We start from the raw sequence: 125,537 nt of genomic DNA, 5'->3' as shown, positions 1-125,537 counted from the left end.
CACTGGGCTTCTAATAATCCTCCCATGTAGAATCTTAAGCCTGTAGCCTGTTGGGCCTAAACTACTAATATAATGAGAGGATTTCACTATACAATTGTGCATACATATATATAATGACATAGTGGGGCATCAGCGTGGTTAGCAGTGGTTCCTTCACAGCAAGAAGGTCCTTGTTTTGAATCCACCAGGCAGCTATGCATTCTTGTATCAGGTTTGCATGTTCAACCAGCTCTCTCCAGGCACTCCAGATTCCTCCCATAGTCCGAAAACATGAATAGAGTTAAGTTAATTTTTTATTCTAAATTGACCCTTGGGGATAAATAAAGTCTTTCTGATTCTGATTCTGATTCTGTGATTGTGATTCTGCTCCAGATCTCAACCTGAATAAAACCCCAGACCCGGAGATGAAATTAATAATGAGCAGAACCGAGTTAAGATTTCTGATGTGGCCCAGTCCCATTTTCTCATGTGGCTCCTTGGAAAAATGAACGGCCAACCCCTTTGCTTTGTTCTTATGTTTCTTGTATTTTGCACACCTCTGTTGCTTGTGAAGCTTGCACACAAGAATTTCACGCACATGTGCTGTACCAGTGTACCAGCGCATGTGATGTGACAATAAAAGTGATTTGATTTGATTTGAGCTTGGTGGAGCTCAATGACAACAAAAATCACAAGGTGCACGCTTAGTATACATGTCTGGGGATGCATTTGGCATGTATAAATTTATGTTTAGTTGAATTACAACACAGCAGCCCTGCAAAAGACTGGCGAACTGTCTAGGGTATACCCTGCCTTTCACTTTACTATAGTGATGGGTCGTTCGCGAACGAAATGGCTCTTAGAGCCGGGTCTTTGACGTGAACGACGCGAGCCGGCTCCTTATCGCGAGCCGTCACGTGTTTTTTTTTTTTTCTCTCAGCCTCTCTCTCGCACTTTTTTCCGCTTCACTCCCCACGCAAGCCTTGTGCTTTACGCTGGGCAGAGGGGGGAGGGGCGGTAGTTACACTCAGTAGCACAGGAAGTTTGTGTGTGGTAGTAACAGGTAAATGAACTTTTTTTAAAAATTATTTGAATATATATGAATGCTTGTGTATAAATACACAAACAACACACACATGCTTTCAATTGTGTAATTTAAGTGATCTAGTAGCTCTGCTTTGGAAGTTCAGTTCATGCTAGAAATGTGTTTTGGAGTTTGTACGTGGTCAAAGGAGCTTGCAAAGAAAAGCGTCTGGACTTCTTTAAGTTTACTTGAAGACGTTTCACCTCTCATCCGAGAAGCTTCTTCAGTTCTAAGGTCAAATGGTGGAGAGTCCCAGATATAAACCTAGTGGGAGTATCCCCCCACAGAGGGACAAAAGGACCCCCTGATGATCCTCTAATCGCCTGAGCCAAGGTGTGAAACTGGGTGTGGGTCCCAATCAGCCAGAGTTTCGGGTGTGTTCATTGTGAAACCTGGCCCCACCTTATCATGCGAATTCCTGAGGTCAGATGGCCCAGGATGTGAGTGGGCGTTAAGGCGTCTGGGAAGGGATCTCAAAACTGGATTATAGATGGCAGAGAGTTGGTGTCGTAAACCCCCGCCTCTGTTCAAAGATGGTCGCTCACAGTGGACATAGATGGCTTCTTTCACTCCTCTTTCAAACCATCTGTCCTCTCTGTCCAAAATGTGAACATTGGCATCCTCGAAAGAGTGTCCTTTATCCTTAAGATGCAGATGGACTGCTGAGTCTTGTCCTGTGGAGGTGGCTCTTCTGTGTTGTGCCATGCGCTTGTGAAGTGGCTGTTTGGTCTCTCCAATGTAGAGGTCTGGGCATTCCTCGCTGCACTGTACAGCATACACCACATTGTTAAGTCTGTGTTTTGGCGTTTTGTCTTTCGGGTGAACCAGTTTTTGTCTGAGCGTGTTGCTGGGTCTGAAATGCACCGGGATGTCATGCTTGGAGAAAACTCTCCTAAGTTTTTCTGATACACCGGCTACATAGGGGATGACAATGTTGTTGCGTCTGTCCTTCTTATCCTCCCTCGTTGGTGTCTGGTCTTCTTTTCTGTGCCTCTTTGCTGACTTTAAGAACGCCCATTTAGGATAGCCGCACGTTTTGAGTGCTTCCTTTACATGTGTGTGTTCCTTCTTTTTTCCTTCAGGCTTAGAGGGAACATGTTCTGCCCGGTGGTGTAGGGTCCTAATTACTCCAAGTTTGTGTTCCAAAGGGTGATGGGAGTCAAAGAGGAGGTACTGGTCCGTGTGTGTGGGCTTCCGGTAAACTTCGATGTTGAGTTTGCCGTTCTCTTCAATGTGCACAGCGCAGTCCAGGAAAGGCAAACAGTTGTCCTTTGTGTCTTCCCTGGTGAACTTGATGTTTTTATCCACAGCGTTAATGTGCGCAGTGAAGGATTCCACTTCTTGTGTCTTGATTTTGACCCAGGTGTCGTCCACATATCTGTACCAGTGGCTGGGTACTCTTCCTTTGAAAGAGCCAAGAGCCTTCCTTTCCACTTCCTCCATGTAAAGGTTGGCTACAATTGGTGACACGGGGGAGCCCATGGCACAGCCATGTTTTTGTCTGTAAAAGCCTTCGTTGTATTTGAAATATGTAGTGGTGAGGCAGAGGTCTAACAGTGTGCAAATCTGATCGGGTGTGAAGTTGGTCCTGTCCTCCAAGGAGCTGTCTTCTTGTAGTCATTTTCTGACAGTCTCCACGGCCTCCGTGGTGGGTATGCAAGTGAAGAGAGAGACTACATCAAAGGACACCATGGTTTCATCTGGATCCAGGGTAAGTTTCTGGACCTTGTCGGTGAAGTCGGTGGAGTTCTTGATGTGGTGTGGGGTGTTCCCCACAAGAGGAGCAAGGATGGTAGCAAGGTGTTTAGCAATGTTATAAGTGGCTGAGTTTATGCTACTGACTATGGGTCTGAGTGGGACAGCTTCCTTGTGGATTTTAGGAAGTCCGTAGATGCAGGGTATGGCATCCCCTGGGTAAAGGCGGTGATATGTAGGGCGGTCAATAATTTTGTCCTTTTCAAAGTCTTGAAGGCAAACTATAACTTTCTTTTTGTAGCTGCTTGTGGGGTCTCGCTTTAAGGCTTCGTAGGTATTGTTGTCACTGAGGAGAGTAGTGATCTTTGTATGGTAATCTGTAGTGTTTAGGACCACGGTGCATCTTCCCTTATCAGCTGGTAAAACAGTGATGTTCACCAGGGAAGACACAAAGGACAACTGTTTGCCTTTCCTGGACTGCGCTGTGCACATTGAAGAGAACGGCAAACTCAACATCGAAGTTTACCGGAAGCCCACACACACGGACCAGTACCTCCTCTTTGACTCCCATCACCCTTTGGAACACAAACTTGGAGTAATTAGGACCCTACACCACCGGGCAGAACATGTTCCCTCTAAGCCTGAAGGAAAAAAGAAGGAACACACACATGTAAAGGAAGCACTCAAAACGTGCGGCTATCCTAAATGGGCGTTCTTAAAGTCAGCAAAGAGGCACAGAAAAGAAGACCAGACACCAACGAGGGAGGATAAGAAGGACAGACGCAACAACATTGTCATCCCCTATGTAGCCGGTGTATCAGAAAAACTTAGGAGAGTTTTCTCCAAGCATGACATCCCGGTGCATTTCAGACCCAGCAACACGCTCAGACAAAAACTGGTTCACCCGAAAGACAAAACGCCAAAACACAGACTTAACAATGTGGTGTATGCTGTACAGTGCAGCGAGGAATGCCCAGACCTCTACATTGGAGAGACCAAACAGCCACTTCACAAGCGCATGGCACAACACAGAAGAGCCACCTCCACAGGACAAGACTCAGCAGTCCATCTGCATCTTAAGGATAAAGGACACTCTTTCGAGGATGCCAATGTTCACATTTTGGACAGAGAGGACAGATGGTTTGAAAGAGGAGTGAAAGAAGCCATCTATGTCCACTGTGAGCGACCATCTTTGAACAGAGGCGGGGGTTTACGACACCAACTCTCTGCCATCTATAATCCAGTTTTGAGATCCCTTCCCAGACGCCTTAACGCCCACTCACATCCTGGGCCATCTGACCTCAGGAATTCGCATGATAAGGTGGGGCCAGGTTTCACAATGAACACACCCGAAACTCTGGCTGATTGGGACCCACACCCAGTTTCACACCTTGGCTCAGGCGATTAGAGGATCATCAGGGGGTCCTTTTGTCCCTCTGTGGGGGGATACTCCCACTAGGTTTATATCTGGGACTCTCCACCATTTGACCTTAGAACTGAAGAAGCTTCTCGGATGAGAGGTGAAACGTCTTCAAGTAAACTTAAAGAAGTCCAGACGCTTTTCTTTGCAAGCTCCTTTGACTACGATGACCTGGATGACTGAGAACCTTCACAGAGTTTGTACGTGTTTTGTCTCTAGGGGCCACCGCATATATTTATATATAAACATATATAAATAAAACCACTTTTTTTTACGTTAGTAATTCCTTTTGTGCATAATTTTATATTATTGTTAACAATAAATTAATTAAAGCAACAAAACAACCTGAAGAGCCGGTTCGGAGCAGAAAGAGCCGGCTCTTTTTAGTGAGCCGAACCGAAAGAGCCGGATCTCTAAAAAGAGCCGGAAATCCCATCACTACTTTACTAGCAAACTAGATAAGAAACATGCATAGATCAGTAAATATGCTACAAATATATTATGACACACCATTCTAATCTGACATTCCATTCAGTGTTATAAAATATAAATATGATTGTGTAATTTGTATAAAATACAGATGTTGGCACTCATGGTGTCCTCGGCAATGTTTGTGCAAAGTTTCAAGATTGGTCCACTTGTCTAGGAGGAGATAGAGAACACATAAGCATATATACACTACAGTCATTATAGTATGATGATAGCTGGATAAAAGGTTAGCAAAAGGGATGGATGGATGGGTTGGTACACATCAGTTTTGGCCAGCACTCAGTCCACAGAAAAGGGGTGGAACAGGTGTTTAATGGGGTCCCAGCTGCTCGTTTTTGCCTGGGGCTCTCTTTTAGAAGTGTAATAAAGCTGTCTCCATATACCGCAGATGTGAATTCATCATTTTTTAAGTAGCTTATTGTGGGGAGGGATATAGGTGCTCATTACAAATTGAAGATTTAGCACAAAAAGAGGGAGAGAGACATAAATGTCCCTGCCTTGAACCGTGGTTAGTAGTCGCCATCTCAACCATCTCAGCTGGCTGTGACTGAAGAGCAGATGTGGCGGACAGTGACACAGTAGTTGCTGAACTCTCATCTGTAGATTGTTAAACTGGTGTTTTGTAGTTAGATGACCAAAAATATTTTTCCTATAACCGGACATCTGCACTGCAGTGTGGCAGCAGCAATTCGGAGCAAACAGGGGTAAATATTTGACATTGTCACCTCACGAAGGTTCAAGGTGTGATAACGGCTCTATTCTGTGTCACTGCATGTGTCGTGCTAGTTTGAGTTTATTTTTGGTGATCCAGATATCCTCCCACGTTCCAAAGGAAGGTCAGGTGGCAAAAGTCTGTATTTTAAAGTCTGTACTACACAGATGTAGTTTGGCAGATGGGCTAGTGTTTGCTGCACCAAAATAGAGGCCTATATTAAAACAAACAAACAAAAAAAGATGAAGTCATGTATTATTATAATAGAAATAGTGGTCATCGGTGCCTGCAGTAAGTACAAAAAAACAAGACTGATACTAGGGAACAAATGATGATCTGGGGTCATTATAGCATTTAATCTGTTCTAGAGATACTAACAAGTCTCTAATAGTTACATTATAAGATAATACTCCATTTCAATCTAGCTGTGACAGTGAAAATGTTAGATGATTTAGATTTTTGCATGCACAAAAAAATAAATAAATAAAAAATCTGAAATGTTGAGCACAACTGAGCCTGCAACTCCAGTTTTATCACAGCCCTGCTGTGTTGCTCAGGCCTCTTATAGATTGTAGCCAGGAATTGTTTAAACGTTACTCAACATTCAGAACTGCTTGTGCTACTTTTTTTTAAGTCAGTACATTTTATGACTGTTGTGCAACAAGGGTCCCTCAAACATGTTGCATTTCCCGATAAAACAAAATGTTATCATTTTGTGGGTTTTGTTGCAGTTTCACACCAATGAATGTGAAACAGTCAAAAATACTTCATGAGAAGTTGAAGTGTGCACCGAGGAACTTTCTCATACTTATGTATGGCGTTGCATTAATGTAAAGTGTAAAATGACGAAATTAATAGACTAAACCTAATGTAGAAAAGTAATGGTGAAATGAAAAAATTACCAGGAAACAACAGAAGCTTACATTTTTGTTTATTTCAGTGAAATTTCACTCATAATTTTTAATTTCATGATCTGCTCAGTCGATGTCTGAGCCATTGGGAATTGCTTCATGTGAAGATAAAGTTCTTGTATCACAGAGAACTCATATAAAATCCACCTATAGTTACTATTTTGAATGTTAGGATTGTTTTAGAACCCAATTAATAACTACAGAGAAAAAAACTTCCTATCATAGACACAAGGGTTTGTACAGTTTTAGTCAAATAAACCTGCATCAGTGATCATCAAATCGTCAACATCCTTTTATCTAATTTCTTCTTTCCACTTCTGGCTTCAGGGAATGACATATTCGCAGATGTACTTTTTCAGGCTGCGACACACCTCATCATACCACTTTCCTTGTGCAGCCACTGAAAGAGCAACACAGCTCTCCCTCTTCGTTCCTGTGGGCTGCTTCTTGGAGCGATCCCAGTTAAAAAAGCGGACTGGCTGGCTGTTGACATCGACATACTGGCCTTCTTTCACTATGTCTGCCACGCCGATCCAGAAGTCCTTAGACCCGGGAGCACTCCTCTTTGCACAGTCTCTCAGTTCATTGTTTTCCAACATGTCCCGCGGTGTTGCAAGAGTTCCACCTTGTGCAATGCAGTCTTCATTTGCTTCATGGTAATGTTTGGGTTCCTCAATTGTAAGATAACACTTTCTATGAACTTTGATGCCCCGGAGACACACTGAAAACACAAAGCATTTACTTCATGAATTAATGAATGGTAAAGTAACACTATAAACTAGTCCCATCAAATTACATTGCAAGAACTATTCATGTAACCATCATGCAGCTTGCAAGTGAACCTGTTACTTTGCATTTAAAGGCTTCTTGGAGTGTTGCTGCCCTCTGCTGATAAGCTGGCACCATAAGGTTCATTCTACAATTAGGGGTACACTTCAGGTCTGCAGGCTGTATTGATCAATTTCATTAAATATTAATTTCAAGAAATTATCAAGTTTATATTCAGGCACATTTCTCTTTAATTAATACAGAAAAAGTCAACAGTTTTCATAATTTATATAGCAGAAAATTGGTATGCTATATCAGAATTAGCCTTTTGAGTTTGTGTATTAATTTCACTTTTATTTCTTCAAAGTCTCTTCTAACCCATTGATTTTCATTAAATCATTCACTTTGTGTTCAAGAAATCCTTGTTAAAGATTTAAATTCCTTCTGTTGAGGGAATTTGAAATGGTCAACTGTAACTTGACCTCAGTAGCTGATTAAAGAATAATTTGCTCTTCAGCATCCTCAGCAGCCTCTTCTCGGCCACAGAAAATCCAGTGCTGTTCTCAGACTTCAGATTTTGAAATCAAATAGGTGGAAAACCTCCCAAGAGACTCGAGAACTTTCTATGACACTGCTAATATCTGACAAAATATTGAATTTAAACATTAGCACTTAAGCAGCAGTTGATGGATTTTACACACTATAGGAGTATGTTGTGAAAGCGTCTCGATTATTATTTTTTCTTCCTTTTTTAGTTGATATGAAATGTGCGTCAGATTACAGAATCACTCTGACTTTTAAACTCTGGCTATTAAGTTATAAATGCAGCACTGTTCACACTCTTGTTCATCTTGTTAAAGTAACATTAATATTATTTTATCAGGAATGCAGAAACGCTCTCACTAATACCTGTCTGCAGTGCCAACATCTCTTTCAGAGAATTGACCTCCTGCCACAACCTCTGGAGCTGTGACATCACATCCTCCTCCTCTGTAGCTGCACAAGGAGGAGACAATTAAGAAAAAAACACACACACCAAGGTCAGATAAAGCCATGATTTGATAGGATTTATACAATTACCTCCAGACTGGCGAGGTGAAACAGCCTTCCTGGTGCGAGACGGACCGCTGTTGCAGATGTGGAGCAAGGAAAAGCTGAGGATGAGGAAGACAGGGAGGGCCAGGCGTGCCATGTCTGCGGCCAGCGTACAGGACACAGTGGCCCACGTTGTGCTGCTGTGAAAGGAACCAAAAGCTCTGCAGGCTGCTCAATATATACAGGCCCTCTGTATGCCTTTCCCTGTATTGGCTCTAAATGTGTTTGTTTTTGCCCAAACATCAGGAAGAGGTGAGGGAGGTAAAAAAGGGTGGAGGCCAATAATGATTTCCTTGTGTCGAGTTATTTTTAGATAAATATTTACTTGGGACAAGGTGCGCTAAGAAGCATTCACTTTCATTTCACAAACAAACCTGAAATCCATTGACTGCTTCAATACTACAGAGTGTTCTTCCTCTTTTCACATGTTAAGTTTGGACGTAATCAACTTGAGACTTGAAAACTTATACCATCTCTTAAGTGTCAAATGATGCAGCCTGACAGTGAATTATCATTGTGCTCAGGAAAGGTTTAACCAACCACTTCAATAAATTTAAGCAACTAAATATACCTGGTGCATCAATACAGCCTAGCTCTAGGCCTGTTTCAATCACAGGGACAGTTATGCAATATTTGAACATAAGGCTGCTATTAGAAGTCCAGTTTACAGCTTTAATGCAGGCGAGTTATTTTTAGAGGGAGATGTATACAGATGGGAGTGGGAGCTAAATAAGAAAAAAAACAACAACTATTGGGCATATTTGCTCAATATAGCTATTCAACTGTCAAAACCAGTTCAAGCACGTTTTCCTATTTTAGATCCTCAAACTGTTTTTTTAATAATACATCCACCCCCTGAGTGACATATTCTCTGGAATAATGCATTCCAATTATTTATTAAGAAATTTAATACATATAGATGCATATATGTCAACATGATGCGGCAAACGTGTGAGAAACAAACAATCCTACAAAATGAGCTTTTATAGACTTGTTGCTTAGTATTCAGTGGCACAAATCAAGTTGTGCAAGCACATTAATGTATGATGTTCGAATGCAACCTCTGCTGGCACTTTTCTTCTTCCTCTCGAGGCACATTTAAGATGCAGATCAAACACCGAGGTAGACAGACAGCTACGTAGTGGGTTATTTCTGGTTTAAGTAATAATTGCTCATTGCTCAAGACCAAATGTGTGTGAATCTTCAAATAAGGCGGCGTTTGCAGCAGTTTTGCCCAGAGTGCACTCCTGATTCTGACCAAACAAACTGGGGGGACATCACAGCAAAAGCCAAAATGAAACTGAGTAATGTTCGACCACCATCGTCATTAGACACAAGCACCATTGTCCTCCTCCGAGATCCATATGTTCTTTAGCAACACAACTGTGTTTCAGCTCTCTGTTTAAAGAGAAATCCCTGACTCTGTTGTCATCTTGTGCAACACTGAAGGCTTACAAAGAATCTGATTTACTTGTATGTCATGAGTTTTGTGTTTCAGATTCCTGTTAATATATTTTGATATTATGTTTCAGTTTTTGTTTTGGGGTTTTCTTCCTTTTTCTATCCTGGTATTTTATGAGTTTTATTATTTTGAGTGTAGTCCCTGCTTTGATTTCATAGCCATCTCATGTGTTTCCCTGTAAGTCCCTTTTCCCCTCTTGTGTACCTTTTTCTTCTCCTCTCGGTCATCCGGTTACTTCCTGTTTTACTTTCAAGGTGCTTTTTACCTGCAATTTTTTCTCCTTTGTGATTCTCAGCCCCACCTTGACTGTCTTCACTTGTCTTGATTAGTTTCAGCTGTGCCCCGATCCCCACCTGTTTCCTGATAGTGTATAACCCTGTGTTCACCTTTGTTTGCAATGTTCATTCCTTTTTGAATTTCTTCCTTGGTGCATTATTTACTTTCATGGTGTGCTATCCTGCTGTAGACCATCAGATGGGTACACTGTCAACATTAAGAGATGGACACGGCGTGGTGTTTAAATGATGCTCAGTTGCTACTAAGAGGTCCAACATGTGCTAAGAAAATATCCCCCACACCATTACACCAGCAGCAGTCTAAACTGTTGACATGAGGAATGCTCTCACGCTGTTTACACCAAATTCTGACCTTACCCTTCAAATGTCACAGCAGACCAATTCAATTCAATTTTATTTATATAGCGCCAAATCACAACAACAGTCGCCTCAAGGCGCTTTATATTGTACAGTGGATCGTACAATAATAGATACAGAGGAAAACCCAACAATCATATGAACCCCTATGAGCAAGCACTTTTGGTGACAGTGGGAAGGAAAAACTTCTTTTTAACAGGAAGAAACCTCCGGCAGAACCAGGCTCAGGGAGGGGCGGCGATCTGCTGCGACCGGTTGGGGTGAGAGAAGGAAGACAGGATGAAAGACATGCTGTGGAAGAGAGACAGAGATTAATAACAGATATGATTCAATGTAGAGAGGTCTATTAACACATAGTGAGTGACAAAGGTGACTGGAAAGGAAAAACTCAATGCATCATGGGAATCCCCCGGCAGCCTACGTCAATTGCAGCATAACTAAGGGAGGATTCAGGGTCACCTGATCCAGCCCTAACTATATGCTTTAGCAAAAAGGAAAGTTTGAAGCCTAATCTTAAAAGTAGAGATAGTGTCTGTCTCCTGAATCCAAACTGGAAGCTGGTTCCACAGAAGAGGGGCCTGAAAACTGAAGGCTCTGCCTCCCATTCTACTTTTAAATACTCTAGGAACAACAAGTAGGCCTGCAGAGCGAGAGTGAAGTGCTCTAATAGGGTGATATGGTACTACAAGGTCATTAAGATAAGATGGGGCCTGATTATTTAAGACCTTGTATGTGAGGAGCAGGATTTTGAATTCAATTCTGGATTTAACAGGGAACCAATGAAGGGAAGCCAATACAGGAGAAATCTGCTCTCTCTTTCTAGTCCCTGTCAGTACTCTTGCTGCAGCATTTTGGATCACGTGAAGGCTTTTCAGGGAGTTTTTAGGACATCCTGATAATAATGAATTACAGTCGTCCAGCCTGGAAGTAATAAATGCATGAACTAGTTTTTCAGCGTCACTCTGAGACAGGATATTTCTAATTTTAGAGATGTTGCGCAAATGGAAGAAAGCAGTCTTACATATTTGTTTAATATGTGCGTTGAAGGACATGTCCTGGTCAAAAATGACTCCAAGGTTCCTCATAGTGTTACTGAAGGCCAAGGTAATGCCATCCAGAGTAAGAATCTGGTTAGATACCATATTTCTAAGATTTTCAGGGCCGAGTAAAATAACCTCAGTTTTATCTGAATTAAGAAGCAGAAAGTTAGCGGCCATCCAGGTCTTTATATCTTTAAGACATTCCTGCAGTTTAACTAATTGGTGTGTGTTATCTGGCTTCATGGACAGATAGAGCTGTGTGTCATCTGCATAGCAGTGAAAATGTATGCTATGTCTTCTAATGATACTGCCTAAGGGAAGCATGTATAATGTAAACAGAATTGGTCCTAGCACTGAACCCTGTGGAACTCCATAATTGACATTAGTGTGTGAAGACGACTCTCCATTTACATGCACAAATTGGAGTCTATTAGATATGATACAAACCACTGCCGCGCAGTACCTGAAATACCTACAGCGTGCTCTAATCGCTGTAGCTATTTCAGGCCAGGCAACATTTTTCCAATCTCACGTTGTCTAATTTTAGTGAGCCTATGTGAACTATATCCTCGTGCTCTTAGCTGACAAGAGTGGCTCCCAGTCTGTTCTTCTGCTGCTGTAGCGCGGCTGCTTTAAGTTTCAATATTGTGGACATTCAGAGATGCTCTTCATCATACTGGTTGTAATCACTTATTCTCATCTGACATGAACTAGACATTTTCACCCAAACAAAGTATTTCTGAAATAGTCAGCCCATCTGTGACCAAAAAGCATGAGTTCAAAGTCACTTAAATCACCATGTTCACCATAATAACCATGTCTACATGCCTACATGAATGGAGTTGCTGCCATGTGATTGGCTGATTAGACATTTGCATTAACGAGCACCTGAACACGATTCAAAATCAGAGAAATGCTTTGCAGATAAATTTATTCAAGTAAACAGAGCAGTGCTCAAAGAAAGTACACAACAAAAATGTGACAAAAATATATCACAGGTAAACCATAGTTTGAGGAATTTTGTGAACACACTACAGTGCTGAACAAATTGTACACATTTCTTTCTTTTGTTATTTTTAAACGAGGCAATATGAATACACATACAACTGTCTCTCTCACGCACACAGACACTAACAGGGACATTGAAGGCATCGAATTTTAGATTTTCTTCCCCAAATTGTCTAAATAACGCCCTAAATTTCAAGTCTAGGATATAATTTATCTGATCACTTTAGTAAACCCATTGAACATCTTCTCTTCACTGTTTATCACATTCAAAGCATGCAGTGTTTACTCATAACTTTTAAGCTACACATTGACTAGTTTCTACTTTTTTCAATTACAAAACACTGACATCCTGTGTTGTTTTTGTAGATGAGCCTAAAATGATGAAGGATTCAGACAGCTAGCCAATACAAACACACCGAGTAAGCAAGGTAGCGTAATTAGAGAAATTGAAATAGTGTAGCAGATTCTCACTAGTTTCAAAAATAAAATCGTCTGAGTAGGTGGGTGTACTTGCAGAGTAAAGGCAGAGCTTGCCATACTTAACTAAAGCGATACACAGTGTTCCTCAAACCTAAATCAGCCTCATACACGAGCTCACTGTAAAAATACGTCGTCAGTTATGGAGTTTTACGGCACTTTTGTTGTGAGGCACCAGCAAGTAAACAACTTTGGTCAGACAGGCAAGCTAGAGACTCTAAATACCTTAAACTGCAGTCTGAGTCCGACTAACTACTTAATGCTCAAGAAAAACCAGGATTTTGACGCAGGTATAAATTGAAATTTGTCCTGTTCTACTCAAGTGTTTACAAATCTGTTCATGGTTTTCTGATCGGAAACAATAAATGTTACAATCGCGGTGTTACACATTATGTAAGTTCTGAATATACAGTTCAGTGGGAAAAATAAGTCCAAATCCCTCTTATTACATGATCCAATGATGTTTGTTTTTTTTAAAAAAAAAACAGATTACACTTCATTTTCCACCTAAAAATAACTTTTTGTTTGTTTGTTCAATGTGAACTGCACATAAGGAATACATTTCAAGTATTTTACACTTGTTTGTAGCTCAAAGGCACTAGTGATCCCATAATATAAGGTTGGCACATTAGCATAAAATGTCATGCAAATATCTACACTCAGTCTTTTCTGCCTCTCCTGGCTTACATATTAGTTAACACAACAAAGGGATGCACTCCCTTGATCGGAACAATTAGAACACTGGGGTCACTTTCTCAAACCTATTTCAGCTGTTCGCTTTTAATTCTCACAGCCGGGCACAGAAAAATACTTCTTTTTCCCCCTGTGCTGTGAAATATTTAGAAATGTTTCCTTGTTACTATTTGACACTTAGGCGCTTTACTTAATCTATTTCATGGGGTGCTAATCATAAAACGAGAATAGCAGGTCAGCAGGTTTAAATGCTTATGTGGTTTGCTGTTAATTTAATAAACTGTGGGCAGATGCAGTTAACTATAAAGTGAACACAAATCTATTCATATTATTGGCTAGCAGGTAATTACTTCATAGTACAGCATATAATGTAACACTGTGTTGAAAATGGCTCTTGCACATTGTGGCATCCTATCCTTTGCTTAGACTAATCAATTGACACATAATAGGAAACGGACAAGAGGCACTAAAGTATACTGCACATACATACATTCATGCATACAGCACATGCACACAAACACACACGAGTGGGGTTGTGTTGCTCTGGTGAAACTGTGCTGCCTCTCCAGTGTCTCTAGGTGTGCTGCAGTGGGATTTTGTTGGGTCTAATGGATAAAAGGCATTCGCTCCTTGCTGTCGTTGTCTCCCTCGGGCTCCTCTTCTTCCTCTCCTGCTTCACTGGTCTCTGTGCTGTCGCTGGCCATCTACAGATAAAACATTTTTTACTGCCACCATTAACCGTTTAGTGGAAACAGAGGGGGAAATAAATGTGAGCTGACATCAAATCACACAGCAAACTATGCTAATGGGCTGAGGATGGGCTGACATGACAATGGAAATGAAGAGGACAGGAGGAAATCCAGCTCTCACAATCCTGACATGAGAAGAAAATGTGCTGTCAACAAATTAAAGTCAAATATATATATATTTTTTTACTACAAATGCCACTTTGTATGTCAGCTAGCAAATGAAGTGTGAGAAGAATACCTTTTGCATTTCTAAAAAAATCATTTTCATTATAGATTTTCTTAAAAATGTGGACTTGGAATTCATATTTATCCAATTTTGCATCCAGACAATCCTACATAAACTACAGTAGGCTTGAATATAAGATTTGCCACGTCTGTTTATGTATGCAGTCTGTCACCTTTTAAAAGAGAAAATGTCTATATAGCAATAAAAGCCTTTCTTACCAGAGGGGTGGGAGACTTCTCAACATCCAGAATGAGTTTTCCTATGTTGCCTCTGTCATGAATTCTCTGCATCGCCTCTTTTACCTGAGAAGAAAACATAAGTTTAACCTCTTCTTAAAAAGCTGCACAGATCTTATTCTTAACATGTAAAAAAAGCTGGTTTAACAATAAAAGAGCTCTAACAGAGAGACTGCTGTAAAATTGGATTAAAAAAAAAAACACCAGCTGATAAAATTTCAAAATCACAAAAAGATTCAATAATTTTCTGCAGATTGTAGACACGGGATCCATTTTTAGCACAGCTATATTACAGGCTTCCTGTGCGAGGAAAGTTAATGGCCTTAACGCTGACAAAATGATGCTGACTCACTCTGCTGGCTGATATTTGACATCACGCTGAACACCTCACTGATGCAAGATCTATAGCAAGAGATTGAATTGAAAATCTGGCAGGGAGGGACAGGCTCTAATAACAGATACATTAAGAATAACTGTTTCTGCAGTCTTATTCCAGAAATTGTTTATTCTACACTGCAAAAAATCTTAGTCACATTCTGCAAAATAAATAAAGTCTCAGACCACACCTCCTAATAACCTGGCTCACTGTTATCCCCACATTCAATAGCTACAGTAGATAGAATTAAAAATAAAGAACAACCCTTCTAGGAACTGAACCAAGAACTCCAAACTCAATTAGGCAGCTACATCTATAGCACACATTATGCCGTCTTCAGAGATAAAATGTGATGCTGTGCACTACACTGGAGATTAAACCATAGGTGACCCATCACGTCTGTGATATAATAAAGGACATCATGTATCAACATGATAGGGCTCTTAAACTATCTTTAAATGAAGATGAGGCTTCTGCCACTCGGCTGTCTGTGGAAAAATACCACAACACGTTCAAATTCAGCAAAACCCCTCAATTCAGTGCTCCTGCTAGGAGAGCAAAACTGAGTAAGACAGTGAGTGAGAGTCTTTTAGGTCTGTGTGATCTTTACTGCCAGCTAAAGAAAATCAGAAATGAGGTGTGCATTGTCGGTAGACTGAGGCAAGCGGGCTGCTGCAGAGAAATCCCTGTGCACATCATCAGTGCCTGTAAACAAAATCCCAGAACACTAAGCACTGCGTCGTGGCAAACTCTACAGCTTGCATTCAAATGAAAATAATTCAATATCCAGTCGTGACGCAGCAGCTGAGGCAACAGTTTGCCATGCACTGACAAGGCTCCTGCAAATGTACACTGTTTTCGAAAAACCCACTCTTCATATGCTGTCATAAAACATCACGCTCGTGTTCACCAACACGGCCTGGGAACAATTAGAGGCACGACATGTGACAACGAGCGACGCTTTCTGGTTCCGTGTTGCCATCCAGCAGGCAAAAGGAGACCAGAAACAACGTTTATGAACGACTGCTAGGCCATTCAGTCATCATTATTTATTTTGCTGTGACAGCAACTTACTTAACAGGTTAAAGAATCAACTCTGTTAGGCATGGTGCTACTGATAAAAGGGCAAAAATAAAGTCAGACCCACCACAAAAGATTACCATGCCATATCATGCACTCACGCAGACGCAGCTGAGTGTATGCCTTTGTCTGGAACCCATTGTGTCACAGAAATCAAGCCAATAGGAAAAGTGGGTCATAAACCTGTACAGCACTTTGCTGTTAGGTAGCAACTTTCCAGAAGAGGTTGGGGGTTGGATAAATTCCGCTTACATTTTGAGCGAATTAGGTCTCTGTGCATAATGACCAATTTCCATGCAACGTGGGTTCGATTTTGTTTTTCAGGATTTTTAATAGCATTCAGCATAGAAGCTGTACAATATTTTCCTGACTGAAACTAACAGCGATTAGAAAAACTCCCATTATTCTGTCCCAGCCATGCATATTGTCCAACTTCTCATTCCGGAAAGAAAGGTTGCTATGGTCAGCATGTAAACTAACCTCTCCTTCCAGGCATATAAACAACCGAGGCAAGCTGTGCCCCTGACACTACATCCCACGCTATCCTCCCCTCTAATGAGATTCTTCATGGGCAATGGTTCCAGTGAATAGCCTGAACAATCTGCCAAAGTAATGACAACAGTACATGGAAAGTTTCCCATGAGAAATCATTTCACAAAAATATCTCTCCGACTGTAGACAGAGTCTAGAATAACTTACAGTAAGCTTTTTGTGATTATTACTTACACTGCCTCTGCTTTCATCTAAATTCCTGAGGTATTTTTCAGTGTGAAACAAAGTCCAAGGATAAACTTTCTGCTTCTTTTTCCAGTAACCAGAAAATCAGTGGACTGGGGTAGCCATGGCTCAGGAGATAGAGCAGATTGTCTACTAATTGGAAGGTTGGTGGTTCAATCACTGCCTGCTCCACTCTGAATATTATAGTATTCCTGGGTTGCTCCCATTATGTTAGAGTGAAAGTTAGATGTTGAAAAAAGGGCCTGTTTTTTAAAGTACTTTGAGTAGAAATGCACTATACAAAAACCAGTCCATTTAGTCTCAAGTCCCCAGCTGCAGGTTCTTCATTGATTCTGACATTTGTTAGGTCTGAAATGGTGCAGAGGTAAGTCATTCAGAGCTGCAAGGCTTTGCCGAATTCATTAACCTACAAGAATATTAAAAGTGCAGCTTTTCCACCCCACAGGTGCAGAAAAATGAATAAATCAACCACCATCTGTACAGCCCACACATTCCTTGTTTGCAAATGGTTTAATTAAGCAAATAAGAGAAAACAGCTGTGGCAATGGGCCATGGTTGTCCCCATCTTTGTGTATCATTTAACTACAGACGAAAAACACAGAACTGTTCCTGCCTTACTCCGATCCCCGTTTTACTGTATCCACTGCAGGTACACGTGGACATCAGAGGAAGGATCACAAATATGAAAAAGGGGTTAAACTGAAGCTGTTCTCATGAAGGAGCCCAGCAGTGGTCAAATGCACACCGACTAAACCCGCATCACAAGCCGGAGCTTTTATGGATAAATATGGGGATTAAGTGGATGAATAAGCATGATGGCCCTGCATACAGTTAAAGTAGTGAGTGTGTGTTACCTTGTATAAAACAAATCAGTGCATTTTCTGTTATTTCGGACCATTTTAATAAACAGAAAAGATTATTATGCTTGGACAACTAAAACGCCCAATTAGCAAACTTGCTTTATAAAAAAAAGTATTTCATTACGATGCCGGTGATTGTCCTTTGGCTTGGATTTAAGCGTTTTTGGGGGGCACTAAAAATTCTTTTAGGCAGGAAAAACCCTGTAAGTAGCACAGGTACGCTCTCTTAAAGTGGTACTTTTCCATTAGGCTTATGTACCAATGGGGATGTGAGCCACAAATGCCCTTGTAAAAATATAGCAGAGCGAGCAAAGTAAAAAGAGGAAATCGAGCATAGATGTGGTAATATTCATCTGTCTGTAAAATTGCCTATGTGTAAGAGTCTGGTTTTCAATGCTTCAATATGTTCTACACACAACCAATTGTGACAGTGTATTTATGAGTCTCTCTTTTTCCAGTCATGGGTCTTCATTTACTACTGATGTTCACCTGAACTCAAATCCCTTTTAAACGTTGCACAATGCAGGAAAAGACTGATCCGGATCTCTAATGTAAATATCAAATTATTAGAGAAAACATGCATCTACTGTACAAAGGTTCCTGAGAAACTGAATGATCACAGTTATAGGAAGACTTAAAGAGTCTGTAGAAATCGAGTGTCAAATGATTGATGTATGGGCTGTTTGGCTTTTTGTGTTGGTGTGACATAACAGTTGAACAGGAAGATTCAACCTACCCACCATCTGTGGAAGAATGTCCAAGGACAGCTGACAACGTTCCACAGATGCAGCAGCGACAAACAACACATTATATTCTGTCCAGGATGTTTAAACCAATTCTTCTTAAAATCTTTTCTGGCATCTCGGATTGCGTAACCGACGTGATCGGGTCATTTTTAATTTGATCCTCATCGATCTCTGTGTCTGAAACCCTCTGATTACTTCAGGTTCTTACCTCCTCCAGCGCCCAGAGGGAGTCCACTACAGGCTTGATCTTCTTCTCTTCATACAAACACAGGAGTTTGTCCATCACTGATTTCACGAGGCCACATCTCCCTTGTTTGAAGAGCAGGTTGAGGAGCGAAAATCCAGCTATGACTTTGTTCTCTTCGTATAGCTTAATAGGGTTCACCTTCTCCACCTGCCACCACTGTAAAAACAAATAAACAAGCAAACGAGGGTGACGGATGTGTGCGTGCGTTTCATTTCCTGTGACTTATAATTGATTGGGCAGTTACAGGGTGTAGTTTCCTTTCAAATATTGATGATAGACTGCATCTCTGACTCACAGATTTTGCAAAGCTGAAGAAACTCTTTGTTTCCCCAGTTACCATGTTTGACGCGCCTGAAAAAACAAAAATAAAAGGATTTCTGTATACTGGACAGAAGTGACTAGTCAATAATTGGCAGCCATGAAGCATGAAGGGAGAGTGGGGGAGGATCAGCTGGCACCTTTAGCCCTTTAGATCTGTGCAAGTATGCCTTTGCACATTTTGAGTATGGCTGCAGATAATGAATTAATCTCTCTGTAATCATGTTACTTGATTCATGAGGCTTGACAGAAGCTAAAGTAATTAACGGAGACCAGATAAGACTGGTTGCTGTGAAGGACAATACATTCAATTTGCAGGCTCTGGAGTATATATTATTCAAATGACGCTCACTATTTTGCGACTAGATCTGTGCCACTCTTATGGGTGTGTGTAAAAATTGAAGCTGAAGCAAGAAGACAGATAGATTACCATGAGGAATGTACAACAGCTACTCGGGCTCTGTGCAAAAGTAACAAAATCCAACTAAAAGTACCTCTAAAGCTTCTTTAATCCACACGCAAACTGGTATAAAAATCTCTGCGTGTTTGTGCCAGACTGCTTTTTTGGGCCAGGGAATTTGACTCGAGAGTGAGACTGTACTTCTCAATATTTGAAGTAAGATTTAAAATGTAGTTATTTTGACTTTGAAGCGATACATTTTTGCACAGTAAAGGAATACATATCATCCCCACCATACAGGATGTAAGTTCCCAGCGGCTTCAGCAAACTCAGGCCTTTGCCTGTGTTCTCCCCACACAGGCAGTCAAGCACAATGTCCACTCCCTCTGGAGAAATCCTGAAACACCAAGAACAAAGGGACAGTTAAAAATATTCAATTGAGCTAATAAACATGCAACATGCAGAGATTTAAACACTTCATTAGAACCAGTAAATTATTTGAATGTTGCCTCATAAATGAACAGATGATTCTAAACACAGATTTAAGCTGAAACATTTAGCCTCGATGGTATGATTAGCAGAAAAAGGATTTGGACACATTTTGGACAAACTTGAATCGATTTCAGACATAATACTTTTTTTTGCCTTTTTAATGTAGTATTCCACTTTTGACTGAGAAAACAAGTGATTTAAGGAATGGAGGCAGTTATATGAAAGGTTTCTATTCTTACTGAGCCCGCAAGAAACTTAGACGCTACAAGCCACATTCACACAGCACTATATTTTATCTGTCACCCCCACATTCATTTTGGGGTTAAGCATCTTAACGTTTTGAAAGGCAGACCGGAGGAGCTGCGGATCACACTACCCACCTTTCAGCCGGCGGATAACCCACTCTACCTCCTGAGTCCCAGTCACCCAGATTTAGAAAGCTCACAAGGGTAAAAATATAACCAGTAGATTAATCTAAAATCCAAATAACAGGCAACATTCAATTACCATTAATCAGTTAAGCAACTAATTGTTTCAGCTGACTGAAAATGTCATGAAGAATTCGAGCAGCTGAGTTAAAGTACAGTGAAAGGCAGAGATATGACTGCACTGGCTTGTTTGTGTCCACAAGCACTAAATGTAAATGTGCAAAACATACTCTGTGAGTATATATATAGATATATGTATATATAAATATATATATAATTTATATATATGTGTGTGTGTGTGTGTGTGTGTTTTCAGCCTGTGATTCATGCTGGAGCAGCTTCAGGTTTTGTCTAATCATGGATTCATAAGATAAGGAGCTTGGTTCTCTGGAGTATTACTCTGAGAAAAAGTTGCAGCCCACGTTTTCTTATACAGGGATTATTGATGTGTTGCAGTGCCCACGTAGCTCCTCATCGGTAACATATTTTACACTGTGTTACAAAATGTTTCTGATCTCATCGCACACAGAATCAGCCAGTGAAAAAAAAAAGGGCCATAATGAGACTTTTTAGAGGACGGCATATGAAAGAATGAAAGGCATGTTATTATCAAGGGGACATTAAGTCCATACTTTCTGCCTTGTGGCCCCGAACACCCGCTTGGCTGAACAGCTTGGTGGTCTTGTGATTCTCATGGTTTTTTGCCTTTTGTAAAAGGGCTAATTTAATTGTACTTTGCACTTGATCCTGAGAAGAATGTGTGGACCAGTGAGATGAAAGGCATATCAATCCACTACCACTGCTGACATGTATACAGAAAGCACTCAACATCATTTCCTAATCAAGCCATTTGCATCTGTAGGTACTACAACATGGCAAATATGGATTTTCATACATCATACTACTGCGCATCTACCCTGTTTCTAGTATAGCCACAGATAATTACTGCCAGAGCTCTGTGAAGCAGAGGAGGCCGTTTGGTGATGAAATAATCAAAAGCTTTGCAACATCGTTAGAACTACACGAAACCTGCGCAGATTAATTGTAGTAGACCTGTGGCATACCGCATCCAATCCCATGTATGTTTGCAACCAGTGGTTTCTTTGTAGCATAAACCGTCTCACAGCGCGCTCTGATGTCAGTGTAACATGTAAGAAATCGCTCCTCTGGCCTAATTGGCTCAGCTGTTCCACATTGCCGCTACAGACCTCCACCCTACACAATGCTGCTGCTTGCTGAGATGAGCTGTGAGTTGCCATGGTGACCACAGCCACACATGACCAATAAGGCAAGCAGTAACATCTGCATCCTCCAGCAGGCCTCTTACCCTCTGTTAACTAAGCGTTGTCACGTTAGTTTAAATGGGTAACCGGCAACATCTTCACCTGACTACATCTCCACATTCAGTCTTGACTCAATGAGTGAATGTTGCCAAAATTTGTCAAAAAGAAGTAAAATCACTTACACAACACACTTACTTTTTGACTTCTTGGATGTAGTCAACATTTCTGTCAAAGAGGTGAGCCACAGAGTCTCTAATGGCTGCGTGTTTGAAACACGAAGCGATCCCAAACACAGTGACATTAGGCACGGTGGAGCACAGCTGAGCCACAGCTTGACCCTGAACATAATAACAGTTATAATAATGTATCAGTGCCCGAGAGCACAGAGGATAAGGAAAGCAGACATAAACATAAATCATACCACGGCATAAATAGCACTATTAACGGCGGGGATTAAACAACAATTCCATATGTGTGCATTTGTTTAGAGGGTGTGCAATAGTCATATGAGAACTGGACTTACTACACCACCTCCTACTGAGTGGACCAACACTGACATCCCTTCTCGCAGATTGGCAACCTCAAAGAGCATCATATAAGCAGCCACAAAGTTCAGGGAGAAGGCTGCTGCTTCAGCGAACGTCATTTCATCTGGCATCTTGTAGACAAAATCCACGGGTGCACAAACCACCTCCGCCCAGGCGTTGTAATTCACAAAAGCCATGACTCTGTCGCCTATCTGAAAGAAACATGTAAGGGAAGGAGGTCAACACACAGCAGAAACTGACGTGAGCCTGTCATGTGGCAGTAAATGTCATCAGATTATGAATTAACAGCAGTATATTTCTGATTGTTACGCTTACAGCACTTATTGCAATCTGCATCCTCTCTAGTTTTATTGGTGTACTTCTCTGGCAGCATGTACTCATAGAACAACTGCATCAACAAGCTGTAATTACACTAACCTTAAATCCCTTTGTGTTTTCACCCACTGACTCTACTATTCCAGAGCACTCAAATCCAGGGACAAGAGGGGGTTTGGGGGGATTATCGATAGTCCCCTGACGTACCATCAGGTCCAGGAAATTCAAGCCACTGCAACAAAGAATAATTATTGTTTGTTTACACTGGAATCCATCTGATTCGATATCTGGATGACGACCATGACCCTGAACAGTCTCTAACAGCTTTTTAATATCAAATATTTAGCATGAGGTGTTAAGAGATGTAGGGATTACCCAGCACTGTTTATTGCATTATTATGAGCAGTGAGTCACAGGCTTTTCCTCTGTGGATAAACAGTACACTTTAATTTTCCCAATGTCACACTGCTAACACTGGCAAAAGCTCAGCTGCAACCTGGGGAAAAACGACTTGCTCAATATCTTGTAAACATGCGCTTAGAAAATATAAAGTGTGACATAGAATGACTGGAAACTGTGGCATCAGATATGCTTGTTATGAACATCAGCCACCCAACCTCCTGTACCAGAAAAGACCTGTGGATTCATGACTGCGAATTTCTGTGTAAGCCTTGTTGATCAGCGTTTAGACTTCTCAAAATCACCATGCAACGTGGGAGTAAAAGACCAGATCAGACCGCAGCTCACAAGTACAAATGAAAAACACTGACACCCTCATATTTACCATGTTTTCACGCGGATCTTCACTTCACCATCCTGAGGCTCGGGCATTGCCTTCTTGGTCACCCTGAGTTTGTTAAGACCCCCAAAACCTGACAATATCACCGCTCGCATTTCTTTGGCATTGCCAGACGTCTCCACGTTGTCTATTTCTTTCTTCACATTTTTGTCTATCATGTACTCGGTTTCCTCTGTCATGTCTGCTCCTTCTTTAGCCATGTCGAAGACCAGCTGCTCTGCCTCCCTGTTCCTAGACGAGAGTGATTTGGGCGTGCAGCCGGTGCAGCCTGCACACAGGCAGGCGCTGTACGGACGGTTATCCACAGTGGAAGCTGAATCCTCATCATCTGCAAGCGACGTGCACTCACGCAGGTTTAAAGTTCCAGTATTTTAAGTCTGACAGATGGCGATTAATTCAACAAAAAAACTTTGCTATTTCAAATCAGGAAATTATTTCATCCTGGTGAATTATCCTTCCTTGCGCCAGTACGACTTATAAAGTGCACCATCTGGTGGTGAAGCGCCCGCAAAACTTTTAAGTCTGATGAACTCCTTCAGATGCCCTCGGCAGCACAACCAAGTAGGATATAAATAAATAATCGTTAACCTCATAATAAAGATTCAAAGTTTTATAGTTTAAGGGGATGTTTTCTTTTATTCTTCTTTAAAGGGTTAAACTATAAAAATGACCAGAGGAAACAAAACAAACAAACCTGGAAGAATTAGCGAAGAATTAACAACAATCAATCAATCATGGCATGCATACATGTTTGTGTGTGAGTGCATGATTCCTATTTAAAATAATGTATTCGTGACTTGTAGACTTGAAGTTTCTTCGAGGCTATAATTTTTTAAAATTTGGATACATATTAATACATATATAATACATATTCTTTTACATCCCTCGAAATCTCTGTTTAAATTAACTATTAAACAGGGCTAAACGATGTTTAAATGACAATATATAATAAACAAACAAATAAATAAAAGACATTTTTTTAAAATTGATATGTCAAAATTGACTTATGAGTAACTCAAAATGTCATATTATTAGTTTATTATTAATAATAATTTATTATTTATAGATACATAACCCCAAATTCTGAGATTAAAACCTCAAAATTTCCACTTGTCTTCTTTTTTTCTCCTATTCGTAAGTCAAGCTTTTGAGATATCTCAAAAGCTTATTATATAATAACCAAAAATTTTTAGATAATATTTTTTCCCCCAGTGATGGAAACAAGCTTCTGTATTTAAAGCTCGGGCATCACTACAATAATTTAGTTTCTTAATTTGTATATCACACGGTTGCAACCTAAAAATAAGACTTTTATTATGACGGTAAAAACAAACAAACAAACAGTGAAAAGCATTTCACTATACACTATGAAGTCTTTATGGCTGGCTGAAAAGGTTTATAGGCCTCTCTTAGATATGGATAAAAATAGATTCAACTGAAATGTAGCCTGGAGTGGTTCAATGTCAGGTGCTACAATTAATGAGAAACTAGAAAAACGCTAATTTATCATATCCCGAAAGCTATATGTAAAAGTAAAAAGCCTTTTTGCAATAAAAAAAAAAAAATCAGGTGGTGTAATATTTCTAATTTTCTTTGTAGAATAAACTCCATGGTCATGGAGAAAATAACTTCATTAAAAAAAATGTATACTGACTTAAGCTTTTGAATTCGTAAAAGAAGCAACAACTGTTGCCAAGGTTACGGTGTAAACCTGTAACCCTGGCAACATCTTAAAACAACCTGCTGACGCATTCAACTTCCTGCATCATAAATTGCTACACTCGCTCCTAATCTTATCGTAACTGTTTTCTTTTATAAACGGACCTCTTTGCAAAAGGTTTAATCTAAAATTTCTCAAACACAAAAAGAAGCCAATGATATGTGCCATATCATAAATAATAAAATAAATAAAGTTATTATAAACGTTACTGCTTACTACACATCCTGAAGAAGCCAAGACGCCATAATAACACTTGTCTGACATTCAGTTTTTGTACTTCTTTGAATTTCTGAGCTCAAGAACATGCTAGCTGCTAACGTAGCTAACTGCGGCAGCCTGCTTAAATAACAGGAAACTCCAAAAAGGAGCGGAAAGATTTTCAAACAGATTTGTAGAACGACAGATCAGAGCGATGAACTTCCATCACTCAGCTAAAAGCTCAGTGGGTTTTGTGCGAACCCCGAGTAAAGGTCTTATTAACTATAGGCCATGTTATCAGGTTTGAATAACATTAACAGAGTAAAGATCTAAAGTAATTTAATCATAAACATCTATGTTACTTTGGGGGGGGGGAGAAGACTTGTATGGAAAGGCTCTTACCCCTGCATGTTCAGGATCACTTGACCCAAAAATCAACAAAATATATACATAATTTCAAGCACATTGTTATCACCAAATATAAATATGTTAAGTTGCATGCCCTTATACACTGGTTCAGCTGAAATGATTTAAGCCTATTGTTTAAGGCTTCCACTTGCTTTCTGCCATCATTTTTCAACATTCAGCAGCAGCAAAAATGTTATGAAAAACTTCATATTTTCACTTTTAATCCTCAGCGTGATTAATATTAGATTAATTTGACAGGCAGTAATAGTGAGCGCATTTTCTTTTTTATATAAATGGATTTTTTTTTAATTTAAGCAACAAAAACAAAACAGTCAACAAAAGTAGCTTTCTTTTATTGCAAGGTACATTAGAAAGGAATAGGTAACATAAACACAGGAGCAAAGTACAATCCAATGCCAGTAACCAATTTTGAAATTAATCATCTTAAGCTAGACGGTAACACAGACTGTGGTCAGAGTTAATGACATTGCAAACTAATGCTCCATAAACAGATCCATCCCCAGTTAAAAATAGAGTCTGTAGCTATTCTCCACCATTACGAGACTGCCCATTATTACACCAGCATCACCATCAGCCCTCAGGAGACCCCACAATGGGAAGAGCCTACATGACTTGACACTTTGCTAACAATTTAGCAGGCCATTTTGTGCGTATCACAGCTTTCATTGGTTCAATATATTATCTTAGAGTACATGATAACTCACTTAGCAATCATGCATGTTTCACACTGTCAGTGTGTAACTGCTACAGATAGGATCCTGTGCGTTTCTGCCACTGGTACATTAACATCTATGTCACAGGATTAGTTTAGAACATAACAGCTTTTTTTCCTCCCAGTTGTGCATTCATACTAGAGAGGGTGAACAAAGGAAAGGTTTGTGGGCCAGAAATAGGACTTTTTCTAATGTTGTGGGACATCAGTGAATATTCGCAATCCATGCATGTTTTGAATCTCATCTTTGAGTGCCTGTGGAGGACAAGACATACGCAATACTTGTGATTAAAATATCAACTATTGCAAATATAAACTACAAGTTTTTGTTAATTGAAGCTAAGAGGACAGACTTAAAAGAGGACATGAAACACTAGATCTATGGAGGTTAATTTACCTCATGGAGTGCTATACAAACCCAGACACTGCAGCTAACAGAAGGATTTTCCCATTTCAGTGCAGCTAGCCAAGTAATGAGAGCCAAATACTGCTAGAGACAAGACGGTAAAAGTGGACAGTATATCCTTGGTTTCTTAACATAAAACTCATTGTTATACCCAGGGGCAGCATAAACGTGATCATGATTCTGTCACTGGTTAGCAAACATAAACTAATGTAAGACTATTAGCTGCAACCCAGTGACATCACGTTCCATACTAACAGAAGAAGGCGCTAAACATGTTTAATCCAGCTTCACAGACAGAGTTACATCTATGTCAGTTTTTGAGAGCAGGGCTCCATGATGTAAATGATCCTTTATATGTGCAGCGTTTCATGTCATCTTTAAAAAAAAAAAAAAACACAAAAAACAAATAACACAAGCACATACAAGGTTCAACACAGACTAAATAAAACATCGGCAATTTTAGATTTAATACATCAGTTTAGACAAGGTTTCTAGGGGTTTACCTGATTGACTAACTGGTGTTGCTGAACAGTCCTTTTTCCTTTAAACTCACTGGATTCTATGTGGATCTCATACATGGCCCCACAGCCACCTAATAACAGCACCGAAACACAGAAACAGAGAATCTTATGACTTGCTTTGCTTGTTTGTTTGCTTCCTTGGCTTTCAGAGTTTTCCTCAGTTCAAATGCACGGCTTCAGGGAAGACCTACATGTCCTACCAGGCAAATTCAACATAGTTGGGATTTCTTTGCATTAGCCGATTCTGCAAACCTAAAACCACATGAAGTGGGTGGGTATCATGAAGGCAGTTAAAGACTTAACCTGGGCTTTTTACTCCAAGACATCTAAAAAGTGGTGTCTGCTGCATCATTTGAGTCTTTAAGCCTTTTTGAGTGGTTGATAAACAAAACAACAATAAAAAACAAGGTATCAGAAAAGGGCCACACTATTGCTACGAAGAAGTTGAGAATAATACCACAGAAAACCAATTATTTTTGTGAATTTTGACTTGATATATTGATTTTATAACTCCATGTGCTCTGTGTGTAGTTCAAAAGTGATACACACATCAAAGGATAATCAATGTAATCAAGTCCGACATTGTCTCGCAGCCTAATGAAGAGGGTATTAATAAGTGGGTGACCAGATCAAGGTGAAGTTAATTTTACTGACTGATTGTTCTTGGTATTAAATGGGCTACAAATACCCTAATCTGTTGGATGTTATTTGCCATCCATCAATTTAAAACAGACTTAGCAGCAGAGTAGGACCAGGCAAAAACAATAACCAAAAAAATAAATTAAATATAATTAAAAAATAGCATCTTTAAGATTGAAAACGTTAAGCTCACAAATCCTTTAATCCTGCATTGGAATGCATCCCTCTGAGGGTCTTTTGAGTTAGCTGACTCAAAAAGCTTCAAATCAGTGATAATGAGTATCACATGATATAAACCAGGGAAAAGTATTTATCCACTGTGTATGTGCAAATAACAGAAAAGTTATTTGACACTTTTACCCAGGAGCAGATCGGGCAGAGCGGTTCCTTACAATAAAAGGAAATAAGGGTGTTGCTAATAAGCAAAGAGAGGAAAAACATGTAATCCTGTCAATCTGGATGATGTATTTGTTTTTAGCACCGTCACTGCCTGTCAGTAATTCCTCATGTGGCAGCTGCACAGTAGATGAATCCTTAAAAATTTACTCAAGAAGGTCTGACACGGTCCCCACTGTGTATGAACCAAAAGTTTTGTGTAGCTTCATTTCCAGCCTTGTCATTTCCCACGTGTTAAGCCGTGCTCCCGTCCCGGATAGCATCTTAGGCGGATCAGGATCATTTCAGCGGATTTAAGTGTTTACCTGATATATCCACAACTTTGAGTGATGAGGCTGAAGGGAACTTCTCCTTCAGTATCTTTGCGATGCGGACCTCTCCGTCGGTTTGCGTGGACAGAGGTCTTTCCAGCTGTCCAGTGACGGCAGTCTGAGGAGGAGGAGATGAGTTTAAGTTCAGCAGACAGTTTCTGCAAACTGGCGGCTAGCATTAAGCTAAAGCTTGACCCTCTGAAATGCACTGCTAAAGGTGTTTTAACCTGATTACTGCGCAGAAGACGGAGTGCAGACACCACAGCGCTGTTCAAACTGCGACTACAAGCCAACATTGTGAAAACGGAGGCACAGCTTGATCAGGGGGAGTTTGTGAAACACACACCGGTTACTTAACTGTCATGTCCTCAGACAGCGCGGGCCCTCAAATATGACGTCACACATCCGGGTCACAAATCACTTTGGGGTTTTTAACACATTTGAGCGCCCTAGTTGTTGCTATTTCTAATATTGCCATTGTATGAATATAAAATTACTATTTTGAATGAATACGAGATTCATACATGTCATTTTTAATAGATTATATGTTATGTATTAATACTGATTGCTATGAAGGTCCTATGTACCATTTAGTACAGTTCTCTTTTCAGTCTTACATTTTATTATTTTATTTTATCATTCTTATAAATAAAATTATACATATTATTGGTTGTACGTGTTTTTAAAGTCACTATTTCTATTTTTATTCTTTAACAATCATGATTATTTTCTGTAACACAGCAATTTAACACTGTAATCCACATGTGTCAAACTCCAGGCCTCAAGGGCCGCTGTCCTGCTTGTCTTCCAACTAACCTGCCCTTGTAGCTTTTTATTGGCAAAGCACACCTGATCCAGGTAATCAGCAGCAGGTAGGGCAGGGATATCTCAAAAACAAGCAGGATGCTGGCCTTCGAGGACTGGAGTTTGACACCCCTGCAATCTATCTATCTATCTATCTATCTATCTATCTATCTATCTATCTATCTATCTATCTATCTATCTATCTATCTATCTATCTATCTATCTATCGACATTTTAACTGTTTCCCCTCTCGAGGTCCCTTCACATGTTACCTATGTACATGGTTGCACACACTAAAAAGTAATTATTGTGAATAATTCCAGGTATTTTCCACAAAATACATTTTTTGTCACAGCAGGTAGAAAAAGCAAACTTACTGTTTTGCTATGACTGTTTGTCCTTGAAGAGATGAAAGTCATTGTCAGTGTGATTCGTAACAAATTAAAATCTCAGCTCTCAAGAATACTGAGCTTTCTGTGCAGGGGAATTCATTAGTGTAGAATTGCTCAGATAATTTTTTTGATTATCCTTAAACGTGTGTTTTAACTTGAACAAGTCTGAACAAGATCAAGCTCACAGTGATGGGGGTTACATCAGGTCTGACTGTGAGGCTTATCTCACTGTGCAGGTTGTGAAGCTCTGCAGTAATGGAGACAGAGGAGCAATCTGGCTGTTGACAGTGAGCTTTTAACCCTTTTCACTGCACAGCCAGGCTTTGTTTGACTCCAAGGATTATGGCCACATACAAAGCTCTGCACCCATCAAGAAAGCCATCCCTGTCAGAGCTACTGACGTCATTACTCTTTAAAAACAAGATGCTACCAGAGAGTCTGAAGAGTGTTCAGCTTCAGAGATGGACAGAACCACTTCAGCTACGCTCACTTTGGTGGTTTTCTTCCTCTGCTGGAGTTGTCACGCCAAGGACGATACTGAAGCTCAATCCTGCCCAGAATACCAGGAAGGTTTCGACGGCTCGTGCTACGAGTTTGTGGATCTGCAGCGATCCTTTCGAGGTGCTGAGGAATGGTGTGAGCGAGGCGGAGGACACTTGGCCTTTATCCTGAACGATGAGACGCAGCAGTTCCTTCAGAAGCACCTGAAGCCTGACAGGAACTGGTGGCTCGGAGTGGCACCTGCTGCTCCCAACCTCACGCTTGACTCTGCTACCACTGAGGGTGAGAGGAGGCACTGAATGACTTCTTATGACTGTATGGACTGTTTGTGAAGCCACATGCATTTCAGTGCTAACATATATAAACAGTTAGAAAAAAGGTTTTGCAAAAAGTTAGTAAAATTATTGCTTCTTTATAATAGACAAGAACTTCTTTGAAACACACTATAAATATTAAGTATTCTGGTGCACTTATTGACAGAAAAGAGGTATAAGTGATCAATGATTATATTACAAAGTGCACCATAAATTTCAGAAATGAAAGCATTATAACCTCTACTGCTATCTCACTGGGCAGCTTGCGTGTGCATTGTAAATAATTGTGATGTGTTTGTTTACTGACATTCGCAGTGAAAGGAGCCCAGTTGGATATCTCAGCCAGCAGGTGTAATGGGAGATAATTCTCACTCTTTTGAACTATTCAATAGGGTGGCTGTCACAAGGCCTGATTTACAGTGGTGTGTTTGTTTCTCTTCACAGAGGACAAGACTTTACCCTTTATTCACCCCGTCTGTTCTTTACTGTCGGAAAGAAAACAAATGGGGATGCAGTAATAACATTTCCACCGCATTTCGCTTGATTATCAAAAGTAATTGTTGTGCTTTTTCAGGTGTTCTCGCTTGGTTGGACAGCTCAGATGTAAGTTACAGTAACTGGGTTAACTTGCCAGAAGATCAAGCAGCCTGCGCGCATGTCCTGAGACACTCAGGCTTTCAGTGGGAAGCTACAGAAAACTGCAGCCAGGAATTTAACTTCATTTGCCAATTTGGTACGCGCCCTTAAAAAACTTCATATATGACAATACAATTATGCTGTGTTTCTTTTTCTTATGTAAATTTTCTTCCTTTTTTTCTCCCTGCAGATTCTGGGAGATCAATTGCATGTGATGGCCAAAATGCTACACTGCAGTGTGGTTCTGGTCAAGTTATAGAGATTGATGACAGTTTTTACGGTCGTAAAACAATCCACTACTGCCGATCCCAACTTACACCCTCGCCCACGTCTTCCCAGGAAGAGTGCAGCTGGATCGATGTAACAGATTATGTAACAGGTATTATGGGTCACATCTTTTTAATTGACTTGATCCAGCTTTTGATAGCAGCTATGATACAGAAACAGAAAAACATGTTTACAATAGGCTGGGCTACTCGTCATTTACTTAACCAGTTATTTACCTCATTACATTTTAGAATGGTAAATTCTGCGGATGCGTGCAGTGTTTGTCTTTATTAAAGCAACATCATCCAAAAGCCAAGAAAAAACGTCACTATTATCAACACTATTATGTTTTTGTTTCTCGATTCGTGTAAAACATAAAAGCCATCATTGCTCTGTGACTGCAGACAAAGGGGTTATACTGCCAGAAACTAAATTCGTGTAATCCCTCCCTGTTGGAGGTGAAAGATGGGGTAGAGTGAATCTACATCCATATTCATAGCAGTATTAGTTATGCTGGAGGGGTTAGTAAGCTTCTCCCTCTTTAAAAAGCTATTATGCAGTCTCACCAGAAGCTTGTAGATACAGAAGGAGGATGTTGAAATTTGATAGTATGAACATTAAATAGCAGCATTCTTTTTAAACAAAAACAACCTGGGCAAGATTTATTTAGATTTAAATCCCATGTATAGTAGATGCAAGAAATCTGATTGGAACACTTATTCATACTTTTTGGGACTTTCCCCGTCTCCTTAAATTCTGAAGGGAGGCCTTTAAAATCTTGATCAGTCTCCAATAACTCCAGTATTTGAAATATTTGGTTGAAATAATATGCCTTCCAACATATAGGTTGTATTTGCTACACAAATAGCTAGAAGCTTAATGCTTATAAAGCGGAAGGATGAGACATGTCCCAATCACACTCATTGGATCAGAGACTGAGTGCATTTCCTGGACTGACTTTGAAGAGATCAAGTGATAAGTTTTATAGGGTCTCATAGCCATTTATCTTGGTGAAAAATGCCAATTTCGTGACACATTTATTTGAAATAATAAATATTTATATCTCACTTGTTTGTCTAGCTAACTCAATTTTAGCATTTATTGTTTTTATTTGCTTTTTGTGTGACTTTTTCTGCGTTGCCTGTAAAGTCTTATCATTAATGTGCAAACCCTAATAAATAAAGTGTGTTTCATTGCCGTTTGCTCGGCTTTCTGTTTGTGTTATTGCAGCTCACTGTCACGGACTGCAGGCCTGCCAGGCTGGAGTAGATCTGAGCACTTTTGGTGAACCATGTCCGGCGCTGGGAAGTTACCTGTCTGCAGAGTATCGCTGCAAAAATGGTCAGATGCACGATTTCTTGTTTTATATACACTCTTTGCACTAAACCCATCAGCCTAAACTCAACCTAAATTCATAAAGACCAGCTGATCAAAACAGATTCCATAGTGCTTATGATGTTATGTGCAAAGATCTTTGACTGTATGTTTCCACAAGTCTAATTCAGTGATGTGATTTCCTCCTAGGGCTTCAGCTGCTGATGAGTAAACTTGCAGCTGTCTTCGATAATGTCACCATCACCGTGAAGTGGCTCCTGCATCCATTCCAGGGAAACTTAACATGCACAGTGAATGCTGGGGATGGCCACACTATTGATCCGTACAACCCAGAAGAGTTAGCAAAGATTTGCAGTTGACCAAATATGTTAGATGGATCTTAGTACTTTATTTATATCACAAACACTGCTGCTTTTTCACAGAATGGAGAGCACAATTATACACAAATTCACACATCCTGGTGTCTTCCTGGTTGGAGTGGAGTGCACTACCAGTGACTGGAATGTCGCAGCTCAGAAGTCCATAACGATTCAGGAGCCAGTTGGAGACTTCAGTGTGATCATGTGTAATGGCCAGAATATGTCAACAGGTGGCACTAAATGCAATGCCCTCTTCAATATTCCAGTTCAAATCCAACTTGCAGTGGAGGCAGGTGAGTCAGTTTGGCAGCACAAGGGGTGCGACGATACGTCTAATAAGCCATTTCTCAAAAATAGAAGATCATTCTGTTCTTATTTTCTGTAACTAGGTACAAATGTTTCCTACACAATTCATCATGAAGCCCATTTAGTCGCAAATCAATCAGTGGGGAGCGGAAAAATGCCACACAATATTACCCTGAATGCAAGCATGGTGGAGAAGCTCAGTCATGGTTGCCACAACTTCACCTTAGCTGCATCTAACAGGGTTACAACCCGCACGGTGTCTGCTCATCTAGAGCTGTGTCTGCTGCATCCCGTTGAAGGCCTGCAGGCCTCTGTGATTGCGGAGGAAGACGTATGTCCCGACTCGTGTGATCTCATCATTAACATTTCACTGGAGCAAGGAGCCCCTGTGGAGCTGCTCTTCACACTCACTGGAGCTGAGGACACTCTGTCGGAGAGCAGAGACATGCTCGCTGATGGCTTGCAAACTTACACATTCTCCAGCCCACTTAAAGGTACTTAAAGCTTGAGTCATGCTCCTGTTAAGATGAAACAAGTACCAGTTATATATGATTTGTGCCCGATTTGGTTAAACATGATCTCTTTTGGTAAAGGATCTTTGCAAGTGAACGTAAGAGCCACCAATGGCCTTTCATCCTCTGATGTCGATGTGGACTTAGACAAGATTCTTGAGGCTTGCCAGAATTACTCTGACTTTTCACCGAGCACCGATGAACATACAGTATGTAAAATATCATTTTAAACAGAAATAATCTGGGAACTTGTGCAAAATATGTAGCCTGTTGCAGAAATGACTGCAGCACAATGACTCTGTTTTCATCTCCAGGCAGATAATGTGAGTGACAGTGACTCTGCTGACTTGAAAATAATTGCTACTCCTGACACTTTGGTTGACTACACTCAGAGGGTTACACTGACAGTAACTGGAACTGAATCACTGCCTAGCAAAGAACTGGCATATGAATGGGAATCCAGTAAGTACAACACTAATTCACTGATCACTAAATTGTGATATGATGCATGGGTCAAGGGAAACCTGGTCATTCAGATCCTTGTTGAAACCACACAAGCTCTGCCTCTGCATCATCGTGAAATTTGTTTTGGATGTATCAGGAAAATACGTAATCACACAACAGTACAATCAAACTGAAACTGTAATCTGTGATCATTACAAGACAAGAAACACCTAGAAGAGTGCATTATGCCCTAAGTCAAGAAAATTTGCACAGAAAATAGTGTCAGATTGCAGTTTTAGCAAACAGAGCTGATGCTGCATTGCATTGCTTATACAAAATGTTTTATGCTTCATCTTGCTATACCACAGCATTATTATGACATCATTATTATTGTGGTCTTATATTGAGACTGTTTCTGCTTTTTTTTCCCACACAGGAGATTGCAAATGCAAAAACAAAACAATGGATGAAACTCATGTGATTGAACGAGAATGCCTCCCAGATCCATTTGAAATGTTCAGATACATTTTAAGAGTAAAGAGAAGGACTTGGTTTAGGAAATGGGCTGAACTTGGAACAGCTTCTAAATGTGTCTCTGTTGTTCCTTCAAAAGAACTCACAGATGTCACCATCAGGTAAAATGGGTTTATTTAGAAACAATGGTATTTGTACAGGATTGCAAAAATGCATCAGGAACTACAACCAGTATAAAAAAACTCAACTTACTTTATCTTCTTAATTCTTGCAGCTGTGATAATTGTGCTTCAATAAATGTGAATGACCAGGCAAAGCTAAGACTGAGCTGTTTGACGACTTGCCCGCATGTAGTTTGGTGTATTGAGGACCTTAAACCTTTGACAGTAAGTCAGGAAACAGGAAATGTAACAACAGGAAATGTGGCTAAATAGACCCGTGTGACAAACAAGAAATAACTAATGAGTTCTCCTCAGGGTAGCCTCGGTAGATGCTACTCCAAAGCGGGAAGACGGCCCCTTACGGAGAAGCACGATGGCAACATTGAATATACCGTTCACAGCCAATATCTAAAAGTCTCAAGGGACATGCAGCAGAACATCACTGTAATTGCTTATGGTGTGTTTTCATGTCATAGATAGACACAGAACGTGTCCTTTAAAAGACATTTTTGATCAAAGTCTAGAAAACAAATTATACCTGATCAGGTATAATTTCAATTTTTTTTTTTTTTTTTTTTAAACAGACAAGAAGGAGCCGGGGTTTGTCAAGTACACACTTCCTATACCAGACCCCGAGCCAACTGAACCACCTACAAACTCAGTAGTCACAACTGATGCACTGATGGATCCCTCAGTGCCCTCATGTAGCATCTCCCCACCGTCAGGAACTGTGCTCGATGCTTTTGACATTACCTGCAAAACAACTTCTTTCTGCTCTACAGGCTGTCTCTATTGCTTCAAGACCAACACAGGTGAGAGTGTAGTGGAGTGTAATTAGTGTTATTGATGAAAGCAATCTCACAGCTTTTCTGTTTTGATAGTTTTATTTAGCTTTTTAGCCCTTGCCACAAGAGGTCACCACAGCAGACAGCAACCACATGTTTGATTTGGCAGTTTTATATCTGGAACGAGTGACCTTTTGTTTGCCAAGTGAATATGTAAACCACTACACTATGGGGCCACTAACTCATGAGCAGAATATAAATAAAGCTTTTGTGGTATTTTCGGGCCACGTGCCAGCATCAGCTGCTGCTTTATCAGTTAAAACAAATTGTACAGCTCAGTTGAGAAATGTTTTTTTGTTAGATCGTAGCGCTTTAAAATAAAAAATCTCAGTAGGTGGAGTTGTCATGGTCTGGGTCAGCTGACCCAGCATTTCTCAGTTTGAACTTTCTAGTGTTTATTTAAGAGTCTCTTTAATTCCAGGGTTGCTTAATGTTTATGGTTTTCTTGTGTTTTCCTCTTTGCGTATTCAGTTTGTTCTTAGTTCCTTATTCCTTTAGAGCCATTCCTCTTTCCTGTCTCAAGTCTGTGTCTATGATCTTTGTCTTGAAACGTACTTAGTGCGTGTTATTAGCTTTAGGTTTACAGTTTTCAGTTTTCTTAGTACAAATCCCAAACATAAGCTATAAACCTGCCAACAGCCTACAATAAATGGTTCACAGTCTGCGTTCAGGTCCTCACACTACTCTCCACTACACATACTTGACAGGAGTGGTTCGAAAAGTTGGTGGTTGACTCCCCGGAGAAAGTAAATTAGTTTTAATTTTGATACTTTATCAACCGATGTGTAGGTACGTAATTGAGAATCAAGTGCAACTGTGCTAAACTGCTTCTTTTGTCCTTTAGGCACTCATCTACGATGCAGTACTTCAAATGAGGTGAGGTCAGTCTTCTTGCCTCTCGGCGATGCCAACAACAAGTACAGTTTGTCTGTTGTGGTGACTGTGAAAAATGAGCGAAAAACAGCAGCTTCAACTGTCATCACTCAGGTTGGTCATCAGTCAATTATTACATTTTCTCAAATACAAAAGGGAAGATTAGAGAAATGCTAATGATTAATTAAATAACCTCAGTTATTGTGTTTCTACCTTAAGGTACGGAAAGGTGACTCCAGTGCCTCTGTTAGCACTCTCCAGTCTGCAGTGGAGGACTCTGTGAGTCATTTAGAGCAGCAAGGTCTGCTCACCGGTGAGGCGCTTGGACAAATATTTGCTTCTGTTTCCGATATGCTGAATACAGTGAGTGGCCAACATCAAAGGGACGAGCGGTCAAAGGTAACAGAATGCAGTTAATGTTATAACTGGACCGGGTAACACTGCTGTGATGTTTACGAGGCCCACAACTTGCGAGTGGAGAACATGATAATCATCGTTTCCTTGTCTTTCAGCTGAGAGAGCAAATGCTGACCAGAATGAGTACAGTTCTGCAGGACTGCCCCAGCAACACGACTCAGGAAGTGCAAGTGACCGCCAGAGCTGTGGCTGGGCTCACGCACCGCTCAGAGGAGCTCAGTCCTGCTGCTCAAGTATAATACATTAGATATGCAATAAAGTTCAGTGCAGACCACCTGCTTTGATAAGGCTGTAACAATACCTGCTGTCTATTTGCATTATTTATTCAAGGATCAGTCTGAAGTGTCTAATCAGTCAAAGCTGATTAAAGACTAAAAATGTGTAAAACACAGCAGGATTAAGTGAAACCAGTATTCAATCATGCAAAGTCAGTCAACTTCTTGAGTAGGACTCTTGAGAACTTTGTTTGTTTTTTGGTCAAACAACTGTTGAATTTAACTGTGCAATGAATATATTTTGCAGCAACACCAAGCTAAAAAAAAACAACAAATTAAATACCCATTTAAACTACAGGTTTAGTGTAATCATCAGCCTTTTTTGTAGGCTTAAGGCAAATCAACACTGACCCTTTTGTGGTTTCTGCTGCTGCATTTCCTCTCTCCAGGAAGAAGCGGGTTCTCTGTTGGTAGACCTCAGCTCCTCCCTCAACAGTATCAGCATCAATCAGCAGAGCACAGATGATGTAGAACTGGTGCAAGCAGCTGCACCCATAGTTGAAGCAGCCAGTAATATTTTGAATGTTTCATCAAATGTGAGAACAAAATTATGACATATCATGCTGGATGTCATTCCTACGTCCACTGCGGTCTTTACCAAACAAGATGTTGTATGTTCTCCTTAGAAAAAAGTCTCAGAGTTTCTTCTGACTGGGATAAATAATGTCCAGAGTGCTCTGCTGAATAACAAAGAGCTGAACGGAGAGCCTGCCATCATTGACTCTGGTCAAATCAGTGTGTATGTGAACAGGTAAGACATAACAGGCTCTGACTTGGACTTGTGCTCAAGAATTCCTGAAGATAATTATAACACCGTCTTCTCCAGGATTTCTCCAAAAAGCATGCAAATGCTGGATATAAATGCTCAGAAAAACAGCTCCTCGAGTTTTTCCTTCCCTGCTCTTCCTCCTCATATTGTCTCTCCAGATGAGCCAGTGGACGTCAGAGTAAGTGTTTGCACACTGGAGGGAAGTGGACTCATTAGTGGACATCATCATCAGTATATTTTTGAGAGGTTTTTTTTTCTGTTTTCTGTTCTAGTTTTCTTTTTTAGTCAGCATTTGTTTTTTCCTATAGCTGAAAGTCCACAGTTTAGATTTGATGAACGTATCATTTTACTTTTAACTCCAGCAATAAGAGATACAAACAGACCACCTTATTTGTAGGGTTTTCTCTCTTTTCTGGCTTTGTAAACTACAAGATGTTGGAACCATTTAAAAAAAAACAAGTAAAATCGTAGAAATAAAAGCGAGAAGGAAAAGGTGCGACCCCTGTTTTCAGAAAGCAAAAGCAAAGTTTTGTAGATGGAAAAAAAAAGGCTTCACCAAAATCATCTGAGCCTCTATTTATTGTACCTACTTTCTAGATGATGAGTTTTGAGAAGAATCCATATTCTTGGAAGGAGGAGAACATCACAGGAACTGTGGGATCCGTTTCCCTCACCAGAGTGAATGGCAATGTCATTCCTGTTGAGAACTTACCTGAAGAGATAGAGGTACTATTGTATAAGAGATACTTTTATTTGCTTTAGTTTAAGAAGCATTTGGGGCATGATGTCTTTTCTGGAGTTTCAGATTCTCCTACCCCGGCTTGACAGTGGACAGGAGAACAGCACAGTCCTGGACCTCGCCAATTTCAGCACATTAATAATTGACGTTCCCTCTCCGGATGTAACACTGGTGCTGAAAACTGAGCCTTCTGAAGACATTTCCTTCATACTCTTCCTGGGATATAAAGATTATCCAAGTGATAAGGATTATGTAGCCAAGACAAAGATCCCTATAGAGAGCGCAAGAGAAGGTCAGTATTTTGTTTTTAGAAAAGAATATTAGGGTTGCATATAATTAATGTCAATTCTTTTTATCTGGGCTTCTTTTTCTTAAAATAACCGACATCCACCGACAGCACAAACGCCTAAAACCAAACCTCAGCCTGATTGAAATGCTGTGGTGGGACCTCAAAAGAGCTGTGCATAAACTAATGCCTAAAAATTAAATGAAGAACCATTGTAAAGAAGACTGAGCCAAAATTACATCACTAAGTTACTGCAGCTAAAGGTGGTTCTACAAGCTCTTGCCGGGCGTGGTAGCTTTCTTTTTCACGTGACTGCAGAACAAACATCCTTTTCATACTTTGCAGATAACAAATAACAGTAGATCCCATTCCTGTGTGGTCATGCATGGTGAATAATGTACTGTATAGTATAATGTAGATGTAAATCTGCATTAAGTTGAAGATAGCTCTCAAATTGTGGGAACCAGAGCCACATTATGAGGGCATCTCTACCTCATGGAGACAAGGATTAAGCATTAAGTTTATGCAAGCAGTAATTATGGTTAAAGTTAGAATGAGTCTTCTTAAAATTGTCTCTGTCCTCTGTTATAACACAGAAGAAAAATTTACTTGGGTGCTGAGTCCCAAAGACAGAACAGATGATGTTGGTGTGCACTACCTTGTTATAAAGCCCATTGTAGAGCCAGGAATCAAATCCATCAACGCCAGTGTTACTGTCATCTCCATTGCTGCCCAGTGCAAATACTGGAATGAAACTGGGTCTTTTTGGAGTGAGGATGGCTGCAGGGTAGGTGGAAAAAAAATCACATCCAAACTGATTGCATTATTACTTCCTTAAAATGTGGAGTGTGAGGTTTGATCACCTGGCTTCCTGTTTTGTTCACAGGTTGGTCCACTCACCACACCTTTGGTCACTCAGTGTCTCTGTAACCACTTGACTTTCTTTGGCAGCTCCTTCTTTGTCATGCCTAACTTAGTGGATGTGTCACGCACCGCTGAACTTTTTGCTACATTCACAAACAACCCCGTTGTGGTGTGTTTTGTCGGAGCCATTTTTTGTGCTTATCTATTGGTGGTGGTATGGGCGCGCAGGAAAGACATGCAAGATTCAGTCAAGGTAAAGTAGAGCTTCACCAGTTTACACCTTTTGCTTTTAAGAATTTCATGCTAACCTTCAATGTTTCATCTTGATTTTACTTAAATTTTGTCTTGAAATTCAAATTTTATCTTTTTTTTTTTTTTTTAATCCTAAACATTGCCCCGTTGCATCCACTTCCAGGTCAAGATAACAGTTCTTGAGGACAACGACCCCTTGGCTCAGTATCGTTACCTGCTGAGTATTAACACAGGACACCGACATGGTGCATCCACTTCCTCTCAGGTCAGTGATGTTGATGCAGACTTGGATGGACTCACAGCAAAAGCAAAACCATCTGATGTTTTTGTTGAACAACGTATGATTGTGGTATCCTGATGGCTCTCACCATCCAAGCCTCGACTAACCATTTAGTTATTTTTTTATTTTAGGTAACCATAACTCTGCTGGGTACAGAGGGAGAAAGTGAGCCCCACCACCTGACAGATTCGGAGAAGCCTGTGTTTGAGAGAGGTGGGGGGGACATGTTTCTGCTGACCACACACTTTTCTCTTGGAGAGCTGCAGAGCATAAGACTGTGGCACGACAACTCAGGAGATCACCCTGCGTGGTACGTGGGTTAAAGGGAAAAAGACTAATGATAAGCTTGAGCTGTATCAATATTTTTGAGGATCTATACTTCAATCAATGTGCAGGTATGTTAGCAAAGTGATGGTGCAGGATCTGGAGACTGGTCAAAAGTGGCACTTTCTCTGTAACTCCTGGCTGGCTGTAGATATGGAAGAGTGCATTCTCGACAAGGTATTCCAAGTAGCAACGGAGGTGGATCTAAAGAGATTTAGGTGAGACTTGTCATTTATTCCTGGGATTTTGAATCGACTCTGTTTTTGGAGTTTGTTTTCTTGACTTTAATTTCTTGAATCACTTTTCTTAAAAACTTTTTAGTAATCTGTTCTTCATGAAGACAGCCAAGGATTTCCGTGACGGCCACATCTGGTTCTCTGTCATTAGTCGACCTCCGTGCAGCACTTTCACACGTGTGCAGAGAGTGTCCTGCTGTTTTTCCTTACTGCTGTGCACCATGCTGACCAGCATCATGTTCTGGGGCATCCCCACAGACCCCTCTGAGCAGACGATGGACCTGGGTAAGTAACAAAATATACACAAAGCTTTCACAAAGCTGAAAAACAACAGTAGATAAGTACTTTTGTAATGCAAAGTGTTTAATATTTAATACAAGAGTTTTTGATACTTCTGCATCATAAGTGTAATTTTTATTTTGTTAAAAACTTTATGAATACAATCAGACACATGCAGCAAATTATGCAAATTAAAATTCATATATGCAAATTGATGTTTAATTACTTTTTGTTAAATAATTTGTTACAAGATTCAATAAACACAACAGGTTCAAATATTTTGATTTTGATGTGAAGAGAAATATCTCATGGTTGATGTGGAGTTTGATGCTCATGATGCTCATGTGAGTTTTGGATTCCTGCATTAATTTTATTATACTCTCCATGAATTCTTGTGTTTTGTTTCTTGTTTGGTTCAGTTTTGGGGGCCCTGTTCCCAGTTCAGGTTTTAGAATTGAGTGTTATGATGTGTTTCAGTTTGTTCTAACATTTTATTTCAGTTCATGGCTTGATTTTAGTCTGTTTCCCTGTCTGTATTCCCGTTTCTTTGTTTATGCGCTTGCTCCTTCTGCATCCCTGACTTCCTGCTTAATGGACACCTTTATGGATGGATCAGGTCTGCTCCTCCCTGATTTTACCTGTTGTTAAAAACTTTCTCATACATCCAGTCCTCAGCTGTGTCTTGTTTGTCTATAACTCTGTTGCATATTTATAGCCCCGTCTTCTCTTTTTTTGTGGTTTGGTCACAGATTACTTTGCTCACTTGTTTGTTTGGACTTACACTTAGTTTTCAGTATTAAAAGCTTTTCTTTAATTGCACATTTCCTTACCTTCAAGTCTATACACCGTCAAAACTGACAAGATTTAAAAATTTTACATACGTGCAAACGAAAAGAAGAATATCTGATTGATTTTTTACAAAAGATTTGGTAGCAGGAGTAAGTAAGACCAACATAAAAAGATTTAATCTTTCATCAGTGTTCATTAAAACCCAATTCAAAGTAAGACTTTAACTTGGCAGGTCACATCGAGTTTACCTGGCAACAGGTTATGATTGGAGTTCAAAGTTCAATCATCATGTTCCCCATCAATCTGCTCATCGTGAGTATCTTCAGAAACACTCGTCCTCGAGAGAAAACCACCAAAGCAGATGCAAAACAGGGGAAGACTGTCCGAGTTTCTCCCTCACAGACGTCGTCCCCACAGAAAGAGATAAAGGACATCACACCAGATACCGTGATGAAGGTGAAGTTTATGTTATTGGTACCTCTTCAGTGTAGTACCAGTAAATATTTTGTTCTCCATGTCTGAAGAGCTTGGTGTGGTTTCTTGATTAGGACATAAAAAGAATTGCTCAGTCACTCTCAAAGGCCATGAAGAGCCCACTGCCACATCTGGAGCTCCATCACGGTCAGCAGGCTGACATCAACAGTCTGCTGTCTCTGGTGGAGGACATCATCAGACAGCAAAACCAAGCCGCTGAAGACTTCTACACTGATTCTTCAAAAAAAGATCAAGCTATGATCCTTAGTTTGGGTGCGGTGAATCTGCAAGGTAAACTGCACTATAATATTATAAATGCTTTTAAATTCTATATATAATTTATGTCCTTCTTTGTGTGTTTGCTTGGACAGAAACCAGTGTGTGGGAGAGCTCTGAAAAAACTTTAGATCTAGCCCAGAAGAAGAGCAACAAGAGCCGGTACCTGTATAGGCAACTGCAGCTTATCGAGAAGGAGCTTGGTATGTTGGGACCTTCTCAGTTTCCAAATCCAGACAGCTACAACCGAGCCATGCAGCAAGTTCATGGAATGAAGGGGCTTCTGGAATACCACCTACCCATGTCAATCCTGGATGGAGACAAGCTCAGCTGTTTCCCCGGGCCAGAGGAGAGTCTTGGTGGGAAGAAGAAATGCTGCCAAGGAGGGCTGCCGTGGTGGTTTGTGTTTATCGGGTGGATACTGGTGATCGCAACCAGTGGTGTGTCAGGATACTTCACTATGATGTATGGGCTGACTTACGGGAAAGACCGTTCTATAAGCTGGCTTATCTCCATGGTGGTCTCCTTTTTTGAGAGTCTTTTTATCACCCAGCCTTTAAAGGTGAGAAACATTACAGTATATGTAGGAGCAGAAGATTTTAGCCCACTTTAGAAGATTTTTTTAACTGATATTTTATTCAATTTTAGAAAATTACTGAACAATATCAAATCCGTTTTTGTGCGAAATACTGCACTGATTTACCTGTATACTGAAATTACTGTTACATTTTCTGAAGACAATCCACTCTAGACAAGCCATTTTTAAATGGGAGAGTCTGTAGGTCAATCTCTCTATCTTTTGCTGCAGGTTCTTGGATTTGCTGCTTTCTTTGCCCTCGTCCTGAAGAAAGTTGACCAGGAGGAATACGGAGAACCAGCCATAGAAGAAAGTCTCAGAAGCCCAGGTAGTTTTATTTTGTATCCTTGTTTTTTTTTTTCTTTTTTAATTTTGCATTGCATCTTTTGCATTGTTTTGTGTTGAAGAACAAAAAATGCAATGCATCTAAAATCTAAAATCCTCCCCCAGACAATCCTGATGCAGTCCAGGCAGCAAGAAGAGACAGCACCTGCAGTTTCTATAAACCACCACCTCCCACTGATATCGAGAAGATGCGGAACAACATGATTAAAGAGCAGAAAGTCTTTGCACTCATACGGGAGATTGTCGGTGAGGAAACCACTTTGATTCAAAGCAAGAACAGGAACTAACATTTTAACAAACTGATGTAAGGGATCTGTTTTTGTTGCAGTCTATACGGGATTTATGTGGATGTTACTCCTGGTGGCATATGGTCAGAGGGACCCCAACGGCTACTTTCTGACTCAACACATTCGCAAGAGCTTCAGCAAAGGCGTCTCAGACACAATGAGCATTCAAGATGTGTTCAACTGGGCAAACACGACTCTGCTGAGCAACTTGTTTGGAGAGTACCCAGGTCAAATATCAGTGACGCTAATTGGCACACAGAATGTTTTACATGAATCCCTTATGAAATTTGAAAATCTTTTAGTTTAGTTTTGATAGGTTTTTTTTGAATAAATAGCTGAAGCTTATCTCAATTAAAAACAATTTTAAAAATGTAACAATTAAATACAAGATATTAAACAACTCCTGAGAATTTAACAATATTACCCATGTGAAACTAACTCTATATTTATGTAGTAAAGCATAAAGATTCATTAAAATTTCTTCTTGTCATTTGGAAATTGGTAACAGGATTTATCACTGATGGAAACTCAAGGCTTGTGGGCAACGCTCGTCTCCGCCAGGTGAGGGTGCAGAAAAACTCTTGCCACATAGCTCGATCCATGCAGGAGTCTATCCCCGACTGTCACACTCCGTACTCATGGGAGCTGGAGGACATGGGCTCCTACGGCCCAGGTTGGACTCGACCTGTAGGCCGTAATGCTTCAACGAACATTCACGACCCGTGGAAGTACAAGTCTCAGCGTAAACTGAGGGCCTACCCCATCTGGGGCAATGTGAAGCTCTACAGAGGAGGAGGGTTTGTGATGGATCTGGGGCCAGATTTCCAAAACTCCAGCAGGTAGTTAATTTTAATTGCGGGTGAAATTATTGCACTTAAATGGCATAAAGAATAAACTGAAAATATTTAGAATTCAGAGCATTTATCAAATAAAAATATTAAAATTAAAATATTGTTTTATACATAATAATTGCAGTTGTAACTTGTGGGTTGCAGGTTTAATTACTCTTATTAAGACAAAGTAAACCTAAATGTATGATGAGTAGACAGGAGCCATTGCATTGGTCTCCAGAAATATGACTATTATGACCAAATAAGTAATTTGCTTCTCAAAAAAAGATCCACATCCACATGGCTCAGCTGATACTCTTCTCAATGAATATTCACTTTATAAATCACATCTATGCTACACTTTGGGCTACTTTAGCCTGCCCAGAGTTGCAGCATGTAGCAGCAGGCAGGTTTTCAACCATCTCCTCCTGAGCTGACTTAATCACTGTCATATCTCTTAACACTGATAGATGCTTTGCCCTTGCTGGTCAGAAGATCCCATTTATACTGGCAAATCTAAATTTCTGCAGATAGAAAAAACTATCTTATCTTGAGTGTCCCTGACTGGTTCTGATTTGTCTTTTTTATCCTCGTAGGAAAGAACTGTTAGTCTTGAGTCACGTTTTAAAGTACAAAATCTGTAAATTACTTCGTTTATCGTTGCTGCTGTAGAACCCTTCAGTACCTTTATGAGAACACCTGGTTTGACGTGTACACCCAAGCAATCTTTGTTGAGTTCACTGTGTACAATGCCAATGTCAACCTCTTCTGCATCGTCACACTCATGCTGGAGACCACAGCAACAGGTAAGTAGACCAGATGTAGATATTCTGTGTGAGTTGCACAAATCCTCAACCGTTATGAGAACCACCTAATCTGTCATACCGTGTTTCCAACAGGAGCTTTCCAGTTCCGCAGTGAACTTCAGACTGTGCGTCTTTACCAGTCGACCGGTGGCCTTCACATCTTTGTCATGGCCTCTGAAATCATCTACTTTCTTTTCATCATCTATTACATGTTTGTTCAGGTGCACAAGCTTTATCTTTTCTTTGCTAATATAAATATAAATTATTACAAGTGAAGGTATACAGTAAATATGCTCACCTGATTCTGCTTCCTATGTGTTTACAGGGGAAGTTGATGAAGAAACAGAAATGGACTTATTTCAAGAATAAGTGGAACCTGCTCGAGTTGGCGATCATCATTCTCAGCTGGAGCGCCCTGTGTGTTTTCATCAAGAGGACTTTACTCGGGAACAGAGACATGAACTATTACCAGAACAACAAAGAGCAGTAAGCAATAAGAAATGCTGTAAGTTTATGAACCACTTATGTATTGCTCTGCCCACCAGGAGCTGCACAAATCAGGTTTTTTTCTATTTCTCAGCATGCAAGGTCACAATTTAGTGGCTCTCCAGTAGCATGACCATGCATTGATAAAACTAATTCACTTTGGCAGAGAGTGCATACATCATGCTGTGCTACTGGTAGTTTGGGAACACTAATTTTAGCTAAAACAAATCATTTGTGTGTGTGTGTGTGTGTGTGTGTGTGTGTGTGTGTGTGTGTGTGTGTGTGTGTGTGTGTGTGTGTGTGTGTGTGTGTGTGTGTGTATAATCCCTGTGAGGCAAAAGCTCAGGCTTCAGGTTTAAATGGTCTGTTTCAGAGAGTTTTTTTATCTACTCTTGGACCTGTATGATGTGAGGGGCAGCCATTCAAAATCCAGAATGCTTTATAGGGATGGGAAAGGGAGCTAAAATGGTTTGTTTTTGACAGTGGATGAATTGAAGGGCTTTACAAAGGTCTAGTGTAAAGCCTTGAATATATCTTCCCCATCTGTCCCCCAGGGTCTGCTCAGATCAGGGTGAGGACAACCTCATCATTAGACAGCGAGCGCTAGGGTCCGTGTGGATGTTTGTGTGTCTGTCTGCTTTTTGTGACCACGTGGGTTCGTCCACAGAGAATTTACATTACACCAACAACACATCCACCCCGGGTGATGGATTTCAAGCGGACTTCAAAGAAATATAACAGGGATAACTACTCAGCCGAAGAGTGTTCACAACAAAGGATTATTTTTAACTGTGAATCTAGTGAGGCTATCTAAATAGAGTTCAGACTGATATGGAGTTGGAAATGAGCATCAGAGGTCCACTTTAATTCATTTTAACTGGTCTTTTTTCTTATACAATAAGAGATAGCATCTTGTTCAAATAAGTTTTTAATCTTGTGTGTACAAGATGACACAACAAAAATAACTGGTGCACATAAGATAAAAATGTGTGCAGATGGAGAAAAATCACCTTAAGGAAAGGAAAAACATACATGCAATCCACATCAAGAGTAACTGTGCTATATGACATTTTAAATCGTGATTTATGATTGTGATGGTGAAAATATTTATTTGTATTCTACGGTGAGCAATAAAGGCTTTAAAAATAAAACAATTTAAAGAAAATAAGTCATTTTTTTTCTGTTTCTGCTCTGTCCAGGTTCGTCAGTTTCCATGAAACAGCCAAGGCCGATGCAGTGCTTGGATATCTGATTGCCTTTCTGGTACTGCTGGCTACAGTCAAACTGTGGCACCTGCTGAGACTGAACCCCAAGCTGCACATGATTACAGCCACACTGCAGCGAGCTTGGACTGATATTTCAGGCTTCCTGGTGGTCATGACCATCATGTTTCTGGCCTACTCTATTGCTGTGAGGAGTTTCCCACGCTTAACATCAACATGCTGCTGGAGTCCATGTTTCTCTCTCTGTTTTATGTTTACTTTGTGAAATAGAAGTCATTTAAAGGTGGTCACTGACACAGAGGTGAACTTTCTATTTTCCAGTCTAACCTGATGTATGGCTGGAAGCTGTACTCCTATCGGACTCTGCTTGATGCTGTGCAGACCATGGTCAGCTTGCAGCTTGGTATTTTTAACTATGAAGAGGTCAGTATGAGACAATCATAATTCAACCACAGCTCACTTTTGCTGCTCATCCTCCTTCACTATAGTTCTTGCTTCTGGTCCCACAGGTACTAAATTACAATCCAGTGCTCGGTGCTTTCCTCATCGGGTCCTGCATCGTGTTTATGACCTTTGTGGTGCTGAACCTCTTCATCTCCGTCATTCTGGTGGCATTCACTCAGGAGCAGATACATCACAAGGTAACTCACCCACACCAGGTCTGAAATGCTGCTGGTGTTAATGTTCAGTTCCAGTAGAGACCTGATTGTTAACATGTTTTTTTTTTAATGACCTGAGATGAATTAATAATCCTTGAGTTATACTGAATGCTCACTGTTCTTGCAGCCGTCAGAAGAGGATGAGATTGTGGACCTGATGCTAATGAAAATCTGCAGTTTGTTTGGAATCAAATGTAAGAAAGAAGGAGACGGCCTGACCGGGAGGCCAGACACGTCGTCTGCGCCAAATAACACACTCTCAACTATTTCTTCTGGGAATATTCATGATGGATGATAAGTGGGACAGGGATAGAAGGTTAACATTGTGAGACCCATCAAATGCTTTGCTTTAGTTCCTGCTTGCCTTCATTAGCATGATTTAGTTGTCATGTTGTTGTTGCTTTGTAACGCAATATTTTAACCCTTCCAAGTGTCTGTATTAGCATTTTTCTGTGCTGCTGCAGAGCTGGAAGCATTGTGCGGGAAGCTGATGCACTGCAGATGCTAGAAACTGAGGCGATCCTTATTTTATCCACATATGAGGCATTGTACGTAGAATGCAGTTTGTTGTGATAAAGGAAATAAATTAGTATTTATGTGACTAAATTGTGGACAATATGCATTTATTCCATAAAAGTACTCCTGGATATTAGTGGAAACTTGCACTGGCATTACCCTGGCAAGGCTAATCAATACTGTCATTACTGTCCAGTAGTCAGCAGCCATGCCCAGTAGTTAATAGTAATATACTGAGCACTGTGTTGTGCTTAGCATTATATCCCCATGACCAATTCCTGTAAGAGCATCTCATATAACACAAGTTTAGACAACATACACAAGAGAGCAGAGCACAGAACTTGTTAAAAACAACATTCAAGTTAATGTGCAAGTTCTTTAGACTGCTCATAGCATCTTCAAGACCTGTTAAAGACGTTATCGCGTGAAGTCTTATCCATTCAAGCTACAAAAAAGGGAATTTAAGACACTTCAAACCCACATAATGTCTTCTTCCACACAGTGCATATGGTAAAAATCCATAGATCAGTGAACCATAAATACCAGTATGCAGTTCATATTACCTGACAACTGAAATTCTTTTGTTGCTCTAATGTGCATTAATGTAAAAGTCTAATTTTCTTTCTCTCCTGTCATCTAGTCTGGGATAACTGGTAGTTCTACATCACCTGCAGATGTAAATTTTGTCTGTCTCAGCTCTTTGAGTGAGATTTATAACCTATGAATGGATAGATAGACGGATACAGACTGCTTTAGACAATTCCTCTGTCACTGGGTCTTTACCAACAACACCAAAACAGTTAAAATGAGAAAAAGAATCAAATATTACATTTAAAATGTTAAAGTGTCTTTTGAAAACATGCCAGCAACGGTACTGATGACTTGATGACCTGAAGGTTCCCTAGGTGCTGTGTGCTTGCTGTAGCTGACCAGGCTTGATTTTAAGCCTTTGAATTGGATTGTGGCACTACAGGGATCCTCAGGGCTGGAAGCAAACAAGCAGCAAGCTGCTAAGGACTTATCACTTTCTATCAAGGCCAGAAGCCAACAATGTGGAGATAGTGGGAGAGGAGCTTGATGAAGGATAGGATCAAAATAACCTGGAAAGCTTTTTGGCCCCACCATACAACAATTTGCATATAAATTGGGTTAGAATTACATCAGAGATCATCTCCATTACTGTTGTAATGGACAGGATGACAGATGAGGTTAGGTCGGAGTCTCCATGGAATATATATATATATATATATATATATATATATATATATATATATATATACTTTTTTTTTTTTTTTTTTTTTTTTTTGCAGACGACACTGTGATCTGTAGTGAAAATTCAGATCAGTTGGAAGAGAGCCTTGAGAGGTGGAGGTATGTTCTGGAGAGAAGAGAGATGAAAATAAGTAGAAACAAGACAGTATACATGAGTGTCAATGAGAGTAAAGGAGTAAAGGTAGTGAAGACAGATGAGTTTAAATACTTGAGATCAGTCATCCAAGGCATCAGACAGTACATGAGAGATGACAATAAGAATGCAGGTGAGGGGGAGACAAGTGTCACAGGTGATTTGTGACAGAAGGATAGGAGCAAAAGTGAAAGGGAAATTTTAAAAGATGTTAGTGAGACCTGCTATGATGTGTGGTTTTGGGAGGCAGAGTTGGAGGACAGAGGAGGACGCTGGGGATTGGGTGAGATAGAGGCAGGTGACCTGTTGTAGTGACACCTGAAGGCAGCTGAAAGAAGAAGATTTTGTGAAAGTTATTAGCAGAGATGGGCAGTAACGCGTTAATCCGATTGCTTTTTTCAAGTAACGAGTAAAGTAAGGGATTACTATTGCAAAAAAAGGTAATTAGATTACTGTTATTTTCCATGAGCATGCAGCGTTACTGCGTTACTAAAACCGTGATTTTTTTGTGAGAGTGTCTCATGACAGTGACATAAGCGAGTGCGACGTTCGTGGCAACAGCTGTGTGCAGATCAACAATGGACAATATATCGAGTGCGGGAGAGCATATGACCGTGCAGCGTTTAAAGCGTGGAAGTACTGCCCTTACTTTGAGTTTGACAAAAAAACTGACAAAAAACATTAGCGTCCGCTGCTCACTGCGTGGGAAGAAAACGTCTTTTTACAGCGAAAAAACCCCTAAACTTCTGAGCAAGCACCGATTACGCTGCCACGTAATGGGAAATTTACAGAGAAACTCGCGGATTCTTCCACTGACCGCTGCGGCACACCTGCACCAGGGCAAACCTCCGCCCCCTAACCCACTCCTGCTATACAGGTGAAAATAGAGCAACAGGATCGCTGAGTCTTTGATTTCATTTATTTTCTGCTGGGTTTCACTTGCATTTATTTGAAAGACTGAGTGTAAACACAAAAACCTATTTTATTTTATGTGCAGGAATGTGCAGAAAATAGGTTTAAATGTTAAACAAATTTCTTCCAGTCAGAGAATGTTGCATATAATTTAATTTTTGCTTGATGCATAAAGTTAAAAGATTAAAACTAATAAAAAAAAATTTAAAAAGAGACTTTTTCCATTTGATTACATTTTATATGATGGATTATGCAGAAAAAGTAGAATTGGGCTGAAAGATCTATCGCTTTATTACCTATTCAGGTTGTAAATCATATTTTTAAAAAGTAACTAAGTAACTAATTACTTTTGAAAATAAGTAATCAGGGATTACTTTTTGGGGGAAGTAATCAGTAATTAGTTACTGATTACTTTTTTTCAAGTAACTTGACCAACACTGGTTATTAGCATCTATCAGATATCATGAATTATACTGTACTCATTCCATATTTTACTTGCTATTGTTTTGCTGCATTTCAGTTCAGTAAGGTACATTATATCGTGTTACACTGTATTAACACATTTTATTCATTTTTCAGTCTATACTTTCAGATTTTGCACAGTATACAGTATGGTGTTTTGTTGCTTGCTGTTTCTGTTCTTTTCTTGGATTTTGGGTTCCCCAAAACATTTCGCTTGTATTTCCATTATTAATCTATACTATTTTCTATTCATATGCTGTCTTAATTGTTTTACACACATTTATATTCTGCACATTCAGACACGAATTTCTTCAGGCTGTGCAATATAATTATAAAAGAGTTAAATTAAACATCCTCAAAAGTTGATTCTGTTCATCTGGACGTAGCGTTTTCAGTGGGAGAAACGTGACTTCTTCAATCTCAGCTGACTGCAGGTTTCCCCAATCTTATAAACAGTACATTTGCATAATGACTGAAACTAGCACCACTGAAGGAACAATGGGCTGGGAGGTCAGTTTCTTGATCATTAATATGCAAATTGTCATGACCATTGATCAACAACCACTGATCAAAGCTCAATGATCAAAGACCATGAGTACCATTCACAGAGAGTTGGGGAATGGCTGCAATCACAGCATTGTAAGACGGCGAAAGATGTACCCTCCTCGATTCAGAGATGGTCTTTCCCTAGTGTTTTGGGGTTTAAAATAAAATTAGACATCTTTACAGTGTAGCTTACAAAATAAACGCATTCGTAGGTTATTGGAAAAGTATTATTTGAAAAGTTAGAGTATTTAAATCCCATAATAAAGGGAATATTAATCTGCATATAAATAAAACGCCCGTGTCTCTGGTAACCTACTACACAACTCCCAACGATCTTACGTATCCCCGACGGCACTTTTTACGTGTTGCGTCACGGCTGTGGGCGTGACTATCCACGTGAGCCAGCGATCTCGGCTTGTCCGCTGACAACAAACATGCGTCGTTGGCAGCCCGAGGGGATACTCACCAGCAGAGTAGCGGCGGGACCAGTTAACCAGCTCTAAGGACACTCTCACGCTAGTAGCGACCGCTGTCTGGTTCAAAGTTTTGGGGCTTTCTGTTCGGAGAAACAATCAAACGTTTTAGCGACGCTGTGTTTGACGGTGTCCGGTTTCCTCACACTGAGGGATTGCAATGCCCTCTGACTTTATCTCCCTTTTCAGCGGGGACCTCGACCTGAATTCACCCAGATCCTTGTACTCTAAAGGTAAGCATTTTTTTATTCACTTTCTCTCTCGCTTGTCACTCTCATTTGCCACTTTTCGGAGTTTACATGTGCGACTGACCGCCTGCCGCGTTTGGTCTAAGGGTTTAAACAAGTGTGTGCGTGGGTGTGTTTTTTTTTAGGGTTTTTTGTGCGGTGGCTGAACTCCCTCCTTCACTCTCATTCATCTGTAAACCATCTTTAAAACGCCTGCTCAAAATAACGTGAGGTACTGAATCTCTTATAGATAATTTATAGATATTTCCTGTGTGTACTGTGTCGTGGGATTGGACCTTGAAGCAACGTTATTATTATTATTATCTTTTCTCAAAACTAAAGCCCTGGGCAGCTGCATGCATACCGGTCAGACCAGTTTACCAATTCCCTGGCAGCTGAAAAACGGTGATATCTATGTTCTGGGGGTTGTTTGAATAGGCCATCAGTGACCCCCGCCCCCTGAAGCACTACATATACAGGGCACTCCCCCCAAAGCGACGCTGTAATGGGATCATGGACATGAACTGTGAGAGCCTCATGCAAGCCTTTACATAGCATAGCCTAACTTAAATGAACTTAACTAGGTGTAAATTTAGAAAAACACAAAACAAAAACAGCGTCATTTTGTAGTACCCTGTTAATTACATGAAGGAGTTTATCCATATAATAGGACACACATGTGGGAGCATGCTGCTTTGCATGATACTAGTGAGAAAAGTGGAAAAAATAAGTCTCCCAAAACTGTCATATGTAGAAATATCTTTTGGAAGCGATTTCATCCAACAGGGGGTGTGCAAAGCTAATATCAGTTTTTAAGGTTAAGAATAGTATGCTACCATTTTCTCATAGCAGTGGGTTTCAGCAAACGAATTAAGCGGGTGGCTTCATTCATGCTCGTGCGGAAATTTTGCATCATTAAGAATCTTAATTGGAAATCTGTTGCCAGTTTTAACCTGAAAGTATGAGTCGATAATGGGAATATAATATAATTAGTAATTTAATTTATGGGTCTTTGTAAAACACAAAACCAAAATGCCATAATTCTGTAAATCAACAACTGATTTTCCTGACAAACGCTGCTTTTACAATGATCTTAGACTGAGAAACATGTTCTTAAATAAACATGAAGGTCGTGATGCAGAATTCAACGCTCAACTTTACTGCGGCTGATCATGAAGAGAAACGATCATGACTCAAGATAACATGCAATAATGACACATTGCCTGAAAATATATTTATCATCTTTCTGTAGAAACGTTTTGCAATTTGCAATAAGTTGGAGAGAAAAAGTTGAAAAATTGAAGCATTTAGGTTGTTTTAGAATGTCGCACTTCCATTGCAACCTCTGTCCAGAATTGTGAAATGCTTCCTCTTGTTATTTCAGATTGTCATGCTGTGGTTTTGGTTTGTGTCAAACTTTGAAACTATTACCCAAATGGATGCTCACAAATTGTGTTATATCATTTCGCTGGCTCAATCACTGGAAATGTGCAGCAATGAAGACCTTCTCTGCCTTTTCTCCCTGCCCTAGCATATTAACCAGAATATTAACATCTTTTTCATCAGCTGCTTACCTAGATTCAGGAGTCCATTAATGGAGTAGTAAACAAGTTTAACCCAGTATTGCATTTATTTTACCAAATATGTGTTGCACTGGCTGCTCATATTAAACAGTACTAAAGTTTAACATGAAGGCCACCACATGTACAAGTAATTGCTGTGAACCAATAACCCACATAACAAGGAGGTCTGGCCTGGATCTGGTAACAAGTCGGCACTGCTGGCTGACTTCTGGCATGATAAGACGTATGTCATCCAGATATGGGCCAGGCCTGGCATAGATGGTACTGCCTATGTGATGGCATGCCACATCTGGCTCGATTGTGGTTTGGTTTATGTGGCCCAGGCCCATAGAAAACAGGTCTGGCCCGGATCTGGCATCAAGCTGGCACTTCTGACTGACCGATGTCATGGCAGAGTGTATGTCAACCAGATGTGGGCCAGGTCTGGCAATGATGGCACTATTTATGTTCCTGTTTTCCTATTTTAGTTAAAAGACCCAAATGCCATGTTGCAATACTATACTGCTATGGTAGCCAACAATGCAGGTTTGACAGGTTATTGAGTGTACACTTTATCCAAAACCTAGTGACGGTTTACTCATGTTTACCACATGTTTACAACTTAGACATGGCCCACATACCGCAAAGAATGACGGCCCTTTGGTGGCCCAGATCAGGTTTGCCAGAGGTAGTTCACACATGGGCCAGCACAGGACCACCAGTGTGTCTGCAACTGGCCTTGGGCTGGCCCATGTGTGGGCCACCTCTGGCAAACCAGATCTGGGCCACCAAAGTCCCGTCATTCTTTGCGGTATGTGGACTAGGGCTGCCACAAACGATTATTTTGATAGTCAACTAGTCACCGATTATTTTTGCGATTAGTCGACTAATCAGATCATCATCCATTGGACGTAAAACGTACAGCTTATTGCACCAGCATCCATCTGCTCTTATATAACTATCATTAGCTTACAGCTTTAAGTGTTTAAGGTATGTGCTAACTAAAAATAAAGACAAGATGATAGTTTATTAAATGTTAATGACATTTGCAGACAGCTGAGTTTAATAAACTCAACTGTCTGCTCCTTGCTATCTAAAATATAACGGGAGCATCTCACACTTCTGATAATCAGCTGTCTGCTTGATGTTTATTCAGCTGTGTAAAAACTATAACTTTAATCTCAGCCAAACCGATTTACTCAGGAACAAATAAAATACTGAAAAAAGACAAACAATAACATTTTTAAGTTATCTAAGTGACTTATATATATTTAACCTGAGTAGCGAAAGACGGCGGTGGGTTTGAAAACGACTTGCCGGGAGTCCGGTGCTCTCACGGGCTTTAATGAGCCTTGCCCCCTGCTAGCTATCGAGCTAGTGGGTAACAGATGTCTCCGAAAACGTGGGAGCGCTTTTGAAAATATGTGGTGTCCTGATAAACTGAGCAGATATTTGAGGTTTACACAGCTACATTCTCACCTGAAAATATGTTAAACGTATATTTTGTGACCCAGAAAGAATAATAAGAGTAATATTAAAACTAACTAGCTGCCGCCATTGTTGGAAACTGTTCTGGGCCGCGCTATGAATTCTGGGACACAGCTTCTTCTTCGGGGTTTAACGGCAGCTGGCATCCTTGTACATGCAGTGCTGCCATCTTCTGTTTCAGTCCGTTATTACACTCTTAAATCCTACTACTCATTCCTACGTCTTTTGGGATCTTACAAAGCTTCAAACGACGAGTCGACTATTAAATTAGTCGTCGACGTAATCGTGACTAGTCGACTAATCGTGGCAGCCCTAATGTGGACCATGTGTAAGCACATTGTGTGGGCCAGATCCGGGACATACCAATTTTGCTATGTGGCAAAGTTCAAACTGCTCTAAATACTCATTTTTAAACCGTTTCTTCTGTGACATAAGAGAAAAGTGATAATAAATATAGTAAAAGTATTACAGTAAAAGCAACTTTACTTTAATACTTTTGTAAGCAGCATTGATCATTCCCAGTAATGCACAAGGATAATAAGATAACAATTTGTTTTTGCTGTCAATTATATAATTTAACTTTTTACTCCTAACTCTAGACCGTGAACTCTTATGCACCACATAAATCAGCTAAAACTCCTTTGAGATTAAGGCCAGTGGTAACTTGTTTTTAAACCTGTTAATCGCACAATTGTGTGTTCCTGTCAGCACAGTCGACACCATGGTCTGTTTAGTGGAGAAGCTGGGTTTCACTGTGTTGGGTATGGTCCTGATAAGGCCCACTCTTCCACAGTTGATTTTTTTTTTTGGAAAGAAAGCCCCAGTTATCTTTTAACTCCTTCACATCAGCTTAAGTCGTACCCCATCCCAGAAATAAAATATACTGTCGATCAGAATTTTTAGCTGTTTTTTTTTGTTTTTTTGTTTTTTTTTTTAAAATAGGTAATGCTCGTCTGTAAAATGCCTTTCTCACACAAGCGGTCACAAAGAGCTGTCCCCAAGATAGAGCAAGATGAGTAAGAAAATAAATGCCATTTAAAACAATAGAAAAGCTGCATTAAACAGCAAAACATGATGAGGAACATATTTGTAGCTTGCTGTTGCGACAGAGAATGTGAAGTAAATCCAATAAACAATAGCACTCAAGACAAGACTGCTTGCTATCTTTTACTGATGGACTGTAAGTTAATGCATGTAATAAAATGTCTCTCCACCAGTTTCACATTAAGTTGAAGAATGTTATGGGTTCTGCACTATCTATCCCAGTTAACAATTGTACGACCCTCAGATCTCGACATAGTTTTTTCTCTCTCTCTTTTTTTTCTATTGACACGACCAAAGCCTGGTCAATCATTACCTTGCTGGTTGCACTGTGTATAAACCTGGGCTTAAATAGCACTCTATTAATATTGACTCTGCTGTGTTAAGCAAACTTAGCGGCATGCGCTTAGAAATATTTGACTCCCTTGAAAGCTCGTTGAGATCTGATGACGAAAGAAACAATATCATAGAGGGGAAACGTCTGAAAAAGAGCAGTGCATTAAGAGTTGGCGCTTTACTCTGAATGTTTCTGACGCAGACACGTCGCCATCTGTGGACTCTAATAAACTCCTGTATTTGGAGATGTAAATAAACTCATGAGTCAGTGGTCTTGGGAACTTAAGCTCATTGTGAACACGGTGAAACGCACAGTAAGGTGACTCACAATCTTCATCTTTTTTAACATCAACCCAGACCTGTTCGACGTACTTTAAACCGTCGCCCTTGTAGATATATATTCGTGTGTCAAGTTTGCCTGGTGTCATAATAAGATCACACATGACACCATACCAGCAATATGCTGATTACATGACATGGATTTCCTCCTCAGCTTTGCAATATTCACCACAGCTTTGTGAGCACAATTTGCATTGCGTGCACTCTGTCTGCAAAGCCAGGAGGACACAACCAGGAGACAACCAATATGAGTCCTATGAAACTGGGTGAAATGGGGAATGTCTACAAACGGCTTACTGGTAAAATCCCTTCACTTTTCGCTCATACCCCTCTTCCTCTGCCATTTATAAGTGCCTATCATAACTGTTTTCTATATCGGGCCTGCTCTATAATGTCCAGACTGACTCTGTCTCAAAGGACCTTAACATTTATTTTGACTGAAGGCCATGGAAGCTCCATTATGGCTCCTCGCCCCACAAAATTACTACTCCTGTAGTTATACTCTCTCTGAGGCCCAGCCATGTTCACAGAGCTAGTGGTGGTTTTTGTTTGTCTTTTGTGGCTTGGAAGTGTTTTATGATATTAATTGTTATGAACAAAGCTACGTGCAGCTGGCAACTTGACTAATCTAAGGAAGAAGTAGATCAGAGTCCACTAGCGAAAATGGAATGCAGACAGACAGGCATCTGGACTAATGGCATGTTCGGTCTTCTATCCCCCAGTGTCTCTGTTTAAACATGACATGGCTGTGCAACTGTTACTTTCTGCACATACTACCAAAGTAGCTGCAGTCTTGCTTTTAAAATAGAAGAAATGTAACACTGTTATTAAAGTTGAGATCTGTTTTGTCTGGAGTAGTGAGCTGTTTAAGAGTTAGGGGAGATGGAGAACATTTAGTTTTTATGATCGTCTTCAAGTAAAATACAATCTCCTATTGTAATATAAATCACAAATGCTAGTGCTCGATACATTCATCTTCAGGGTTAACTGTTAATGAGCTCATTCAGTGCTCCTAAAAAGCCATAAAGTAATTCAGATTACTCACATCTAAATGCGGCCCAAGTGTTCTCACTTACCTTCTTTGAAATCTCTTTGATCAATCATTAACACTAACCAAACTTCAATAAGAAGTCTAATCAGTGTCGGGTCAAAATATCGCCTCTTCTGGTATTTACTGCACACTGGTGACTTTGTTTTGGCTGCGGAAAATCAATATATGAGCTTTTTAACCAATCAGAGCACTTGAAGTTTATACTAAAGTGTCTTCTTGTGTGTGTGTGTTTGATTGTTGAGGTCAACTATTGAACTACTTTTTGCTATACGTATAGATCTCCAAAATCTCCTTTGTTGTATTGCATTGAACACAAAAGCCGTGTTGAGATTTAATGCTTAAAAAAAAAAAAGAGAAATATTTTACAAAAACGAGCACATGTTTGTAATAATTATCACTAGTATCACATCTGTGTCATACATATATAAAAAAATGTGTGTTCCCAAAGTTACAAATACCTTTTGTAGACATTGAAAAGTGTTCGTTTTTGAAACTGCAATTCGACAGCTTTGCGCACACCTTTATAGATTTTATGACGTGCAATGAAGTTGCCGAAATCACGGAACTTATAAAGTATTATACGCGTCTTTTAAAGTTTTTCCGTTCTGCCAGAAACCGGCCTTTAATAAGTAATCAAGTAAAGATTCTTTGCCTCCTTGGCCTATTTTAGGTGAGCAGGTTAATTGTGTTCATGAATTGTTGCTCTCAGCAGTTGAAAGGAGATTATCTGCCAGACAGGTGTTGCTGTGCAGCAGGATAGCTCTGAGAAAAAAATACAGTAGTGGGTTACGAAGCAGAGCATTGTATTGTATTTGTCCCACTTAATTTTGTGTCCGTTACCATGTTTCAAAGAGTCCTGTCCGCAGTACTGTCTGGTTTACCACAGTTCAGGATTTCCAATGCAAAATAACAGGAATAGGACTCGAGCATAGCGCCTGAACGCTTCTGCTTGCACAGATCTTGGAGAATATTTCTCAACACTATTCTGTGAAAAGCCCAAAGCACCTGTGACATCTTACAGCCTGCCCTTGCGTTTCTGGCCCAAGCAAGATGATTCTGAACTAAGACATTAAATATTGAGTGCGGTGAATCTTGGCTTGCCGTGCTCTTTCCATTGGCAGGTGACATGCGGCAGTTTAAGGTGTCAGAAACTCATAACTAGGCTGTAAGCGCAGTGTGTGTTATATTCTGGTTCAAAGTAAGAGGCTGTTAAATTGAATTCACACATTTATTCATTTCTTTTTCTTTCTTTCCTGTTATTTCTAAATAAAGCAAATGTACATGCAAGTTCCTATCAAGCCAGTCTGTGTTTGTGTATAAATACATAGTGGTCAGTTTACAATAATTAACAAATAATAAAATGATAAGACTTTATTGTCTAATTGTTAGACAAATAGCAACCCAAAACGTGTTTACTTTAGAGTATGGTGTTTTAAATGTACGCTGAAATCAGAAACCCGAACACGTACTTTGGGTAATCCGATATACTAACCTTACAACAAACCCCTTCTCTGTGGAGCTTATCATATTCCGTTTTTATTGAGACGGTGCCAGAGAGCTGTGGATTGAAATGGTCTTTAAGGACCGCTCTCCAAAGTGGTTTGATTGTCCTGCAGCAGTCGTCTTGCTGCGTTGTTGTTCTGACCACTGTTACAGCCCACAGTTACTGCACCATGTTGGTTAAGTGAATGATGCTTTTATTAGCTAGCTGTAATTAGCACATATATCATTCCATCAGTTTTCATCTAATGCAATACCAGTTGGCAGCGAGACATTAAACGTAGTGCTATTGAAACATGATAACATGCACAAAGGACCTGTTGACTAACTTCATGTATGTGTTCACACATGCTTGCTGGCACGTATATTTAGGGTTGGGCTTTTTCTTTCAGGCAGTTTCACACAGTACATAGTAGTATCTTGTGTTGTTCTAAGCCCTTATGGATTTCTACATTTTAAGCAAAGCTGCATAAATACATCAAATTGAAATTGCCACTTTTTTTTTTTCTTTCCCTTTTGTCCTTCATGCTGTTTGGGCTTGATTGAGACTGCACATGTGGCTCTCTTTTGAGACTTTGAACTGCATCCATGGTTTTATTTTCCTGCAGATCCAGAGCCAGAGCTAAGGCAATTTTCCTTCAGTGCTGAGTCAGTTTAATCACATCTGTAGCCGTTTGTTAATATCCTGGCACAAAATGAAATGAAAGGTGAATCTGAGGCTGTGTTAAGGTCTGCAAGCCAGTTCAAGTAGAAGAAACGTTACTTGGTTATGAACATATGATATATTCTCTGAGCTTTTTTTTTCTTTCTTTTTTTCCCCTCCCCTGCAGGTACAGAATAGCTGCTGTCATTTAGCTTCAAAATCCTGTTGTAGGTTTGTTAAGCCTGTAAGGGATATTTTTTTTTCTCCTACGTTTGACACATTTTGTCACAGCGTTTCCTCACACAAAAAGGTATTTCATAACATTCAGTAATGACGAATTCTTTGTCACAAAGTGCTCAAGCGATCCACCTCGCAAGCCAGCAGTTGTGGTATGCCAGTATCCTGTGTTTTCATTTCTTCTTTCTGAGTCATCTGGCTTCCCCAGCAGACCGGCAGGTAATTTGTGCTGGAATGAACTGGAGCATTGATGTCCTCCTGTATCCTGTCATTGATTGTATCCTTGCTTGTTCTTGTTGTTGTGCACTCCCACTTGGCCCACAGTCCAGCGAAACCAAGAATATACCTTTTACGCCACACAGATGCATGCGCAGGGTTTAGAGTAGCGTCTGCACAAACACAACAAGTTGGAGTGCATGCAAACATGTGCACGGAGGCTCGTCTTCACCCTCTGATAACACTGTTTGCATCATATAAGAACCCTGACCAAAAGTATGAGCTTTTTCCCCTTCTCCTGCCTGGCAACCACCAGTTGTGAAGGGAAAAACAAGGGAAAAATCTCTGTCTTTGGTTTGGTCACACTTTTTCAAGTTTCACTACCACTTAGTGGTTAGTTAGCAAGTGTTTGCTGTAGTGCATTGACTTTGTCTGCAATGTGCTGTCAATCAAAGCAATCAGAAGGAGTTTTTTGATGCAGCAACCTCTTTGTCGTTTGTTGCTAGGTGAAACTGTTACCAGTCTTCAGGAAACCCTTGCTTACTGGTTGGGGCATACACATTTTTCCCTAGACACTGATGGGTCTCCAGACCTGTGTGACCTTACCAAACAGTTTTTCCTTTTCTACTCTGACATTGAAAACATTTTTTTTTAACTTTGGCATTATTTTTATTTTGCCCTCAGCTTTAAACCCCACATTGTTCCACAAAATTCAGAGTTAAAGATGTGCTTTACCTTTATTGAGTTTTTTAAACTAAATCTGATTATAAAAGTATAATGATGGTATTGTATAGACGATGCCTGAGGCAAAATAAACCTGTACTTAGGTTGGATAATCATTACTTGTGTCAGTTTTTTATGATAAAATCAAATCTTAAATATCTAGAGCGTGACATCTGGTCACAAGGCTGCTAACTGCATTTTTTTCAAAACATTCAGTAGCTATTTAAAAGTCACCGCTCATCTGCTTGATTGCATTATGGTCTTTTGAGGTGCCCTGCCATAGTTTCTTGTTAAATCAAAGGTCAGGTTTATTTATTAGTTTGGCACAGTTTTTTTGTTTTGTTTTGTTTCTTTGTTTTTTGATGAGTCAAATACCAGTTCATTAGAAGAAAAAAACTGTTCATTTCTCATCATATCAACAAGCCACAGCTTGCTTGAACAATGGGCAACAGAAATATGAGTCTGCATCTTTTTTGTCCTCTTCGGTGAGTAAAGGTGCAGACTTAAGTGCGCAGTCTGACGTAAACCTGTTTGAGCACGTGGGGCAGAGTAGTAAGCATGCTATTTGGAAGGAATTTTTGCCTTAGGTGTCAACAGAAATTACATAAAGAGGGCTTCTGGATCAAAAGCTGCTGTTGGGTGCCAATCTTTGCATGTCCAGGCAACTAGACTAACATGCAGACTTCAAATTTCAGTTCCAATATCCCAATATCACCCCTTGTTTTTGTTTTTCAGTTAGTGGCCTAAACCCTGCCAGAGCAAACTGCATTTTGCGATAGTGGAGTTTGATTAGTCTTTGCCATTCTGTTGTGACTTTTGCCTGACAACTCATTCTCAATCCTTATTTGGAAGTAAATCTTCCTATAGAAGTGGTAAAGTTATAGGCTTAGTCTACAGGCTGTCTCACAACAGTTTGTCAATAGAAATCTTGAAAATATTACAAAGAAGTAAAATCTACAACACAAGGATAAGAATTCAAAGCAGTTATTGTTCTGAAAAACATTGGTATTAGGAGCTAGTCCTACATTCTGGACTTTTTCAGTGTAGATTTAGTGCACCTCAAGACCTTCCCAGTGAACTTTAAATGTTGTCTCAGTGCCAGATTTTTTTAAAAAATGTTTATTTCCCCCTTCTTATCATTAGAGTCAACAGCTTCCATCAGAAATCAGCCCACAGAGTTTCCAAAACTAGACCTTTGTGATACTACAAGCTATTTTTGCATAATGTTATATACTGACGTGCAGTGGCTCTGTGCTAATGGAGATTTATTCGCATCTTTGAATCATTATGATGTGCATACATACTTTATATTAATTATGAAATGAGTTGTTGCATTAAAAAGTCTAAGGGTAGTCCAGGATAGTATTATATTAAAAAGACTCGGAAGGTCTTACTGATAGTGACTGTTCCAGTCTAAGAAGCTAGGGTGCTGTCCCCCCCCCCTTTTTTTAAACACCCTTGTAGGGCTGTTCGATATAACGATATATATCGGATGACAATATAAAAACGTCTATCGTTTCATTTTACGCTATCGTTTGTTTCGTGGTGTTGCAAAATAAACTGTTTACGGCAATATTTTTTCATCGTTTTGATGGTCACAGTAGTGGCTATATTAATTTCTTAAAGTTCTGTCTTTCTCTTATATTTAATATAACCACACTACGGACGGACAAGCGCCTGTTTTTATGCGTTGTCGTTAGCAACAATGACGGTAAAACCATCGCGTGTCCGCTTGTTTATTTTCCAAATAAACCTTTCACAATAAAGCTCAAGATCCTGTTTTCAAGGTTCAAGGTTCTTTATTTGTCACATGCATAGTTATACAAGTATAACACACAGTGAAATGTAGCCTGACACGCTCCTCGACATGTGCAAAAATGGGGGGGGGGGGGGTAGAGGAATAAACTGAATCACGTGAAAGAGTATGCAGAGTGTTTACGGATGAGAAGCAAAAAAGAGCCGTCAGGTGCTAAAAAATAAACCTTAGACTCAAGCGTTAGAACAGGTTTTTCCCCGCAGCACGCCGTGTAATAAATACTCACAAAGAAAACGGCGGCCGTTACAACTTATGTCTAAAAATGTATAGTTTCATACATCGTTAAAACACTCGACTCCAGGTACTCGACGCCCAGCTGGAAACACTTCCCGCAAGTCGAGCTGCCCGAGATTCACAGAATTTTCAGAAAATGTAAAATTTTTGTGATTTATATTGTTATCGGACGATAGATGTCTTATATCGGTATATGAGATTTTGGTCATATCACACAGCCCTACACCCTTGTGAACATATTTAATTGTCTGTCAGTATATTCAAAGATACTTCCTGTTGCCTCATCACTTTTCCTGTGAACCTGTCAGAAATCCCTGTTTTACCACATCGTGTGTGTGTGTGTGTGTGTGTGTGTGTGTGTGTGTGTCTTCTGATTCACTGGAAACGGGTACTTGGAAAACTTCTCATCAGCAGTTAGACATGAATTCACTGGAAATTTTATGGTTTGATCGTTTTTTGTTTTTGTTTTTTTTAAAGTAATTATTTTCTGCGACATTGCAAATAAAACACGTATTTCTTTTTTTCTTTTTTTTTTGAAGGGTGGAAAAAAAAAAGGAGGTTGATATACAGACATGCAGTTTCTACAGGAGTATATACCATCACTCTCTGATAAGTTTACTTCGTATGTTACAGCCGGCTCATAAAGAATATGAATTCAATTTTATTTCCAACATTCTCTCGGCTGGTGTTTGCACTTTTAGTATTTTAATTCAGGTGATGGCACATGGGCCACACACTTAGGTTGCAAAGAGGTGCATATGTGATATGTAAAATCGAGTACTCAGCTATGTAATCTGCCTTTGTAAACTTTTGTGAGCGAATGGGCTGTTCTAAAGAGCACACTGAATTTGAGCATGGTACTGAAATTGGATGCCACCATTGAAACAAGTCAATTTGTGAAAGTTATTCCCTCGTAGGTAGTCCACGATGAACCACAATGTAAGTGATTGCAAACCATGGCAACTCGGCCACCAAGTGGTAAACCACTAAAGTTAAGAGTGAGGTTTCCTGGTCGTAAGGCCCATGGTGCATAAAAACCACCAGTGTTCTGCTCGCTTAATAACTGCAGAGCTCCAAACCTCCTCTGACATTAACACAAGCGTAAAGGTATTCTGTTGATGTAATCTGCATGTGGTACCCTGATTTTGTCCATATAATGTAAATTCTACATGCCGTCGGTAAGAAAAGATTCTGGACTGCTTTGTCAGTTGAAAACATTTACTTATTTATTTGGAAACGCAGGACAATCAAAACGTGTGCATGTATTAGTAGATGTAAATATACACGTTTTATGTGTAAAATTGCCACAGTGTGTCTGTTTGGCTCTCAAGTGGCGCCATCATGATGATGCACTGGTATTGAAGATGAATCTTTTTAAGAGTCTTTTTGTTTTCCTTCAATAGATAACACTCCAAGTTTTTCAGAAAATTAAAACATCCTCGATGACCGCCACATACGTGAGTAAAATGTGAATTTCACTCATTTAGTGGTTGCTGGAGGTCGCAAGGATTGTGCGTTGCCATGAGGTTGTTGACTGGTCTCTAGGCCAGTGTAACAGGCCTTTCAGCAAAGTCGTGGTGTCTTTGAGTCTGCCAACCAATCACAGGCTGTGCAGGCTGGTCTCAGTGACACTGCACAAAGTAATGGGTAATATTTGCACATTTGGTTAAAATTGAAATTCACCCACACTGTCTGTGTGCATGACAGTGATGCAACTGAGAGGCATCTACACAGACATAGATATGTTGTGTCGGTTGTCCCTGATCATGTAAATATTTATAAATTCATATGACATTACTGCAACCAAGGTTGCAGTAATTCATATGACATTACTGCAACCAAGGTTGCAAGGTTATCAGAATCCCTAATCTCACATTCTATAATTGACTTGTTTAAAAACAAGGTGTGACGAGGTTTAGGTTAAATGTGGCAAACACAATGGTAAGAATCTTATATTGTGACAGCCTTGCTTTCAAAGCTGACCATGCTGTACTTGCCAGCCTTTGTGTGAGCCGTCCACTGCAAATAGTTTGAATTCCACTGCTTTTTGAAGTCAAGCTTTCAGGTTAAGTTGAATGACCATTTTGTCTTTTGGGTCCACTGGTAAGCACAGAGCTAAAGGTAGATGGGTTTAAGAGCATTAAGTTCAGTCAGATTGTCACTATTTTCTTTTCCAGTAGTATCTGCTGACAGTAAAACAGACTCCATTGTGGTACCGTTTAGATCAGGGGTAGGCAACTCCAGGCCTCGAGTGCCGGTGTCCTGGAGGTTTTAGATGTGTCCATGATCCATCACAGCTGATTTAAAGGGCTAAATGACTCCTCAGCATTTCTTGAAGTTCTCCAGAGGCCTGGTAATGAACTAATCATTTGATTCAGGTGTGTTAACCCAGGGTGCGATCTAAAACCTGCAGGACACCGGCACTCGAGGCCTGGAGTTGCCTACCCCTGGTTTAGATAATAAATATGATAATTGACCTACCTTGCTTTCAAAGATGACTTGTGGATGTGTGGTTTGGCCCTCATAGAGACTCAGTGGGCTTTTTTTTGATGACGCATGGAGGTTGTTCCTGGTTGCTTCAGGATTAGCTGGGATAAAAGGGCTACATGCCACAAATGCTGAACCTGGTGTGACACAAATAACTTGACCCGCTTCAAGGCTTCACTGACTTTTACTTTGTTAGATCGCTGTGTGGAAAGAACAGTCTGTAAGATTTTTTTTCTTTTCAAAAACGTGACAAGGACGAGGTGATGGTCAAAATAGAAAATGTTGACATAACTCAAGTGAATACATTGTTTATTTCAGATGCATCTAATTAAAAACACACATTCTAAATTTGTACTCGGATTGTTTTTCCTTTTTAGGCCAACTTTTCCAATATACCCTGAAACAAAAGTTGGGGAATTTACATTTCTATTGAGAGGAAAGATGAAACTTTGTCTTTTTAAGTATTTGGGTAAAAGCAATGTTTTTTAAGAGTTAGATGGGCACAAAATAGTTACGGTTAAAGTGAGAAAAGTTGGTTTATGTTCCATGTAATCTCATGCAAACTCAGGTAAGTGTGAAAGCGTTTTTACATATGTCACTGTACACTTCGCACTTTACACATATTATGCAGCCTTGTGAAAAACTTAGTGCACCTTGTGATTCAGTAGCTTTAAGATCCACCTTTAGCAACAATTAAATAAAGCAATCATTTTCTGGAAGATTGCCAGTCTTTCATGTGACTATGTCGGAATTTTGGCGCACTTATTTTTACAACTTAAATTCGTTGAGGTTTGTTTACTTTCGTTTCCCCCGGTCCTTGTCAGGTCCTGGCACAGTATTTCGATGTGGTTCAGGTCTGGACTTTGGATGGACTACATTGATTCTTTCCGTTTTCCGTCATTCTGTTGCAGATTTGCTGCTGTGCATGGGATCATTGTCCTGTTGCATAACCCGTTTTCTGCCTCACATTTAACTCTAGACTACTTTAGTATACAGAAGAGTTTGTGGTTGACTGCAAGTTCTGCCAAGCCCAAATCATCAGCCTCCACCACCGTGCTTGACAGTTGGTATGAGGTGTTTGTTCTGATATATTGTTTGTTTTTCGCCAAACATAGAGCTGTGCATTATGGCCAAAAATCTCCTCTTCAGTTTCATGTGTTCAAAGAATGTTTTCCACTTGTGGTCAACTTGGAGAAAAATGGCCTAAATTATTTGGAAACCTCCCTTCCCAGATTTAACGGCAGTAACAATTGCTTCTCTAAGATCATTGCTAACATCCTTTCTTGTCCCCCCCCCCAATTTTGTTAACACACATCTGAATGCTCCAGACCTAAAACCTGCTACAACTTGTGCTTTAAAAAAGGTGCTCACAGTTTCTGATGATCAGTTAACCAAGTGCATTTGATTGTCAGCACCTGGCTACTACTTAGCATCTAAATTCCTATGGAAGCAGTGAGGGTGTACTTGGTTTTTCACAGGACTGTAGCTTAGTATTACTCCATAAAACACACATGCAACAACTGTGGTTTCACAAATAGTTTCTTCTTGTGCTTTGGTAAGTCTTCTGAGTTTCTTCATCAGGTAAACTGCCAAACACAATGATGATGGTGTTGTTGTTTTTTTTTCTTTTCCCAAATGCAATATGTGGTTAAGCACCATAATACCAACATAATACCAACACTGCCTGCTATTGTGCAGTAGGTTGAAAATCAATCACAGTAAGCTTTGTTTCAACAGTTTTGTAGTCATCATGTATGATGCAATTATTTAAGAAATAAGTGACAGTGTGTTGTCAGAATGAAAGTTATTTTGTTTGATAATAACTTAACAATGTTATAGAAGACTCTGTTTTTACTACTTAAATTTAGACTTTTTTTTCCATCTGAACTTGTTATCTACAGGGGACAATGCCATCTTTGTTCCCTCCAGATTATGTGTTTTAAATATGTATCATTACTTTTTATTAGTAGGATATTTGATTTCATATGCTGGCAAAAATGAAATAAATTAGAAAATATGCATTTTTTTTTCCCACTAGTGATGTAATTAATAAAACAGTATGCCCTGCTATTCGTGGGAAAGTGGTTTAATACTGGGTGGGTGGTTGTCATATTCGGGATTACTCAATTAGCCAAGTACTACCTTCACTGTATTTTTTTTATTTTTTTTATTTTTTTTTTAAATACGTGGCAGTAACCAAGAGTTCTGAGAAGTTTATGGACAAATACATTGTAGCATTGAAGAGTATGAACACATTGGCTTATGCTCTACACAAGTAAGTGGTGGTGGCAGCCTGTCAAAATGCATTGCCTCGACATGCCTTCACAGCATCAGGATCATGACAGGAGAAAAATGGTGGGCTTGTCAGAGAGGTTAATGAAAACAGGTCAGAAGCGATTGTAACACAACATTCCTTTCTATGGGCCACAACCATTAAAATAAAAAAAGGCAAAAAAAATAATTTAACGATTAATTTGTTATGCCAATGTAAATGTAGCTAGGTGCAGCAGAATTTGTTTAAATTACAACTTTGATTTTTGGGTTATGTAATACCAGTCACCTGTATGCAGTGTGACAGATGCATCTGGTTTTGCATCTGGCTCATACGTATGTGCTGTATCTTGTTGGTGGTGGTATTTTGGGCTCATGTGACTTTTCCCATGTTATTACTGCAGAAGGAAACCTTGCAAAATTATTTCACTTATGCGCGTGCACTTGTCTACTCGTGCATCATTCCTGCATATATATGCCGACATGCTACATTCATATTGTGCATAGGTCTGTGACAAGTTTTGTTCAACTTGCCAAGAGGCTTTTGGGGTCAAGTCTTTGGTATTTTCCTTTTGATCCTGTGCTTTGTGTTGCTGTTAAACTGAGTCTCTCCCCCCCCTTAATCTTAGCCTTCAATGATAACATAAATATAAAAACATAATTCTCAGTTTTGAAATATGAGCCAATGTGCGATAACATGTTGAAGATTACTAGTGCTGGTTTGAAGAAAAAGTCACCACGAGGTACAAATAATTACCTTTTGTAAAGGATTTGTGGTACACCAAGGTTTGCCTGACATATTTTTTATTTTTTTCAAATAAAAACAAATACAGCAGATCACAAAATATGCAAGTTACTACTAACTTGCATATAGTCTGTTCTGTGTAACTGCTTTGATTCTTTAACTGTTCATACTGAGACTGCTGACTTTGACTGGCTCTAAGCTAGGGCTGCCACGATTAGTCCACTAGTCACGATTACATCGACTATCAAAATCGTCGACGACTGATTTAATAGTCGACGCGTCGTTTGAAGCTTTGTAAGATCACAAAAGACGCAGGACTAAGTAGTAGGATTTAAGAGTGTAATAACGGACTGAAACAGAAGATGGCAGCACTGCATGTACAAGGATGCCAGCTGCCGTTAAACCCCGAAGAAGAAGAAGCTGTGTCCCAGAATTCATAGCGCAGCCCAGCTCAGTTTCCAACAATGGCGGCAGCTAGTTAGTTTTAATATTACTCTTATTATTCTTTCTGGGTCACAAAATAAACGTTTAACATATTTTCAGGCGAGAATGTAGCTGTGTAAACCTCAAATATCTGCTCAGTTTATCAAGACACCACATATTTTCAAAAGCGCTCCGACGTTTTCGGAGACGTCTGTTACTCACTAGCTCGATAGCTAGCCGGGGGCAAGGCTCACTAGAGTCCGGTGAGAACATCGGACTCCCGGCAAATCGTTTTCAAACCCACCGCTGTCTTTCGCTACTCAGGTTAAACATATATAAGTCACTTAGATAACTTAAAAATGTTATCGTTTGGCTTTTTTTTTTGTATTTTATTTGTTCCTGAGTAAATCGGTTTGGCTGAGATTAAAGTTATAGTTTTTACACAGCTGAATAAACGTCAAGCAGACAGCTGATTATCAGAAGTGTGAGATGCTCGAGAATTTACTCCGGTGTCCTGTTATATTTTAGATAGCAAGGAGTTTATTAAATTTCACAGAAACAATCTGCAGATTTCATTAAACTTTAATAAACTATCATCTTGTCTTTATTTTTAGTTAGCACATACCTTAAACACTTAAAGCTGTAAGTTAATGATAGTTATATAAGAGCAGATGCTGCTGGTGCAATAAGCTGTACGTTTTACGTTCAATGGATGATGATCTGATTAGTCGACTAATCGCAAAAATAATCGGTGACTAGTCGACTATCAAAATAATCGTTTGTGGCAGCCCTACTCTAAGCTCTGGGTAGCTTTAGCGTTAACCATGTTGCCTATTTTAGCTTCTTTAAAATGTCCAGTGTAAGTATAAAACTGGGTCATTGCTGTTAGCTGTTAGTAGTGGGTGGTAACAATAACATGGAGTGAGATTTTAGTACGGTGTTATAAACTGAAGCCACGTACTGATTTTTATTTATATATGTTCGAACTTCATCGCTCAGGTATAAACCTGTATTCATTTATGCCTTAATAATACTGCTTATTTTCTAATTTCTCCATGTTGGCTCAGAAGCGAGACAAACACTCAAAAGAGTTGTCTCTCGATCTCTGTTGCTATGGAGTCCCTGGTAGCCTACATGTAGGTCGGTTGTAAACATTTCAGGGTTGCTGTAGATGGTTTGCTGCAGTTGCCCGTCGATTAAGCTTGTGCTCCTCATTGCATTTTATGAAATCCCACAAAGTCTTTGGAGCCTGAAATTTTTCAGCAAGTAGGTTGCACTACTGCTCGGTTTCTGCATGACAGGATTCCACATGACAATACCACTAACCTGTTGAGCAGGATGCACTGCAGCAAAGGGTCTGGAGCACAGTAAACAAGACGGGGAGAGATGTAGGTGGAGTGGAGGAGGGGGACAGAAGTGAGTTAAATCAGTCACTCGGCTAAAAAACCAGTGCCACACCCAAGGTGCCAGGGCTAGTAAGAGCAAGCAGGAGGAATGTGAGGGAAATGAATGGGATTCTAAGTCCTACCATTCACATGGTGAGTTCTTTCTTCTTCTTTTTTCATCTTAAGTCTGCACTACTTGCCACATAAACATATCACAAGGCATGATGAGTATGATCTGTGCAGAATTCCTGATGTGAAACTCAGATTGTGAGTGTGTGTGTGGTTTGTTAGTTTAGCTGTGAGTCAGTTCAGTTTTTATACACACATATTTCAGTGCATTGTTAGCATGAGTGCTACTGATCAAAACTAACCACATGTGTCAGTGTGAATTATTCTGGTTGTTATGATTATCACAGAAAATGAGAGGTTTTCCTCTGTGGTCAGCGGACTGCACAACATCGCTGTAGTCTTAAGGTAAAATCAAAACATCACGTGGTGTGTGTGAGTCCGTACAGTTTATTGCCCAGTTAGCAAGGCTTTATTTTTTTTTTTAAATCTTCAGAGTGAAAGGGACAGTGTTTTGTCACGTGTAAATAAAGAACTGCACTCTGTCTGTGCGTCAGGAAACAAACATGCAGCAAAATAAGAATTTTCATTCAGCCCTCTAAAAAAGTCCAAGGGACTGTGGAAACACTTTGAACAGGCCAGCCAGTGATTCGACACTACTGCTGTGAGAGAAGAGTACATATTTTCTGTCTGTGTGGTTGGCAATCTGTTTACTGGAAGGGCTGCTCACTGAGAGCACATGTTGCTGCATGTGCAGTCAGTGAGGCCCAAGAAGTTAAAAGTGTAAATGCACGGGCAGGGAAAGTGTTTTTGTGGCAGCGGTGGGATATGTTTGTGTGTCTCTGATTTTGTTTGGAGAACGGAGCCAAAAAAATAAATTTTTTTTAACCCCAGGAAAACCACACTAGAATCCTCTGTGTATGTGTGGTTCACTGGGAGTTAGGAGTTTGTTGGCTCCACTTTTAAGCCTCTTTCTGGGAACCAGCATTCCCTGCTCTTCTAAACCGAGCTGTAAGAGGCTGGAGGGCTTTGGGAATGAAGAGGCATGGGCTGGTTTCAGTATGTCCCAGGTTTGTCTTTTGTACACAGCGAGTGGTAACAATGGGAGGGTTACGTATCTGATATACACACCAAACCCTGGGACTCAGCTGCAAGTAATTAAAGCTGGCAGTTGGCAGAGAAGAGAGTCAGGCGACTGTAATGGCCGCTCTAAGTTCATACCATAATATTTGGATGATGAATCAGGCTGCTAGTAAAAGTGTTGTCATGCTGTTGACCCAAGGCTTTCTCCCTTCTCCATGTCCTGTTGCCCCAGAAGGGGGCACAGAGAGGAGAGAAAAGGCTTTGTATGACCCTGTTTTTGGTCTGTAATGAGATCTGCTATTTATTTTGCATGCTACAGCATTTGATATGTCTTAAGTTGCTGGGTTTTCCCAAAAGTGTACTCTGAGTCTTAACTAACTAGTTCAGATATATGATTCTACCGACCGTCCTCTGGGAAAAAATATGCAGCTTTCAGTTTTGGATGCTGTATAGTAGGGGGCAATGGGTGTATGCATAAAGTGCATACAAACAAATCTGTGCTTAAACTGTGCGTACAAAAGTTTCACTCACAAATTTTCTTACCTGAATTTGTTTGTGTGCTGCAAACAAATGAACTGCCTCAGACTGTGAGCACAAATAATCAAAGTCCTGCTGTCTCGTAAATGTAAACAAATGTCTTTATATTGAAAGTAATGATGGCTTAATTTACCTCCCACCTTTATGAAACATACTTTTAGAGAAATTTTTAAAAGTTCCAGATATTTCACACATAGTCTTGAGTGAAAATGGGCATCATTTCATCCTCGATGGATGTCATCATCACAACCTAATTTCTTGGCATTTTCTCACTTGTTTTTTTGTTTTCTTTTCATGACTGTAGTGATTCTCTCATCTTTAGTTGACACATTAGATGTCTTTCCAATTTCTTCTTTATTTTCTTGCCTGTATTGATTTTTATTATTATTCATATTTTGCAGCAACTTTAATGATGAACTTCAACGATGGCATCATTTTTTTCATGTTATAATACAGTGTTGGAGTGCTGTTGCTTATATGTGAAAACATGGTGGATAAAGGCTCCTGTGTCAGTAAGAAATGTGCTAAATTACCTCAAATGAGGTCATTTAAACACTACAAGTTGCTAGTTGAAAAAGGGAGAGGTGTTAAAAGAGAGTGAACTTCCATGACCCCTGTGGCGACCTATCATCTCTGTTTACAGCCATTAGCCCGAGGCAACATTAGTGCCTTCTGTAGTATAACAGAACACACCTGAATCTCTGGCTGGACTGTTAGTAGCGTGTTGCATCATAGCTAATGCAGCCGCCAGGCTTTAACAAGCAAGAAGAATGTGGTAAATTAGATAATATCTTTGCATTGGCTGCAGCTATGCTATTTTTATCTGTCTGTTGTGACATCAGTAGTTTTACAGAAGATACGTGATAAATTAGTAAATCTTTTAAAAACCATGATGCTGCTTTTCTGATATGCAAAGATTCTTTACATACATTTCCATCTAATGTCAGTCACATTATATAGCTTTGAATTCCCCTTGAATTTTTAGTCTGTCAGCAAATTGGGTGAAAGGTGTGGCATGACTATTCATACTTGCAGCCTGCGACAGGCTTTGGCTTTAGTGAAAAGGTGAAGACGCGTTTGGCATCAGAACTGATGGTGAAATATGTTCCAGTGCATTGTTCCAATAGCCCTAGCTTTGTATCATGGGTATTTGTGTGTCATTGTGTTGGAGTCATTGCCAACAAGGTCATGGTGGTTCTTATAACTGTGTAAGAGTGGTGATATGACATTGCTGTGTAATTATATAATTTCAGAAGAACGTATGAGCCAAAACCAAAAAGGTTTAATCACTTTCAGGTTTCCCGTTTACAACTCGGTCATGGAGCTGACACATTTGATGGTGCTCAACAAAAGCTGTTGAGATCCTGTAAATCTGTCACCTTACTGTCGCTTTTATTGGTTCCCCCCTCCTTTCACAACAGAGTCAGTGTATGACCTTCTTCCCAGAGAGCTGCAGTTGCCTTCATCCACTCAGCAAAGCCCAAAAGTCATGAGTCAAAAGAGCGGCGGAGAGGCAGGGCCTCTCCCTTCAGCTTCTCTAGCATCAGGTAGGATCCTGCTTCTCTTATCCTTATTTCTCCTCTGCAAGCAGGACTGATCATGCCCCACCCTGAAAAAAGTACAACTCATGTTACAGTCTGTACCTTCAGGCAAACAAACACCTGCATGTGGCAAGAAAGCCAGTCAGGCAACCATCGTGCTCCTCTGTGATTCTCACGTGAAGGAAAAAAAACAAAACAAACAGTAATAAAAGGCTGGTGAGGGAAGTTAATGGCAGCTGAACATAGCTAGCTGCCTGTACTCACGTTGCTATGTACTATATGTTGTGGTCTCTTGTAGCAACAGTTTAGAAATATGGTTTATGCACATGTTTTAAGACAATGATATTAGTGCATAATGGTAATTAAACTGCAGAGTAGAACAATTGTACACCATAAGAATATGAGGCCCCGGCAAAGGCCTGTTATTCATTACCCCACAGACTAAATCTACTTACCCATTTTTTTTTCTTAGCCTTTTTTTCCAGAGAATTAAGAAGCTTTGAATGGCTGTAATCACCTTGTTGACCATTCTGCAGTTCCAAGGTGGAGCTATTATTTACAGAAGAAAATCTTCTTAATAGACCAACACGGAAGTCCAGTATAAATGAACAGCTAATGACTATTTCCTACACAAGTAAAAGTTGCCCATTTTTTTGAGGACTGTTAGCTTGTTGAGAGCTCCAGATTTAGATCCGGATCGGAGGGTGAGCCACAGATTGTTGAATGTGTGAAGATAAGCATATCTTTTACCCGCCATTGTTGCAGTTGGGTTTATGGTTTCATGGTGGAAATTAACACATGAGAGTTTTGCAAAGATTCTAGAGATTAATTAAAAATCTCAGCATGTGCTTCTAAAAACAAAGAAACAGCAAAAAGTGCTGTGTCACTGATTTTATTTTATTTTTTCTAATTTATCTTTTGATGTTTTAACTTGGTGTTCTATGTTCACTTGATATTTGAAGTTATTCAAATGTTTCAGCTGACCTGAGACTTTTAAGTGACTGTTCCAGTAGTTATTCGAGGAGAGATGAACACTTAGGGGTAATAATGCAAGCAAGGTAGGCTCAGTCCAGGAGCTCCAGACTCCAAAATCAAGTCAGTCACTTTTGCATGCATGGGACTTTGACAGTACAGACTGCTATGATACAGACTTTATGGTAGGTTCTATTCATTGCCTGACCCAGGCTTTTTACCCCCTTTTTTGGTTTTTATAAATACTTTCCTGTCCTGCCTACTTTTGATTTTTTTTTTTTTTTTAAATACCAGTCACAGGTCACTGCTTCCACAAGCAATTCGTGTAGAGCAGGGGTGGGCAACTCTGGGCCTCAAGGCCTGGAGTTCCCCACTCCTGGTAGATATTTAGATATTATCCCATTTAGATATTATCCTGAATCAAATGATTGGTTCAGTACCAGAGCTCTGGAGAACTTCAAGCCATTTAACTCAGCTGTGTCGGATCAGGGACACATCTAAAACCTGCATGACACCGGCCCTTGAGGTCTGGAGTTCCCCACCACTGATGTAGACCAAATAATTCATTGATAAATTCGTACCTATTGATGTTTTGCAGTCACATGTCTGCTAACCATTTGACATTAAATTGTTTACCATTTTGGACATGTGACAATATTAGGTCAAGTGAATAAGATCCCAGTCACACAGGCCTAGAGACCAGCTAAACATCCCGTGGTCTTTTCCCATCACTTGTGAAATTTTGGGGTTCCTTGACTAATTGGCATAAACCACCTTGCAATTGCTTTGGTTGGTGACAGATTGCCATGGTCGCCTAAAGTTTGCATGGAACAGACTAAATTTTTTTTACAGACACTCACTGGCTGTTCTACAAGCGGTAGTGAAACTCTGAAAAGTGCAAAACCAACCAGACATGGAGACCTTTTGCATTCAAAGTAAAACTTGTACCTTTTGAAATGTTTTGGCTCCAGTGCCAGGGTAAAGCTTTTTGCTTAGAAAGAACGTTTTCCATTGTCGTTACACTTTTTCAAGTTTTCCTACAATTTGTCACTGCAAATGCCTGCCTGTTACATCTGTAGTAGACTTTATTGTGCCAGATAAAAGTAGGAAGACATCTGTGAAGTTTGTTTGTTTGTTTGTTTTTTAACTTCTGATTATTGCCTTTACATTCCTAGGATCGACTGTACACGTGTCATAAGGTGATATGTTTAAAAGTTTTAAATGTCCCTCTGTAAAGCATTCTGGTGTCTGAACAGGGCTATGCAAATAAATTTCACTTGAGTAGTTAGCAAGCATCTGAAGACAAGTCGGCATCGTCCATGCAAGCTACAGGCAGCCACTGCTATCTGATAGTGAACAATGCAATCACAAAGAGGTTTTTGGTGAAGCAGCCTCTTTCTGACTGATTTCACCTCACCAGCCAGTCAAAGAATACAACCCCGACCCCCAGCGCGACATGTAGTTGTCTCACGTCCAATATGGGGGACTACTATCAAGCAATTTGTGCATGATGTCCTGCGAGAAACAGCCATAGTTCTGATGTTTTCCTGGTTGTTTGGAGAAAAAATTTGTTGTTTGAAGTATTAATCATTTGCTCTACTTTGTTTGTTGCCAATTCTGTATTGTGGTTTCTGATCATATGTGTTTTTGTCTCATGATACTTGCTCAAAATGACACTATCTTCATGCGTTGAATGCGCTCTTTTTTTTTCTTCCATCACTTTTTTTTTTCTTGTAAACCAATGATTCATCCAAACGTCAACAATGTCAAGACCAGTGTAACTCTTTGTTTATAATCTGCCATTTTATGGCGTTATTTTTGTGCCACTATTCTGAGCGCACGTAAAAAAAAATTGAGCGCACGTAAAAAAAAGTTTGCAGGTGCAAGTGTTGTATTTTGAGGAGAAATTTATTTTGAGCGAAGACAAGCTGAATTTGAGTAAACAAAATTCATTCCTGCGTGCAAAAAATGTATTTCAGTGTTTGCTATTATCCACACACACACACACACACACACACACACACACACACACAATAGCAGCCCCTCTCGCTCAGTTTTTGCATTTGCGCTCGCTCGCACTGTGTTGCTCGCGCTCTCAACATTTTCTCTACACCGTTATATTTGTGCCACAAAACCAGCCAATCGCAGACTTGGATGCAAAAAAATCTGATTGGCTGTTCTGGTCTCCAATCAGCTTGAAGTGACGAAATGCAATATCCCAGAATCCATTTCGTCCAAAACTCAAACGAGGCAGTGGCGGAGGAACACAGAGTGGCGAAGTTTGAAATATTACTCTTTCTGGGTCACAAAATAAACTTTTAAGATATTTTCATGCGAGAATGGTGCTGTGTAAACTTCAAATACCTGCTCGATTCATCAAGACATCACATATTTGCATAAGTGCTCTGATGTTTTCGGAGACGCCTGTTACCCACCAGCTGACCGCATAGCTGGACTGGCCATTGGGCATCCCGGGCATTTGCCCGGTGGGCCGATGATGATTTTTCATTTTTATGTTTGTTTGTTTTTGTAACGGATAAACAATGAAAGGTGGTGGATTAGCCAATTGGTCATGATCAACTCTGGGCTGGACCAATTACAATACATCTGTATTGAAGGGAAAAGGAACGCAATAAGTCCCGTACTTTAGCTAGAATGAAAAAAAAGACACAAAGCTGGAGTTATTCTGTCTTTACGTTGCACAGCTGCCTCTTCTCCCCTCATTCTCTCTCCCTCCCTCTCCTGTTGCTACTTCAATCATGAAACTGATCAATGATCAGCTGATCCTCTCTCTTGTTTGTTTATCTCCCACTTCGCGCCAGAAACAGGAAACCAGCGGATGTTGCGCTAAACAACAGCAGCAGCACGTTCAAGCTTGATCAGCTGTTGTTAGAATTTATTTAAAATTAATTTCTAGTATCAGCTGATGTTTGCTGGAGCCACAGCCGTAAAAGCTGCTGCTCATGATATCGGTTTGGAAACATGAAGGTGATACAAATCATACATATATACCAATAAGACAGTGTACATCACTGTCACAACAGCGTTTGTTTTAGTTCAAAGGCTTTATGGTTTTTCCTATAATACCTGGTGGTGTAGTCTGTGATTTTTTTGTCACTTCAGCCTTATATATTATGTTTAACCCGAGTGACCACCCGGTCAGCTGGTGGGTAACAGGCATCTCCGAAAACGTTAGAGCACTTATGCAAATATGTGATGTCTTGATAAATCGAGCAGGTATTTGAAGTTTGGCTGTTCTGGTCTCCAATCAGCTTGAAGTGACGAAATGCAATATCCCAGAATCCATTTCGTCCAAAACTCAAACGAGGCAGTGGCGGAGGAACACAGAGTGGCGGAGTTTGAAATATTACTCTTTCTGGGTCACAAAATAAACTTTTAAGATATTTTCATGCGAGAATGGTGCTGTGTAAACTTCAAATACCTGCTCGATTTATCAAGACATCACATATTTGCATAAGTGCTCTAACGTTTTCGGAGATGCCTGTTACCCACCAGCTGACCGGGTGGTCACTCGGGTTAAACATAATATATAAGGCTGAAGTGACAAAAAAATCACAGACTACACCACCAGATATTATATGAAAAACCATAAAGCCTTTGAACTAAAACAAACGCTGTTGTGACAGTGATGTACACTGTCTTATTGGTATATATGTATGATTTGTATCACCTTCATGTTTCCAAACCGATATCATGAGCAGTAGCTTTTACGGCTGTGGCTCCAGCAAACATCAGCTGATACTAGAAATTAATTTTAAATAAATTCTAACAACAGCTGATCAAGCTTGAACGTGCTGCTGCTGTTGTTTAGCGCAACATCCGCTGGTTTCCTGTTTCTGGCGCGAAGTGGGAGATAAACAAACAAGAGAGAGGATCAGCTGATCATTGATCAGTTTCATGATTGAAGTAGCAACAGGAGAGGGAGGGAGAGAGAATGAGGGGAGAAGAGGCAGCTGTGCAACGTAAAGACAGAATAACTCCAGCTTTGTGTCTTTTTTTTCATTCTAGCTAAAGTACGGGACTTATTGCGTTCCTTTTCCCTTCAATACAGATGTATTGTAATTGGTCCAGCCCAGAGTTGATCATGACCAATTGGCTAATCCACCACCTTTCATTGTTTATCCGTTACAAAAACAAACAAACATAAAAATGAAAAATCATCATCGGCCCACCGGGCAAATGCCCAGTATGCCCAATGGCCAGTCCAGCTATGCGGTCAGCTGGTGGGTAACAGGCGTCTCCGAAAACAGCAGAGCACTTATGCAAATATGTGATGTCTTGATGAATCGAGCAGGTATTTGAAGTTTACACAGCACCATTCTCGCATGAAAATATCTTAAAAGTTTATTTTGTGACCCAGAAAGAGTAATATTTCAAACTCCGCCACTCTGTGCTCCTCCGCCACTGCCTCGTTTGAGTTTTGGACGCAATGGATTCTGGGATATTGCATTTCGTCATTTCGAGCTGATTGGAGTCCAGAACAGCCAAACAGATTTTTTTTGCATCCAAGTCTGCGATTGGCTGGTTTTGTGGCACAAATATAACGGTGTAGAGAAAGAGTTGAGCGCGCACAGGCAGAAATGTTGAGAGCGCGAGCAATACATTGCGAGCGAGCGCAAATGCAAAAACTGAGCGAGAGGGGCTGCTATTGTGTTTGTGTGTGTGTGTGTGTGTGGGGATAATAGCAAACACTGAAATACATTTTTTGCACGCAGGAATGAATTTTGTTACGTGCGCTCAGAATAGTGGCACAATAATAACGCCATACCATTTAACCATCCTTTTCCCACACTCTTTATATAGTTCATTTTAAACTCTTTTGAATCCTTTTGAAATAACAGTGTGCACCAACCAGCCACAACATTAAAACCGCTTGCCAAATACGATAGCTCTGCAAAACCTCTAAAGGTGTCCTCCAGGCACCAAGATGTCAGCAGCAGAGCCTTCGTTGTCGTGATCTGTAGATCACGCTATTTTTTTCTTTCTTTCATATCCTTCGTCACTGAGATTGTGATGTGGGAAATTTTCAGGCCACACCTTGATCTGTTTTTGCTTCTCAAACCATTCCAGAGCACATTTGCAGTGTCAATTCTCCTGGTGGAAGCTGAAATACAGTGAATGCGTTTGCATGGTCTGCTGGAGTGTCTACAAAGGTGACATGCATCAACGTAACAATACACAAGATTGTTAGGAGCTAGTATTCTCTGGAGTGTCACACTGCCTCTGGTGGCTTGCCGTTTTTCCATAGTGCGTCCTGCTGCTACCAGGTGAAAGAGGTGCACACACCCAACCGTCAACAGGACTCACGATCCTGCTTATGTGCTTATGTGCACACTGTACCAGAGACATGGGACAGGATGGCCACTGCATTAAATCACTCAGTTCCTTGTGCTTGCCCGTTTCCTTCACTTCTAACACGTCTGCTCCAAGAACTTTCTGCCTAACGTGTCCCACTCCCCTCACATTTACCACTGTATTCCTTGTTATGTTGGTGGTTTCAATGTTATGGCTGATCAGTGTATATAAGCATGTTGAAGCAACATTATTTTTGCCAAACAAATTTCCCTGTTCTATTGATTTCTTTTTTTTTTCTCTTCTTTTTAATAAAATCTGAATACGTTTTTTTACTGTTCAGCTTTTATTGCTTATTCGCTGTCTCATTTTTATATTCCAGGAAGTTCCCTATGAAGCAGGGAGTGTCTGCATTTTATATGCAGAAAATGGTCTGCAGTTCTCTGCTTCCTAGGTCAGAAGCTTGTTTATTTTGTCTCAGCGGCTACGCTCAGTCCCCAAAATGAACACTGATAGAAAGCAAGATATAAATAAACGAAAAGTTCCCATAATTGGCATGCCTCATATTGTACAATATTATCATTGTTGAGATTTTTATTTGAGCATGCACAAAATGCTAGCAATAATGAATTTCTGTTTGTTTTTGAAGTTGATTACAGTACATTGAAATAAAATATAGTGGCCTGCTCAACCTTTGTCTTCGTTTTTAGTCTTCTTGACATAACACCTCCACTGTGCTACAAATACTCCACATTTATAACTTCATCAGAATCAGATGCATATTTATATGTAAGATCTAGTAACAACACAGTTTCTTTTTTGGATGACAACATATAAAAAAAAAAAACTTAATAAAATCAGCAACAAAAAAATTAAAACAGAGAAAAAAAACTATTTTGCTGTAAAATTGGGACTACTAGCCAACATTAGTTGAGATGCCTGTATTAACTATCTAATTATTTGCACTGTAGATGCCTCTTCTCTGACCATGGAAGGCCCTCGCAGTGCTTTTTCCACCTCTTCCAGCTCCACCATGCATTCCAGTAATCTAACCAATGACCAGAAACCAGTTAAAGCCAGTAATGTTGATCCAGACGACACCAGGAGTACCAAAGTGGTACCAGAGGCTGCTGGAGCAGAACGTGGAAATGGTAACGGCAGGGGCAGCGGCGAGCTAGCAGGAGGAAAAGGTGTAACAACCCAGGAAGGCCCACTGCATCACCCACTGACTCCATCAAAGCGTCGCACCGTACTGAACATCTCGCCACCTCCAGAAGATTTGTTTGATGACAGCCGAATGTCCTGCCAAGACGATGGGACCCAGGATACAGAGCAAAGTAACAGCATCTGGATGGATGAATCTCTGTCCAACTTCAGTGTGACGAGCACGTTGTCATACAATGACAACACAGAGGTGCCACGGAAGTCCCGCAAACGTACCCCCCGTCAAAGGCCTGGCCCTAAGACGGCGCCGCCAGGGGAGGGCAGCATGGATGTGTTTGATGCAGACAGTGCCAAAGGCCCGCACTTTGTCCTGTCGCAGCTAGGCCCTGACAGCAAGGGAGGACATAAAGGAAGGTTTGTACTTTTTGTATTATGATCACCAGAAATTTGTCACATGCCTCTCGACATTTCATGGAGTTGTCAAAAATATTTCCAGTGGTTTCTTCCCGATTAAAGGGAGTTTTTCCTTCCCACTGTTGCCAAAGCGATTGCTCATGGGGGTCATATCATTGTTGGGGTTTTCTGTTTTTTCTGTACTATTGTAGCACCTTGAGGCAACTGTTATTGTGATTTGGCACTATATAAATAGAATTGATTTCGAAATAAATGATGTTACATTATCAGTAAGTAAAGAAAACACATTGATTTAGGACATTGTTGACTCACTTGTTAGCTAACTTTTTGTTCATTTAATAGTTTCCTTTGATAGTTGCACCAGCCCTTTAGTAGTTACTTGGGTACTCAGCCTTTCTCTGACTATAACTTTAAAGACCCGTTTTAATAATTTTGCTCAGCCCTCATCGTTATTGTAGAAGGAGGTAGTATCATGAAATGATACGTTGGCACACACCGACAGATGGAAATCTTTACCAAACTGATCTGGCTCTAAATTTCCCACCACACTTTGACTGAAGGAGAGCGGTTAGATCAGAGGGGAGGGAGGGGCAGGATACTGAAGTACAAACAATGGTCAGCCACAGTGAATCACAGAGCCCTTCTCAAAGACCTAGGATAAGCAGAGCAGATTAAATAAACAGATAAGGCTGAACGTTTTAGGAGCTGGGGATAGAAAATGTTTGGTTGATGGACACCCTCTGAACTCTGCATTGCTTAGAGCACCATGGCAACTTCAGAGCAGTTTCACTGTTGTGACTGAGAGCTATGTACTGCAGCAAACCCCAGCCAATTGCATACAGATATATAATACTGTTAGGGTTCTTTTTATTTAAACTGGGGTTCTGAACCTAACATTGCTGCAAACACTTGCATGGATTAAGTTGAAGACTTTTTAATCCATCATAGGCTACATGAAAACGTTAGAATTAGAGATCATCTGCTCGTGTCTCTGTCAAATTGGTCTTTGCTGCAGTTCTGATGAACCTCAGACTACTATTCAGAAAGGAGGAACTCTCTCGATGCAGTTCCCACAAAAAAGTGAGGGGAAAGAGTTGAAGATCCTCGTCCAGCCTGAGACCCAACACCGAGCCCGCTATCTGACTGAAGGCAGCAGAGGATCAGTGAAGGATCGCACTCAGCAGGGCTTCCCTACTATAAAGGTAATTGTATAACCCCTCTGTAGTTAATGTTGAAATTCTACTGCTTTAGCATCCCTGTGTTTAACGTTAGCATAGGGTGAAAGTATTTGCTGATATTGAATTTATTACTTGCAACATTTTCCAAAGAAGTTGGGGCACTCCTGGGCTTCCCTACAACTTTTTCTTTTTAACAATACTGTATTGAACTGAGAAGACAAGTTGCTGTCATTTTGAAAGCAAAATGGTCCCTCAATTTTCATTTGAGCCTCCTAACAGATAGGCCTCTTGTGTTTTACGTATATCAAATGTTTTCTCCAAGTGATGGGTCTGGACTGTGTTCACTGACAATGATTTTGTGAAGTGTTCCACTTGCGTTCAAGTGGATATCTATGTCCTTGGGAGGATAAAACGAAGTGTCAGAGTCTGTAATATTTCATGAGACTGTTAGTTCTCACTGCTGTTCACAAACGAGGAAGTTGGATGAGGAAATCAGCTCCTTCAGACTGTCAGTCACTTATCAGGAATCCAACTTTCACTTGAGTTCATGTGTGAAAACAGGGACCTAAGCTTTAAGGAGCTGTAGCTTGATGAAAAAGGAATTTAATTTTATGTACTCGCTCAGACTAAAGCTGTAACTGTAGTTAACCGACTTCAAAAGCAGACGTTAGTCAGAACAGGCACATTGTCTTGTGTTTGATCATTCATTTGCCCAGGTTCTGGAGATGGTCACAAGGCAGCCAGAGCCCAGAAATGACAGATGAATCCAAACTGATAAAACAATCACCAAAGCCATAAAGAACTAAAGCTGACCGATTTCCATCTGAAAGCAGAATCCAATAATAAATTAAGCCAACAATGTCCTTGAGCAAGACATTGACACCATCAATGTCAGGGCAGGTAGGTGAAGATGCACAAGTTCAGCTGAATGCACAGAACTGATTGGGCATTATATGATGGAATAGTGTAAACTGGGAGCTCATTATTAGCACAGAAGTTTCAGAAATAAGCAGTTCATACTTACACTCCATAGTTTTGTATGAAAATGTTATGACACAGCAGATCTACAATGAGCTCCGTTTGATTGCTCATCTGTTTTTGCCTTGCACAGTTGGAGGGAGTGAGTGAGCCAGTGGTTTTGCAGGTGTTCGTTGGCACCGATGCCGGCCGCGTGAAGCCTCATGGGTTTTACCAAGCCTGCAGGGTTACTGGTCGCAACACCACAGCCTGCAAGGAGGTTGATATTGAAGGCACAACTGTTATCGAAGTGTCCCTGGATCCAAGCTCCAACATGACCCTAGCGTACGTGCTTTTCTTAAAACTGAAATTGTGTCATTTTAGTGATAGTTGTTAGTCCAACTAAGAATATTTCCTTATAATTGCCAAAATCCTCTTGAGAGCAAGTAAACCCAAGTTAACACTGCCCCTCACTGCAGGGTGGACTGTGTTGGGATCCTGAAGCTCCGCAACGCTGATGTAGAGGCTCGCATTGGGGTGGCCGGATCAAAGAAGAAGAGCACACGTGCTCGGCTCGTGTTTCGGGTCAACATCCCCCGTCCAGATGGTTCAGTGCTTACACTACAGACTCCCTCATCTCCAATCCTGTGTAGTAAGTCATTTTTCTCATACTTTGACTGGAAATACTATGTTGTGAAGTCGGTATACTAGTTAAACCACTTAAAAAAACTTTGTGCAGAAAATTATCCAGCAAGGTTTAATTACAAGGTACTATTTACGATATTCATGTAGTTATGACAGGTTAAGTGTGCGAAAATGGGTAGCTGACCTGTAACATGCTTGTTAATAATGACTATAATACTGTAAACTGATTTTTTTTTCAGCTCCTGTTTCTCCATTTTTAGAGTCAGAGGTCAGGAGACTATTGTCTTCTGATATCAACATTTGGAGAGGAAGGAGACAAAGATCCCATTAGACTGAGTTGTTTAATAATGCCTACAGTACAAAGGTGTGGTTGTTTTCATAAACAGGAAAGACGCTTAGGGCCGTAAGAAAATATCTGTGTCAGTGGATTTGGGAGAATTTGCTCTGAGAGTGGCAGGGGAGAAAGAGAGGGCAAGGATGAAACAATAGGTGTGTGAACTTCTATTGTTTACACGGAGCCAGCATACAACCCAGGGAAATATCTTTCCACGAAACAAGAAAAAACAGTAATCCTGCTTGGCATCTTAGTGTGTGTGCATGTCTGTACGTGTGCGTGTGTGGGGGCGGATATTACTCATATCATGGGGACTTAAATCTGTTTATACAGTCATATTATGGAGACTGTAACTCGTGACCCGACGAGGTAGTTATAAGATTGGGTTAGATCTGAGAAAGTAATGGTTATGCTTAAGGTTGACATGATTAATAATATCCTTTGAAGTCAGAAGTGTGTGTGTGTGTGTGTGTACCCATATCCACACGATATGGGTGCGGTGTACAGTAGACAATGCCCACCAAAATCAATGTTGAAGGTAAAGGGTATGTTAAGCATTTGCATTTATAGTTTTCTCAATACTTGGTGATCAGTTTTTCATTTTTGATAAAATATCTTTGAAATATTTAAATTTACTGAAAGTTTTAATTTGAAAAGGCAAAACAAAGCTGCCAATCTACTTTACAAATTTTTGTTTTCATATTAGTTTTTTGAATCACTGCTTCAGTCCTTTCAGCATGAATTTCTTTGCTGTTACTGTTAGATTTCATTTTATTTCTGCCTGGGTTGCACGTATAAATAAAACTTTAAAACATAAATGCATGACGTGTATCTGCTGTGTTTACAGCCCAGCCAGCAGGAGTGCCTGAAATACTGAAAAAGTCACTGCACAGCTGTTCAGTGAGGGGTGGAGAGGAGGTCTTCATCATTGGAAAAAACTTTCTTAAAGACACCAAAGTCATATTTCACGAGAATGCCTCTGGTCAGTAGTAAAGCTTTATGTTTTGCATGGTTATTATAGGTGAGGTCATTTCCCTGGTTGATGCTTTACATCGTTTCTGTGTTTCAGATGAGAAGTCATGGAAGGCAGAGGCTGAAATTGACATGGAGCTTTTTCACCAGGTGTGTTTTTTTTTTATTTATTTTTAATCTTCCATCCATCCATCCATTCGCTTCCGCTTATCCTTTTCAGGGTCGCGGGGGGCGCTGGAGCCTATCCCAGCTGTCATAGGGCGAGAGGCAGGGTACACCCTTGACAGGTCGCCAGTCTGTCGCAGGGCCAACACACAGGGACAGACAACCATTCGCACTCACATTCATTCGCACATTCACACCTAGTGACAATTTGGATTATCCAATTAACCTATTCCCACAAGCTGCATGTCTTTGGACGGTTGGAGGAAGCCGGAGTACCCGGAGGGAACCCACGCAAACACGGGGAGAACATGCAAACTCCACACAGAAAGACCCCGGCCTGATGTTGGAATTGAACTCAGGACCTTCTTGCTGTGCAGCAACAGTGCTAACCACCATGCCACCGTGCTGATATTTTTAATCTTTTTTGTGACAAACAATTATGGTAATGGCTAACGAGCTCAGTAGATAGATGCAGCCATTTCAGACTGGTAAGTGGCTTTAGATGTAATCATCTTAAATGGCTGCTGTTCAAAGGTTTGAGTAGTCTCATTGTGTTCTGACCTAATTACACTCCATCTTAGAGGCTATTACTGAGTGTGTCTCAACAGTCCAGTCTGAACCTTTGCTCTTGTTAAATGAAATGACCAGAGCGATGAATCTGCAGCTGCCAAATGAAAGTATTCACATTTTGCTAAGCCCTTGACACCCTCATAAACCAGTTTTACAGTTATCTGAAGTTGTGATGTGTATTGTTTGGAAAGGCAAACATGATTGAATGAACCAACTCGGCTAACTATGCTTTGATGATTTGAAAGATAATTTGGCATTACTTTGGTCGGTTAATGGTCTTCTGTGCTTCTTCATTATTGAGCCAAGTTTTACCGCCACCAGCTGCTGGTAGCTGGAAGTGCTACTGTCATTGATATTTAGTTGACATGGCTGCATGTTAGTGGCTAACACATCCGCCTCAGACACAATCAGATCCCAGGGTCAAGGCTGGAATGCTAGTGGACTCAAAGTGCTGGTCCCAAGCCTGGATAAATGGGAGGGCTGCATGTAGGATTAATATTAATAGCAAAATAATATCAATATCTGGTAGCTGCAAATCCATCGTCTACAGCGAGAGTAAGAAATATGATTTATTGCCCCTTTATATTTGGTTTCACTGTGATGTCTGATGTGTCATAGAAATCTCTATAGCAGAATGCTGAAGTTGGGCAATCTTATTGTTGTAGTCACGTTTGCTGATGATTTTTTTTTTGTTTATCATCCCAAAGAATCACCTGATAGTAAAGGTTCCTCCCTACCAGAACCAAGTCATCACATCTAAAGTGTGTGTAGGAATCTACGTGGTGACGAATGCTGGGAGATCCCATGACGTTCAGCCATTTACTTACACTCCAGATCCAGGTTTGTTTGAATCCGTTTCACACTAATTCACATAAAGTGTGTCCTTTTTACAATCGGCTGATAGAAAAATGACCATGAAAATGTAATCGGGATTCTGGTAACCTTGCATGTAGCCTTCAGATTACTGGGTCATTTCTCACACATGGCTGATTAGATTTACTGACTGGTACCAAAGCAGACCAACCTAGTTAGAAAATAAAGCTGGATTGTATTTAACACCCCAGACACACAGGCCAAATTTTCATTCTCTAGGTGTTTGGCCTTGAGGAATACACATTCTTTTCCTGGTGACCGATGGTTGCCAGGGGTTTGCAAACCAGTCTATTGGCCTGTGTGATTGGGCCTTAAAAACTTTTTTGTTTTAATATATAATTACGCTTTTATGAATTTTCTTGTGTACAGTAGTCATAAGACTTACATCACTTCTTTGTTGAGTATATCAATATATTGTCATTGTTAGTTTTAGCAGTCATTACCTTTTAAATTGTCTCTTTACTAGTTAATTTGATATCCTTTTAGTCCTCTGGGTAAAACACTGTAAGGTGTGACAAAGTAACTAAACTAAAATTTAGTAAGCAATTTAATTAGCTGTCCCTCACATCATATGTAGCTTTACTTAACTAACATTTTTGCTGTGCATCGATTTTTGTCGTTTTGCTGACACTTGCAGCAACAATCGATGTTCCTGTGAAGAAAGAGTTGCCTTCTCCAGTGAAGACGTGTTCTTTTGATGAGCAAATTAAAGGTTATTTTTTATTTATTTCAATTTTTTTTTTAACAAAGACACCAAGGTTTCCTATATATAGTAAAGTGAATATATGGGAAAAAAAATGTAATGTAATCCTTGCTACTCGTACGGTTGTAGATGGATCCCTGATGCCTTTGTTGTCTTTAGTAAAGAGAGAAGATGTCACTCCAATGGAGGTGACAAGCAACCTTCAGTCTTCAGGAGTATTTAAGGTGAAGCTTTTATCTTATATGTTGCTTTCATAATTTGTTTTAAAGTCAAGTCGTTCAGTTCGTTCATGTTTTATTGTCCCTGAAATAAAGCATAAAGTTAGTATTCTGTGTTTTGAAAAAGAGAATAACAGTGATGCATAACTGAAAAGCAAAGCGAAGCACATCTTTTGTGTTCTGTTTTGTGGGTTACCAGCAGACTGGTGATCTGTGCCCAGCCCAGCAGAACTCTGATATGACGGCAGGACATCTAAATAAAAACAGAGTATTCTCCAGCAACCTGTCTCAGCCTGCAGGTGATCCTGACAAAGGCCAGGCGCCTGTTTTTACCAGCACTGAGCCCTTAAGCACCATCCAGAAGCAGGACATTGTTGCGGGCAGCTCGTTCTCTGTGCCTGCAGACTCTCTGCTTCAGCAAGGATCACAGCAGTTCCTTTTGGAGACCAGAGATGGCCTCAGGCAGGAGAGGCCAGGTGTCAGTTCTGGAGCTGTGGGGAGGTTGTGTGGGGAACCTGCATCTCAACCGCAGCAGCTGCCACTCTTTCCTCCAGATGAAGTAGCCCAGCTGGAAGAAGCAGTGAGACAACTAAAAGCCAAAGGATACTGTAACTTATCACTTCAATCTGACAACCCTATAACCAAACAGCAGCAGCAACACATCCAGCATCAGCAACAGATCCAAAAACAGCAAATTCAGCAGCAGCAACAGCAGCAGCAGGTTATGGAGAATCTGCAGCAGCAGCTGTTTCAGTCACAGATGCAGATGCACTGTGCCATGTTTCAGGATGCATCCCAGGCCAAGAATGGAGAGCTTCAGGTCTCATCACCAGGTGTGGTGACTAACCAGGGATCACTTTTCCAGCCGGACCAGCAACAGCAACAACAGCAACAACAACAGCAGCAGCAGCAACAGCAAGCAGCTCTTTTTCAGCAGGCAAATGATCTTCTTTCTATCCAGACAAACTTCCTCCAGCAGACCCCATCTCACTCTTCACCACCGATGTTTCACAATCCCAGCACTCTGGCAGAAACGCAGGATCCACAGGGGGCGCTGTTTCAAAAAGCCTCCCAGGAACAGGTCCAGGCTGCACTCTTCCAAAGCACCATGACAGTGCTACAGTCTCCAGAGCAGCAAGCCTCATCCCCTGGACTCTTCCTCCCCCAGACCTCTATGTCCAATCAGCTTTCAAACAACAGTTCCCAGCAACAGCAGCAGCAACAGCAGCAGCAGCTGGCCTTCCTTAGCGCTTTACAATCTTCTTCCCCTGAACCACAGTCAGTATTTCAGACCCAGATCGCCCCCATCCAGCAGAGAAGCCCCATGGAGCAGGAGCAACCATCTCAGCCTCAACACCACACACAGCCAGCCCAGCAGGCCACCCTGTTTCAGAACATCTCCCCACATTCATCTACAAATTCACTTTCTCCAGGCCAGCAGCAGCAGCAACAGCAGGCTGGCTTGCTGTTTTGCAGCAACACCCTATCCACACCAGACCAGGGCTCTAGCATCCTTTTCAGCAACCAAGGCCAAATGCCTCCTTTGACCAACAACAGTCTAGTTTCTCAAGAGCCCCAAAACACCCCTCTGCCCTTTTCTCAAGCCAACATGGTGACGGTAACCCAGCAAGATCGCCCAGAACCCATGACCTTAGGGAACCCTGCTGAACCACCACAGCAAGCCATGTTTCAGGAGCAACAACCTATGCAGCTGGGGAACAGCAGCAACAGAGAGGAGCAGCCTGTGGGTCTCTTCATGCCTCAGTCCACTATGGCCTCTCTGCAGGGGGGTCTGGCTGCTCAGGAGCTTGCACAATCAGCCGTGTTTGCCTCACAGAATGGCGTGGCAAACCTCCAGACAACTACGTCCTCCCCTGTTCAACAGCCAGGATCTCTGTTTCAAACAGCTGTGAGTGGGAGCGTCAATCAATCCAGCCAGCCTCAACAAGCTGGCCTCTTCCTTTTCGGTATCCAGAACGGTAAGGAATTTATTAGGCAAGTGCACGTTGTTGAAACTGTTGAAATGACTCAAAGTAAGAAGTGAGGAACAAGATTATCACTTGGCTGTCCAACAGTAGTTTGGGCTCATTGTTTTGATTTTAGCGTTCACAGCTTTGCTCTTTTAGTTCACTCTGGTTGCTCTCATTAGAGTTGATTCCAGATGCAGCAAACGGCTGTTTATGGCAAGAAAAGATACAGTTAGTAATTAGCTGGTAAACCTAAAGGAGTATTACATAGTCAAAAAGCCCATTTTTCTTCATTATTTAGCAGAGCTAAAAAGGAGCTTCGTTGAGTGATGAGACTCACAACTTTGACTACTGAGCATTGCTTCGTATCTGTTCAGTAGATTCACCACATCAACTTAAAGCGTGAGAGAAAGTTAATGTGTTCATTGCATAGACAAGGGGTAGGCAACTCCAGGCTGTGTTGGATCAAGGACACATCTAAAACCTGCAGGACACCAGTACTCGAGGCCTGGACTTGCCTACCCCTGGCATAGACTGTATCTCTATGTATCACTACTTGTTTCTGCTGCCCTCAAGTGGCAAAAATTAGTTACTTCAGACTAAATTTCACACGTCTGTGAAATACCAGTATTAGAATTTATCCTTTTTATTTTTATTAATGTTCATCTTTAACATATTTGTAAAGTTGTTTTTTTTTTATCCCCATCCTTTAATTGTCCAATAAAAGAAAAACAAAACACAATTTTTAAGTCGGATTTATAGGTTGCAAATTGGCAAGAATTGAGTACAGTCAAATCTGGATTGTGAGGACTCATTATTGACAGTAAAGTAGTGTCTCCACTTTTCATTCAAATGTATGACCAAAGCATAAGTAATTAATAATCTGTTCACTGCTTACTTTATTCAAGGGCCTGTGGTTTGTAATTTTCTTGACTATGGTTCCTGTTGAGTCATGAAGCTCTTTCTGTTCCTTCCTTGCAGAATGCGGGCAGTTGATGGAAACTCCTGGAAACACGCTGTCAGATCAGATAATAGCAATCAGCCAGTCTGGTCAGAACCAGAGAGAGAGTGAAGCGCACATCCAGTCCCTGCTCAGCCAGTCCCTCTCTCAGTCTGGCACTGTGCCGAACACCATGTCTGCCTCTCAGAACATGGAGAAGATTGACGATCTGCTGGTCAGCCTGCAGGAGCCGGGCAGCAACATAACTCGTTCCTACTAATTGAATGCAGGTTTATAACTTTTTCTTTCTTTAAAAAGTTTTATATGTGGAAAGATTGTAAAAATTTGTAGGTCCAAATATTGTCTCTTAGGAATTTTATGTAGGTTAAACCTTTAAAATTAACCCTCAGTAATGTGTTTATTTGTGGTCACTTCATGTTTTGTTTTTTTCTGAACTATATGCATATGATTTGGTCTTCTTTTAAGGGTGTGTTAGGAAAGAACAGTTAAGATGAGCTAAAGATTTTATAGTGACCATGAAGATAAAGTGGACAAATTAATATTCGGATAACTAAAAGAAATGAAACATAAACATCTCTAACTCAATGACTGAATGGCTGAAAATGGCAGTGGACTCCAGAGAAGGAAACTTCCGTGAAACTGAAAAGATGTTGAATTTAGACCTCGGGAAAGACACTAACCAGCAATCCTAGGAATTTGTTAGATTTCTATCTGTAAGTAGAATTTCACTAATGTTATTTGCGGTATCTTTTAGTTCTTGTGGTGTTTTCACAAATCACGTTCTTTTTTTTTCCTTTTTTAAAAACTTTTGTATTTTGGTGGTGGTGGTCAGAGGGCCCGGTGGCGCCAGTGTCCGGCAGCCTCGCCTCTGTCAGTGCGCCCCAGGGTGGCTGTGGCTACAATGTAGCTTGCCATCACCAGTGTGTGAATGTGTGCGTGAATGGGTGGATGACAGGTTGTGTAAAGCGCTTTGGGGTCCTTAGGGACTAGAAAAAGCGCTATACAAATACAGGCCATTTACCATTTACCATTTGGTTGCACGGAGCATGGATCGTGTGACACAGTGAGAGGAGTGCGGTATGTAGGCGTTGAAGGGGTGTCAAACTCGTTTTAGCTCAAGGACCACATTAAATCAGTTTGATTTCTTTTCAGTGGGTGTTAGGGCAGTTGAATCACTGAACTTCAACTTTAAAAAGTTTAATAAACATAAGTTAATGAATCCTCCATTTTTCAAAAAGAAAACAAGAACCAACAGTCTGAGATGCTTTTGGTTTAACTTCAGTGTAGCATGACAGGCCATGGGTTATTTCTTTTTCAAGAGGGAGTTGGTTTAGACAGCCACTCTCATTAGTTGGATGATTTTTAATTACTTTTAACTACTGCTATTAAAAAAACCAACAGACTGAAGAGACCAAAGATTGTGCAAGTTTTACAGTTTGTTAAAGTCTTCAAGTGGACTGAATTGGCTCCTCTGCCCTCATGTTTGACACCCCTGGTAGGTAGCTTCTGTTGAGTCATGTGATCCAACAGTGTAGAAAGTGTGCAAGAAGCTGGAGCAGGCAGAGAAATGAGAGACAAAGGACGAGCTGTAAAAACGAATACACACTAATCTTATGTAATATCGCAATTACGTTTTGTTTGTTTGTGGGTGCTTAATATTTCATTGTTGTAGCAGCAAGCTTGCACCCGATAATGTAAATAAATCCGCTTTAGTTGTCTTTGTCACAAAGTGACTTTGGTTTCATTGATGATGGAAGCTCAGATGCTCACTAGGTGTACTGTACTTTTCTGTGTTATATTTTGCTGCAAATCAGTCTTGTCAAGGCCAGTTGAGTAGATTGATGACTATAAACTAAAATATTTGTAGTTCAAGCAAAGCTCGTCAGTGTGATGGTCAGTGCAGATGTGAAACACACACCAGTCAGCCACAATAATAAAACCTTCAATAGTTTAATGCAGTTTATCGCCCCACTGGGAGAACTTGATTCCTGACATTCATGAGGATAACTGGACCTGTTGTTTGACCAGCGTAAATACAGCTCAAGGAACATCATGCTTCCCAGATCCCAGTGATGTCAAGCATCGACAGTTTGAGCTGGAACAAGCCTGGTCTACGGACTCCTCAATTTACTACCAACCAAGTCCAGAAGGATCCTCGCCACCAGAGATCAGGACTCCGCCAGAGGTGTTCTTGAGGGACCCATGCAATATTAGGAAGATGGGTTTTAATGTTGTGGCTGATCAGTGTCTTTTTGAGTATGAAATACTTTGCAGTATCCACCACAGTGTACAGGCTTTGTAATGAAGGCGTGACAAAATTTAAGGCATTTAGAAAAAAAAAAATCATCAATTTAATGATGCCGGTCCAGTAGAGAACAGTAAAGCCCACAGGAGGCAGCAAGTTTGCCTGAAGCTGCCTCTTCTGCATTGTTTACAGTGAATATGAATATGGATCATAAAAACAAATTACCACGAGAGTCTGATTTAAGCCAGTATCGCTAAATGTGTCCAAATTAGTTACTGTATAACAAAAGTGTTTTATAACAGTGTGACTTTTTGACATCTATGTTACAACTGTCACTGTTCATTCACAGAAAAAGCTAAAACATTATTAGTCCTTTATTTTATCTATCCAGGTAAAAATTCTCATTGAGATTAAAAATCTAATTTCCAAGAGAGACCTGGCATCGTACAACATATTAGATTCATAAAAGCTGTGCTGAAAAACTGGACAAATCAGGAAAAACTTACATTACCTGCATTAAAATGTTAAATGCTAACTTCAGATGACCTATATCTCGTATATGTACATGCACATAGAGCAGAATTATATGTAGAATATATATATTATATTTTCATTGTGTGCTTTAGTGTCATTTTGTTGGTGTCATTCTGCGGCAGGCACGCATGAAGAGGAGTAGGAGTCTTTTTTTTTTTTAAAGCCTTTCCAGCAGGTTATTAATGTGATTGATTCAGTGAATGTTGAAAAAGCAGCAGCATTCACTAATGCTACTGCACATCTCATCCAGGATAGTGTATTAACGTGCACGAATAGAGCCCGCTACGTATGTTTTCTTGTAAATGGATACTGTACAGTTTGGATACTGTACTGTACTGTACAGTCCATGTCGCCGTAAGCAGTTTGCCAGTGACCTCTGGACCAAAGTTTGACTCAAATCTTGCTCTGAATGAATCCAGGAATGATGGAAGGCCAGTTTTATGGCTCATGAGTTTTTATTCTTTTTTTACAGACTTGCATTTTAGCTTTAAGATCAGCGTAGTTTTTTTTCTTTTTCTTTACAGAACTTACAGATTTTATTGTTAGACATTGTTCTACTGTTCACGCTTTTCCCCTCAATGTCATGTCTAGTATCCCTTTAAAGTGTGTGCACGAACAAGGTGCTGGTCTCCGATAGGATCGGCTCCGTTTTACGCCTCGTTGTTGCCGTGTTTTCTGTGTATAGTTTGTCAGAAGTACATCAACGCCGCTACATTTTATACGCTTTCAAATCTGATTTTGCTGTCGGTTAGGATGGAGATGATGTAAACTCGATTAATGTAATGTGTGGAGCTACAGGGCGTCAGTTGGAAGAGTTGGAGTGGTTTTTAAAGGGACCCGACTCCTGAAGAAAACCCGTCTTTGGAGAAAAGAGCTTTCTGAGACTGGCTTTCTTCAATTTGTGACTTTGGTTAATAACTAATATTTCCAGTGTTGAATATTTATGATTTAATTTCCTTTTGTTTGTAGATACTAATTCTTTTTTTTATCAGTTTAGTACTTGTGCCTCTTTTCAGAGAAGTATATCTTAATTTATTTGTGTGTTGGTTAGTCTCCAAATTGTAATCGGAGCTGTGTTTCTAACTTCGTGAATGACACAGTTCGTGATTTGGCAGCCACCCCCCAAAGAGACACGCACACATGCTGATACAGGCACCTTGCGATGGATATTTCTGTGCACAGTTCCTTCTGTGACTTGCAGAAGTTGTAGTTACACCATTAAGCTGACGTCACATGTTTATTTATGGTTTGTAATTAGACCGAAGGTCCGATGTGACCAAATACTTAAAAACAGGGCGACGGTATTTTTACAATGAAAATCATCCTAAATGTGCATCATGGTTGTAAAAGTGTCATTTTGAGACACAGTGAATGAATGGTACACATAAGGGGGAGGTGATTACTTTTTTTTTGGGGGGGGGGGTAGTAGTTCCCTCAGTTGTGTATATTATGTGTAATTGTTGATCAGATATGAGTGTGTTTCCCTCATTTACACCGTCGTGTATGGAAAACAAGAGGGAGGTTTTTGTTTTGTTTTGAAAAAAGTTCTCATTTTTCTCATTTTATTTAATTTTCTTTTTCAGTAGAACAAGATGTGGTTTTCTTTTATTATAACCTATTAATATTATGTCATCAGAGTCACAGACATTTTAGTTGTTTTGTGTGTTTTGTGTGTTTTTTGTTTTTTTTACCATAAACACTGCTTAAAACACCCATAAAGATTGTACACGTGCCTTAATGAGATGTTGTAGCAACAGTCAGATTGACGTTTTACCATATCTGCTTGTTTAACACCCCGCTGGCCCTACCGGTGATGGTTAGTCCTTATTAAATAGAATGTTTCAAGCCATAACACTTTGAGTGCGCTTTAAGTGTTCGACAACAGTGACCAGATAAATGAGGTTGTGGTGGATTCATGTGTTGTGCAATTTGTGTCATATCTGACTTGTTTGTACTGAAGTACCCATTGCATTTATGTTGTTCGACACAGATGCAACAAAGATTTTTCTCTGAAACTGCTATGCAGCTAATAAACCTTTTTAAATGTAGATCTATTACTTTTTGAACATATATTTTTCTATATAGCCTCTCCCATTTTTAGACTAAAGGAGAAACCAAAATAGATGTTCTTTGTTATTTACAATTTCTGCCTGATTTTAATTCTGTTAGTCAAAATGCTAACTTTTCAGCAACAATTAAAGATGCTTTCTTGTGTTTTGGTTGAGACAAGGGTCACAAATGTGTGTTTTCTTTGTTCCCATCTTACTTAAAGGCTTTGTTAGGAGATGTGAGTCATACCTCCGTCTATACCAGTTGTTTACTGTGCAGTGGTTCGCTTTCTTCTGATGTCTCTCAGGACATCCTGGTTAACAGGATGTCATTTTAATTGTCACGAGTCATTTTTGCTCAGACCTGTCAGACCAGTAAAAGGTGGTGCACACTAGATTTGTTCTGCAATTTGAAAAGGTGTGGATAATTATCCTTGCCACAAATTCTCTACAAATTGTACTTTGATTTCTCTGCCATATTTAAAGCCTAAGTGAACCACTCTTCTAGTAAACATCCGAAGGTGTAAAAATCTTCCTTTCTGTTTCTAACCATGTGAACAACTATCAAATCATCATTACCCAAAATATTAAAAAAAAAACCAAACAAATAAATAACTTTTATATATCTGGCTTTTATTGGGACATTTTTACTCTTGCAATTAATTTTCTGTTAAACTTGCTGCTATCTGTAATAAATGTATTTACTTTAAGTTCTAGTTGGGTTTTTATTTCATGTTTCTGGTGTAAAACTATTACTTGGCTATGAGAGGAGGACACAACTTTTATTAGTTTTAGTTTATTATTTGGATGCCTTCTTAACACAAATTAGGTATTCATAGTTGTGTTTGTTTTTCCACACTGGCTTTATGTAGATTATTTTCTGATGAAACATAGGATTATGTTTTAGAAAATAATAGTAGTATCATTTGGTATATTGTTACCAAAACACCCTTTTTTAATGAAATAAGTAGCGACAAAATATCAGATAAAGCAATCTGTAACTGAGAGTTTATTTATTGCGCCATTTAATGGAATAAAGTCTGGCAAAATCGTTTTTAAACGTTTCTCATAAGCGTAGGATGGAGGGAGAATAAACTGGGCCTACCTTATTCCAGCTTTAAATGTGTTGAAAGACGATATCAATTAAACTACACGCATTCATGCAGCATGAAGGCGACAACATACAAGTTATGAAACATTTCTGTTCATGTTAGATTTCAGAACATTTAGTAATATTACTATGCAATTAAATCCCGATTTATGTATTGATTTATTAATAAATAAATTAGAATATAACAACAACAAAAAACAGTCAGCTCTCCACATTCAGCAGGGCGTAATTTGGGGCCTATAGTTTGTTAAATCAACTGTAGCCCACCTTATGACGTATCCTTGGACGTTTCAGTTTTCTGGTTTCCGTCAGTCCTGTAAAAGCACCACTCAGTTCTCGCGTTTCTGCGGCGCGCGCATGTCAGTTGCTCTTTCTGAGCGCTGCATCAAGAACATGGCAGACGTGAAGACGGTGGACGGAGACAAACTCAGCAAAAAGTGAGCTTATTCGTTTCTTCTTTCGCATTTTCACCGCTCTTTACCTCTATCGCTTTTGTCACATCGTCCAAGATTTTTTCCTTTCGACAGTTATGGCAGTTCCAGTTTGGCACCGCAAAACATCAGGTCAGAGCGTGAAAACGTAGTGAAGGTCCCGTATTGAGGCACCGTACTAGCCTACATACCCCAGAATTCAAGTCGTGTGTGTTTCTGGTAGTTGTAGTCCTAAATTTAATTTAAGACCACTGGCGAAAGTGTCTCTTGTTGACGTGTGAAACTACAACATCCACAATACATTGTTAAACGACTTCGATACATCGTGCAATCGCGTGGGCGTCTTATATGTGCAGTTATAATTTTAGCGAATGATGGTTTATCGGTTGAAACTATGTATGCTGATTTGTTTATTTAGAAGGACGCTCTGTTAATATAAAAAATCTTAAATAAAGCCAAGCGCATGTTGCTTCGTTCCTCCAGATCATCTTTGTTTGCCAAGAGTAAAGCTGTAGAAAGTGAAACCAGAATCTAATTACAGGAAGTGTAAAGCTAATTATATAAAAATATATACTTGTTTACTTGTTTGGATCTTGGAGGGTCTTGCCTAATAGGAGGGTTCTATCAACCCCAGCAGGGTGTCGTTTTGCCTGAAGGACAGAGCAGAGACAGCCTTCATATACTGCATACTGTCTTTGTATATGTCTATTTTCTCAGGTCTGTCTGCTGACTGTCGTAGTTCAGCATGCTGTGTCTGGTCAGGGCAGCCAGGCAGCAGCTGTGCCAAGCCTGTGGGGTCAGGGGACAGTGGTTAAAATATGCGCCCCCATGTACAGCTGCAAGCCCAGCTCAGATTTACGGGAACCGCTGGAGAGGTGACAAAAGGTTGGTGGCTTTTCCATTCCAGTGCGGAAAACAACCAACCTTTTGTCATTAGACCTGATGTGTTCGTCCTTACCGTTTTGCATGAATATTTGTTGTACCTCTCTGCTATTAGAAAATCATGTTGTACTTTTGTTTTGCTTTTATTTATTTTGGTTACAATAATAGAGTAGGTTATATGATGTGACTTTTTGGCTTTTTTGAATTCCAAAAGATATTTTTTTTTTTAGTTGCAAATGCATCATAAGGGCAAAGTGTGGTATCCAACCACTGATTGCTGTTTTTGTTTTTATTCAGTGAGCTGAAGAGGCGAATGAAAGCAGAGAAAAAGGCAGCTGAGAAAGAAGCCAAGGTTAAAGAGCAGGTGGAGCAAAAAAAAGAATCAAATGACCAGGGAACAGAAAATGCCTTGGATGAGGAGACGCTTGACCCCAATGTAAGAGTTTTGCGTAGTTATTTTATCTCAGTGCATATATATATATATATATATATATATATTAAACCCTTTTTAAAAACATATATTAACAACAAGAACATCTGTCTTTTCCCATGTAATACAGCAATACTTTAAGATCCGCACTCAGGCCATCCAGGAGTTGAAGGGCACAGCGGAGGACCCTTACCCGCACAAGTTTAATGTGGACCTGTCGCTTACAGAGTTCATTGACAAATACAATCATCTACAGCCTGGAGACCAGCTGACAGATGCTGTTCTCAGTGTGTCAGGTAGTGAAAAGTGTTTACTATCTCCTTTTTTTCTGTATGTTTGCACTTAATTGTAATTAATCCAAACTGAATATATGTTTGATAGGCCGCGTCCATGCTAAGAGGGCTTCAGGTGCCAAGCTGCTGTTCTATGACTTGCGAGGTGAAGGAGTCAAATTGCAAGTTATGGCAAATTCAAGGTACGGAAACAAAGTTGGGGGTTTTTTTTGGTTTTGTTTTTTTAGAAAACCTAAAGAGATTTCACCTCTTGACGCTGTGAATGACACACTCCCCATCTGGGAATTTGTTTTGGGTTTGCATGGATTGTGCAAAAGTAAATGTTACAGATTCATAATGATATATTTAAATTATAATGAGCTGATGATTTACCTTTTCATCAAGATTTCTTGATTATGTGATGATTATAAAATCTAAGGGAAAAAACTGCATTTACGTCTCCAAATAATGTTTCTCCGTACAAGGAAACTTCAGATTGTAGTGACTGATTTTCTGTGTTACCTTCTTTTTTCAGAAACTACAAGTCTGAGCAGGACTTTGTGGCTATCAACAACAAACTGCGCCGTGGTGACATCATTGGTGTCCGCGGTAACCCAGGAAAGACCAAGAAAGGGGAGCTGAGTATAATTCCCATTGAGATGACTCTACTGTCACCATGTTTGCACATGCTACCCCACCTCCACTTTGGTCTCAAAGACAAGGTAGTGACCAGCACACTCTGTAGGGACAAAAGTATTGGTCCACACCTCTTCATCTTTTAATTCATTTGTTTTCAGTCCCTTCACCACAGGTGCATGAAATATAACATCTAGCCAGGCAGGCTGCCAATTCAAGCATGGTATTTTAATTGGATGCAGTCAGTTTTTGAAATTCATTCTGTCCCACATATGCCACAGTCACCTATTAGTGGTATTATTCGTAAAGCAGAAGCATTTCAGCACTATAGCATGTCACCCCACAAAATTGCTGAGGTGCATATTGTATTTGTAAGTCACAAATGCTTTGTTTACTCAGTAACCGGTGAGTTCCAAACCTTCTCTGGTATTAATATCAGCACAAAAATTGTTTGCCAAGAGCTTCATGCCATGGGATTCCATGAGAGAGCAGCTCCTGTAGCTGTAATGTGTAGGTGGTCCAGTACTTTTCTTCAGGTTATATATTAAGGCACAGTGTTAGTGAAACTAAACGGTACTTTTGTCGTCTCTTTCTTAAAGGAACTAAATCATTTATAAATGGGAGTGCTACCCAATTTAAAAGGTTAGCTTTAACAGCCAAGGCATTCATTCTTAAATTTCACGATGTGCTTTGCTTCAAGGCAGTGACAAAGTGCAAATGACACAAGCTAGAAAAATGTTCTACTTTACAAGGCTTAAATGTTACTGTGTTTCTCCAGTGTAGACCTTTTTTCACAGTAGATGTTACGACTTTTAAAGACAATAGTATCATTCACTGCAGCATAGTCATGTGCCACTTTCTTTACCTGCACTGCAAGTCTAGCAGTATTTGAGTTGTTTGTCTTAGTGAGCCTGTAATTACCAGTGTTTAGTTTTGCAACTCAAATACAAGTTAGTGTGGTGACTTTCACTTTCAGTTACATTGATTTTTACTTTTAGTTAGACATCTAATGTCACAAGATGCCCTTTTTTGTATTAGAAAATGTGATTTAACTGTAAAGTATGTGGCTAAAGGGGACATAATGGTGTATCTTTCATGATATTTATTCAATGACAGTTAAGGATCACTTTTGTGTTCACTAACCAGCTTTGGCTGCAGCGTCCAATAAGCAGAAAGCTTTTACAGAGGAGCTAATATTGCTGTGAATGTAGACTTTAGCCTCTGTTAAGAGGAGGGAAACAAATATATCTGCTGTTAGAACTGCAGTAATCAGTATTGGGCTGCAACAGTTCATCAACTAACTAGTTTCTTTTTTAATTCTCACAGCAAACATTTTGTTCAATGCTCTATTTAATCTACGGCTCTGTAGTGCGCAGTTGCAGCTGAAATAGACCTGCAGTAGAAACGTATTTAGGAGCAGCTTGTGAATAAAAGGTATTACAACAGTAAGCCCATGCAGATTTTCAACAGAAACACTGACAGCAGCAGTGACGATGATGCTGCCATGGTTTAATATTAATAATGGACTCCCTTACTGAGAGGGTGACCTCAGATGGAGCGAAAAACAGCAGCACTTGTTACTATAACCACCATTAAAACTTTTACTAGAAAAAAAGCTGGCAAGAGTCCTTAAACAAACCACCTCTTCAGCAAGCCCCAACGTGGAGAAAAGTGAACTGCCATCCACTGCCGTTTGTTTGATACAGCAAAACTATAAAACTGCAGAAGTTAAAATAAGAGCATATCTGTGCAGATGAACTGCTAACTTACTCTGATATAATCTTTAGGCATGCTTTCTGTTTGAGTGATACCTGCAGAAGACAGGGCTGAATCTGGTTTGTTTTTTTTGGTTTAGTCTGTTTTCTTCCACAGGCCAGTAAAAGTAAAACTCTGCACCACTGACCCAGTGCTGTTAGGCAGAACTTATTATTAACTCCAGTTCAGACCTGCACCATTAGAACATGTTTTTGCAGCACAGGACAAAACCCAGTTCTAAGAACGCTGATGTGCTTGCTTTTCTTCATTGCACTCTGACAGACATTCAGTCATTCACACAAAAGACATTCACATGAACAAACACCTAATCTAGTGAAGGCTGTTTTAGTTTATGCCTTAGCTTAGGTTAAATGCAATGAAAGGTTTTGGGGGGTTTTTTTTGGCAGATGTTGTAGTTCCAATTAAACCACTAGAAATATTGCCAGTTTTGAAATGTAAAATGATGGGCAGTTCATTTTAAAATACCTTTTTTCTCTCTCTTTTGAATAATGAATATATTTTCCCAATGTGAATTCTTTCACTCAAAGGAAACACGATTCCGCCAGCGCTACTTGGATCTGATTCTCAATGACTACGTGAGGCAGAAGTTTATAACTCGTGCCAAAATCATCACATATCTACGCAGCTTCCTAGACCAGTTGGGATTTTTGGAGGTAAGTTGGATTTGAACATATACCTAACTAATCTGTGTTTGTCTGTTTGTTTTTTGGTGTGTGGATTTTATAAAATAATGTTCTAATAGTTTGTATATTTGTTTAAACATATTGTAAGTTTAAATCTGCCGTGCTGATTCATGTTTTATTTTTCTGCTTCAGATTGAGACGCCAATGATGAACATTATTCCTGGTGGTGCAGTGGCCCGGCCATTCGTTACTTATCATAATGACCTGGACATGAACCTGTATATGAGGATTGCTCCTGAGCTCTACCACAAGGTAATGTGCTATCCCAGAGTCATCCATGTATGTCAGGCTCCTCTGTAAATGTTATGAAATGCATCTGTCAGATGTGTTGCACTAACTCTTTACAGCGTGACAACTCATGTGATGGAAGAGATTTATAGTTTATTTCAACCCTGGACTCTCACTACACCTAACCACTAATACTCTGAATCATTTTATTGGTCTTGAGTAGATAGACTTCTGCTTACTATTAAATGTATTTGTTATACACTCACTGGACACTTTATTAGGTACACCTTGCTAGTACTGAGTTAGACCCTCTTTTCCCTTCTGAACTTCCTTAATCCTTTGTGGCTTAGATTCAATTAAGGATTAAGGTCCTGGAAACATTCCTCAGCAATTTTTGCACATCATTGATGTGAATCTTCCATTTCATCACATCTCAAAGTTGCTCTCTCACATTGAGATCTGGTGACTGTGGAGGCCATTTGACTACAGTGAACTTATTGTCATGTTCAAGAAACTAGTTTGAGATGATTTGAGCTTTGTGACATGGCATGTTACCACCAGTGGATGGGTACATTCTGGTAATAGGTAGGCGGTAGCATGTTGCTCAATTGCTGCTAAGGGACCCAAAGTGTACCCCTACTATTACACCACCAGCAGCAGTCTAATGGCTTCATGCTTTCATGTTGTTTGTGCCTAATTCTGCACCTAACTTGTATTGAATTGTAGCGTGTGGTCTTCTGTAGCCCATGTTGTGTGTTCAGAGATGCAGTTCTGCGTACCTTGGCATATTGGTTATTCTAAGTGGTTATTTGAGTTAACTGTTACCTCCTCTCAGTTCGAAGCAGTCTGACCATTCTCCTCTGACATCATCAAGGCAAGTTTGACCAGAAAACTCTCTATAAATCATAGAGATGGTTGTGTGGGAAAATCCCAGTCGATCAGCAGTTTCTGAAGACACTAGTTACTGCCATGTGATGAGAATTTCCCGGTTCTGCGATACCTAAAGCACACCTGACCTTATTTGATCTTAATTGTTTTTTTTGATGTTCTAGTAAATTGGGTGAACCACTCAAAACTCTTAACCTGTATTTTTCTACCATATCTGAATTATATACACTGTCCATCATATGTTTCCCACAGATGCTCGTAGTCGGTGGCATAGACAGAGTGTACGAGGTTGGCCGTCAGTTCAGGAATGAAGGCATTGATCTCACTCATAATCCAGAGTTCACCACCTGTGAATTCTATATGGCATATGCTGATTACAATGACTTGATGGAAATCACGGAGAAACTACTCTCAGGTAAGTAGAGACTACATCAACGGCCATGTTATTTCATTGGTCAGTGAGAGTTTTCTTTCACAAACAGTTATGACATTATGAGCTGTAACTCAGATTACCTCCTGATAAATTGAGTTTAGATTAGTTTAGAATATGTGACTTGATTTAAAACCTAAATGGGATTAGTGATTTGCCATTTGCCCAATGACAGTATAGAAAGCAGTCTTTGAAGCACAATGATGATGTTCTAAATGGCTTGATGAAAACTGATGTTAAGTTGATCAGAGCTTTCTCCTCAGGGTCTTTTCAGTTTTGTCACTTTGTTTGCTGCAGGAATGGTGAAGCACATCACTGGAGGATACAAGGTGACTTATCACCCTGATGGTCCAGAGGGACAGGCCTATGAGATCGACTTCACTCCACCATTCAAAAGAGTGAGCATGACTCATGACCTGGAGAAAATTATGGGAGTGAAGTTCCCTCCTGCTGACAGCTATGACAGTGATGGTAAGAATCTGTGAAATGTATAACAGACACTTCACATGCGAAACATTACTGCTTCAGAAAAATGACTTCATCATCCTTACAATAGTTGATCATTAGGAAATATGTGTATTATTCTCTTGCAGTCATTTTTTTCCTTTTACTGTTTTTCCCTTTTTTTAGAGACACGTAAATTCTTTGACGACCTGTGTGCCCAGAAAGGAGTTGAATGTCCTCCACCCAGGACCACTGCCCGTCTCCTTGACAAGGTGGTTTATGAATTTACTTAACCTGTTATTCTTCTTTTTTCCTCCGTTGAATCTGACTTGCTAATGGCTTTTTACCCCCACAGTTGGTTGGAGACTTCCTAGAGGTCACTTGTATCAACCCAACGTTCATCTGTGATCACCCACAAATCATGAGCCCTTTAGCAAAATGGTGAGAAATGCTATCTTTAGCCTTCATGTTTATTTAAAACAGCAATGTTCAGGTTCATACTGACACTTCTGACCCTTTTGTTACAGGCACAGAACCCAGAAAGGGCTAACTGAGCGTTTCGAGCTCTTTGTGATGAAGAAAGAAATCTGCAATGCTTACACTGAGCTGAATGATCCGATTAGACAGAGGGAGCTGTTTGAGCAGCAAGCCAAGGTGTGTATAAAGGATAATATGACCTGTTTCACTTCTACTTAAGTGCACTGTCCTGTTCCTGCTGTTCTGTCTTTATGCTGTGATGGTATTGCATGTCAGTGATTTGAGGTGGATCTTTTTCAGGCCAAAGCTGAAGGGGATGATGAAGCCATGTTCATCGATGAGACCTTCTGCACAGCTCTGGAATATGGTCTGCCACCAACTGCCGGATGGGGCATGGGCATCGATCGTCTCACCATGTTCCTCACAGACTCCAACAACATCAAGGTAAATTAAAGTCCTCATAGTGAGGATTAGAGATGTTCTGCTGCCTATTTTCCTAAACCATGGGAAAAATTAGACTAACCAATTAGTCTTAAACTTAAAAAACAAAAATTTGCAAACCGTTTAATGTCAGAAACTTTGTTAACAAAGTAATTAATTATTTAATCACGTTCGGCAATATTAAATTATGCTGCTTAACTGTGCGGCACCTCGCATCGTGCATGATGAACATCACATATTATAATCTAGACAAAGAAGAAGAAAAACACTTAAAGCAATGTCAAATATAATATGAAAACATGATACTACAAAAATGTTCATGTATTATTAAAATATGTCAAATTTACCATCCCAAAACCTAAACAAAACTGTGACTGAAAAGTGTTATGTCGTGCATTATGAATTAGGCATGCTGTTCGAAAATTCATGAAAACCACTTAAAACCACTCATAAATTATCCATTTTCTTTCGTGAAGTTGGGTCGCGGGGGCAGCAGCTTAAGCAAAGAAGCCCAGACCTCCCTTTCGCCAGTCACCTCCTCCAACTTATCCGGGGAAATAATAAGGCGTTTCCAGGCCAGCCGATAGATATATTCACTCCAGCAGCACCTGCGTGTACTCCAGGGCCACCTCCCAGTAGGACGTGCCTGTTCACGACACCCCACCCAGTAGGCGCTCACCTACGCCATCTGGTGGCAGATAGGACACAACTATTTACCAACATTTGGTATCAATTTAAATGTAAAGCAGTTAGATTAAACAACAAATACATCTGGTTCTGACTAGTGACAATAGCAACGATGGCTAGTCGGCTAGTCACTCACATCCCTAATGGGGATGCCCAATTTACTGCTGTTCTGAGGTGTTCAATAGGTTTATGTTTATATTTACATGCTGTTTTTTGCTGTCAGGATCAAACTAAGAATTTCATCTGTTCCAACTTCAACAGGTGAATCATTCTTAGTTCTGCCAATGGTTTCTTCTCTAATGAAATTTCTCTCTATTTTTTTTTTTCTGTGAAAAATTCCACTTTTTTTTTTTTTTTTTTTAGTATTGCATTCAACCAGTTTTAAATTCATTTACATTTGGTGTTAGAGTTGGTACCCTCACTGTTTCTCCTGGAGCAGAATAATCACAGGTGTATTTTTTTATTACCCATAGAGTGGCTGACAAATGCATTAGACACATCTTACAAAAGCTTGTTTAAAACTAAAAATTTCTATCATGTATTTCACAAATAACAAATTGAATTTATAACCAAATTATAACTGAATTTGAGGACTGGAAATGAATTAACATCCAAAAAAGGAAACAGATTTTTTTTTCATTCATGGATTCAAGTAAATACCTGTAATTTGGCATCTCAGTCAAAAAAATAAAAATATGCTTATTTGTAAAATAATAAATATTAAAATTCATGGCTCCAGTTTGTTCAGTTCAGTTTTGTTTATATAAACTAAATCACAGCAAACAGTCCCCTGAAGATGCTTTACATTGACGTAATACAGAGAAAAAGTACAGGATAACAACAGTAATTATATTTTACCATTAAAAAATAGTTTTGATAAACCATAGTTGATAAATTTGTTAAGCACTGTACATTTGACGAAGAGAAATTACATTATAGGTTCATGTTTTTATAAACTTGGCTATTTTAGTTTTGCTAAATGTATTTATTTTTATTTACCCTGGTTAATTACGTATTTTTCTGATGCTAGGTGTCTTGGTCTTTTAAATCTTAATTCTTGCTCGTAATCATGTTACGTTAAAGGATGAGCCAGGGTTGCTTTTATTAGGGATGCTCCTGATGACTAATATCTAGTCATTTAAATTAGAGGGGGGAAAAAACATGATCGTCGACTAACGTGTTCAGAAAACATTTAAAACTGAATACACTTTAAATGCACAAGTGAAAGATTGGCCAAATTGTTATTTAGTGTGTGGTTAATGGTAGTTACTGAAACTACATTAAAATTGTTCCCCAAAAATCAGTTTGTAGCCGAACTATGTAAGACAAAATGGTGCCTTTCTTGGCTTGTATGTTTAGACTAAACTACCCCAGAAAAGCACAGAATTGGAGAACTACCAAGAATAATGGGTTAATGAGAAGCTACTGTATGAACAAAAAAAACGAGCTGCTAACGTCTGCCGGGCAGTTGTTATATCATTGTGTCATGAAAAAGAATTCTCTGCTAACATTTCATTTTTTCACCTTCACAGGAGGTGTTGCTGTTCCCAGCCATGAAGCCTGATGACAATAAGACAGCAGCGCCATCAGAGGGCACCTCTGTCTAATAACATGACCTGTGACCTCTCCTGCTATCACACCTTAGCAGGAGTCGGCATGAAGAAGAAGAATGAGCCTTTACCTCATTGTTGTCATCAGTGGAGTTTCTGGGTCTTGTGTTTTATCAATGTTAGTTTGTCAAATGATTGATAATTTCTGTCAGTAAGGAAAATCATCGGGTCTCAAATACACGTTTTGGATTTTCTGGTTTTTTTTGTTTGTTTTTTATTCCATACACTTTCGCAATCCTGTCTGATCAAAATATACTTTGAGCTATTTAAAGGGATGCTTTAGGGTACAGCATATGATAACAATGCTCAAGACCCTCTAATACTCAAGTCTTTTTACCAGGTCTACTTAAAATCCTTGTCTAAGTTTTTCAAGTTGGACTCCACAATAATCCTTTGCCAAGAGGTTTGAATAAAGTTCATATAAAGTAAACTGATTTCTTAAGTCTTGTGTATGTGTTTTTTCCTATTTTTTTTTTTTTTTAACAAGAATAAACCTGTGCTCATAGTTTGACATTTGAATTTATACATTTGTTTAATATCAAGGCTCCTAAAATGTGGTATATTTAACTTTTTAATGTTTGGTTTTTCACTATAGCATAATTTGGCAAGTGAAAATGGATGGTAGGATTTAATTATGAGGGATTATTATTTTCAGTATTCATAAAATTTGACCTAGTAACTCAATGAACCGAGTCTGAAAATTGAAACGCAAATAATCTCTTTTTCATAAAGAATATACTCATTAACCCAACACAGTAAGTGACACCAATGGAATCACAAATATTAGTCCATACAAAGCACAGTAGCAAACAATGAAAAGTTCAAATCCACCAATGAGCCTAACTGCATCTACTGCTGTGGTTATTCCCAAAAGAGTCTGTCTTTGTGTTTGTGTAAACAACTTAGCTTTTGCTCTTTAAAAGAATCTCCAAAAGTTGATTCTGTTCATCTGGACGTAGCGTTTTCAGTGGGAGAAACGTTTCCTCACTCATCCAAGTGACTTCTTCAGTCTCAGCTGAGTGCAGGTTTCCCCACATTTATAAACAGTACATTTGTATAATGACTGAAACCAGCCCACTGAAGGAACAATGGGCTGGGAGGTCACCTTCATCATAATTATGCAAATTCTCATGACCATTGATCAACAACCACTGTTCAAAGAGCAATGATCAATCGCCATGGGTACCATTCACAGAGAGTTGGGGAATGGCTGCAATCACAGCATTGTAAGATGGTGAAAGATGTACCCTTAGGCCCCCTCCTCGATTCAGAGATGGTCTTTCCCTTTTCACGTAAAGGGCCTCCTTGACTCCCCGCTCAAACCAGCGTTCCTCCAGGATGTGTACATCCTCATCATTGAAAGAGTGTCCACTGGCCTGTAGGTGTGAATAGACTGCAGAGTCCTGGCCTGACAAGGTGGATCTTCTGTGTTGTGCCATCTGCTTCGCCAGAGGTTGTTTGGTTTCTCCGATGTATAAATCCTGGCACTTAACAGCGTACACTATGTTACTCTGTTTGTGTCGGGACACCCGATCCTTGGGGTGGACCAATTTTTGATGCAGCATGTTTTGGGGTTTAAAAGCCACAGAGACCCAGTGTTTAGAAAAAATGCGTCTCAACTGAGTGGTCTTTGATCAGTGGGCCTTGATCAGTGGTTGTTGATCAATGGTCATGAGAATTTGCATAATTATGATGAAGGTGACCTCCCAGCCCATTGTTCCTTCAGTGGGCTGGTTTCAGTCATTATGCAAATGTACGTTTATGTTAATGTACGGAAACCTGCAGTCAGCTGAGACTGAAGAAGTCACTTGGATGAGTGAGGAAACGTTTCTCCCACTGAAAACGCTATGTCCAGATGAACAGAATCAACTTTTGGAGATTTACTTACCTGGATGATTGAGAATGCATCAAGACTCTTTAAAAGAACATTTTAAATATTTGTTTACATGCAAGAAAAGTTGGGAAATTTAAAAAAGGTTTTGGAGGAAGGTTGGATATTGTTTCTCAATCACTTTGTCTCCCTTTTGGAGCATCAAGTGTATATACCCTACTATCTTGTTTTCAGAGTATTTTGTGTTGTTGCTCTTGGCTTTAAAAAAAAGTCCCTTTTCATGGTAGATTCAATCACCGGAGCTCTGTGTATGATCAATTTCATTTTAAGTGTCACCAAGCATTGGCTGGAGAGGGTAAAAACTCTTCTAGCTTGTGCCTTTTGAAAGTTTAAGATTAAGTTTACCTTCAAGGGCAAAAACAAGGCCCTACTGTGGTCAAGAGCCGGAGGTTTCTGCAGTTGGGAGCTGTCAGTATTGAAGAAGAAAGCATTTTTTCCACTCCCATAATGTCCTGCTTAAACAAACTAGGCCTGCTCATACATTTAAGGTACGCCTAGATGTCCCCAACAACACTTCTGATCCAGAAGTGTTATTTATTTTATTTATGCCTTTAAAGTCAAAGTGCTCACATGCAAATAGAGAATCAGCAGTTGTTTCTGGACCAGTTGAGCTCCGGTGTAGGTTGAGCCTCAGCATCAGCTTGACAAGCAGATCCACCAACAGCTCTTGCTGATGGTGACTAGAGCAGAAAGAGAGACCTGGGAAATAATACATTTGAGATGAGAACTATGGCCCAGCATGTGGGAGGGCTTTGTATTTTCAAGGGGCTCCAAGTGGAAATACTTACGTACAACTGCATAATGATTGTAAGTAGAACTTGAATAAATGTGAATAAATGTGCTTTAGTTTCGGCCACTGCAATGAAAGGAAAAGGTGCAACATAATAGAAAGATGGTGGGCCTGCAGTCAGGTTTATTTTATGAGTACGTGTGTTTACAGAACTGGGTCTGATGAAAAAAAGAAACACTGTGTGGAGGAGTCCATACATCAGAAACTGTAAAAAAAAATCTGCTTCACTAATCTTTTCCCTACAAGCCAGTGCAGTGATGCCAGAGTTATGTTCATACATCAGACACTGAGACACCACAGCCTTCACAGCTGCACAGTCCAGCAGCAGTTTTTCATTTTTTTTATTGAGTAATTCTGTTTATACCACTGCTTTATATCCTACCAGAGAAACTACAAAATCATTTTATTATTCTCTGTAGTCATTTTAAAAAAAACAAAACAACAAAAAAACAAAACCTTTCTCCATAAAATGTACAAAGCAGTTGCAGGAGCAAACCTGTGTATAGTTTAAATGTAAACAGCTCATCATAAATTCATGCTGCACTCACAGGAAACACTCTTTCACACACTTTCACTGAGATGTGCACAGCTGACGAGTATCAACCTTTATATGGAAAATTTGTTTTTTTCATCAGGCAAAAGGTACTTTTGTTTGATTAGAAATATCGATTTTTGCCCATTGGATGAGCGCATTAATAGGAACAGTATAGTATAACTTATTACATTTATTTAACTACTTTACTAAAGTACAGGTTAAATGTACCTGCACTTTATTTAGTATAAGTACAATTGCTTCTTCTCTAACATACTTTGTATGTAAATAGAGTACTTTGCGCACCACACTATTTATTTTACAGAATAAGTTACTTATTACTTTGCAGACAAACTGCAGTTGCACAGATCAATCTACCCAGCAATACACGAGTAATTCAAACCGTCAGCAGCTGCAATGATCCAATAACGTATGAATCTGTTAAAAGTGTATTACTGGATTACTTGTTTTACAAAGTGGCAAGAAATATTTAAAATAAATGAAGAAATGCTTTATACTCAAGCAAAAATGTTATAATCATACTTCGGCTGCTAAATAGTGCATATGATTTACAATCAAAATATATTTACACTGTTGTGAAGCACAACTTTTTTATGTAATAAATTTGTAAGACATAAGGAGCCTGATATTTTCTAGCATGTGATCACAATTCCCAGATAGCACTCATTGTTGTAGTTAGTTCATTTCAATAACAGGTGTTTAAAGTAATTTATAAATAAAATTTTAGTCAATATAAAAAGAAAACGTGTTTTTTTCACGGACTTTTTTCACAGACATTCTCCTATTTTTTTTTTTTACTTTTTTTTTTTTATTTTTTGCCATTGCAAAAGAAATTCTCAGAAATTAAAGTCTTGGGGTCACCACCACCTCATATAAAATAAATCCTGGAAACGCCCCTGTTAAATAGGCTGCTATCCGACATGTAAATTTTACCCAGGCACTTGAATATGTCAGTTCTATTTCAAACTAGAAAATTACAGTTATTGATATTACTGTTATCGCGATTATTGTTTTAATATTATCGTTTTATACATTTTTTTCAATAGAAAGACAGAGCAAACGTAACAGCCATGTGCCGCCTTATCTACTGTACCTAAGTAGAACATGTAAGCATTTTCTTCTGACCCCATTAACTTTGAATAATTAGCATTTCTTTTTTTAAGTGTGCATTCACTCACTTTTGAGAGCTTTTTGGCCCCGGGTCTCTCACCTCCCACACCGTGTAGTGGGATGGTGCGCGCTCTCGCGGTCAAGTGATTCGCTTTCGATCAAACTGTGGCTTCACACTGAGTGAAGATGGCGATGAGAGCAGCTCTGCGGTGCCTGTCTGCAAACTTTTCGCCCAGACTGCCTCAGCTCTCGCAGGTTTCAGCGACTCGGCTGCAGTGGAGAAGCGGCTCCCCGCGGACGCTGAGCACGTCCTCGGTCCTGTCTGCAGGTAAATATAATAAATTAAAAAAATAATAATAATAATAACAACCCAGACTTGCCAAATGAGCTGTAATGGTACTACATGCGGGTTGCTCACACATTCCTGTCTGACTGTAATGGGTGGGAATAAAAGGGGTCACACAGTTTGTGTCACTTTCCCACAGGGCGGCAGAGAAAAGCGCGAGGAAAGGCAACTAAAACGTTGTTTTAACTTTAAAGAAGCTTCACAGACCGAAGCTTACGTGCAGATAATTAGCCACCATATGTTACGCTGGCTAAAGGGTTCAGACGGCTGTATATATATTCTCTGTGAGAGGAGCACGAGCTCTAAATTGTGATGGTGACCAATTACCCGAGTCTCGTGCAGCCAGAAGGAGCTTGTTAAACAAAAGTCAGTGCTGGTACTGGGCATGAGCTACAAATGGCAGGGGAGGGATGACTATCATGTAGCTTTCATTAATTCTAAATCACAGACACCACCCTATCAGATATCCATACTTAAAAAAAATATTCCTGAAGCAAATGAGTTACCAGAAAGCGTTTCTTGAGCCGTTTGCCTTGGCAGTTACTGTACTCCTTAGCAATCATCTTGCATAGTTCAGTCTGGTTTGAACTTGTACTCTTCAGTGTTGGTCAGATGCCAACACTGGAAGCTGTTGAGCCATTACAGTTCTCTCCTGCAGGGTAAATGCGACATGAGGAGCATTGAATCAAAAATGGTTCAGTGTTTCTTTTCAAAACTGCAGCTCTGTCAGCTGTGGTTAGTGTTAAAGCAGTGATGGTGAAAATTGAAGATTTACCAAGCCAAAAAACGGGGTTGTGACATCCGCACAAATGCCTCAAAGTTAGCTCTTGTAGACAGCACACAACTGGTAATTGATGTAACAGCTTGTCAAGAAATTGACGTATGCGAATCAAAAGCGTCATCACTGTTCCACTGGTTCATACTGTTATAATTTCACCTTTAAACATAATCATTTGATCTGTTCCAGACTAATTCTCCTTTTGTTTTTCTCTCTTTGTAGCATTAAAGTTCACAGATAAGCACGAGTGGGTGCAAGTGGAGGGTGGTGTTGGCATTGTTGGTATCAGCAATTATGCTCAGGTAGGTTTGTCTTTCTACTAATTTATGGCTCACGTGGTTCAGAGGTTTAATTATTACTATCTAAAAATAGCAATAAAATAGTCTGTAGAAAAATCTGCTGTGTGCGCTTTAGAGCTGGTCTTTGCCCTCAACTGATGTGCTTTAACAGGCTAATTTAGTGCTTTTATGGCCAGTGTTTGACACAATTGATCACTAGCATTGTGCAGGACTGGGCAGACACTTGGAGACATTCAAGGACTTGAATGTATACTGGAATATCTTTAAACATGAATCTAGCTTTTTAAAGAATCGTTATTACTGCTACTCCTTACACCTGACATACAGTGCTGTGAAAAAGTATCTGACCCCTTCACCTCTCTTTATTGTTGCATAGTTGCAACACGTCTGAGACTATCTAACAGTCTGCGTAAATAGTAACCTGCGTAAATACTAAATGCAGTTTGATTTATTAAGGGACAAAATACAATCCAAACCTACCTGGACCTGTGGAAATAAAAGTAATTGTCCCATAAGTCTTATAGCTGGTTTTTCCACCCTTGGAAGCAACACCTGCAATTAGTTTGCAATAACTGACACGAGGCTTTCACATCACTGTGAAGGAATTTTGGACAACTATTCTTTGCAGAATTGTTTTAAATCAGCCACATTGGAGTTTTTTGAACCATGGGCCTAGACTTGGAGGTCCTGATTCTCATTCCAGCCACATCACACTAATTTGCAGACCAACCCCAGTGAAAGCTGAAAGTTCTTGCTCGATGACTCTTAACAGAACCACATCATCTGCAAAAAGCAGAGATGAAATCCTGAGGCCACTGAACCTGACGCCGTCCAGGAGTTGGAGCCTTATTTCAGGAGTCATAGGATGCGAGGCAGGGTCCTGAGCAGATTACCAGCCAATCACAGGGCTAATACAAACTCACTTCACACCTGTGGTCACTAGTTAACCTAACAAGTTTCTGTGATCTGTGTAAGGAAACAGAAGCACGTGGAGGAAAGCCAGGCACAGGTAGAACACACACAAAGGCCCGGCTGATTGGGAGGTTCAAAGTAGGAGGTACTGCAGCAGAATGCCGTCTTTCTGAAATGGCATCAAATTCAAAATCTTTTCATTTTACCCATCCTTGCTTTTTCACTATTTCAATATAGCCTTAGGATGAGGCTCACAAAAGACTGTAATGAATCCATGAAACATCCATGTCTTTAAACTAAGAAACAACCCTGAAAATGTTTTTTGAATTCTTTCAGGGTTATTTTGTATTAATAAGCTGGAGGTAATTTAGTATAACATCGACAAGGTTGAGTTTCACATTTATGCTGTGAAAGCATTGTTAAAGCTAACTGTGGCAGGCAGCAGTTAATAAAAGTGTGACAAAGCTAAAGCCAGATTTACAGTATATTGCTCTGTTGCAGTACCCTCAACAGACTGCCAGCATTTTAAACCTATCTGGTGAAATCTTACTGTTTTGGCAACAAATTTCATGAACTGTCTAAAAGTAATTCCCAGAAAGTTGATTCCGTTCATCTGGACGTTGTGTTTTGTGTTTATCCTTCACCGAAAAGAGAAGAATTTGTGAGATTTCCTTACCTGGATAAAGCATGCATTAGAACAATATAAAATAAAATGATCCATCCGTCCTCTTCTGCTTATCTGGGGCTAGATTAAGGTGGCAGCAGCCTAAGCAGAGATGCCCAGACCTCCCACTCCCCAGCCACCAGCCACAGAGGCGTTCCCAGGCCAGGTGAGAGATGTAATCTCACCACACTGGGCCTGCTGTGGGGCCTTCTCTCGGTGGGACATGCCTGGAACACCTCAACCAGGAGGCATTCTAATCAGATCCCAGAATCACCTCAACTGGCTCCTTTCAATGTGGAGGAGCAGCAAGTCCACTCTGAGTCCCTTTCCTCCTGTAGATCCACCACCCCCAGGAGGTGCCATAGGGGTCAGGCACAGGGTGGGCAGGGGTGGAGGCCCAGGCTCTGATTCTTGGCTACGTAAACTGGCTATTGGGACAATAAAATGATCCAGAACAGTAAAAACCAGACTGACAGTTTTCAGTACTGTGATCATTGAACACAGGGACTCTTTACTTTGAGCCATCCTGCTGTTGCTGACTGCTTATTAAAGCAATAAACTGATTATAGTATTAGACCCCCCCCCCCTAAATAAGCTTTGTATTCCTACAGTGCTGTTAGATATTGAAGTACTGTATGAAGTTCTCTAAATCTTAAATAAAAAAAGATTCTTGGACAACTTCCATGTGGTTATATATAATACTTGTGTCATATAGTTTGTTCTGTCATTTTAGGAAGCATTAGGTGATGTGGTATACTGTGGACTCCCTGAAGTCGGCCAAAGACTTGAACAAATGGGTAAGAGCTGTGAATTTTTGACATATTTATCAAGTGATTGATTCTAGTATTGAAATAAGAAGTGTTTTTCCTCTGTGTGTTGCAGATGAGTTTGGTGCACTGGAAAGTGTAAAGGCTGCCAGCGAGCTGTACTCACCATTAACAGGAGAGGTGACTGAAATCAACACAGAGCTGGCAGAAAATCCTGGACTTGTGAACAAAGATTGCTATGCAAAGGGTGAGCATCCACCACTCAATGTCGTACTTTGCCAGTACACTTGTCCTTGTGATTTCTCAGAATTGCAGGACAGAGGACAACCTGCCAAACCAGTATTACAAAGAAGTAAAATTACAGCTTGTTCTTTTCAGCAAGTACAGCTGTTGATTTTGAAATAAACAAACTCTTATCTTTCAGGATGGATAATCAAGATGACCATCGAAAAGCCCGAAGAACTTGATGGCCTCATGGATCAAGCTGCATATGATAAATTTGTCAAATCACTTGAATAAAATTATGAACTCATTTTGCTTTGTAATTTAATCACAGTCAAAGATGAGTCCCTGCAAGGTTACTAACATGTAGTGTGTCACACTTATTCATCTGTGGTATTTATTCTGGTACCGGAATCGTTTGTTAAGCAACTAGCACATCTAAAGGGCTCTTAATCTCAAGATCTGTCTGTATTATTGGGTCTTGTTTGTGGTGCTTTGCTCCATTACCAATATACAGATGTGTTAAACAACTTGAACGTGCTGTTTCAAATCCATTTAATAAAATGTGGGCATTTTGTTTGGGTTGTTGTATTCAAACTTGGAAATAAGTCAATTTTTCGCATTCTTGGCAAGGCAAGTAATCACAGAGGTGTGTATTATGAACATGTAGGTACCTATTTGCGCGGCAAAAGTGACAGCACACCTTTAGCTGTAATATTTTTTGAAGCTCTTCAGACAGACATGTTCAAACGAAATTGCTTCATATGAGCTGCCAGGACGGACTGTAGCTTTTTCTGTGTGTGTCTATTATAGTTTAAAATACCTTGACCTTTGCTTTCAGGTGATGATAGCCTGAGTTAGTCGAAGCTAGTTAATCAATGATTAATGCCACAGTGGTTTTAAAATCAGTGACTGAACAAAAACATGCACATTCAGGTTGATAATGAGAAGACTGTGATTGGTCTAAATAGGTTATTTCCAGTTTATTCTTGCAGTGTGTTCACCACCAGTGTCTGCTGCTGACTGTAACAACCATTTTTCATATTCCTCCGTTGGATTAAAAAGGCCGGTTTGACCCTCAGTTGGCTTTTAAAACCTGGGAAAAACCTTTCAGATGTATTTTAGAATGAGCAGCAGAGGAATGGGAAGAAACAAAACCTTCATCAAGCAGTTCACTTGTGATTGAGTAATGAGAGGAATTCAAAGCAGAAGATGGTAATGTTGTTGGGTTATTTTCTTTATTTAATTAGCTTCATGGACATTAGTGTCGTTCTGCTGGTTTTCAAGTGAGTCCAACACCTTTGTAGGACCGCAGGTGGGATAGTCCCTGAACATCTTTGTTTCCTCTTACAGAAACCTGTGCCTAATCTATATTATTTTCATATATTTACACTGCAAAAAAGGAATAAAAAAATGTTGCTAAAGGCATAAAAATCATAAATTAATCAAAGATGATGGAGCCTACACATTTTTTATTTCATGACTTTTCCCCATGTAAATAAATCACCTTAACCTTTTATAGGACACTCATTCAAATATAAGGAAACTCAAAATTTCAACCCAAGGGTGTTCTCGAAACATATTAGAGCTATATATTTATTATTATATTTATTAACTGACTGCAACTTTTCATAATTATAACATCCACACCAAAGTGCATTCCTGTCCATGCTCAAGCAACAGCTTCATGGGGAAGCTTGTGTATGGTGGCACTCTCCAATAAGATGATACTTTCTTTCAATGACTTAAATTCATTCACTGACCTGAGCATATGTATACACCCAAATACAGGGTGTGCTGTTCTCTGACATGGTGATAGGATAGCTTCTGTAAAAGAGCCAAATAGACAGTTGCAAAATTCAATCAGAACTAAATAAACCACACACTGAATTACTACATTGATTTTAGAATTAATAAGACTCACAGTAAACATATATGCAATTTAAGAGCTTTATAGTAAAAAAATGAACACAATCACATATTACACTATTTTTTATCTTGAAATTACTACAAGTGGTTTAAGCTTCTCACTGAGTGACTGTATAATGTTATACAAACTCGTGGGAGCTTATATGCTGCTCATTATGACTGTCCTACACTTATACCTAATAATTTATTTTTTTAATTAAAAAAATGTTAACTGGATGCATCTGCTGCAGTTCAGCAGTTCTGTCTGAAAATGGTACCTCTTTGTTGGATATGCCATATGCACCATGAGGTGCTGATGCAGTTGCCTTTTGAGAACAGGCCCAGGTTTTAGCATAGTCTTATTATGCTACATATTACAATGAGGCTTTAGATAAAGTCGAGTACAAGGTCTCTCTCACTGTTCTGAAAATAGCAAGATTACAAGGAAAACAGGCTCTTTAACAGCCTTTAATAGCAGGCTGATCGCTTTAATGAGGTAGAATATACCATAAAAGCATCTGACTGAAGATATTTCAACCAAAAAATAAAAATACTAACTGTATTAGAAAATACACTGATGTGAAAAAGCACTTTGCCCCTTCCTAATCTCTTCTTTCTTTCTTTTTTTAAATTAAGATTTCAGTTATTTTCTGTCAGAAAAACCTGAAGTAGAATGTCCAGCCATCAGTTCCATAAGTCACAATTTTGGTATATTCTCCTCATTAGCCTGTTATTAAAACGCAGTTGTACTATTTTAACGTTTAAATCTCTGTACATGCGGTTGGACATGAACTAAGGTATAGCCCTGAAAGTCTCATGGGCACAGTACAGTACGTTTTGATTTAAAAAAAAAAAAAAAAAATATATATATATATATATATATATATATATTTTTTTTTTTTTTTACTGAATTTCTTTACTTTGTTATGTTCATATGTTTTTGGAAAATTGTTCAATCCTAACATTTTTCACAACTCGGTTCACTCAGTTCACTCCTGCCATTAGTGATATTTTAAGTTATAATTACAAATATAATCGATAGAACAAAGACATTGCTGATCCGTATGTAAGATACTGCAAACAAAAAACACTTTTTTTGGTGCATATTTCACTCAAGTTTCAGATCATTAAATCAAACAAATGTAATATTAGACAAAGATAACCCAAGTGAATACAAAAGGCACCCGTTAAATTCAAAGATGAAAAGTGCGATTCTCAAGCTACTAAAGCCTCAAACGACCCATTTCTATCCTTGCACGGTTTGTTAAGTGTCATTTTTCACTATCTGTATAGAAATGAAACTTAATGTTCACCGTGGCCTAGCATCGCTCATCTAAAGACGATATAAATTATTCTTCTACACTAGATTACTTGAAGTACCGCTTATGACTGGCGTTTCCGTTCACGATTTTAAGGGGGTGAATGCTCCTTTACACACTCTTTGATTGGCTGGTTGTTACATATCCCACAATCCACCGCCTTACAACTTCCTTTTTCCTTTCGGCCATTTTCCTCCCTTGTAGGTATGTGAAGTTATCCTCCAAAGATTTTCAAAAATCCGTTTCAATCCTCGATTTTCTGTTTGTATCTGTGAGTTTAGGTTATAGTCTGAAAAAGTGCTTTTTGTAATCTTTTAAACAAGGTGATTATTATCATGATTTTTTGCGTTAAACTGCTAAGTAGCTAATGTTTTTATAGAGATGACCGGTGAAGCGATGGCTGTCAGTAGCTATGTTTAAACACTGTCCTACTAAATTAAGATGAACCTACGTGAATGCCGAAATGGCGATGACAAATGGATTATTACATGTAGTAGTTTGTAAGGACATTATCGGGGCATGAAAGTAGCCGGACCCTTCGTTAATGCTTTAGCTTAGCATCTTAGCACTGTATGAAGCGGAGGTGCGCCGGCATGACGGTCCGCTCATGTGTATGTGCCACGCTGTGTTGCAGGGAAGCAGGCAGCCATGGCCCCCAGCCGGAATGGAATGATCCTGAACCCTCACTTTCACAAAGACTGGCAGAAAAGAGTGCGCACCTGGTTCAACCAGCCAGCCAGGAAGATCCGCAGGTGAGGACATGGACGTATGCTAACTTGAGCTAGCGTGCCCGTAAATGGTTAGCATCGAATTCGGTTCAAATGGTGGGAATTTTTGCCCCGTAAAGGATAACTAAACCATGCTGTGGAACCAGGATTCATCCCATGTGTACATCAATATAATATTTACATTGACAGACGTTTCTTATACTCTGTAGTTACCGTGTATTATGTGAACCTGCGTGTAACTGTTCCTTAGTCCCACGAGACATTAAACTATTAAATAAAACAAACTGAGAAAGTGGTTGAAGTAACTGTACCTTGTTTGATTTGAGCCACCACTTCAGCTGATCAAGCTGTTGGTCAAGCAGGACAATCTTTACGATTTTGGCATATCTGTTTGCCTGCAAAATTATACTGAACTAAGCAGATACAGCAAACTTAATGTTTTTTGTTTTGCTTTTTTCTTCTTTTAATTGATATTGATATTTCACTGATTAGGTATAAGACTGAGGTTGGAGCATGACGCTGTAGTCTTAGAGCTGATGTAGCTTTCTGCTGTGAATCTTAGTAGACCCTACAACTGACTGGAGTCTTTTCTAGCAGTTATTGGTTTATGTGGTGCGTTATGTTATGTATTGTGTCCTGGTGTTTTACATGTGGTGTCAGCCCTAGAAGTGAATGTTATGACTGTCTTTTTTTTACCTTCCTATTTGGCAGTCTTTGTTTGGGTCAGTTACTTTTCAGAGGCAAACACATTTGTCCCTCAAGTACATCCTCCTTCGAGGAAGTTATTCACCGTGAGTCCTTACAGATGTCTAAGAAGGCCTTTTGGTTGATCTAAATTTCCGACTTTTTCCTCAGGCGAAAGGCTCGTCAGGCTAAAGCTCGCCGCATTGCTCCTCGCCCTGTCGCTGGACCACTGAGGCCACAGGTTAGGTGTCCCACTATCAGGTACCATACCAAGGTTCGTTCCGGACGTGGCTTCACCCTCGAGGAACTGAAGGTACGATTGTAGTTCTCAGTAAATGTTTCATTAGAAGGTAAAGCATATCTTTAATTTCTTTAGACCTAAAACTGTTAAAGTTACATGAAACATTCAGTGCGGCATTAATTAAAATGCACACTTGCACACAAGTGCTGCAAGCAAACTGATGTTTGGCAACTGTTTTGTCTGGTGGAAGTTTCTTTCTATATCAAAATGAAGCGATAGAGGCTAAAAACTTCAGAAGTGATATTTAGAGTTATTGTGGATGGAAACTTTAACCAACTATCAAGTCAAAGAACTGTGGCTGTAGAAGACCTTAATGTTCTTGTCAACCTTTACCTTGGCAAAAATATCAGGTTCTCCCTGTATGAAGAAAGTAAATGAGCTTTAATCAGAAACCGCTGAGAGCACGAGGGCTTCTTTTGTTTTCTCAAGTTTTAGTGTTTTCATGCATGTGTAACCGTATAAATCAAATCATTTATCTGCCATAAAATTAATCATGAAGAGAACTAAACTAAGAGTCTGATTGTTATCAGCTAAGTAATGAATATCCATGAACTTTGAGTCATAGCCAGCTGTGCGCTCATCATTGGCCATCGCTAGTAAGTGATCTTGTTTTTGCAAGTGACCCTGTATCCCATGGAACTATAAAATGCCTCCAGCAAGCGCGTTAACCATTGATGGCAGACGTGTTCAGGAATGTAACAACCATTTTGTTTTGCATCACAGCAGTTCAGATTATGACAAATCTCTGGACCTGCTGCATTTGCTTGATGAATACGTTGAACGCATTTTCTGAATGCTGCTATTTGTTATTTGAAAAGGAAGCGATTTTATGCTGACAGCTTGACATCAGTGTTTTATCATGTACAGGGCACGTGATCAAAATCAGAATTGTAAACGATCAAGTCCTCCTTTGCTAATGTTCCCGCAGGCGGCTGGCATCCACAAAAAGACGGCCCGCACCATTGGCATCTCAGTGGACCCTCGCCGCCGCAACAGATCCACAGAATCTCTTCAGGCCAATGTGCAGCGCCTGAAGGAGTACCGCTCCAAGCTCATCCTGTTCCCCAGGAAGGCTTCTGCCCCCAAGAAGGGAGATAGCACTGTAAGTTTTCACATGGCACACAAAGATTAGACTTTGGTGTTTCTCCTTGTTATTAATTTACTTTTTGTTTGTTTGGCTCATTTTCCTGAGAAAAAAACAAGTGTTGAGGCATTCAACAAAAGCATGTGGCCAGTAGGAGTTGGCTGTATATAGAAATTGAAAAAGCACAGTTTTGGAAGCCCTCTTTGGTGTGAATGTACCATTTCCTTATTTAAAATTACTTAAAAAATAATTTTAATGTATTAAAAAAATTGCTAAAATAAGACTTGCACATGCCTTTAAAATAAGACACGGAAGAGATTATGGAGACTACAGCAGTTTTTTATGTGAGAAGGATAATTTGATATTTGAATACCTTTTCGGCTGCTTCCTTTAGACCAGAGGTCCCCAACCTTTTTTGCGCCACGGACCGGTTAATGCCCGACAATATTTTCACAGACCGACCTTTAATGTGTCGCGGATAAATACAACAAAATAAAACTAGCACCGGTACCGAAAAAAAGACGATTTATCCATAACACACGTGAAAAGACCCAGGAAAACAGAGTTAAAGTTAAAAACGATAACAAAATAACGCTGAAAACCAATAAAAACCCTGAAAACCATATATTTCACACCTGAGCCTCAACTCTCGCGGCCCGGTACCAAACGACTCACGGACCGGTACCGGTCCGAGGCCCGGGGGTTGGGGACAGCTGCTTTAGACTCCATGGGATTTAAGGTTACCTAGGTAACCTGGGGACACGTCTGCTAATTATGAAATTCCGTTAAGCTTGGAAAATGAAGCGTACTGATGAAATTCAAGGGTTCTCTGTTAGATAATTATTAAAACATGCCGAATCAGCCGTGCATCAGTATAATAATTCCAGGCTGACTGCCGGAGATGAGCTGCACTCCCACATTCTGCCACCTTTAAATGTGACTATATAAGTACAATTCCCATTGGGGTGATTGAAATCAAACCAGACGGTCTTAATAAGCATTTGTTTGACGCCCTAGTGAAAAGTCTTGCTGTCTGTTCCGTTTAAAAATATTTAACTGTTTTGTCATTTCAGGAGGAGGAACTCAAGATGGCCACTCAGCTCACTGGTCCAGTCATGCCCATCAGAACTGTAAGTGACAGCTCCTGCAAGGTTACCCTGTGTATCTGTTTATAGATGAGGATTAAGAAAGCTGATGATAATTTGTTTTCACTGAAGTTATTGGCCAGTTTTACCTGGACCAGTATTACAGAAGTAATGACTGATAAAAGATTCATTAACCATCTGAACATTTTGCATTACAGCAGTCAGATGATGACAAATCTCCGGAATCTCTGTATTTCTTTGATGAAACACTTGAACCCTTTTTCTGATGACTGCTGTTCACATAAATAAAAAATCAGCTAGAAAGCTGAACTGATTTTCACAAAATGTTAAATTCTCAAAATTAGACTCAGGCTTTTGGATTTGGAGAAAACCTCATTTTGCAGTATTCGGTGTGTGTCTTAACCCTCATTTTGTTTTTCCTCTTTAGGTGCACAAGAAGGAGAAGGCCAGGGTTATCTCCGAGGATGAGAAGAACTTCAAGGCTTTCGCCAGCCTGCGTATGGCTCGCGCCAATGCTCGTCTATTTGGCATTCGTGCCAAGAGAGCCAAAGAGGCTGCTGAGCAGGACGTGGAGAAGAAGAAGTGAAAATAGTCACTATGGAACTTTGCAAAATAAAGTGTTTAAAAAGAGCAAGGTGTGAATGTCATGATTACAATCTCATTTGGATTGACAGATGGCAGTTTTCATGAGCTAATCATAGATAAGCTGGCAAAATTTTATTCCTTCATCAGGGAGAGAGCCAAGTCGTGCGTTTCTGTCAGCAACATTACACACGAACACCACCAGGTTGCATTTCATAAAACCTGGAGAGGTGCTTGGAGAGCACGAGTGAAGAAAGAACTCGGTAGATAAATGTATTCTAATCAAATATTTAAAAAATGTCAGAACCTTGGAGGATGTCTTCACGGCAGTTCATTTCATAGATGGTATAAAATCAGTTTAAAATAGCTGTTGGGTTAAGACTGCTGTCTGATATGTGACAATATGCTGGATCTGAATATATTACAAGGTTTTGCATTATAATGAGAGGAGAAGGAAACCCAGTTTTGGCACTAAGATTCAAACCTCTATGAAAACACGAGTTAATCCAAAAACATGATTGTACAATTTAAAATTATTAAAAACAATAAAAAAAAATAAAAATCAATAGTCTGTTGATAGGGTCTTAATCCAGCAGGTGCTTTGGATGGCAGTCAGATATGTGGATACTAAAAACAACCCACACGGCATTTAATTCACATCTGTGACTTGTGTCAAAGTTCAATTATTTTACTTTTTTGTATTACATTTATGAGTCCTGGTCAGCTGCAGAGTAGATTGGTGGGGTTAAAAGTTGAGAGACCAGTCCCCAGTACAACACTGGGACACATCTGTCTGTAGTGCAGCAGCTGTGAACTTGCTCTAAATTTGTTTCAGCGTGTATAACTGACGCATTTACAACAGTAGGGGGCACTGTAGGTACAACATGTAGATCATTGATGCAGACTTCAAATAAATAGAGTAGTTCTAAATTAATATTATCTTTTGTAATGTGTCAAACTTGATAATTTAATACTCTTAATCAGCGTATCAGTAACTCAGGAGTGGGAAATACTCCAGTTAAATCCTTCAGTTTTTTCTTAATGTGGCCCAAAAACAAAAAAACAAAACAAAACTCAAGTTTAAAGTAGGGTTTAAGCCAGGAAGATCCTCTGAAAAAACTGATTACTAAAATACTAAAAGACCTGTATATTATTTACAGCATGGTAATGCAAAGGTGAGTGGATATCAACAAAAGCCTGGAAAGAAGGTCAGG

At 39.9% G+C, this 125,537-nt stretch overlaps 8 protein-coding genes, 1 long non-coding RNA gene and 1 other non-coding gene across 18 annotated transcripts; 6 read left to right on the top strand and 4 right to left on the bottom strand.

Moving 5' to 3' along the window:
- Positions 1-6,305: 6,305 nt before the first annotated feature.
- On the bottom strand, positions 6,306-8,597 carry clec3a (C-type lectin domain family 3, member A). The gene is made up of 3 exons (XM_084934158.1): positions 8,139-8,597; positions 7,968-8,054; positions 6,306-7,011 (listed from the first exon to the last, which is right to left on the bottom strand). Exons 1-3 carry the CDS (start codon positions 8,248-8,250, stop codon positions 6,614-6,616), a joined length of 597 nt encoding a protein of 198 aa, XP_084790284.1. The 5' UTR covers positions 8,251-8,597; the 3' UTR covers positions 6,306-6,613.
- Positions 8,598-12,222: 3,625 nt separating this feature from the next.
- vat1l (vesicle amine transport 1-like) lies at positions 12,223-23,807 on the bottom strand. Its single transcript, XM_084934144.1, has 9 exons — positions 23,313-23,807; positions 22,631-22,760; positions 22,189-22,404; positions 21,861-22,003; positions 19,756-19,859; positions 19,040-19,095; positions 18,706-18,900; positions 14,680-14,763; positions 12,223-14,190 (listed from the first exon to the last, which is right to left on the bottom strand). Exons 1-9 carry the CDS (start codon positions 23,525-23,527, stop codon positions 14,092-14,094), a joined length of 1,242 nt encoding a protein of 413 aa, XP_084790270.1. The 5' UTR covers positions 23,528-23,807; the 3' UTR covers positions 12,223-14,091.
- Positions 23,808-25,985: 2,178 nt separating this feature from the next.
- Positions 25,986-29,063, bottom strand: bola3 (bolA family member 3). Its single transcript, XM_084934129.1, has 4 exons — positions 28,887-29,063; positions 28,654-28,777; positions 27,296-27,384; positions 25,986-26,641 (listed from the first exon to the last, which is right to left on the bottom strand). The coding sequence occupies exons 1-4, from the start codon at positions 28,953-28,955 to the stop codon at positions 26,576-26,578; spliced, it is 348 nt and encodes a 115-aa protein (XP_084790255.1). The 5' UTR covers positions 28,956-29,063; the 3' UTR covers positions 25,986-26,575.
- Positions 29,064-30,316: 1,253 nt separating this feature from the next.
- On the top strand, positions 30,317-48,939 carry LOC146393743 (polycystin-1-like protein 2). The gene is made up of 41 exons (XM_084925333.1): positions 30,317-30,638; positions 31,245-31,403; positions 31,497-31,685; positions 32,804-32,914; positions 33,098-33,245; positions 33,331-33,560; positions 33,657-34,067; positions 34,167-34,294; positions 34,400-34,547; positions 34,966-35,164; positions 35,278-35,389; positions 35,480-35,621; positions 35,749-35,976; positions 36,854-36,996; positions 37,102-37,281; positions 37,395-37,532; positions 37,964-38,110; positions 38,201-38,325; positions 38,401-38,521; positions 38,941-39,069; positions 39,149-39,374; positions 39,965-40,155; positions 40,255-40,485; positions 40,648-40,749; positions 40,896-41,074; positions 41,160-41,306; positions 41,410-41,609; positions 42,625-42,848; positions 42,941-43,157; positions 43,238-43,704; positions 43,951-44,047; positions 44,170-44,310; positions 44,393-44,578; positions 44,860-45,190; positions 45,854-45,987; positions 46,081-46,208; positions 46,313-46,473; positions 47,673-47,883; positions 48,018-48,119; positions 48,206-48,337; positions 48,483-48,939. The coding sequence occupies exons 1-41, from the start codon at positions 30,317-30,319 to the stop codon at positions 48,648-48,650; spliced, it is 7,485 nt and encodes a 2,494-aa protein (XP_084781459.1). The 3' UTR covers positions 48,651-48,939.
- A 3,665-nt stretch (positions 48,940-52,604) lies between these two features.
- On the top strand, positions 52,605-97,034 carry nfat5b (nuclear factor of activated T cells 5b). Of its 8 annotated transcripts, none has more exons than XM_084934051.1 (13): positions 52,605-52,902; positions 74,501-74,626; positions 81,877-82,483; positions 83,499-83,685; positions 84,773-84,963; positions 85,098-85,270; positions 86,445-86,579; positions 86,667-86,719; positions 88,012-88,144; positions 88,815-88,889; positions 89,040-89,104; positions 89,301-91,077; positions 92,047-97,034. In XM_084934051.1, the coding sequence occupies exons 1-13, from the start codon at positions 52,830-52,832 to the stop codon at positions 92,283-92,285; spliced, it is 3,834 nt and encodes a 1,277-aa protein (XP_084790177.1). In that variant the 5' UTR covers positions 52,605-52,829; the 3' UTR covers positions 92,286-97,034. The 8 variants fall into 8 exon arrangements, with proteins under 8 accessions (XP_084790177.1, XP_084790166.1, XP_084790159.1 ...); XM_084934040.1 differs by having other exon boundaries at positions 89,298-91,077; XM_084934033.1 differs by having other exon boundaries at positions 89,010-89,104.
- On the bottom strand, positions 74,598-98,322 carry LOC146393741 (uncharacterized). The gene is made up of 3 exons (XR_014800714.1): positions 98,232-98,322; positions 91,964-92,081; positions 74,598-74,688 (listed from the first exon to the last, which is right to left on the bottom strand). It is a non-coding gene; the product is annotated as an uncharacterized LOC146393741 (long non-coding RNA).
- Positions 98,280-108,713, top strand: kars1 (lysyl-tRNA synthetase 1). 2 transcript variants are annotated; one of them, XM_084934109.1, is made up of 15 exons: positions 98,318-98,401; positions 99,113-99,280; positions 99,575-99,713; positions 99,838-100,003; positions 100,089-100,182; positions 100,515-100,701; positions 102,919-103,044; positions 103,207-103,326; positions 104,443-104,605; positions 104,918-105,091; positions 105,251-105,336; positions 105,420-105,505; positions 105,592-105,718; positions 105,842-105,985; positions 108,202-108,713. In XM_084934109.1, the coding sequence occupies exons 2-15, from the start codon at positions 99,141-99,143 to the stop codon at positions 108,274-108,276; spliced, it is 1,827 nt and encodes a 608-aa protein (XP_084790235.1). In that variant the 5' UTR covers positions 98,318-98,401; positions 99,113-99,140; the 3' UTR covers positions 108,277-108,713. The 2 variants fall into 2 exon arrangements, with proteins under 2 accessions (XP_084790227.1, XP_084790235.1); XM_084934101.1 differs by lacking the exon at positions 99,113-99,280 and having other exon boundaries at positions 98,280-98,401.
- Positions 108,714-112,739: 4,026 nt separating this feature from the next.
- Positions 112,740-117,187, top strand: gcshb (glycine cleavage system protein H (aminomethyl carrier), b). The gene is made up of 5 exons (XM_084934015.1): positions 112,740-112,951; positions 113,970-114,049; positions 116,356-116,419; positions 116,505-116,636; positions 116,814-117,187. The coding sequence occupies exons 1-5, from the start codon at positions 112,810-112,812 to the stop codon at positions 116,906-116,908; spliced, it is 513 nt and encodes a 170-aa protein (XP_084790141.1). The 5' UTR covers positions 112,740-112,809; the 3' UTR covers positions 116,909-117,187.
- A 2,741-nt stretch (positions 117,188-119,928) lies between these two features.
- Positions 119,929-124,371, top strand: rpl13 (ribosomal protein L13). Its single transcript, XM_084934003.1, has 6 exons — positions 119,929-120,042; positions 120,473-120,590; positions 121,422-121,563; positions 122,480-122,653; positions 123,709-123,765; positions 124,169-124,371. The coding sequence occupies exons 2-6, from the start codon at positions 120,487-120,489 to the stop codon at positions 124,325-124,327; spliced, it is 636 nt and encodes a 211-aa protein (XP_084790129.1). The 5' UTR covers positions 119,929-120,042; positions 120,473-120,486; the 3' UTR covers positions 124,328-124,371.
- Positions 123,947-124,027, top strand: LOC146393738 (small nucleolar RNA MBII-202). The gene has a single exon (XR_014801129.1). It is a non-coding gene; the product is annotated as a small nucleolar RNA MBII-202 (small nucleolar RNA).
- Positions 124,372-125,537: the final 1,166 nt, after the last annotated feature.

The sequence above is a fragment of the Perissodus microlepis genome, chromosome 1, assembly GCF_051167445.1.
Source record: "Perissodus microlepis isolate ML-2025 ecotype Zambia chromosome 1, ASM5116744v1, whole genome shotgun sequence".
Lineage (NCBI taxonomy): Eukaryota > Metazoa > Chordata > Actinopteri > Cichliformes > Cichlidae > Perissodus > Perissodus microlepis.
The sequence above is the reverse complement of the archived record's forward strand: the minus strand, read 5'-3'. Positions and strand labels throughout refer to the sequence as shown.

Bases quoted from the DNA above. Each gene is read 5' to 3' on its own strand.
- LOC146393743 (XM_084925333.1), top strand. From the start codon at position 30,317: ATGGACAGAACCACTTCAGCTACGCTCACTTTGGTGGTTTTCTTCCTC. The intron at 32,915-33,097 runs GTCAGATGCACG...ATTTCCTCCTAG, and splicing joins AGAGTATCGCTGCAAAAATG to GGCTTCAGCTGCTGATGAGT. The intron at 34,295-34,399 runs GTATGTAAAATA...TTTCATCTCCAG, and splicing joins CGAGCACCGATGAACATACA to GCAGATAATGTGAGTGACAG.
- clec3a (XM_084934158.1), bottom strand. From the start codon at position 8,250: ATGGCACGCCTGGCCCTCCCTGTCTTCCTCATCCTCAGCTTTTCCTTG. The intron at 8,055-8,138 runs GTAATTGTATAA...CTCCTTGTGCAG, and splicing joins TTCACCTCGCCAGTCTGGAG to CTACAGAGGAGGAGGATGTG. The intron at 7,012-7,967 runs GTATTAGTGAGA...TTGTGTTTTCAG, and splicing joins GATGTTGGCACTGCAGACAG to TGTGTCTCCGGGGCATCAAA.
- bola3 (XM_084934129.1), bottom strand. From the start codon at position 28,955: ATGTTGGCTTGTAGTCGCAGTTTGAACAGCGCTGTGGTGTCTGCACTC. The intron at 28,778-28,886 runs GTTAAAACACCT...CCTCCTCCTCAG, and splicing joins GTCTTCTGCGCAGTAATCAG to ACTGCCGTCACTGGACAGCT. The intron at 27,385-28,653 runs GTAAACACTTAA...TGCTGTTATTAG, and splicing joins CAAAGTTGTGGATATATCAG to GTGGCTGTGGGGCCATGTAT.
- nfat5b (XM_084934026.1), top strand. From the start codon at position 52,830: ATGCCCTCTGACTTTATCTCCCTTTTCAGCGGGGACCTCGACCTGAAT. The intron at 84,964-85,097 runs GTACGTGCTTTT...CCCTCACTGCAG, and splicing joins AGCTCCAACATGACCCTAGC to GGTGGACTGTGTTGGGATCC. The intron at 91,078-92,046 runs GTAAGGAATTTA...CCTTCCTTGCAG, and splicing joins CCTTTTCGGTATCCAGAACG to AATGCGGGCAGTTGATGGAA.
- gcshb (XM_084934015.1), top strand. From the start codon at position 112,810: ATGGCGATGAGAGCAGCTCTGCGGTGCCTGTCTGCAAACTTTTCGCCC. The intron at 112,952-113,969 runs GTAAATATAATA...CTCTCTTTGTAG, and splicing joins GTCCTCGGTCCTGTCTGCAG to CATTAAAGTTCACAGATAAG. The intron at 114,050-116,355 runs GTAGGTTTGTCT...CTGTCATTTTAG, and splicing joins GTATCAGCAATTATGCTCAG to GAAGCATTAGGTGATGTGGT.
- kars1 (XM_084934109.1), top strand. From the start codon at position 99,141: ATGCTGTGTCTGGTCAGGGCAGCCAGGCAGCAGCTGTGCCAAGCCTGT. The intron at 104,606-104,917 runs GTAAGTAGAGAC...TGTTTGCTGCAG, and splicing joins CACGGAGAAACTACTCTCAG to GAATGGTGAAGCACATCACT. The intron at 105,337-105,419 runs GTGGTTTATGAA...TTACCCCCACAG, and splicing joins CTGCCCGTCTCCTTGACAAG to TTGGTTGGAGACTTCCTAGA.
- vat1l (XM_084934144.1), bottom strand. From the start codon at position 23,527: ATGGCTAAAGAAGGAGCAGACATGACAGAGGAAACCGAGTACATGATA. The intron at 19,096-19,755 runs GTGGGGATGATA...TTGTTTTTTCAG, and splicing joins GGGAACTTACATCCTGTATG to GCGCGTCAAACATGGTAACT. The intron at 14,764-18,705 runs GTAAGAACCTGA...TTTTCTTCTCAG, and splicing joins CCCTCTGGGCGCTGGAGGAG to GTAAAAGAGGCGATGCAGAG.
- rpl13 (XM_084934003.1), top strand. From the start codon at position 120,487: ATGGCCCCCAGCCGGAATGGAATGATCCTGAACCCTCACTTTCACAAA. The intron at 121,564-122,479 runs GTACGATTGTAG...ATGTTCCCGCAG, and splicing joins TCACCCTCGAGGAACTGAAG to GCGGCTGGCATCCACAAAAA. The intron at 122,654-123,708 runs GTAAGTTTTCAC...TTGTCATTTCAG, and splicing joins CCAAGAAGGGAGATAGCACT to GAGGAGGAACTCAAGATGGC.